This window comes from Aulostomus chinensis, chromosome 4 (genome assembly GCF_037954235.1).
Source record: "Aulostomus chinensis isolate RoL2024-O1b breed Wild chromosome 4, RoL_Achi_v1.0, whole genome shotgun sequence".
In the NCBI taxonomy this organism is placed as follows: domain Eukaryota; kingdom Metazoa; phylum Chordata; class Actinopteri; order Syngnathiformes; family Aulostomidae; genus Aulostomus; species Aulostomus chinensis.
This window is the reverse complement of record NC_141323.1, coordinates 21,010,117-21,146,866: the sequence shown is the minus strand read 5'-3', so window position 1 is coordinate 21,146,866 and position 136,750 is coordinate 21,010,117. Positions and strand designations below refer to the sequence as shown.

Below are 136,750 nucleotides of genomic sequence, written 5' to 3'. Positions count from 1 at the left end.
AGATGAGGACAAGTCTCTGCTACAGTCAGTGGGAATTCATCAGGAATAAATTTGTTTTCAGATAAAACAAGGACAACAGCTGTTATGATGATGGTCACATGATTTAAAAGATTAAAAACAACTCTCTGTATCAATGTGAGATAGAGTTACATAAATTAATAGAACATTACTCACTGACTGAAAATTGAAAAAGCACCAGACTTTGGTCCAGAGCTTGGTTCTAACGTGACTTGACAGAACTTTTTTCTACTTTTTTTTCTTCTTGCAATCAACACTGCCCAGAGTTGATTTGAGGAAATAAGACTCACACATTTGATGAAGTTTGGTCAGACGGTGCAGACACACTTGACACCCAGAGAGGTGAGCAGGTTTTGGACCAAGTTGAAACTTGTAAAGTATTTGAGACAGAAAATGAAAGAAAGCTGTGGCTGTGTTCTGGTTCTGCGTGTGAACACTTCGGCCCCTAAAGGTAGCATCTGCTCCTGCTGACTCAGGGCAACATTGAAGAATGTGGATGCCCCTGATAGAGGAGCAGGTCATGATGATGCCAGATGAACTTGCTGAGCAGAACAGTTGCCAGTCCCACTTGTCTGGCTTGTTGGCAGTGGATTGGTGGAGAGAGCAGCCCTGGTTCTTCAATGAGCAACCATGACCTCATGCACACTGAGCTGATAAGCTGATGGTATCTGATGGTATCTGATGGTATCTGATGGTATCTGGTGTTATCTGATGGTATCTGGTGGTATCTGGTGGTATCTGATGGTATCTGATGGTATCTGATGGTATCTGGTGGTATCTGATGGTATCTGATGGTATCTGATGGTATCTGATGGTATCTGGTGGTATCTGGTGGTATCTGATGGTATCTGGTGGTATCTGATGGTATCTGATGGTATCTGGTGGTATCTGGTGGTATCTGATGGTATCTGATGGTATCTGATGGTATCTGGTGGTATCTGATGGTATCTGATGGTATCTGATGGTATCTGATGGTATCTGATGGTATCTGGTGGTATCTGATGGTATCTGGTGGTATCTGGTGGTATCTGATGGTATCTGGTGGTATCTGATGGTATCTGATGGTATCTGGTGGTATCTGATGGTATCTGATGCTGACTACTTCATTGACATGTGGTCAAAATGTCTTGTGTTTCCTGAAATTAACTGAGTGCTGCTCAGTAAAGTTGACATGACTTGAGATTCTATTCCTGCTTGGTCCATTTCAACATTCTTATCCTTCCTAGCATTGGAGATAAAGTATCAGTCAGGGCTGTACTTGATTAGTACTGCATATAGTACACATCAGTCACTGCCATTACACAGTGGAATGGAAGTTGAAGTACTGTTTACCAGCAAGCTGAAAACTGTTGTGGTATTTGACAATTCTATTGTTTCTGAATGAAAATCATGTGAAGGAGAATCATTGAGACATCCTAAAAATGGCTGAGGTCTGCTGAGCTGCAGCAGGTCTGAGCTGCTTTTGATGCTCAATTAGGGGTTCAGTCTCTTTCTCAAGGACACTTTGACATGGTCACCGGGGGAAATGAGGATCAAACCAGCCACCCTTTGGTTGCCAGACGGCCATGCTACTCCTGAGTCATGTGACCTGGATAAGATGGTGAACTACAGCTGATCGCCATGCTAGCAAACCCCCTTTTGTTTGGTTTGGTTGTTGTTTAGTGACTGTGGATGAACACACAGGAGAAGTTGTGCATAAATTTGTGTTCCCTGTTCATTTGAATATATGCAGGAGTATGAGGTGGAAATAATACTTGTGGGAGAATGAGAGTTAAGTCTCATCGCTATGACCTGTGCTGACACTTCAACATGTCAGCCCACATAACAAAGATGGCAGTCATCTGGGAAAGCAAGTACACCACACATACACATGGTAAAGAGACGCCACACACAGGCAGCCAAGGTCCAAGATAAGTGTAATTGGGGAATGTCCCATTCCTTTCTGGTCCTTGAAGATAGTGTAAAGGCCATCACATCACACAAACACACACACACACACACACAGCCTGAATACAGTATAAAAAGGTATGTCATATTCTGTATCAGTGGGAGGACATCTTTAACTGCACTGCTAGGAGGGATCGTCGCTAAGAATAAAGAGATCCCCCATCTGGCACCTGAGACTCAGTCCTCTGATTCCTCTCATCCACCATTTTCCACCACGACATGCTGTTTATTTTTGTTATTTTTGCAGAACTGTTTACACTCCCTTACAGGTAAAGAAAATGGATGGCTGGATGGAAGTCCCCCAACTGTGGCTGTTCTGAAACTCTTCTCCTCAATCACTCCTGAGTTGACACTCTGAGATGGGAAACTCTGAGTATCTGGTTCCAGAACAGCTGATCTGAGTTGCTTCAATCAACTGTGAGTACGTTCACCTTGAGTTGCACACGTGCACAACCACGACAAAATGCCTTCATCAATGGAGCCCCGATACCACGAGTCACCATGACAACCAAGAACAAAATAATAAGTTATTTCATGACAGTGGAGTTGGAGCACCACTGCAGCAGCGAAGGAGAGAGAATCGGCATGAGAGAAAGGAGCTACCTGAGTCAAGGCAGAAGTTTGAATGTACTTTTCCATTGATTTAACATTTAGCTGTCAGAGGTTGTAGCTTACACTTGTAGATATTAATAGGAATAAAATCTGATTTTCATTCTGGTGCCATCCAACAGGGGAGGAGTGGACTGGGGAGAAGTTAAAATGAAACATAAAAACACCTTTCAAAAGGTAAGCTGTATTTTGCTGGGCAATGATTGTACCTCACTTTGATTTTATTTTTTTAAAGATACTTAAGCTATGAAGTCAATATTAATTCAGTGGCTACTTCAAGTACTGATTTAAACCCCTAAAAAAATGTTGTTTTAACATCACTTGATACCCACTTAGTAGATTGTACATCATACAATGTTGACACATTTTTATTGACGTCATATAAAAAGTGACGATGTGTAAACGAACAAAACAAAATCAACTAACATAACAAAAGATTAGCATTTGAGGCCTGTGTGAATGAGATTACACTGTAAAGCGCTTTGAGTGCAGATAAGGTAGAAAAATAAAATTGAGTCCATTTACCATGAAGTTGATCTGGTTGGGCACTGGTATTTTTTCTTACTGCAGCTCAGGAGTGATTCAGGAGAAGAGTTTCAGAACAGCCAAGGTTGGGGACTGGAATTTTAAAATTCACCTGGAACCAGACAACCTTGGGAGGTAAAACCTCAAATCATAGTCATTGACCTCTGGTTGGAGGCTGGACGATGATGTTTGGACTTGAAGGAAAACTCCTTGTCCAAATTCCATTGTGTTCAAATTTAAAGTCCCACAATAAGAAGTAGCTGAATCTGACAGGTGAAGGTTTGGAACTACAAGATGGTTGATGTTTTCTTGACTTGATGCTCTGACTGTCAGGGTAGATGACAGCTTCTTTCTGCTGCTGCATCTGAGTGGCTATGATTGGAGGTTTTACCTTCCAAGGTTGTCTGATTCCAGGGGAAATTTGAAAATTCCAGTCCCCAACCTTGGCTGTTCTGAAACTCTTCTCCTGAATCACTCCTGAGTTTTTGTTAAGAGCTGAAAATGAGCTGCATCAAGAAAAAATACCTGTGGTTCTCCTCCAGGAGGGTCCAGGTTCTGCCATTGTGGCTCCTTGTGCCACTGCCAGAGAGTCTCAGCTGCACACTGCAACATTTCAACAGGAGATTTACATTCCTTCAAATGTCCTGACATCTTATTCCAATGGTTCTGTTCCATATTTATATTTTAAAATCAATCACACAATGAAAGCTGCCACAGCTGGTTTAAGAGAGAGAACACACTAAGAGATTTGAAACCAGTAAAATATGCTTTTCTGTGTGCAAACTAGTGAGGGGCATGGAAGGATATTTTACCACCAATACAGAACCCAAACTTTAGTCATGTGATGAGATGGCGACTCTGATTATGAAGTTTATGGACAAAATGTGAATTAAAGAAAATACATTAAAAAAACAACAATTCTTCAGTAGACTTTGATCTAACATTTGTAGTAAGATTTTGGTGGCTGCTCTCACAGCAAATTCAGGATTCGGGAATAAACTCTCTGTGAGTTAAAATCAACTCAATCTGAGTGTACATGTGAGACCAGCGAATAAACTCTTGGGCTGTGTTAAAGTAACTCTTTTCTGAGAGTTGATCTTTTACGCACGCAGAGGCGTCGAGGATGCAAAAATCTTCATCTTGGACTCGATCCACAAGCACCTGGAGCTTCCTAACTCCTCCGCCAGACTTCTGTTCGCTAATTTCTCATCAGCATTTAACACACTGCAGCCCCACATCCTGGCCACCAAACTCTCCTCCTGCTTCCATCTGGACGACCAGCTTATACTGTGGATTCTGGACTTTCTGACCAACAGGACTCAGAAAGTTTGGGTCAACAACTCCCTTTCGGACCTCTGCTTTACCTCAACTGGCTCCCCCCAAGGCTGTGTGCTCTCCCCCCTGCTCTTCATCCTCTACACAGATGACTGCCGATCCACACAGCCCAACTGCCACCTGGTGAAATATGCTGACGACACAGTTCTCCTGTCACTGCTGTCAGGCCCAGCACAACATCATGGACCCGCTCTTCAGGAGTTTGTAGAGTGGTGTGACAGCTCCAAACTAGAACTGAACGTCAGCAAGACCAAAGAGATGGTGGTGACCTTCTCCAGCAAGCAGAGGGATCTGGCTTCTGCTGTCATCACCACCATCCACGGGAGGCCAGTGGAGGTGGTCGAAGAGTACAAATACCTGGGCACAATCTTTGACAACCTCCTGAACTTTTCTGCCAACACAGAGGAGATTCTCAGGAGGTGTCACCAACGACTGTTCCTCCTCAGGAAACTCAATTCCTTTGGAGTCAGCGCGCCCATAATGATGACTTTCTACTACGCCTTTGTGGAAAGCATCATCACATCCTCCATAACCTGCTGGTTCCACTCCCTCAGCCTCCAGAACCGGAACAGACTGCAGCGCACTGCATCAGTGTGCTCCAAAATCATCGGCCTGCCTGTCAGAACTCTTTCACACGTTTACAGCCAACAGGTCCTGAGACAGGCAGCCAAGATCATCAAAGACCCCTCACACATACTCCACTCTGCATTTGAATGGCTCCCCTCTGGGCGACGCCTCCGCTGTGTGGCCTGCAGAACTGAGAGGAGGAAAGCCACCTTTCTCCCCAAAGCCATTCTTTTCTTTAACTCCAGCCGTTAACACCTTCCCCACACCAACACCCTACACACACACACACCTACATACTCTCCCCAGACTACTCAATATCCTGTCTTCACTGTTACACTGTTTATACTGTTTACATTGTCTGCACTTTATTCACTCACTCCAGTCACCTTACTCTTCATTCTACATTGTGTACATACTGTATGTAGTATATTTATTGTATTTTTATCTTTAATCTTATTTTTATTCTCTTATTTATTCCCACTGTCATGTCCGTTTTTTTTTGTTTTTTTGTTTTTGTTTTTTTTCTTTGTTTTGTTTTTTAATGTCATGCTGCTCAGTTGTACCGTATTTTAATTGCCCCTCGGGGATAAATAAAGTCATCTGAATCTGAATCTGAATTCAGGAGAAGAGTTTCAGAACAGCCAAGGTTGGGGACTGGAATTTTAAAAATTCACCTGGAACCAGACAACCTTGAGAGGTAAAACCTCCAATCATAGTCATAGACCTCTGGTTGGAGGCTGGACAATGATGTTTGGACTGGAAGGAAAACTCCTTGTCCAAATTCCATTGTGTTCAAATTTAAAGTCCCACAATAAGAAGTAGCTGAATCTGACAGGTGAAGGTTTGGAACTACAATATGGTTGATGTTTTCTTGACTTGATGCCCTGACTGTCAGGGTAGATGACAGCTTCTTTCTGCTGCTGCATCTGAGTGGCTATGATTGGAGGTTTTACCTCCCAAGGTTGTCTGGTTCCAGGGGAAATTTGAAAATTCCAGTCCCAACCTTGGCTGTTCTGAAACTCTTCTCCTGAATCACTCCTGAGCTGCAGCAAGAAAAAATACCAGTGCCCAACCAGATCAACTTCATGGCTGCTAACAGCCTCAGACACTTGATTTCCATCAATCTGGAGCCAAGAAGGCCCTCACCTGTGGTTCTCCTCCAGGAGGGTCCAGGTTCTGCCATTGTGGCTCCTTGTGCCACTGCCAGAGAGCCTCAGCTGCACACTGCAACATTTTAACAGGAGATTTACATTCCTTCAAATGTCCCGACATCTTATTCCAATGGTTCTGTTCCATATTTATATTTTAAAATCAATCACACAATGAAAGCTGCCACAGCTGGTTTAAGTGAGAGAACACACTAAGAGATTTGAAACCAGTAAAATATGCTTTTCTGTGTGCAAACTAGTGAGGGGCATGGAAGGATATTTTACCACCAATACAGAACCCAAACCCAAACCCAAAGTCATGTGATGAGATGGTGACTCTGATTATGAAGTTTATGGACAAAATGTGAATTAAAGAAAATACATTAAAAAAACAATTTTTCAGTAGACTTTGATCAACATTTGTAGTTAGATTTTGGTGGCTGCTCTCACAGCAAATTTAGGATTCGGGAATAAACTCTCTGTGAGTTAAAATCAAATCATCATGGGCTGTGTTAAAGTAACTCTTTTCTGAGAGTTGATCTTTTAACTCCTATCAGGAGTTAAAACTGAACATGAACAGGAGTTAAAAAATGACTCCCATTCAGAGTACAATTAACTCTTATATTTAGTTGCATTTATGTTAACTCTTTTTCAGTGTTAACAGTCAACTATTAATATGTGTTGTATTTTACACTCATGGAGTTAATATTTCAAGACACTAAAATGTTTTTTTTTAGGTAAAATAAATATGAAATACACCAAATAAATTACTTTAATGCCTCTCTTTATTTAAAACATTGAGACATTAGGTCAGCAACACTTCGCTGCATGAATACATACTTGTGAACCAAGTTATATTTTGGTAAAATCATTTATCTAACAATGAGCTTTGTTCAACAACATCGTTCTTCAAGTAGAAAATAAGGTAAAACCTCAAATCAAAACACACTGTTTTTATGGCAGCTTAACAGTTGCAAAACGGTGTTATAAAATGTAAGTCAAATAAAAACCAAATGTTATACAAAAACATATTTCAATTTTTTCACAAATAATCTCAACTAGATTTCTACAAATTCTTTGGAGAAAATCCATCCAGTGCAAACTTTGTCAAAAACCTTGCCATATTGAACACATTTAATAAATGTGACTTCCTTGTAATGCAGGATTGCAGACATAATGTAAACAGTTCAACTCATCATTAAGCACAACACGTGTACATACAAGTCAAGATCAATTCCACTCAGTTTCCTTTATCAAACATTTTGACACTTCAAATAATACAACTCTCTGACACAACATAAAAACATGAATCACACCCACAGGACATTTGGCCATCAAAAGCTTTGAAGTGTCTTCAGTCCCTTCTTTCCAGAACCAGAATCTTATTTGGGTTGATTTCATTTACTTGGAAAGCAAGAAAATGGTCATGGAAACAAGTTTCATGTTCCATCAGAACAAAAAACACTTCACCTTTATGCAAGATAATAGTGGTTATTTTGCTGAACAAAGGCGTGTTTTCATCAGTGCCTATGCAAACAAAAAGGCCAACATGATATTCAACTCCATCACACTTTACCCAGTTTGTCAGGTTGACAATGGACTGTGGGTCAGTGTGAAGGTATGCAGATACATCTTGATGTTTCAAGTAAACACATTTTGATTGGACCAGACTTGACTGCTTTTAAGGCCAAGCATTCCCAATGATAGGCTACAGCAAACTGATGTTTTCTTGCAAGTGAGACAGTCAAATTCTTGAAGTTCTTATCACAGTCCTTGAAAAATGTATGTTTAGCTTTGAATCTCATTGTCCAGATATGAGTAAGTGGTCCTATTTTTCGGAAGCACCGAGGATAGCGGACCATGAAATGGTGTTTTGGGATCAAGGTTTTTGATGAGTAAAGTTCTTTGAAGAGTTGGTGATGTTCGATAATAAGATGCTTTAGATACACAGTCATCCCTTCAGTGATCGAGTATGAAAACACAACGTCAATAATGTTCAGCAACAAAAGCATCAAATGCCAGTGCAAATCATCTTCTGGTACCAGGTCACCAAATATTAAGGGTATGTTTGTGATCAAACAGAGTTTGGGATGTGTTTAACCCGAGTCCATGTCCCACACAGTCAAGCTTAACATTGGTTGGCTTGTTTTTCTTTTCCAAATAGCCATACTTGAAAGCATAGATCCTCTTCAACAGGCTTTCTTTAGTGATGAAATGTTTCATCAGGTATTCAAAAAGTAACCTGGCCTCATATTGACCAACCCCCTCCAAAATGTCATGCATGATGTCAACAGCATAATTTTCTGAAATACTGCAAAGTGTTCAGAATGCTGTTCCGCTTAATGCCAAATAAGGAGGTTATTGTTGGATCATTTTCCAAAGCAGTAAAATGTTGGTCATTCAAAACTGCAGATCTTAAAGTCAAACACGGGTCATCTTCTGAGAAAACTGACTTTTGACAAACCCACAGAAATGATTTGCACTAAATGACTCCATGAATCCAAGAATGCTGTGCATACCCACGTTATCACCAGTCATTTGTGCAAGAGTGCCACGAACACAGACTTCAGAAAATGGAACAGCAACTCCAGCTGTTTCTAATATTTTCAGGTCTCTTACTAAGGGTTTCAATATTTCATCAATACCATATTTCTTAGCATCTTGTGCATGGAACAATGATACCAGATGAATGTTCATCAAGGCTGAATTCACCCTGGGTGGAAGATTCCTTAAAATGAAGTAAAGACAGACAACTTTATGGATACCTTTTTTTGAACCTGGCGGATTTGCGCACTCCAATTCAACAAAGTACAACTGGAGAGCAAACTTTTCACTTGAAAACAGGGGATGATTTGTGAAGTAGCTTCCATCACACAAGTCCTCATATTTGTCACAGCTAGTAGATTTTTGCATCAATTCACAAATACTTTCATTTGTGAAAATGAACTGCAGTGTTTTAACTATTGAATACAGATCAATTTGTCAATGATTGGAACTTGCTCCTAGTTTCCAGTTTTGGTGTTTCGTCTGGTATCAAATCTTACACCTAGGCGCTTTTCAACTGCTTGCATGATATCCCATTTTTCTGTGAAATATTTTTCCAACTTGCTATTTGAATTTAAATGGCTGAAAGGATTGTCTGTGTGTTTAAACAACTCTTCAATGGCCGATCTGGCGGGATTGGTGGCTGGTATTAAGTTCAGCACTTGTTCCTGTATATTAGTTTGCAAGTCTCCAACAAGTCTCCAAGTTCTCAACGGTAGAAAGTACGACAGTATTTGGTACACCACTTCCTAAAAGTTCGGCAATAATTGATGCACACATGTCCTTGCTGCTTAGTGGCACTGAAGAGCCTTCTTCAATATTTTGGTGTTGTGATGAAGCAGAGGGAGTTTCATCATTGAAGCACTTCAAATTATCGTGCTCTTCAGTGTCATGGCTGACAGGGGTCTGATCTGTCAGACATGGACTGTCAAATGGTGCATGTATCTTAATGAGGTGCCTTCTAAATCCAGAATAACTTGAGAACTGCAAGCAGCATCCTATTTGACCACGTTTTCAGCTTAAATTTTTCCCTGGATACATTCCATGAATTAGTTTGAGGTGCCTGAACAAGAGCAGAGCTGGACCAAAGGATGACGCACAGAGGAAACATCTCAGCATTTTAGCGACTGCTTGTTCAACAACTTTGCTCTTAACTCTTTGACTCTTGGAGTTTCTTCTGTTGTGCCAATGTCAATGTTGGACAGTGTAGTCTGCAAAAATGTGTACAGGCTGGAGAGAGCATCATCATATTTCAGACTGAAAACAAAATGAGACTTGAACGGCTCATCAAATGCACCCAAAGATGTACTTGACTGACATGGAAGAAGCTTTCCATCCAAGACTATGTAGAAGCTGAGAACCTGTGCTCGTGAGGTTCCTCTGGCCAAAAGATATGGCTGGGGGTTTCGCTCTGTGGTAAGGTGGCCCTCCAAGCTCTGGCACGCCTGAAACACAATGAGAAGCACTGTCACATAAGCAGTTAACTAGAAAAAAATGTTACAAAATACTGGAAAAGATCACGTGGCTTTTACAAACCTTCTGAAATAGAACTAAATGATCTGCAGCCTCTGCAACACTGATCTTTTTTGGCCGCTTACGTCCAGCTGGTTGAGGTGTAAGCAGATGCAGCAAGACAAGAAGGGAGGCCATGTCACTGTCCCACTCTGCAGACAAAAATCAACATATATTTTACCTAAGAATATCTTTCTCTACATTTTAAAAGAAAAACAGGCGGCAGTAATAATCAGATATACTCCCATTTGCTTAAAAATGTATGCTAACTTATGATATCGCAAACAAACCCTTAACAACATACGACCTGGCTCATCATCAGCAGTGTCAGACTCTTCATTTAGGGCAGAGTTGAGGTGTTTTTTCAGAAGAGGTGTCTGTCTCAGGCTCCTGGCCTCTCGGATGATCTTGTCTTTAAAGCAGGTGGTCCACTTTTCCAGGAACCTGGATGGAATCTCTCATCCAAACATCAGCAAGAAATCCTGCAAAATCTAATGTAAAGCGGAGGGAACTACCATTACAATCATATCAATTGAATAAAATTTATTTTAAGAAATATTATTCAAATCGTATTTGTTTCCTACCAGTCCTTTAGTGTCCAAGAAACGAGGGAACATTTGGAGAATGTCTGCTGACTGCTGTGGATCATGGATCATCTGTTGGCGATAGAGGAATGTTTCTCTCATCTTCTGGAAGACTAAGTCACAGTCAGTTGTGTGGTGAAGATGAGACATTGCTTCCGTGCAGCCATCTCCTGATTGCTGGTCATCAATGGGACCAACTGTCCTTGACGATGTGGGACCTCCTTTACGCATCACTTTGTTGTGGGAAGTTGATGCAGTTTTCGACTGACGTTGAACTGTCTTCACCCTCCACTCAAGAAAACCTGTGTTGCTCTGGATGTCATAGAAATGTTCCTGGAAATAATATCTGTGGTTAGAGTTCTGACATTTTAAAGTTTCAAAGGAAAGCAAATGGTAAAATTCTGAAAAAGATCAGGATTTCACACTGTATTTACAATGCAAACTCACATATCCCTTTTTTGAGTATGGATCCTTCAAAGATGGGAAGAGTAACACAATCCCAAGAGCATGAAACTCCTTGGTTGTTTTGGCTACTGCTCTCCTAAAATACATAAATATTGTTTGTGAAAAGATTCTTTCCTTCACTGAAAAGGGAGGGGGGGGGCGACACTTCTTCTGCCACTAGATGGCAGTACCTATGACCAAATCACAACTGAAGCACTTTAGCGCTTCCTGTGGACTTTTCCTGAATTAGGTCGAAATTCTTGCTTGTTCAACTGGTTGCATGATATCCCATTTTTCTGCCACAATGATGTTCACCATTAATGGGTGAGTTGAATCTTTCATACTCCCCGTGTCTTCATACTCCTTAATCACGGTCATCCCTGCTGGCTTTGAGCTCGGAATCTGCTCCACCACCTAATTGGAATAGATTTTTAAAAAGATCATAAGAATTAGCGACCAAAAGTACTGATCATTTCTTCAGGAAACATCAATCTGTCACAAAAAAATATCATTTAGGATGAGGCTTTCAAGATCTGTAGCCCCTGAGTTTAATCTGCATCCTAAGTTACGCTAACCAACTAGCAAACTGTCAAGTATGTAAATCACTACACTTACACTTCTTGCACGGGTGCTGTCCATATCAGGGTGAGCAAGTTGATATCCAGCATCACTTGTGTCGCTTCTTGGGCTGCTTAAGCTTGTGATGGACAGTGTATCTGTTAGACTGGAGGAGGAGGATCCTTCACCTGGCTGCAGAAGTGCCAAATCTGAGGATAAAAACCCCATCAGTGTATAAGGCATAAACCTGATCACCAAAATCAACATTACTACTTGCTATCAACAGAGAATAGTTACTTAGTATTTCATTCTGTACGTGATAACATTCCCTACCACATGGTTTGAGGATCCAGTAGGTTCAGTTAAAACAAGTCATTAGAGATTTAAAAAACATTTTGTCCATTTGACATCAGGACTGCTCCCAGATCATCTCAATGACCTCACCGCACCAGAGTACCGCCCAAATTCATCAAGGACAGTAAACATGAGCAGGTCTAGATTCACCTCCATCTTTGGAGGTTGTTGAATTTCCTCCTGAGGACCGTCAGGCTGTTTCCTTACTTTGCTGTGACACAACAGCAGACAGCAACAAGGACTGCTGTAGTGCACTTGGTAAAATCACCATCTGTAGACTGGACCAATATGCTGATGTGATCCTTTGATTAGTTTAGGATCAGTCAGAGATCAAAGACTGAAGCAGGAGATCAATGCACAGAATTCAGAGATCAAAGATCAAAGACTCCTGGAGCGTTGCCTTCTCTTGTCTTTGGTCCTGGATGTTACTGAATGTTTTACACATTTCTTTTTAAGAAAAAACTTGCATGACATTTCAAGGAGTTTTTCCTGCCAATACAGGACAACACCCACTCACAAACCAGTGCTGGACAAGTTCCTTCAAAGCTGTAATGCCTTATTTCTTTTTTTTTTGTCTCTTTTTTTTTTTTACCTGTCCTGTTCAGTAGCTGAGGCAAGCAGCATCAGTGTTCCTGGTGCCTTGTTGTACTGAAGCAGTTTTACTCTGCATAGGAGGAATCTGATAAATTGCTCCTATTGCCATTTATGTTTAATTTTATTAGGAATGGTGTTGGTTCATTGATGAAGCTACCGGACTGAGGCTCAGGAGTGGACAGGAAGAGAGAACAGGGACAGGACAGCGAAGACAAGGGGGAGGGGGGAGACAAAAACAACAACAGCAATAGCAGAAAACAACAACAACAAAAACACAAAAACAAACAAAGACAAAAAACAAATAAAAAACAAATAAACAAACAAAGAAAAAGTAACAACAACAAAAGAAAAAGAAAGAAAAAAAACAATGGTTGCAGAATTTCCGGTGCAGGCTTACCATCTGGTTTAATATAATTTTAAGATAAATGTCTGAGTGTGTGATTATGGGTAAGCTGTGCGCTCAATGCGTGTATGTGTGTATACGCGTGTGTACGTGTATGTGTGTGTGCTACGGTTTTTCTTGGATGCTGTGCGTAGCTGGCTGTAGCTGATGTGGGGGGCCAGGACATCGCACCCCCCCCCCCCCCCCAGGAAACAGCCACAGGCCCAACCCATGGGGTCCACCAGTGGCGAGGCCGACACCCACCCACACCCCACACCCAGGCGGGGCAGCTACAGCCCACCACAACGACCAGGCCCACCGCCCCCGAACAGAGCTATCCCCCCCCAACCCTCGATCCCCATCCCCTCTACTCATCCCCTGTTCTCCCCCTCCCCCCAGAGCAGGAGGGCTTCAGGCTATAGGGCACCACCAGCCAGCCAGCCGGGACCCCCCACTCCCTGGAGAGGCCCAGCCCACCCGCCAGGGTGAGTCGAAGGCACGCACGCCCAGGACCGCCACCCCCAGACAAAACAATCATACTCTCATCTTCTTCCATACAGGGGCTGAGTATTCCATAGATGCTGATACAGTCCAGGGCACCTCAAACTTAGTGAAACCGCCAGCGAGCGATCCACCGCACAACAGCAGGGCCTGTGACCAACCCCAGCCCAACCATCACGCCGGGAAGAGGACCACCCCCCCCCCAAAGAGCCCCGGCCAGGCCCCCAGGCCTGCAATGGTGCAGTTAGCAAAGGAGGCAGCACTGGACCCACTCCCTGCCCCAGCTGCCCCCCCATCCCAACATGGTGCAGGGTGCGTGTTGTGCATGGGAATGTAGATGTGATGATGTGGATGACTAGAATGTAGTTAAAATTGGCGGAGGCACCCAGGGCATGGGAGCCCCGCCGGTTGCAGACGGCAGAGTTTCCCAGTACATCCTCATGCACTCCCCCAAGCCCTAAATGTCTACGATGTGATTAAAATTGGGGGGTCCAGCCCCTCAAGGCCTAGTGATACATAAGATGTGATGTGATGGGACAGAGAGGCAATGAGAGGAGCTGAGGAATGGGCCAGACCTGCAGGGGGCCAACTTCCAGACTGGCCCCGCTGACCACCCCGTCACCCCTGCAACCAGCCGACAGGGAGTCTAGCCTCCCTGGTTCAAGGGTCAGATTGGAGCACCAAGGGGCACTGTCCCGAGATCCGGGCAGAAGGCCCACCACGGTGCAGTGCGAGGGCAGGGAGGGCCCAGGCCCCCAGTGCACAGCAGAACCCCCAGCCAGCAGCCCTTGGTCAGGGCCCCCAGTTCGATCAGCATCAAGGAGGTCAGCCCCCATCCCTCAGACGTCCCCCAGCATCCTCCCTTTGTCCGGAGTGGCGGCAGTCCAGGACACCGCGCCAGGGCCCAGCCCCCACGAGAATGGGCCGAGGTTAGCAAACCCCTCCCAAATGTGGGTGTGACCCTCCTCCCATCGTCTCCCAGCCCCCACCGCAGGACCCCACCGGGGGACCGGCGCGAATCCTCGGCATCAGAGCCCAGGCCCCCCCCCCCTGCAGGGTCCCAATGTCACTGGTGAAAATTCTTTTACCAGCCATGACCTTGGACAACGACTTCTCAGGAGGAAACTTTTCATGGTGGCACAGTGAAGAAAACTAGACCTGAGCTGCCAGCTGAAATCTTGCAGGTGAAGGACAGAGCTCCACCTCTTTGACAGACACCACCACTGTTGGCTCATGTTGTCCAAAAAAAAGTGTGTCAGTTTTTGACACACACGCATCTAAACACACACACATACACATGCATGTTCTTACACACAGAGACTTTTCCTCTGTTTTTGTTTTTTACTGGTTTTAGAACCAGTAGTTGGTTTCTGTTGGTTTGATTTGCTTGACTGGTTGTTGTTTGTTTGAACTTGCAAATCCATATTTTGGGTTCTGGCTTGTTCTGCTTTTCATTTTGAGTTTGTATTAAAGTTCTGTTGCTGAAAAAAAGACTTTTTTTCCTTTTTGTTGAAGTAAATATATGAGGGTCTAAATTGACCCATAACACCATGGATGTTACAATAGTTAATAATATTGAAATGAAACAATAAATAAAACCAATCCATGTCAGAGATGTGTTCTAACACCCCTCAGTAATGGTCAGGAAACACAACAACCTTTTGTTTATTTCTGTGATTTTCTTGAGGTTCATTTGATCATTTTTGAACTGAAATCGAGGGTTTACTGACTAAAAAAAGGTCCAGGGGCCCACATCAAAATATTCAAATCAATATTTCCATGATAAGGAAGCCTAACAAGGAAACCAAGAGATGGGAAACAACTTGGATGATAGAAAATTGTTTTTAGTTTATTTGACAGCTGATTGAAGACGTGGGTCAAAACTGACCTGTGAACATCAGAGATGGGAACAGAAATCTAACACAAGAGGAAGGTTGAAGCTATGAAAAAGGAGTTTGATAAAAATCTTGAACTGACAGTAGAAATATCCTTTTGTATGTTTACCTTTGTAGACAGAAGTCACTTTAGCTTGGCAGTGAAAAGAATCTCTGCTAGCTTGACAAATAAGTGCACAAACTGGGTTCAAGCTGGACTTTGGACACTGGTATCTGCAACAACTCCCATCAACTCCTAATCTAGCATCTCTGCTGTGCTCAAACTATTTTACAGAACATTTGACAGACCTGTGGAGCAGTGAGGACAGACATGAGTTGATCCACATGATCCACTGAAGCACCATTTTACCCTGCCACTGAGGTCACCAACATGAGCTGGAGTTGGGAATCTTGAACTGAACCTGGTATCACAGCGACACCTACTGCTGCAAAATGGAACAGCAACATTGAACCCAAGTACAGGATTGGAGGGAGACTGATGGTCGCTGTTTGGGTTTTTGAAAAACAAGGAGGGCGTTGGTTCAAGCTGGATTCTCAGAGACTATTTCCCCAACCTCTACATTGGCATCTACACTGTCATCCAGTCATGTGACTGAAGTCATCCAGTCATGTGACTGAAGTCATCCATTCATGTCAGTGATGTCACTTGGCAGGACTGTCATTGCCTTCACATTCTAGAAAAGAATCCAGACTCCACATTTACTCCTATCTATTATTGTGTACCACCCTCCTTTATATTGAGAAGTTGAAGTGAGCAACTTTGATAAAAGTAACTGAAATCCTCCAAGGTTTCCTCCTTGTCTGCTGTAAACATGAACACATGCATGGATCCTGCTACCTCTCACATGTTAAGCTGGCACTTGACAGTGACAGCAGGAGAACAAAAAATCCCAGTGTGTCATCAACATTTCCTGGAAACTAAACGATAGAAGCTGTTGAATTTCTGTATCAGAACAAGGAGAAAGGAGCCCCAATGAAAGAGTGATGATTCTTTATTTTGATTTTGTTCTTCACTCCTACACAAGAGAGTGAAAGTGTCGGCTGGCTGGGAGCAACTGCCTGCTTCAGAATGGGACGAGCCTCAGGAGTTTCCAGTGAGAGCTGCAAAGCTTTCACTTTATCAATGGAATCACTGGGAAAAGAAACTCATCCTGTCAGATGAAGGCCAAATAGTTTTGCTTCACTGTGTTGAGGGAGGGTTTGTTCAAATGATTCTAGAAGAATAAATCAAAACATCATCAATTAACATGAAGAAGAAGTGAATGCAGAGTTTTATTGATGGTTTCAGGAATCAGCCTCTGAGTTCATGGTGCTCCAATCTTCAGACAACTGAAAGTGATGAAACCACCTGTGTTGAGTTGTCTTCCATCATGGAAAACTAAAAGGAAAAAGGTAGTGAGGCCGAGTGGTCTAAGGTGCTGGATTAAGGCTCCAGTCTCTGAGGAGGCGTGGGTTCAAATCCCACCACTGCCATCATAGGGTCACTGAAGAGGTGTGGCAGGTCTCACATGGCCTCTCCTCTGTCTTCCACCGATGTCTTCAAACCCTGGACCAGAAGAAGAATTGTCTTCTGAGTCCACAGACCTGACCATTGCTGCTCTGACTACCACATTACCTCCTGGTTATCAGCGTGAAGTCAATGGTGAGGTAGTCAGTTGTTCCTGGTGTTTTATTACAGAGGCTCCATTGTTGATTAAATAATTTTAATTCTTTACTTGAAGTTTCATGCTGTTTTGCTCAAAATGTTTGACAACTTCTTGCATGTTGGTGCCCCATCACACACAACAGGTGCACTTGTACTCTTTTCACCTCTGACCCACAAACATTCATAGTCTTCCAGTGAACGTCCAATTATCTTCTGAAATCAGTGATGAATCTTTACCTGCTGAGACTCATTATCTCTGACTGTGACTAGCATGTGCTAGCAGAATACAGCACTCCTTCTTCATTGTCTGTCTTTGTCTCTGACCAGCTCTCCTGCTCTCTTTCCTCCTACCAGTCAAAGCAGACATCTTCACCTACTGATCTTGGATCTGCTGCCCGTTCCTGCCTGGTAATAGAAGGAACCAGCACCTGGTTCTACAGGCTGAATTAACTCCAGGACGTTGGCCAGCCGTGTCAGTTGAAACCTTATTTGTCCAAATAGAGAAAAAATAAGTCTGATTGTTAATGAAAGATGTCATCATGGCTTTGAAACTGTGGTTGGGGACAAGCCAACATGAGCACATTCATGGAAGAATAGCAACAAAAACAGGAAGTGTTAGTTAGCAAGTACTCACCAGTCTTTCACTATCATACTTGATTCTAGTGGAACAAAATGGCTGCTGCTGACTGTGGTGCCTGGTGGTGGATCACTCTTCACCATCCTCACAGGCCTTGATGGAACCAAAAAGGCGACTTCCTGGAGAAGATCTTCCAGGGGGTCCAGGTTAACGCGGTGCCCCAGCTGGCACCAGGTGCTGACCCAGGTCCTGCATGTGAGATACTGTCAGTTCTGTTCTGCCCTGCTCACAACCACAGGCTGGTGTTGAGGCCTGCAGCAACCAGGGCCCCAGTCACCAAGTGTATAAAGGCTGGTCATTGTGGCAGTGGGAGGAGTCAAAATGAAGACAGACCAATGTGAGCAGGACGTGACTGCAAAAGTAAGAAGAACTTGACCATGTTTCCTACAGTACCCAGGAGGCTTGGTAGTTGTTGAAGGAAGCTCCAAAAGCAAAGAGCAGACAGCAGGATATAAAAAGAAAAGATCCAGACACTAAAACTACAAGTAGAAACAAGATGAAATACTAAAAGCTTTGGAAAGATACTCCAAGGTTGTATATACATTATTATATACACTACTATTCTCATTGACTCCTAAAGAGGGACAGGAAGAATTAGAATGTGGATCATGCAACCTAAACTAAAACTTCAGTCAGATCAAATTCAGGTTAAAGCAAGAGTCTCCAGATCAAAGTCAGAATTCCTGATGATGTCATCAGGGCTTTGACAGTACCTAGAATTCTGTCTTTGATCTCAGGAGGACATGAAAGAAACACAATTGAGGAAAGTAGAACAGAGCACATTCAGCTTCATTAGAAACTCTTGAACTGTTGAACAGTAGAATTTGTTTGAAACAGTTTACAACACTTAGTGACAGGATTGAAGAGGGAAGACTTTTCTACTTTAAATTTAATTCTAACTTCCAAGTCAAGTCAAGTCAATTTTATTCATAAATGCCAAATCACAACAGAAGTTATCTCATGACACTTTGCAAGTTTATCTCATGAGATCGGTACCCTGGAAGGTATCACCTTGATGCTTGATGTTCCTGCCTGTTTAAAGGTTTTGTCACCACTGTTGCAGGATGTGCTTGCTGATGGAGAATTGTTGGGTGTAGATTCATTGAAGGAGTTTGGTACTGGACCTGCTCTACCTGTAAAGTGTCATGAGATAACTTTTGTTGTGATTTGGCGCAAAATAAATAAAATTAACTTGACCAGTGTTATTTGTGGTCCTTTGTTAATTGCATGCCACATGAAATTATTATTGGTCAGTTTTCTAGTGACAGTCTCACAGTGGCAAGACAAGAACACTTCTACAATTCTACAATTTCATTTAGCAGACGCTTTTGTCCAAAGCGACATACAACACAAGCAAGAATTTAGACTTAATTAAGGAAAAGTCCATAGGAAGCACAAAAGTGCTTCAGTTGTGATTTGGTCACAGGTACTGCCATCTAGTGGCAGAAGAAGTGCCGAAAAGTGTAGAAAATGGATTGATGGGTGGAGTTTGCTGTGCTGAGAGGGATTTTCCTGTTTCTCTTGAGCACTTCTTCAATCTGAAAATACTGTAACGACCCTGCGTTAGGGTTCATGTTGTAACTGTTGTAAAGTTCTATATTCTGTGTTAATCAATTGAGTTGGCAAGGGGCGGGGGGCGTAAGCGTGTGAGAGAGACGAGTGCGTGTGTGCTGCGTGTGCGCTTGGGTGGGAGAGCAGAGAGAGAGAGGAGAGAGCGCTTGCTGAAAGATCGTGAATTGACATTGTTTTTGTTCTTTTTGGCGTGGTTGCGGCCGACAGTAACCATTACTGTTACCAAAAATAAATGGTCAACTGGTGAAAGCCTCCTTCATCATTTCGACACGCCCTGACGGACGCTACAATACTTTCCAATTGAACAGTTAGAAAAATTTAACTTTTTGCAAAATGGGAGATGCTGGTTCTTCACATTTGACCTGCAGCGACAGCAGGGCCGGTTCTAGGAATGCACATAAGAGGGGGCAGTCAGAAATGTGAAGGGGGCATGTTCTTTTTTCTTTCTTTTTTTTTTTACACATTTTTAACACTGTTAGTGTTTTCTTCACGGCAGTTGTTAGCTGTGTGTCCAGATCTCAACCTGGAGAAGTGGATTGCACTCTGTCAGGCCTCTACACTAAGACCTGTCCAGCTTGGGTGTCCCACCTGAAGACTAAAGCTTCTGCTGGTATAGCTCTTAGGGTCACTGAGGCACGCAAACCCCCTGACCACAATAAGGTGGCAATCCCTCAGGGGGGGAACTGAAAAATAAATGAAATAAATAAATGAAAAGTAAAATAAAATATCCTTCATCCAGATTTTAACAACCAATTTCAACAACATAACATTAATCTTAACTGGATGGCCAAATTCTCAAATACATTTCAAGCTAAAGGAAAGACTTGTCACTATCATCAATATTTACAAAACTGAAAGGAAGTCTTATGAAAAAAAAATCACCAAACATCAAGTTCTCAAACTAATTTATTTTTTTTATTGGCAACTTAATAACTAAAATCTCCTCCTTTCTCACAATTTTTTCCCCCACTCCACTCTACAAAAAAATAGTTAGGGAACTAATTTGTACAACATAACAGTTACAGAGCAGAACATATAACACATAACTTTTTTTCTTCTTTTTTATGTATTTTTTTATTAGCAACTTAATAACTAAAATCTCCTCCTTTCTCACTATTTTTTCCCCCACTCCACTCTACAAAAAAATAGTTAGGGAACTAATTTGTACAACATAACAGTTACAGAGCAGAACATATAACACATAACTTTTTTTTCTTCTTTTTTATGTATTTTTTTATTAGCAACTTAATAACTAAAATCTCCTCCTTTCTCACTATTTTTTCTCCCCACTCCACTCTACAACACCAGTCTCCTGTTTCCTTGTGCAAAAACTCTCACAAATTCATCCATATCCAAGTTACTGGTTATGGACTTCTCATGGGCTAAGATGACCAAATTTATCTTTCGCTTGTGTAACATGGTGCGACGATAAGGGGTTAGGACCCGTGACAATGTGGAGAAGGAATGCTCACACGATGCTGAAGACACACCAATTACCAGGGCTGTTACATACAATTTATGCAACTCAGGAAAAGCTTCCTTGTACTCCTGTAGGTGTTTACAGAGAGTGGATAGGTCTGTTTCATTTGGACATTTCTTGAGCAACATCTGTTTTGCCACAAGAATTTCATTTTTTAGATTATCTGCCACAGTGCCAGCCAGCGCAGACAGAGGATGCAACACGGTTGAATCTAGAAATGTGCTGGATTTGGGTGCAAGACTAGATATGGCTCTCAGCAGCTCAACGTTCTTCTGAGAAAATCTATTCTCCATTTCTAAAATGGCCCTGTCAAGGATGTTGAGCAGAGATCTTTTCAGAGACTGAGAGAGGGAAATGGTTGGATCGTCCGAGTCTGTATGGCCCACAGTTGAGAGCACAACACTTTGACCAAGACATTTGCTCATTGTCCTCCTTCTCTTTGGAGGCGGTGCATCATCCCCAGCAGCTGACTGAGATGACTCTCCCCAATCCTCATCTTCACGGAGGCTTTTTAAGGACTCCAGTGCTGCACCAACAACCTCAGAAGCACTGCACATATCCACAGACTGAGACTGTAGAATTGCATTTGCTGGTTTCAAGACACCAAGCACCCGCACTAGAAACTTTCCAGTCTCAAAGAAGTGATGCCTCTTAATTTGACACAGCAGGCCCAATGCCTCGGTCCACAGGTCAACAGCAGCACTATCATCCTCTGTCAACTCAGATAGGATACTGACAATATGGTCTTGATTGTCAACAATGCATCTTGTCACCTCATAGTGGCTTGTCCATCGGATTTCAAGCAGCCTTTTAAGGTTAGGTGCATTATATTTCTCAGACACATAGTGGTGCTGAAAAAACTTGTACAATGAACTAGAGAGGTCAAAAAATCTCTTTGCACATGGTTCACTCTGGATGGCATGCACAACCACTAAGTGCAGTTGATGGTTGTAGCAGTGGATGTCTGGGATATACCTAGCAAGCTTGTTTTGCAGCAGAGCTTGTACACCACCTCTTATCCCACTCATCACAGAAGCTCCATCATAACACTGGCTAAGTGTGTTGTCAGCACTGTAGCCAGCATCAGAAAGGTGTGTCAGTATTTCAGACGTGATGTACTCTGCATCAAGTTGATGCAAGTCAAGCAACCCAATAAGATGCTCCTCTGGCATGGAATTGCTGACAAATCTAATCATCACAGACAAATTTTCCACATTGCAAAGTTGCAATGTGCAACTGCATGCAATTGCAAAAATTTGAGGCAAAACCCTGCAGAATCAGCATTTTCATATTTTTTCCTGACCTCTGCAAGCACCATGTCTGCCAGTGTTTGGATCATTTCATTTTGGATATCCTTAGATGTGTATTTTGCATTCTTTGGGATACCCTTAGCAATGCTTGCTAGCTTCTCATCCTTCTCTCATGTATACTCCATGAGTTTCAGAAAAAGCCCTGAAGCAACATCATCACCACCTGCATCATGTCTCAAAGTTTCTGCAGTCCCACGGAGCCCCAACTCATTCACACAGAGAAACTTAATAGCACTGCCCACACTCTTGACATAATAATGATTTTTTTTCAAGTTGGGTTTTACCAACCAACAGAGAGTCAACAGTACCCCCTGTAGCCTCTCTGCTTTTGTGCTGAGTCCAGGTGGTGGAAGAGTGCACATGGTTGTGGCTGGACACATGCCTCTGTAGCCCCATGTCTCGTTCGAGTGCTGCTTTCCAATTGTTAAAACCAGTAAGGGTAAAAACAACATCCCTCTCATTAGCAGAGCTACCATATTTCCGACAGGGGAAACAGAAGCATGCGTCCCGCACAACAGAGTACTCCAGCCATGGTCGTGAGCGGTACCAGGCAGGATTGAATGACCTGAATGTCGCACCAAATGCACGCTTTGGGTAGCTACCCAGTATTGGCTGGGATGGTGCATTGACATTTAAGTCACTAGGTAGCTGAGCAAGGGGCTTTAAGGCAGCACATGTTGAGGGAGGAGGAACAGGAGAAGCAGTGCTTGCTGATGGTACAGGTGTATTTATGCTAGCTACTGCCTCTGATGCACTAGTACTAGCAGCAGCATCACTGCTACTGCTTTTAGTACATGCAAGAGGAGCAACACTTGTTTTAAATGCTCTGAAAAAAGGATGCATCTCGCAGCATTAACTCTCTCTTTGTGAGCAGCTGAAAGGTGGAGTGCAAAGTGAAGTTTTGAGAAAAACATCTTCTTTATTTATTTATTGAATTCTTTTTTTAAAATTATTTCCCTGAGCAGTTTGAAACAAAACTGTGCAGAGGGGCGGGGCTTCACGTAGGGGTCCGGCAGACACCGCTCATTTGTCCTCAGTCTGTTAGATGCAGTGTACAGATGTGCTTGTGACTTGAGAAATGCTCCCAGTGGGTAAAAAAACAGCAGACTATTCCCCATTTGACTGCACAAATGTATATATGAATGTTATATTAACTATTATTTGAGTTGTTGTCAATCATTAGTTATATCACGGGTCGCTACGACGAGTTTGGTGGAGTTTTTACTGCTTCTTCCAACTCCTACCCCGCTGACTTGACACTCTCTGGCTGCGTCTTGCCTCATTTGCATACTCACAGTGATTGGATGTTTACAGAGGGGCGCGGAGTCCTGACAGCAGGCTGTGTGAGGACACACACTGCACCGACATGAGAGAAGAGAGGGGGCTGATTGACGTGTGTTTCTATCAGCGGATTTTTCACTTCTAAAAGTTTGATTTGAGGGGGCAGGACATCTGTTTGAGGGGCGTTGCCCCCTCTTGCCCCTGCGTAGAGCCGGCCCCGAGCGAAAGTCTCACAATGGCAAGACAAGAACACTTCTACTTTTAATGTTGACAGTTTGTTCAACACTAAACTTCATCCAGTACCATGTTGTCAAACACTGGAACATCCACAGCACCTGAACAGGGACTTGAACCCTGGACCCTCAGATTAAAAGTCTGATGCTCTACCGTCTGAGCTACTCAGGTTCTTTCTACAGCATTTAGACAGGAAAAGAAACACCTGTGAAGGTCAAACTGATGCTTTCTTGACTTGTTAAATCCTCCATGTTTAAATCCACCATGCTTTTGATTGGCTCTGATTCTCTGTGGCAAAATCCAACAAGAGGCTCCAAAAATGTCTTGAATGTCATAAGAATGCACAGGACAAGATGGTAGTCTCCTTCATGTCTGCAGTTCCTCCACTGGAAAGTAAAGTCAATGCTGTTCCTCTGCTGAAACCTGGGATCGGACCAGGGACCTTCAGAGCTTCAGTCTAACGCTCTCCCAACTGAGCTGGACAATATAAATACTATTATTGCTGCTGTTGCTGTTGTTGGTTGTGTGTCTGTCTTCAATCCCCCTGTCCCTCTGTCTTTCTCTCTGCTTGTCTTTCACCCTCATCTTGTTCCCCATCTTTTTGTCATTCTCTCCCTCCTGCATTTGAAGCTGTCCTTTATTAGTCACAACTGTCTTGAGCTCAGGAGCCAAACTCACCAAAAACATATGCAAGTGGCTTTGGACAAAAGCGTCTGCTCAATGAAATTGTAGGATTGTAGAATTCTATAAATGTAGAATATAATTGTAGAAATGCTCTCTATCCATCCCCAACGTCTGTGCCAGGGTCTCTGGCCAGTGGTCAATGGCTCCTATCACCTGCCCAGGATGGATCAAGCTTGCTTGTCTTTGTAATTCTGCACTTATTAGAGACCTGGAAACAAAGGAATGCTGAAAAAGAGAAAATAGGACCTCACACAAATGGGCTTGTGACACAATTTTAAAGAATTGTGTAAATGTGAATCTTTTACAAATGTGTGTGTGAATGTGGTTGTTGTGGCCGAGTGGTGAAGGCGATGGACTAGAAATCCATTGGGGTCTCCCTGCTCAGGTTGGAGTCCTGCCAACAACGTTAAAGTGTTGATGTTCTGGAGGAGACAACATCTGATCTTTGTTAGATCCACGAGTCAAAGGTTTTCTTTAAAGTGCTGCAGCAGCTGAGGATGAGGGAGAGACAGAATTACAAACCATCTTAGTGAGGACATTTTGAAAAATGATGACATTTTGCCACAGTTATTATTGACTTGGAACACTGCAAAAATATCCCTTCTCCAAAAACCCTCCTCTTCTACTTTGTACCCAAGTTGTCTCCTCACCAGGCACCACAGTGTCCAGGATGTTCAGTCAAAAAGTCATTAGTGATTTTAAAAATGTCCATCAAACACAAAATAAGGCTTCAAATAGGTAAAATCACCATCTGTAGACTGGACCAATGTGCTGATGTGATCCTTTGATTAGTTTAGGATCAGTCAGAGATCAAAGACTGAAGCAGGAGATCAATGCTCAGAACCCAGAGATCAAAGACAGAATTCAGACATCAAACACATACCTGATGGAGGCTACACCCCCCCCCAGACAGTTTCCATTTAAGTTGTAAGTTTTATTTTTAAAGTCTAGTTTTTAAAGTTGAGTTTTAAAATCTCATGACACTTCACAAGTAGAGCAGGTCCAGCGCCTCACTCCTTCAATCAGATTCTTCTCCGCTTCGAGGACCCTGACCCCCCCCCCCCCCCCAGCACCAGAGTCACACTACCACCTGACGACACGCCCCTCAGTGTGACCGCAGCAGACGTGAGGAAGACCTTTCAGGGAATCAACCCTCGCAAAGCTGCACGCCCAGACAACATCCCAGGGTGAGTACTGAAGGACTGTGCACAACAGCTGTCTGAGGTGCTGGCAGACATCTTCAACACCTCACTGGCGCTGTCACCTGTCCCCACCTGCCTAAAGACTGCCACTATTGTCCCTGTCCCCAAGTGCTCCACAGTGACAGGCCCAAATGACTACTGACCCATTGCACTCACCCCAGTAGTCATGAAGTATTTGAGAGGCTGGTCAAGGCCCACATAGACGCCTCCATCGACATCTCTGTGGACCCCCCACCAGTACGCCTACAGGCAAAACTGCTCCACTGATGACGTCATTTCATCAGTGGTCCACGCAGCCCTCATCCATCTGGAGAGCAGGAACTCCTATGTCCACCTTCTCTTCGTGGACTTCTCCTCTGCCTTCAGATTTCAGGTTCTACCTCTGTAAAATTGAAAGTAAAGTAAATGAAGCACCTGTGAAGGTAAAACTGATGATGTCATGACTTGTTCAGTCCTCCAACATTAAAGTCCAACAAGCTTTTGATTGGCTCTGATTCTCTGTGGCAAAATCCAACAAGAGGAAAAGAAAATCTTGAGGTTGTCTCACTTTTTTTTTGAAAAGAAACTCTGCATAGGACAGTGATAGGATGCTTGTTTCCTTGGATGAAAAAGTCTGGTACTCTCATCTTCTTAAACATTTACTTGTTCAATCAGGACAAGAGAATCTGAGCTTGGATGTCATTTTGTAGTAAAAGGTGAATTAAACTTGTAAACATCAGCTGGTGTTCACTCTGATGATGTATCGATGGTCTGTATTCTGCCTTCTGTAGCACGATGCTGCTGGGAAGAAGCCTGATTATGTCAGAGTTGTGTTCAGTGGCTCCTGCTGGGTCCATTTCTGACAAATAGGCTCTAAAGAGTTCAGCTGTTTAAAAAGTCAGGGTCACACTCAGCAGACGAGGTGGCCGAGTGGTTAAGGCGATGGACTGCTAATCCATTGTGCTCTGCACGCATGGGTTCGAATCCCATCCTCGTCGCAAGTGACTCTAGTTTCTACTCCTAGATTATGGAATTACTGTGAGGCTTTTAACTGACACAGATACCAGTTGAGTCAACTTCCCTTTCACAACCTGACCAAAACAACTCTTACACCCAGAGCTCACATGTGTCAATCACCTCTGTAGAAGGTCCCGCCCCCACAGAGCCATAAATCCTCCCATCAGAGAAGAAAACTGAAGACACCTCTTGGATGTGAGCTGAAGCATCTTCAAGAAACCTGAAACAGTCCACTTGGTACGTCTACAATTTCTTTAAGCTTTTGTCCAAAGCCACGTGCATGTATCACATGTATATAATATATATGTGATACTCTTTCATCTACTCATGAACCAAAAATGCAGTCAAATACCAGTAAATTTGTGCAGAAAAAAATGTCATTTGTGCTCCTTCTTTTATTTATTTGTTTATTTAGTATTTTTTAATGTATTTTATTTCAATTCACATTTTGTCCATTAACTTCATAATCACTCTTCACAGTCCCCATCTCATCACATGACTAAAGTTTGGGTTCTGTATTGGTGGTAAAATATCCTTCCACGCCCCTCACTAGTTTGCACACAGAAAAGCATATTTTACTGGTTTCAAATCTCTTAGCGTGTTCTCTCTCTTAAACCAGCTGTGGCAGCTTTCATTGTGTGATTGATTTTAAAATATAAAGATAGAACAGAACCATTGGAATAAGATGTCAGGACATTTGAAGGAATATAAATCTCCTGTTGAAATGTTGCAGTGTGCAGCTGAGGCTCTCTGGCAGTGGCACAAGGAGCCACAATGGCAGAACCTGGACCCTCCTGGAGGAGAACCACAGGTGAGGGCCTTCTTGGCTCCAGATTGATGGAAATCAAGTGTCTGAGGCTGTTAGCAGCCATGAAGTTGATCTGGTTGGGCACTGGTATTTTTTCTTTCTGCAGCTCAGGAGTGATTCAGGAGAAGAGTTTCAGAACAGCCAAGGTTGGGGACTGGAATTTTCAAATTTCCCCTGGAACCAGACAACCTTGGGAGGTAAAACCTCCAATCATAGCCACTCAGATGCAGCAGCAGAAAGAAGCTGTCATCTACCCTGACAGTCAGAGCATCAAGTCAAGAAAACATCAACCATCTTGTAGTTCCAAACCTTCACCTGTCAGATTCAGCTACTTCTTATTGTGGGACTTTCAAGGAGTTTTCCTTCAAGTCCAAACATCATCGTCCAGCCTCCAACCAGAGGTCCATCAGTTATCATGGGAGCAACATGTGGAGTCTGGATTCTTTTCTAGAAAGTGACGGCAATGACAGTCCTGCCAAGTGACATCACTGACATGAATGGATGACTTCAGTCACATGACTGGATGACTTCAGTCACATGACTGGATGACTTGAATATTTTGTTGTGGGCCTCTGGACCTTTTTTAAATCAGTAGTTGACCACAGGTAGCTAAGCTAACTGTTAACTAATTAACTTTTAGTCCAGACAAAGAATGTGGGTTGACAGTTATTCATACAAAGTCTTTGGTTTCAGATGCAGCCTCAACTGAGACTCCTGGTTCAGAGGATGGGTTTGTTTGCTGTCAGGTTGCCACCTTTCAGAAATGAAAATCAGGGACGCCCACCACGGCTCCTGGGGGCCATGACCACCAGGGGCCTGACTCCCATGAGGTGGGTGCCCACAGCAGTGGTGTGTTTTATTTTGTAGGTGTTTTTAGTCAAGGGGTGATCAAGAAAGCAATTCCTCCTACTTAAAGCTTGAAATGCTTTATCACCAATAAACACATTCTTTATTGTTCAACACTGAACTGCACAATTAAGTTTTAAAATACAAACTCAATAAATGGAGAACTTTATGTGACTTAAGTTCATAACACATCAGCAGGTTTCCCTCCCTTCTTTTTCCAAGTCTCCTTCTTGTTCCTCCTTGCAGCTCTGGGGAACTCTTGGTCTCTCAAAGCCCTGTTGGAAAACTCTGAACAGGACTGCTCAAAGTTGAGAGTGATCACTCCTTTGAGCTCCATGGAGCTCCTGTTCCTGCAGTCACTCCATTTCTGCTTTTCATTTTGTGTTTGTATTAAAGTTCTATTGCTGAAAAAAGAGAACTTTTTGCCTTTTTGTTGAAGTAAATATATGAGGGTCGAAACTGACCCATAACACCATGGATGTTACAATAGTTAATAATATTAAAATGAAGAATAAATCAAACCAATCCATGTCAGAGATGTGTTCTAACACCCCTCAGTAATGGTCAGGAAACACAACAACCTTTTGTTTATTTCTATGATTTTCTTGAGGTTCATTTGATCATTTTTTAACTGAAATCGAGGGTTTACTGACTAAAAAAAGGTCCAGAGGCCTACAACAAAATATTCCCATCAATATTTCCATGGATAAGGAAGCCTAACAAGGTAACCAGGAGATGGGAAACAACTTGGATGATAGAAAATTGTTTTTAGTTTATTTTACAGCTGATTGAAGATGTGGGTCAAAACAGACCTGTTAACATCAGAGATGGGAACAGAAAGCTAACACAAGAGGAAGGTTGAAGCTATGAAAAAGGATTTTGATAAAAATCTTGAACTGACAGTAGAAATATCCTTTTGTATGTTTACCTTTGTTGACAGAAGTCACTTTAGCTTGGCAGTGAAAAGAATCTCTGCTAGCTTGACAAATAAGTGGCACAAACTAGGTTCAAGCTGGACTTTGGACACTGGTATCTGCAACAACTCCCATCAACTCCTAATCTAGCATCTCTGCTGTGGCTCAAACTATTTTACAGAACATTTGACAGACCTGTGGAGCAGTGAGGACAGACATGAGTTGATCCACATGATCCACTGAAGCATCATTTTCCCCTGCCACTGAGGTCACCAACATGAGCTGGAGTTGGGACTCTTGAACTGAACCTGGTATCACAGCGACACCTACTGCTGCAAAATGGAACAGCAACATTGAACCCAAGTACAGGATTGGAGGGAGACTGATGGTCGCTGTTTGGGTTTTTGAAGAACAAGGAGGGCGTTGGTTCAAGCTGGATTCTCAGAGACTATTTCCCCAACCTCTACATTGGAATCTACACTGTCATCCAGTCATGTGACTGAAGTCATCCAGTCATGTGACTGAAGTCATCCATTCATGTCAGTGATGTCACTTGGCAGGACTGTCATTGCCATCACATTCTAGAAAAGAATCCAGACTCCACATTTCCTCCTATCTATTATTGTGTCCCATCCTCCTGGTCCTTACTCTGAATTCTCAGAGTTTATATCCAGTTCAGTTCTCAAAACAGATTCAGTCATGAGTGTAGATTAATTTCCTTTTCTCCACTGATTATATGTCAAGGTTTGTGTGTGGGGGTGGAGCCTAGCCCAGCAGCCTTTGGACAAGAGGCGGGGTTCACCCTGGACGTGTCACCAGTTCATCACAGGGCCAACACATAGAGACAGACAACCATTCACACTCACAGCCACACCTACAGTCAATTTAGAGTATCAATGAGCCTCGTCTCCTCTTGATGTCTTTGGACTGTGGGAGGAAGCTGGAGTACCAGAGAGAACCCACACAGACACAGGGAGAACATGCAGACTCACACAGCTGGGGCTCGAATCTGGAACCTTCTTGCTGTGAGGCCACAGTGCTGACCACTGCACCATTGTGTCCCCTGAAAATGCCACCAGATCGTTTGGATTTTCTATAAAATCAAGTACACATGAACATGAAGAGGTTTTCACAGGGCTGGTGGTGCAATGGATAGCATGACTGACTACTGTCAGAAGATTCTAGGTTCAACTCCTGGCTCGCTCACTTAAAATTTTATACTCAGAAGCTTTCACACCTGAAGTGTGAACCACTGCTAAAAGTCACTGAAATCCTCCAAGGTTTCCTCCTTGTCTGCTGTAAACATGAACACATGCATGGATCCTGCTACCTCTCACATGTTAAGCTGGCACTTGACAGTGACAGCAGGAGAACAAGAAATCCCAGTGTGTCATCAACATTTCCTGGAAACTAAATGACAGAAGCCAGTGGCGGCTGGTGAAAAAAATTCTTGGTGGGGCTGGTGTGCCAAAAACATTTCTGTGCCTAGTCTAGTATAATCATTCAAAAAGAGCAGCCGGACAATTATTAAATGTTTTAAAATAGTATTCACTTTCCTTCTTAAAATCGACAGTTTCAAAGACAAAAAAAACCCCAACAATTTACAACTACAGTAAATTTTATGCGATCAAATATTATACAATGATGTTAACTTTACAGAAGGTGATTTGAGCTTAATCTATACAATACAAATCAACAATGTGTGTGTGTCTCTCTCTCTGTCTCTCTCTTTGTTCATCTGTGTCTGTCTCTGTCTCCTTCTCTGTGTCTCCGTCTTTGTGTCCTTTTCTCTGTGTGTCTCTATCTCTGTTTGTTTGTCTCTTAGTGTGTGTGTCTCTCTCTGTCTCTCTCTCTTTGTGTCCGTCTCTCTTTCTCTCTTCGTCTACCTGTCTCTGTCCCTATGTCTCTCTGTCTATTTGTTTCAGTCTTTCTGGGTGTGTGTTTGAATTCAGCAGTTATTTGTACAGGAACTTTGCTCGTCTCTCTTTCTGGGAGGCAAATTTCTCAATGACCCTGGTGTTGAAACCAGGAATGTTTCGTGTCAGTTTTTTCTCAGTGGAGAGCATAGCCAGAGCGTTGAGCCAATCTTGTGCCATGGTATTTGTAAGAAAAGTTTTTATCCTCTTCAAAGTGGAGAAGCACCTCTCAGATTCTGACGTTGTCATTGGTGTGGTGATGAGGATGTTGAGCAGACTTACAGTTTCAGTGAACGTGTCTTGAAGGTTATTTTCCATCAAAACCTGATAGAGAGCCAGTGCACCACTGCAACTCTGAAACTCTTCGTTCCCGTAGATCAGAGACAGCTCTGTTTGAAGTCTGGCCTTGTCCAATGAGGGATAGGCTTCCACTGTGGTTTTCAGTGCTGAATCTGGGAACTTTCGGCTGTGCTGTGGGAACAGGTCTCCTTGCAGGAGTGTGGCGCTGACAAGATGCTTGGTGAAACTAAATCTCTCCTTGGCATGGCTCACAATGGTGTCACATACCTATGCAATGATATAATTATACAAAATAGGAATTATTGCATCTTCACTTGTCTTAATACATTGACCTGATGAGCTAGCCTATATTATGTAATAAACATACTGTAATGATTCACATCATCATAAAACAATATACATTTAAGTCTGGACCACTGTATCATATGGCCAACATCTTATTTTGATTTTATTTAACAATGTGATTCAAATCACACTAAGAAGCAAGTTCTTACCTCCAGTGCCAAATGGTGCAGTGTGTCTTCTCCCAAGGTTCTGCGTCTCTTTGCGGGTGGCTCCTGAGCAGGTCCCCTGAACTCCTCATCCTCAGCCAGAGTAGGCACATCCTCCCTGACCCAACACATAAGTTTCATGAGTAAGTTCTAAAAACTGGTTAGGCATACATTAACAAAACCAAAGGTGGATATCATTACTGTCAATTATATTATACAGATAAATCAATGCTTTAAATAAGATGATATATAAGCATTTAAGTCTACATATACAGAGAAATTGAGGTTAGGCTACAAATTAATTAATTTAGCATACCTGATAGCCTGCATGTGGTCAATGAATGTCTGGGTGACTCCTGCCATGTAGACAGCATCAATGTTTCTCTTCTGCAGCTGGTTGTAAAGGATGTCCACATGTGGCATGATTTTGTGGAACAGGGCCAGTACAAAACAAAAAGTTTCATCTTCCAGCATTCTCACATAGCCACCAGCTTCTCTCTTTGTCTGGCTATCAAACCCTTCACTGTTCCGGATAGCCTGAAAGCAATTCATCAGATCCTTCTTGTGCTCATAAACTGTGTTAACACGACTGTTGAAGTTCCAACGTGTTGATGATGCACTTGGAAGTCGGTGCGCAAACTTCTCATCAAGCACTGCAGTTCTCTTGCTTGACTTAGAGAAAAAAGAAGCAAATCCCCCCATGTCAGAAAAAAAGTGACTGATCTGAGGGATGTGGGAGGTTGCTTGCTGCAGTATCAGGTTTAACTGATGGGCATAGCAGTGAACATAGTGAGCGTTTGGATAGATGTCTTGTACCTTTCGCTGCACTCCTCCTTTGGCACCCCTCATCACAGCTGCCCCATCACAGGCCTGGGCAATCAGCTTCTTTTCTTGTCCCTCAGAAAGGATGCTGTGCAGCCTCTCCAATAAGGCACTGGCTATTGCATCCGCACAGGTGTTGGGCAGTTTCAAAAATTCAAAGAACCGCTCTTGAATATTGTGGCGGTCGTCAATGTATCTCAGAACTAAGACTAACTGACACTGTGTTGAAACGTCAGTAGTTTCATCAGCCTGGATCGCTAAAAAGTCTGCCGATTTAACTTCATCCAGGATCTGTTCTCTCAAAACTGCCAGCATACAGTCCAGGAGCTCGTTCTGTACTGTCTTCGAGGTGCCTTTAAAAACGGTTGCATTTTCAAGGTGCTCCCTCAAGTACCGATCAATGGATGCCATCAAGTCAACTGGACCTCTGAATATTCCAGCGTTGTCAGAGGAATCACTTTCGTCATGTCCCCGCAGAGCCAGTTCAAAAGCACCACAGAATTTAACAGTTAATTATCTTAGATAAGATGTTACGGTTCTTATCTACGTCATCATTGTGCTTCCTTACAGCGATGCGGTGACTGTCATCGAGCTGCGTTGCTATGCTAATCTTCCCAAGAACCGCTAGCTTCACGCAGATTTCCATGTGAATTTTCGCTCTTTCGTGTTTCTTAATCCGCTCGGAGAGGTGCTTTAGGTCAGTGATTCCTGTCTGTGTCCATGCTGAATCACACCGGTCACTCCTGAAAGGGATGCAGGGGAAGCAAAAAAGTGCGTTGGCTGCTCCACAACCCGTCAGCCACGGCTTGCGCTGAAACCAGCTCCGGCAAAAAGTCCTGTTGTAGGATTTAGCCTTTTCCTTGGACTGCTGCTGGATGTTGATTTCAGGCTTGTCCGGTCCCAGCTCCTTAACGCGGATTTTTTCCGCCATGGTCCTCCTCGCAAAAGGGAAATTTAAAAGGGATCTCACCGAAATCGGTGGAAACTGCTGCTCTTGAACTTCGATCGTTGTTGTCGTCATTTTCTCTGTCACTCACTTCTCGCGGTATTTTTTTTCGTAGGGCATCGGAAATCTGGGAATCTCACTACGCAAAAAGAATATCGCGGGCTCCTCAGCTAGCTTTCGCAATCCAAACCTTCACGCACTTTACGTTGGCGTAGGGGCGACTTTTCCAGCGCCCCTACGCCGTTAAATTTGGCGATGTTGATTGGCCAATTATTCATTATTTTTCCCTAGCAACCATACAGGATTGGCTAATTAATTGCAGGTCTGGGGCGCTTTGACAAGCACCCCTAAAGACAAATTATACAGTCTATCAGAGTAAATTCACTATTAATTGAATGAGTCAGTTGGCGTAAATGTTGTTTAAATGACCCATATTGCATGTAGACACACACAATTAAGTAAGGCTGACATTGACGCTAAAAATTGTAAACATATGCACATATATATGTATCAATACATGTAGAGATTTTCCTCTCCACATCTGGTGGGGCGGCGCCCCAGCGCCCCCTATGAGCCATAGGGGGCGGATAATAAAAAACTTTCTCATTCAAGTTGAAACCTGCAAGAGGCAGCAGACAAGGTCAAATTAATTTGACACATCAAACTAAACAACAATAGGGGGCATACTGCCCTCTACTGACTAAAGCTGATAATACTACCATGAACTATCAGGAAAGAAAAGCACAAATTAAACAAAATAATACAGGACATTCACCCCCCCCCCCAAAAAAAAGAAAAAATATATTAAAATAAATGTCCTCAAATAGTGAAGTTTCATCAAACCTTGTGTCTGTATGTTGTGATAGTATTTTATACACAAAATGAGAGTAAACTCACCTCCATGTTTGATGCAGTACAGAAAAAGAACATAGTTCCCTTTATTCTCCTGCCATTAAAGTTCATAAACTAGCAAGAATGTTAGGTAGCATTAGCATTAACTTCAGCTAAAGTCTACCAGCTTCAGGTACCTTTAACAATCGCCTTACTCGCTACTTAAGGCTTTATCGTCCATGGTTGTCTTCCGCTTATTCCTTACTATTAAGGGTCGCGGGGGGGCTGGAGACTATCCCAGCATCAACGGGCGAGAGGCGGGGTTCACCCTGGACAGTTCGACAGTCCATCGCAGGGCCAACATACAGCAAGTGCTTGCAGTGTACAAGTCCCACCGCTTTCATAAAATTCATCACTGGATTCAGGACGACCCCTGCTGCTCGGCCCCGGTGGGCGGGAGGAGGCTCAGGCCCAAACAACGCTGACTGCAGCTTTAATTTAATCCTAGGTTTATGTAATACTCCGATAAATCAGTGGTATTTATTTCATGATTTTCATAGGAATAAGTTAAGAATAAAATGCCAGTTCATGGTTAAGCTAAAATTTACATAAATTAGTATTTGTTATGAAGAAGATATTAAAATATATAAAATTTGTTTAAAATTAGTAACTTTCAAAAAAAACATAATTTCATGGGGTGTGAATGTCTTTCAAAAATGTTAAAGTAATTCTATTACGTTAGGTTACGTGCGTGAGTTCATGACCTTTAGTGTTTACACTTCCGGGAGAAACGCGCGCGAGGAAGAAGGAGCATCGTGTGAATGGCGTAACGGAGTTTGGAGACTGTGTGTCGTCGGAGAGGAGTTTTTATCGGTAACGGACTGTGAACTGTAATTGACCGACGTGATCGGAGTGCGTGAGTCGGATTCTCCGCCACCGATTGTGTTTTGTTGAGCACCAGGCAAGTCCAGTTACAGAAGCTAGCGGGAGCTAGGCTAACGCTGTCCACGCTGAAGGGAGACGCCGCTGCAAGGACGGGACAGGAGCTTCGGATAGTCGCCTCGGGAGAGTCGTTAACGGCGGACGCGTCACTGCTGCCGACGGAGTCGGAGGACAGGTCGTGGTTGCCGACGGAGCCGGAGGATGTGCCGCTGCTGCCGAGTCACGGAGGTCTGTTGCTGCGGGCTGCTGCGAGCGGGACGGTTGCTGCCACAACGAGCGAGGGATTCATCGGCTGCGGTCCGGTATTGTTGACTTCACCGACACACGGGGGGGATCTGGTAAAGGTTTCCATCATGAGCTCCAACTAAAGCGGGCCAACGAAAGTAAACAAGAGTGCACTCGAAATCAAATTAGACAGTTGAAAAAAAGACAAACAATATACCCCGGGGTTCTTTATTATTTTCTATAGTCTTGTTTATTCAAGGTTTGAATGTGTTTTTCTGCAAGCTTTTAATACATTTTCTAAACTGAAATCTTGTGTTGTTTCATTGAATTTGTGTGTTGTTACTGAAGCTTTACAGCAGAGTTAAAAGGTCAAGTGTTCTCCCCATAGCCTCCAGTTGAATATTTAAGAGTGAGAATCATACATTGCCATAGATTGATATTAATTATTCCAGATGGGACTTTTACCATACAAGATATTTGAAATGAGTTAAAGTGTTCCCTGTAAGCCTAAGGTGGGTTTTAATATTGGAGCCGGTGGTAAAAGGGTTACATTTAGAAATCTAAACCCCTGCTACCATGAGCACACATGGAAATAAAGACTCAACTGACCGCTCGGTCTACTTCAGCTAGCACACTGAACAATACTGTTGTTTACTTGCTAGCTGATAAGTGAGCAGCTGATGTTTGCAATAACATTGAAATAAACTAAAAATAGAGTCAATAACTCAAATCCTATCACCACCAAAGGAGCCACGTCTTTAACACTTCAATCTCATAGCGACTCCTCAGGATTTCTTCTTCTCTCCATTGCATTTTGTAGGAGGCTCCTGCCGGTCCACACTGCCTTCCCCCTAACAGATTCAGCTACTGAGACTAAAGTTCGTTAGTGAGCTCAATGCATAAAAGTGACTTAATATTTGTTGAAAACTAAACAGGCGTGAAGCTGTAACCTCACATGAACACTTGAAGTCTAGATTTCAGCTGCATGTGAAGAAATCAGCATAAAATCCTTGTGTTGGTGTTTAAACCTGGACTACCAGAACCAGGCTCAGAGGTGTTTGTCTGTTAGCTGTGAAGCAAACTGAAACATGAAGGCTTTGAGGGTTTGTTCTCAACACAAAGAAAGATTCAATGCTCAAACTGCCAACTCTGTAAAAGAAAAAAAAAAACATTTTTACAAGTCTCAGTTTATTTCTTCATGAAGATCTTAATGAGGCAATCAGCACCAGAGCACTAAAGTTAAAATTAGTAACACCGTCACTAACGATGGATTTATTTGACCCAATGTAGTTTTCCTGATCAAATATAGTTTTCATCAAAATATAGTATTTGTTTTATAATTAATTATTTCCCAATATGCAACGTCACATAAATGAAAAAATGGAGGACCCTATAAAATGACCTGACGTCAGTGTTCAAGGGTGAAGTCATTTTTGGAATGAAGAAGAGTTCATCCAGCTTTTTTTGCCTCGTGTCTCTGAACCAGCTCATTTGTTGTGTCCACGCAGAGAGAGAGAGAGGATAAATGTGATAGTGTAGAAGTCCTTTTGTTCTTCAACTGGTCCAACTTGATGGTGAGTCTCCTTTTATCAAGGATTACTGAATGCTTGTGCTATTTATGGCATTGTAAACACTTTATAAACCCTTCATTCAGAGCTGTAAAGAACCTTTAACCTCATATCCCAGACATCAAAGTGGGCCACTAACCGGTGAGATGAAGCTATGCTATGCTGCTACATTCTGAAGAGGTAAAGTAGCAGGTTCTGAGAGTGATGGCTAACCTGGATGTGTTCATCTCCTACTTTAATATCAGCGTCCCAACTTGGAGCTCTGACCACCTCCAGCTTTTTGTTCCTGTTTCTGCTTCAGTCAACAGGGAACTCAAACCTGCAATAGAATCATCAACAACAATGGAATAGAAAACAGAGGAAGACAAAATATCATAAACTTACAAAGCTGAGAAATGTTCATGAAGAATAAATGCACACATTATGATTGAGTCCAGAAACTAAAACTCCACACGAAATGTATTTTGACATGTAGGGATAATGAACTTGAATGTGTTGAAATAGCAGATGAATGAATCCACTATCACAAGATGGCGTCACAGATCCTGATGCTCTGAGCAGGAAACACCAAGCAAAACATGACTAAAAAGCTCCTGTCTTTCCCTCCATGAAAAACTGTGGCACTGATGAGAAGAAGGATCCCAGCGTCCTCTGAGGATCCATCGCCGCACCATTCGGTAGAAGGATGATAGGGTCGGCACCAGGAGAAACCCTTGTGTCTCCGATGCAGGGAAGATGGAGCACTGAAGAGGACATTTGGTGGAGCCTGAGACAGCAAACATCATGCCGCCCTTCATCAGAAGAACCACAGCACCAGAAGAAAGAATCCTGGCAGTGACAACAGGGAGGATCAGGGTGTCCTCCTCACCACCACCTTTAAACCTTCAAATGAACTTTCAAAAGCTTCAGAGTGGAGAATGATTTTTTTTAACCTTTTTTTTTTGTTTTTCCTTTAATTGTCATTTGTGCGATTGTCTGGTTCATTAGAAATAAACACTGTCTGCTGGGTTTAAGTTGACTGTGATTCTCTTTTTGCATGCAAGTTGAAAGTTATGCCAATAAAAACCACAAGTATTTGAAGACCAAAGGAAGAACCCCCAAGGTCAGGACCCTGAGATCAAAGTGATCGCTCTGATCTCAGAGGTTTGGGATATTTCACATCCCATGGCCCTTCAAATACGAGCCCTGTGTCACTGTCTACAAGTTTTAAACCGTATTTGTTTGTGAAAATTAAAACCAGACCACCACTGTGGTCCTGTTTACACGGTAAGTAAAGCCCAGATGCCATGGTGGACCTGATAGCACCCTGGACTTTGAATCCAGTGACCTGAGTCCAAGTCTCAGTTCCAGCAGGTTTCCTGCAGCCTTCAGAAGAGCTGCTATGTTTCTCTGTAGATAAATAAGTGATGCTCTCAGCAGGTTGAGGGCACCACCAACAAGGGAGGTTATGAACCTCTGACTTCCTTCTTGTCAAACAGAAAACTCATAAGTCATTTGAGTAAAGTACATCATATTCCTGACATCAAAGTAGTTAGTGAAGTGTAGGAAGAAGGTAGGAGATCTCCAACGGGATCCTTCTTTCCTCTGTCCTCCTTGGATCTCAGGGATCATCACAGTCAAGTAAGTAAGCAGTAATTAGCTGATAAATTAAGGAAGGCCTGGCCAGTCTTTGCTCACAGGTCATACGATGTCGTTAGAAAGTCCTGAATTAATCTGGAGTTCCATGATTTCCTTGTGGTTCATGTTCCTTTTGGCAATGTAGTCTGGAACAAGAGCAAGATGAACCTCCAAATAGCAACAGTTTGGATTGCAGGTGATGTCAAGTTGTATTTTGAGGAAACTCCTCCTTGTGTTTGGCTCCATGGTGTAATGGTGAGCACTCAGGACTCTGAATCAGTGGTCAGAGTTCAAGTCTCAGTGGGACCTTCCTGCCTGGAATGTGTCCCATGGAACAAACTGAGGAAGAGATATTATGTGGTTCTAATGTTCTGGTTCATTTCTTTTCCTTTAGAAAAATGAAATTCATTTCTTACTGCCATGAACACAGACTGTGTGTTTAATGTTCACAATAAATGCAACAACTCAGGAGCCAGTAGCTCCTGTGGAAAAAATTCTACTTTGTCAATGAATTAATTCATTTGATATTGAAGTCTGCGACTTTAAGTTTCTGTCAGGATGGCCGAGCTGTCTAAGGCGCTGCGTTCAGGTCGCAGTCTCTCCTGGAGGCGTGGGTTCAAATCCCACTTCTGACAAAGGATGTTTTCTCCACATTCCTATGCATCCACAATGGAAACTTCCAAACCAAGTTGAAGCTGCTCTCCACTGATGGGAGTGAGTGGTCGTCTGCCAAAGTGGGTTGAACTGGCAGCAGAGGAGGCAAACGAGTTTCCCTGTGACGTTCCAACATCAGCCTGGTTTCCTCCAACATGGAGCAGCCACCAAAATCTAACTACAAATGTTGGATCAAAGTCTACTGAAGAAATGCATTTTCTTTCAATTCACATTTTGTCCATTAACTTCATAATCAGAGTCGCCATCTCATCACATGACTAAAGTTTGGGTTCTGTATTGGTGGTAAAATATCCTTCCATGCCCCTCACTAGTTTGCACACAAAAAAGCATATTTTACTGGTTTCAAATCTCTTAGCGTGTTCTCTCTCTTAAACCAGCTGTGGCAGCTTTCATTGTGTGATTTATTTTGAAATATAAATATGGAACAGAACCATTGGAATAAGATGTCAGGACATTTGAAGGAATGTAAATCTCCTGTTGAAATGTTGCAGTGTGCAGCTGAGGCTCTCTGGCAGTGGCACAAGGAGCCACAATGGCAGAACCTGGACCCTCCTGGAGGAGAACCACAGGTGAGGGCCTTCTTGGCTCCAGATTGATGGAAATCAAGTGTCTGAGGCTGTTAGCAGCCATGAAGTTGATCTGGTTGGGCACTGGTATTTTTTCTTGCTGCAGCTCAGGAGTGATTCAGGAGAAAAGTTTCAGAACAGCCAAGATTGGGGACTGGAATTTTAAAATTTCCCCTGGAACCAGACAACCTTGGAAGGTAAAACCTCACATCATAGCCACTCAGATACAGCAGCAGAAAGAAGCTGTCATCTACCCTGACAGTCAGAGCATCAAGTCAAGAAAACATCAACCATCTTGTAGTTCCAAACCTTCACCTGTCAGATTCAGCTACTTCTTATTGTGGGACTTTAAATTTGAACACAATGGAATTTGGACAAGTTTTCCTTCAAGTCCAAACATCATCGTCCAGCCTCCAACCAGAGGTCCATCAGTTATCATGGGAGCCACATGTGGAGTCTGGATTCTTTTCTAGAATGTGACGGCAATGACAGTCCTGCCAAGTGACATCACTGACATGAATGGATGACTTCAGTCACATGACTGGATGACTTCAGTCACATGACTGGATGACTTCAGTCACATGACTGGATGACAGTGTAGATGCCAATGTAGAGGTTGGGGAAACAGTCTCTGAGAATCCAGCTTGAACCAACGCCCTCCTTGTTCTTCAAAAACCCAAACAGCGACCATCAGTCTCCCTCCAATCCTGTACTTGGGTTCAATGTTGCTGTTCCATTTAGCAGCAGTAGGTGTCGCTGTGATACCAGGTTCAGTTCAAGAGTCCCAACTCCAGCTCATGTTGGTGACCTCAGTGGCAGGGTAAAATGGCGCTTCAGTGGATCATGTGGATCAACTCATGTCTGTCCTCACTGCTCCACAGGTCTGTCAAATGTTCTGTAAAATAGTTTGAGCACAGCAGAGATGCTAGATTAGGAGTTGATGGGAGTTGTTGCAGATACCAGTGTCCAAAGTCCAGCTTGAACCCAGTTTGTGCAGTTATTGGTCAAGCTAGCAGAGATTCTTTTTGACAAGAATTTTTACTTTCGTCTTAGTTATCGTCAGTCATCAAAGACTGGATTCAGTTAAATTCCCATCTTAGCCTTTTAGTTTAGAAAAGTTTTAGTTTAAATTTAGTCTTTTGTCCTCATTTTAGTCTGAAGCAATGTTTTATTTTCCTGAGATGTTGCAAAGGGATATGTGATGTTCTATAAAACTCCATACAAAGCAAACATGAAACTGTCATTTAAACTGAGATTGAAGCACATTGCTCTTGTCAATAAGGATCATGATCATAATAATGAAACGTCAGAAGCCTGTTAGAAAAAGTGCAAGTTCTTGTTTATTTTCTGTATTTGACTGACAAGCCACAAGAGTAAAGCTCCAGCTGCGGGATGGCGGGCCTTCAGGTGTCTTTTCAAACTGGTCGTGTTTTTTCCACTAATCTAAGATCCACAACGCTCCCCATCCTTGTCAGGAACAACACACTCCGTCTTCTGTTCAGCAGGATGATAACAGAAATGCGTCCATAAATCCGCTCGTCTTTTTCTTCCAACTTTCCACGCTGCCGCCACAGGTGAAGGTCTGCTGCTCGTCTACACAGCGTCTCTGCAACGTGCACTGACACACCGCGGAGGGCGGGGCGGGTGTGGGGTCGGGGCCGCCAATCAAAAAGTCGGACTGAGAGGTCAAATTAGTTTTGAGATGATTAATTGGTTAAAAAGAAAAGAAATCAAGGCATTAAGGATGGTTGTAACCCTGAGAGTCCGACCGGCCGCCGTCATCCTTTTCATCACGTTTTTACTCGTCAGCTTATAGTGAACAGCGATTTTGTTTTAATTTTCGTTGTCAGTACTTATTAGTATAGTATAGTATTTAAGTTAAATAAAGTGTAGTCAATGAAAAATTTTCCTTTCAAAATTAACACTGCTGCCAAGCTAAAGTGACTTCTGTCAACAAAGGTAAACACACAAAAGGATATTTCTACTGTCAGTTCAAGATTTTTATCAAACTCCTTTTTCATAGCTTCAACCTTCCTCTTGTGTTAGCTTTCTGTTCCCATCTCTTATGTGAACAGGTCAGTTTTGACCCACGTCTTCAATCAGCTGGAAAATAAACTAAAAACAATTTTCTATCATCCAAATTGTTTCCATCTCTTGGTTTCCTTGTTAGGCTTCCTTATCCATGGAAATATTGATTGGAATATTTTGTTGTGGGCCTCTGGACCTTTTTTTAGTCAGTAAACCCTCGATTTCAGTTAAAAAATGATCAAATGAACCTCAAGAAAATCATAGAAATAAACAAAAGGTTGTTGTGTTTCCTGACCATTACTGAGGGGTGTTAGAACACATCTCTGACATGGATTGGTTTTATTTATTATTCATTTTAATATTATTAACTATTGTAACATCCATGGTGTTATGGGTCAGTTTCGACCCTCATATATTTACTTTAAGAAAAAGGAAAAAAGTATCTTTTTCAGCAACAGAACTTTAATACAAACACAAAATGAAAAGCAGAACAAGCCAGAACCCAAAATATGGATTTGCAAGGTCGAACAAACAACAACCAGTCAAGCAAACCAAACCAACAGAAACCAACTACTGGTTCAAAACCAGTAAAAAACAAAAACAGAGGAAAAGTCTCTGTGTGTAAGAACATGCATGTGTATGTGTGTGTGTGTTTAGATGTGTGTGTGTCAAAAACTGACACACTTTATTTTTTTGACAACATGAGCCAACAGTGGTGGTGTCTATCAAAGAGGTGGAGCTCTGTCCTTCACCTGCAAGATTTCAGCAGGCAGCTCAGGTCCAGTTTTCTTCACTGTGCCACCATGATAAGTTTCCTCCTGAGAAGCTCTTGTCCAAGGTCATAGCTGGTAAAAGAATTGTCACAGTGATACTGGGACCCTGCAGTCCAGTCGTCATATCCAGGACCACACTGGACATGGCCGTCTTTGTTTGTTTTGTTGTTGTGCAGGTCGATGGGAAAACGAGGCCAAATGAGGATCCCCTGAAGCTCCCATGACTGGGAGAGGAGCTGCTGTCAGTGGGTTGCTGACAGTGCACTTCTGACTTCAGGTTTGGCTCTAATTGTTGCTTTATCGTCTTATTTTGATCACTGGGTCCAGACAGACCCTCACTATTTTATCATTCAGTGAAAAACATTTGTTTGTTTTATTTTGTTGAACTAGAGGTTCCTGCCAAAGTCAGAAAGCCTTGATGCAATAAACAAATTGATGTGCTTCTTTGATGCATTTAAAACCTCCAAACAGGTCACACAGGAGGAAGGTTAAATCATGTGACCATCATTATAACAGCTGTTGACCTTGTTTGAACTATTTGATGGTGCTAAATATTGCCAGCTTGCTAACGTTAACTAGCTAACGTTAGCTAGCTAGCTAATATTATTTTCTAACTTCAGGCCTAAATTTGGGATTGATTGTGAAAATTGTTCACCTCACCTTTGTCAGCACCAGGTTTAGTCTTGATGATGTCATTGTAACTGCCTTTCTGATTCTAAAATATAATGCATCCAAGAATAAAAATGTAAAACTGCCCCTCCATGGAAATATCATATTTAATATATTGCAATATTCTTTTCCAGTATACTTCACTATATTTTTGTTTTATCAGAGAGACTTTAATGTCTGTCTTTGGTTTCTAAACTCTGACTCTCCTGTTATTGGTGCTGACTGAATTCTACCACCTGACAGACTGGGAAGGCTCATATTTGTGATGGATCCATAAATATAGGAAGGTCTTGTTTCAATGAATTGGTGTGAAATAACTTGTTATTTTGTTCGTGGTTGTCATGGTGACTCGTGGTGTCGGGGCTCCACTGATGTTGGCATTTTGTCGTGGTTGTGCACGTGTGCAACTCAAGGTGAACGTACTCACAGTTGATTGAAGCAACTCAGATCAGCTGTTCTGGAACCAGATACTCAGAGTTTCCCATCTCAGAGTGTCAACTCAGGAGTGATTGAGGAGAAGAGTTTCAGAACAGCCACAGTTGGGGGACTTCCATCCAGCCATCCATTTTCTATCCCTGTAAGGGAGTTCAGGGATCTGGAGCTGCTTCGTTCAGGTGGATCCAGAACACAAGATGGGTGTCAGTCAGGACACCAGAAGGAGACCAGCATCTGGAAGGTGAAGTGCTTTAATCTGACACCGTTGTGTCAACAGTTCTGAAATAAGAACAAAAATAAACAGTATTATTTCCACCTCATACTCCTGCATATATTCAAGTGAACAGGGAACACCAATTCATGCACAACTTCTCCTGTGTGTTCATCCACAGTCACTGAACAACAACCAAACCAAACAAAAGGGGGTTTGCTAGCGTGGCGTGCTGAGGTAGAAAGGAGCTGTACAAATTGAGTCCTTTTACCATTTCTTTCCTGGGTGCTTCTGGGTGCTGTCGTCACTTCCTGTGACCGTGGGAGGAAAGGGGTCCCCCTTCAGAATAAGTTTAATATCATTATGTTACTTCCTCTTCAACATGCCTTTAGCAGACCAACTCCCTGAATAGCACAGTGAGGTGGTGTGGCCGAGCGGTTTAAGGTGCTGGATGAAGACTCCAGTCTCTGAGGAGACACAACTTCTTGCATGTTGGTGCCCCATCACACACAACAGGTGCACTTGTACTCTTTTCACCTCTGACCCACAAACATTCCACCAGTGAACGTCCAGAAATTGAAGCATAAACAGTTCAGCAACAATGAATTCTTCAAATCCTCCTCTGAAATAAGAGATGAATCTTTACCTGCTGAGGCCTGCTTCAGAGAAAATTGTGAAACCTTCAACACTCACATTCCTGTTCTTGTCACAATCCTGCTCTCCTCAATCAAGGCCTGTTCAATGAATGGTAGAGCAGAGTGGAGCAGAGGAAGCATGCTGGGCCCAGAACCCAGAGGTTGATGGAACAAAACCATTCTCTGCTGAAAGAAAGGAGCAAAATAAACCTGATTGTTTTGAAATGTGAGTCTGTTAAAAAGAGGTAGAAATGGTGATGTAGTCAGTTGTCCCTTTTGTTTTATTACAGAGACCTCATTGTTAATTAAATAATTTTAATTCTTTACTTGAAGTTTCATGCTGTTTCGACTGAAAAAGGCGAGTTCCTGGAGAAGATCTTCCAGGGCGTCCAGGTTAAAGCGGTGCCCCAGCTGGCACCAGGTGCTGACCCAGGTCCTGCATGTGAGATACTGTCAGTTCTGTTCTGCCCTGCTCACAACCACAGGCTGGTGTTGAGGCCTGCAGCAACCAGGGCCCCAGTCACCAAGTGTATAAAGGCTGGTCATTGTGGCAGTGGGAGGAGTCAAAATGAAGACAGACCAATGTGAGCAGGACGTGACTGCAAAAGTAAGAAGAACTTGACCATGTTTCCTACAGTACCCAGGAGGCTTGGTAGTTGTTGAAGGAAGCTCCAAAAGCAAAGAGCAGACAGCAGGATATAAAAAGAAAAGATCCAGACAATAAAACTACAAGTAGAAACAAGAAGAAATACTAAAAGCTTTGGAAAGATACTACAAGGTTGTATATACTCCTAAAGAGGGAAAGGAAGAATTAGAATGTGGATCAGATCAGCTGATTTTAATGTTAAGTCCATCCCTCCATCCTCTTTCTATTCTTATCCTTTAAGGGTCACGAGGGGGGGGGGGGTCCCAGGTGACATTGGGCAAGAGGCAGGGTTCACCCTGGACAGGTCACCAGTCCATCAGGAGAAATGAGGTGGTCGGTATCATGCAACCTAAACTAAAACATTAGTCAGATCAAATTCAGGTTAAAGCAAGAGTCTCCAGATCAAAGTCAGAATTCCTGATGATGTCATCAGGGCTTTGACAGTACCTAGAATTCTGTCTTTGATCTCAGGTGGACATGAAAGAAACACAATTGAGGAAAGTATAAGAGAGCACATTCAGCTTCATTAGAAACACTTGAACTGTTGAACAGTAGAATTTGTTTGAAACAGTTTATAACACTTAGTGACAGGATTGAAGAGGGAAGACTTTTCTACTTTAAATTTAATTCTAACTTCCAAGTCAAGTCAAGTCAATTTTATTTATAAAGTGCCAAATCACAACAGAAGTTATCTCATGACACTTTACAAGTTTATCTCATGAGATCGGTACCCTGGAAGGTATCACCTTGATGCTTGATGTTCCTGCCTGTTAAAAGGTTTTGTCACCACTGTTGCAGGATGTGCTTGCTGATGGAGAATTGTTGGGTGTAGATTCATTGAAGGAGTTTGGTACTGGACCTGCTCTACCTGTAAAGAGTCATGAGATAACTTTTGTTGTGATTTGGCACAATATAAATAAAATTAACTTGACCAGTGTTATTTGTGGTCTTTTGTTAATTTCATGCCACATGAAATTCTTATTGGTCACTTTTCTTGCGACAGTCTCACAGTGGCAAGACAAGAACACTTCTACTTTTAATGATGACAGTTTGTTCAACACTAAACTTCATCCAGTACCATGTTGTCAAACACTGGAACATCCACAGCACCTGAACAGGGACTTGAACCCTGGACCCTCAGATTAAAAGTCTGATGCTCTACCGTCTGAGCTACTCAGGCTCTTTCTACAGTATTTAGACAGGAAAAGAAACACCTGTGAAGGTCAAACTGCTGCTTTCTTGACTTGTTCAATCCTCCATGTTAAAGTCCACCATGCTTTTGATTGGCTCTGATTCTCTGTGGCAAAATCCAACAAGAGGCTCCAAAAATGTCTTGAATGTCATAAGAATGCACAGGACAAGATGGTAGTTTCCTTCACGTCTGCAGTTCCTCCACTGGAAAGTAAAGTCAATGCTGTTCCTCTGCTGAAACCTGGGATCGGACCAGGGACCTTTAGATCTTCAGTCTAACGCTCTCCCAACTGAGCTATTTCAGCTCTGAGTGAGGGCCCTGCTTCTCTCATTTTATAATCTCTTCCACTCTCACTAGAACTTAGAGAGGATTTGAGCTTCTGAAGTCAAGACACATTGAACAGTTCTACAGGACCATTTTTGATGAATGTCTGAATCACACAAGCCTTTTTTGTTTGTCTTCTTCCCAGTTGCCTCAACATTGTGAGAGCCAATAATTCCACATCTGTACCAGACACACCTCTTGTTGGTGGTTTTTTTTGGATCTTTCTATTCTAACAGTGTCTTTTATCTTAAATATGCCACTTTCACATGAAAACATCAATAACAGGAGAATATCAATACTATTATTGCTGCTGTTGCTGTTGCTGTTGTTGGTTGTCTGTCTGTCTTCCATCCCCCTGTCTTTCTCTCTGCTTGTCTTTCACCCTCATCTTGTTCCCATCTTTTTGTCATTCTCTCCCTCCTTTCTCTCTGTCTTTTGTCTTTTCTTCTCTATATTTGTCTTCTGCTGCCCCAGGATCAGCTTCTATCACTCAGTGGTCCAGAACCATTCTGAAGCCTGATCATGAATGTGAGCAAAGCTCTTGGAACAGGCCTGCTGCCACCACAACTAAGATCCTGCAGGTCACTAGAAACTCCAGTGTCCAGCTGACAAGTGGACTTTCCTCTGATCTGTGGTGGTGCTGAGTTTAGCAAACATCTCCAACAAGAAGATGAAGGAGGCCATCAACTCCTCCAAGCTCAACATCTATATTGGCTTTACTGGGAGATCAGGAGGTCAAAGCAGATCTCCAACCTCCACCTCAGATGGTTTCTACTCACAGAGATGAGGGACCAGTTCAAACCAGTTACCTGGAGCTCCCTTAAGCCATTGTCCCGTCTCCCCCCCCCCCCCCCCACACACACACACACAGCCTGTCTTTGGTATAAAATGGTCTGTCAGGTTCTCTCACGTTGGAAGATTTCTCTGACTCCATTGTGAATAAAGAGATTCTTCATCTGACACCTGAGTCTTGATCCACTGATTCCTCTGATCCACCTCTTTCTGCTCCAACAAGGCTGACATGGATCAGGTGGGTCCATGTCATCCAATCAGTCAGTCAATCAGGTGTTTGACTGCTTGTTGGTTGTAATTCCATAGATTTTAATCTCAGGTTTTATAGAATTAATAAGAACATCTTAAAGACCTTTGTCCAACACTTGAAACTCACCTGTCTGTCGAGGCCCAACTGGCCTTTGGTAGTGAGGTGGTGGATGCATGTGAATGAAATGAGGCTCGTGTTGCTGTGAGGAGCCACTAGAGGGAGACACCTGTCGTTCCTCCCAGCTGACAATGAGGCTTCACAGCTGCATTTGAAGCTGTCCTTTATGAGTCACAACTGTCTTGAGCTCAGGAGCCAAACTCACCAAAAACACTTCATCTTGGTCATGTGGTCTGTTTGTCAGGAGATTCCAAATCCAAAATTGTTGACACACAAGAGAAGAAAACACGTCAAAGTTTGTTCATTTTTATGAATCAAACTGAAAATGAACAGAAGAGTGACAATGAAAATGGATTCAAAAATAATAAATAACAATAAATAATGAATAAATACTCAGAATTTACTGGCATTTGACTGCATTTTGTGGTTAATACGTAGATAAAAGAGTAACATATATATTCTATACATGTGAGAAACGTACATGCTTTGGACAAAAGCATTTGCTCAATGAAATTGTAGGATATTAGAATTCTATAAATATAGAATATAATTGTATAAATGCTCTCTATCACCACCCCAAAGTCTGTGCCAGGGTCTCTGGCCAGTTGTCAATGGCTCCTATCACCTGCCCAGGATGGATCAAGCTTGCTTGTCTTTGTAATTCTGCACTTATTAGAGACCTGGAAACAAAGGAATGCTGAAAAAGAGAAAATAGGACCTCACACAAATGGGCTTGTGACAGAAATTAAGATCATTTTGTGAATATCCATCCTCTACAAATGTGTGTCAATGTGGTTGTTGTGGCCGAGTGGTGAAGGCGATGGACTAGAAATCCATTAGGGTCTCCCTGCTCAGGTTGGAGTCCTGCCAACAATGTTAAACTGTTGATGTTCTATGTCAGGGTGAACGTCATACCTGTGCCTGATTCAGTGTGGTGGCTCATACCTGAATTTATCCAAACCAGCTAACTTCTTAACGCCAATCTACACAGTTTCAATCATACAAACCTCAAACTGCAGTAAGAAATTTTCAATTCTCTCATCCACCAACAATCCTCATCAATAAAATCTGGAAGATGGAACCGCAGAAAGTCTGCGGGAGAACGTAGACGAGTGCTGCCACCGACCCGTCATGGGGAAGACCGGTAACGTGGCTAAACATCAGGAGTCATGAGTTTGCTCAAAAATAATGACTTGGAGTGAGTTCAATGAGTTCATAGCCAACAATTCTCCATCAGCAAGCACATCCTGCAAAAGCAATGATGACAATTTTCCTTTTAAAAAGCAGGAACGTTGCGCAGATCCAGGATCAGTGGGAACGGCTGTTTGCTTTAAACGGTTGGGGGGGAAGAGTCGATTTATTGTCGAGTCAATGTTATTTATATTGTGCCAAATCACAAAAAAAGTTATCTCAAGACACTTGACAGGTAAAGCAGGTCTAGAACCACACTCCTTCAATGAATTCACGTATGTGAAGATATTCAACTGATGTGACAAATTCTCATGACAATGAGTCCAGAGAGCCTGTCAGCGTTGACATTCCCCTGGTGTCAGTGAAGTCATGTCAACGAACCTGGGGCCTGTAGTTGGTGTCCATCCTTGATATCCTCCAAACAGGTCATCAAACTTGGTCCTCGTCAGTTTGAAGGACAGCTGGAAACGGCCTTCGTCCAGGCACAGTTTTTGGAGAAAGCGAGTTAAGAAGTTTAGAGTTCCAAGAAGCTTCTTCAGTTCGTTCAGTTTGGTCCTGTAGAACTGTTCAATGTGTCATGACTTCAGAAGCTCAAATCCTCTCTAAGTTCAAGTGAGAGTGGAAGAGATTATAAAATGAGAGAAGCAGGGCCCTCACTCAGAGCTGAAATAGCTCAGTTGGGAGAGCGTTAGACTGAAGATCTAAAGGTCCCTGGTCCGATCCCAGGTTTCAGCAGAGGAACAGCATTGACTTTACTTTCCAGTGGAGGAACTGCAGACATGAAGGAAACTACCATCTTGTCCTGTGCATTCTAATAACATTCAAGACATTTTTGGAGCCTCTTGTTGGATTTTGCCACAGAGAATCAGAGCCAATCAAAAGCATGGTGGACTTGAACATGGAGGATTGAACAAGTCAAGAAAGCAGCAGTTTGACCTTCACAGGTGTTTCTTTTCCTGTCTAAATGCTGCAGCGAGAGCCTGAGTAGCACAGACGGTAGAGCATCAGCCTTTTAATCTGAGGGTCCAGGGTTCAAGTCCCTGTTCAGGTGCTGTGGTTGTTCCAGTGTTTGACAACATGGTACTGGATGAAGTTTAGTGTTGAACAAACTGTCATCACCAAAAGTAGAAGTGTTCTTGTCTTGAGACTGTTCCTGCAGGTCAAATGTGAAGAACCGGCAACCCCCATCTTGCAAAAAGTTAAATTTTTCTAACTGTTCAATTGGAAAGTATTTTCAGATTGAAGAAGTGATCAAGAGAAACAGGAAAATCCCTCGAAACACAGCAAACTCCATCCATCAATCCATTTTCTACAGATTTTCCTGTTCAGGGTCTCAGAGGGAACTGCAGCCTGTCCCAGCAGCCTCAGTACAAGAGGAGGGGTTCACCCTGGACAGGTCGCCAGTCCATCACAGGGCCAGGTGAAAGTGCCAACCACTGCACTGCCCCTACTAGTCGTCTACATATCAGTGTTCTCAGTATTGCACTGACATTCACATCAGTATTGTGCTTATATTTTATTTCCTGGCTCTTCAAGCCTCCTATTATGCTGAAGTTGATTGCTTCAGTGACCAGGAGACGTTATCATTGGCAGCTAGTTTACTATTATTGCTGCTGCTGTTGCTGTTGTTTGTTGTGTGTCTGTCTTCCATCCCCCTGTCCCTCTGTCTTTCTCTCTGCTTGTCTTTCTCCCTCATCTTGTTCCCATCTTTTTGTCATTCTCTCCCTCCTTTCTCTCTGTCTTTTGTCTTTTCTTCTCTATATTTGTCTTCTGCTGTCTGTCCTGTCCTGCTCTGTTTCAACAACCAACCAGTCAAAGCAGACGTCCGGTTAAAAAAATTATCATAAAAGAACTCTTGATTTGATTTGGCTTGAGACATGAAGAAGATAGGATTTTTTTTACTCTTAATTTTAGAAGCATTTACAGATTCATGTAAAGATCATCAATCAGTGTAGTATTTCAGACAGACTTCTGGTCCGTGAGGACGAGGAATCCAGCACAGATCCACAGAACTCCAACTGCCATCTTTGATGATTCCTTTACAGTCTGTAGGGTGGAGAGATCCTCCTGAGTGTGGCTTTGAATTTTTGTCTGTGGATGTGTTAACCCTGTCATGGACTGGTGACCTGTCCAGGGTGAACACGGCCTGTCGCCCAAAAGCTGCTTGGATAGGCTCCACCCCCTCCATGACCCTGAACAGGATAAGCAGAAGAAAATGGATAGAAGTCATGACACATTGAACAGTTCTACAGGACCATTTTTGATGAATGTCTGAATCACACAAGCCTTTTTTGTTTGTCTTCTTCCCAGTTGCCTCAACATTGTGAGAGCCAATAATTCCACATCTGTACCAGACACACCTCTTGTTGGTGGGTTTATGGATCTTTCTGTTCTAACAGTGTCTTTTATCTTGCTTTTATCTTTTATCTTTTATCTGTGGATGTTCCACTTCAGAATTCAGAGTAAGGACCAGGAGGATGGGACACAATAATAGATAGGAGTAAATGTGGAGTCTGCATTCTTTTCTAGAATGTGTGGCCAAGTGACATCACTGACATGAATGGATGACTTCAGTCACATGACTGGATGACTTCAGTCACATGACTGGATGACTTCAGTCACATGACTGGATGACAGTGTAGATTCCAATGTAGAGGTTGGGGAAATAGTCTCTGAGAATCCAGCTTGAACCAACGCCCTCTTTTTTCTTCAAAAACCCAAACAGCGACCATCAGTCTCCCTCCAATCCTGTACTTGGGTTCAATGTTGCTGTTCCATTTTGCAGCAGTAGGTGTCGCTGTGATACCAGGTTCAGTTCAAGATTCCCAACTCCAGCTCATGTTGGTGACCTCAGTGGCAGGGGAAAATGACGCTTCAGTGGATCATGTGGATCAACTCATGTCTGTCCTCACTGCTCCACAGGTCTGTCAAATGTTCTGTAAAATAGTTTGACCACAGCAGAGATGCTAGATTAGGAGTTGATGGGAGTTGTTGCAGATACCAGTGTCCAAAGTCCAGCTTGAACCCAGTTTGTGCACTTATTTGTCAAGCTAGCAGAGATTCTTTTCACTGCCAAGCTAAAGTGACTTCTGTCAACAAAGGTAAACATACAAAAGGATATTTCTACTGTCAGTTCAAGATTTTTATCAAACTCCTTTTTCATAGCTTCAACCTTCCTCTTGTGTTAGCTTTCTGTTCCCATCTCTTTAGTTAACGGGTCAGTTTTGACCCACATCTTCAATCAGCTGTCAAATAAACTAAAAACAATTTTCTATCATCCAAGTTTTTTCCCAAGTTTTTTCAGTTAAAAAATGATCAAATGAACCTCAAGAAAATAATAGAAATATACAAATGTTGTTGTGTTTGCTGACCATTACTGAGGGGTGTTAGAACACATCTCTGACATGGATTGGTTTTATTTATTGTTTCATTTTAATATTATTAACTATTGTAACATCCATGGTGTTATGGGTCAGTTTAGACCCACATATATTTACTTCAACAAAAAGGAAAAAAAGTGTCTTTTTCAGCAACAGAATTTTAATACAAACACAAAATGAAAAGCAGAACAGGCCAGAACCCAAAATATGGATTTGCAAGGTCAAACAAACAACAACCAGTCAAGCAAATCAAACCAACAGAAACCAACTACTGGTTCAAAACCAGTAAAAAACAAAAACAGAGGAAAAGTCTCTGTGTGTAAGAACATGCATGTGTATGTGTGTGTGTTTCGATGCGTGCGTGTCAAAACCTGACACACTTTTTTTTGGACAACATGAGCCAACAGTGGTGGTGTCTGTCAAAGAGGTGGAGCTCTGTCCTTCACCTGCAAGATTTCAGCAGGCAGTTCAGGTCCAGTTTTCTTCACTGTGCCACCATGAAAAGTTTCCTCCTGAGAAGTCCTTGTCCAAGGTCATAGCTGGTAAAAGAATTGTCACCAGTGACATTGGGACCCTGCAGGGGGGGGGGCCCTGGGCTCTGGTGCCGGGGATTCGCGCTGGTCCCCCGGTGGGGTCCTGCGGTGGGGTCCTGCGGTGGGGGGGCTGTGGTCGCCAGGTCACCGGGCACTGGCGGGGCGTGCTGGGGCCTGCCGTGGTGGCTGGGGCATATTTGCCCCCAGACGATGGGAGGAGGGTGGGGAAGGAAGGTTAGGTGGGGTTTGACTGGGAGGGGGGTCGGGGGGGGGAGGGGGAGGGGGGTCGGGAGGGAGGGAGGTAAGGGGCTGGAGAGTGAGGTAGAGGTGGATTGCCTGGCGCCTGGGACTTGCTGGCCTGGGGCCCTGCCGCTCCCCCGGGGGGGGGGGGGGGTCGCACCCACATTTGGGAGGGGTTTGCTAACCTCGGCCCATCCTCGGGCGGGCTGGGCCCTGGCGCGGTGTCCTGGACTGCCGCCACTCCGGACAAAGGGAGGATGCTGGGGGACATCTGAGGGATGGGGGCTGACCTCCTTGATGCTGATCGAACTGGGGGCCCTGACCACGGGCTGCTGGCTGGGGGTTCAGCTGTGCACTGGGGGCCTGGGCCCTCCCTGCCCTTGCACTGCACGGTGGTGGGCCCTCTGCCCGGATCTCCGGACAGTGCCCCTTGGTGCTCCTATCTGACCCCTGGACCAGGGAGGCTAGACTCCCTGTCGGCTGGTTGCAGTGGTGATGGGGTGGTCAGCGGGGCCAGTCTGGAAGTTGGCCCCCTGCAGGTCTGGCCCATTCCTCAGCTCCTCTCATTGCCTCTCTGTCCCATCACATCACATCTTATGTATCACTAGGCCTTGAGGGGCTGGACCCCCCAATTTTAATCACATCGTAGACATTTAGGGCTTGGGGGAGTGCATGAGGATGTACTGGGAAACTCTGCCGTCTGCAACCGGCGGGACTCCCATGCCCTGGGTGCCTCCGCCAATTTTAACTACATTCTAGTCATCCACATCATCACATCTACATTCCCATGCACAACACGCACCCTGCACCATGTTGGGATGGGGGGGCAGCTGGGGCAGGGAGTGGGTCCAGTGCTGCCTCCTTTGCTAACTGCACCATTGCAGGCCTGGGGGCCTGGCCGGGGCTCTTTGGGGGAGGTGGTCCTCTGTTGTGGGCCTGGTCGTTGTGGTGGGCTGTGGCTGCCCCGCCTGGGTGTGGGGTGTGGGTGGGTGTCGGCCTCGCCGCTGGCGGACCTCTTGGGGGGCTCTGGTCGGGTCTCGGGCCAGAGGGGCCCTGTGCCCCTGGGCTCTGCTCATGCTGTGTGTGTGTGTGGGGGGGGTGCCCGGCGGGAACAGGGTCATCTCTGCCCCGTCTCTCTGTGGGTTGCTTCTGAGTGGGGGTTGCTGCTCCTATGCTTTCCTATGGGTCCTGGCATGGGTTGGGCCTGTGGCTGTTTCATGGGGAAGGGGTGGCCGGGGGCTCCCCATGTTCTGGGGGTTTCTGGGTGCTCTGGTGACCTGGTCCTGACCTACCTGCTATCCTGGACTGGGGGTGCGAATGTCCTGGCCCCTCACATCAGCTACAGCCAGCTACGCACAGCATCCAAGACAAACCGTAGCACACACACATACACATACACACGCGTATACACACGCGTATACACACATACATGCATGGAGCGCACAACTGACCCATAAACACACACTCAGACATTTATCTTAAAATTATATTAAACCAAATGGTAAGCCTGCACCGGAAATTCTGCAACCAATGTTTTTTCTTTCTTTTTCTTTTGTTGTTGTTACTTTTTCTTTGTTTGTTTATTTGGTTTTTGTTTGTTTCTTGTTAGTTTTTGTTTGTTTGTTTGTTTTGTGTTTTTTATTGTTGTTTTCTGCTATTGCTGTTGTTGTTTTTGTCTCCCCCCTCCCCCTTGTCTTCGCTGTCCTGTCCCTGTTCTCTCTTCCTGTCCACTCCTGAGCCTCAGTCCGGTAGCTTTATCAATGAACCAATACCATTCCTAATAAAATTAAACATAAATGGCGATAGGAGGAGTTTATCAGATTCCTCCTATGCAGAATAAAACTGCTTCAGTACAACAAGGCACCAGGAACACTGATGCTGCTTGCCTCAGCTACTGAACAGGACAGGTTAAAAAAAAATAAAAAAATAAAAAATAAACAGTATTATTTCCACCTCATACTCCTGCATATATTCAAGTGAACAGGGAACACAAATTCATGCTCAACATCTCCTGTGTATTCATCCACAGTCACTAAACAACAACCAAACCAAACAAAAGGGGGTTTGCTAGCGTGGCGTGCTGAGGTAGAAAGGAGCTGTACAAATTGAGTCCTTTTACCATTTCTTTCCTGGGTGCTTCTAGCGGCGCTGTCGTCACTTCCTGTGACTGCGGGAGGAAAGGGGTCCCCCTTCAGAGTAAGTTTTATATCATTGTTACTTCCTCTTCAACATGCCTTTCACAGACCAACTCACTAAAGAGCAAATTGAGGTAGTGTGGCCGAGCGGTTTAAGGGGCTGGATTAAGGCTCCAGTGTCTGAGGAGGTGTGAGTTCAAATCCCACCACTGCCATCATATCCCAGGTTACTGGAGAGGTGTGGCAGGTCTCTCACAACCTCTCTGTGGGGGAGGTGTTGGCTGCTATATTCACTCGTGGGAAGAAAATGTCCTGAACTGGAAGAGTTCTCTTCATCTTGAACTCTCCAAAACAACAATGTGCAGTAATGCTGAGCTACCTTCAAGCCAACAACATGGGCACATCCTCCCAATTTATGTAACACTGCCAGTGACCTCTGCTTCAGTGTAATGGTGACTCTCCAAACTGAAGCTGATCCAGGAGGAGACATGGAGCAGACAGGCTCTCTGATTTAATGCTGCTGTCTATTGAGAGGAACATCCCAGTTGACTCAAACAAGGCTGCTGATGTCTTCAAACCCAGGACCAGAAGAAGAATCCTCCTCTGAGTCCACAGATCTGAGCATCACTGCTCTGACAACCACGTTACCTCCTGGTTATCAGTGTGAAGTCAATGGTGAGGTAGTCAGTTGTTCCTGGTGTTTTATTCCAGAGGCCTGGTAGTTGAACACTGAATTAAATCATTTTAATTCTTTACTTGAAGTTTCATGCTGTTTTGCTGGAAATGTTTGACAACTTCTTGCATGTTGGTGCCCCATCACACACAACAGGTGCACTTGTACTCTTTTCACCTCTGACCCACAAACATTCATAGTCTTCCAGTGAACGTCCAATTATCTTCTGAAATAAATGATGAATCTTTACCTGCTGAGACTCATTATCTCTGACTGTGACTAGCATGTGCTAGCAGAATACAGCACTCCTTCTTCATTGTCTGTCTTTGTCTCTGACCAGCTCTCCTGCTCTCTTTCCTCCTACCAGTCAAAGCAGACATCTGCACCTACTGATCTTGGATCTGCTGCCTGTTCCTGCCTGGTAAAAGAAGGAACCAGCACCTGGTTCTCCAGGCTGAATTAACTCCAGGACGTTGGCCAGCCGTGTCAGTTGAAACCTTATTTGTCCAAATAGAGAAAAAATAAGTCTGATTGTTAATGAAAGATGTCATCATGGCTTTGAAACTGTGGTTGGGGACAAGCCAACAAGAGCACATTCATGGAAGAATAGCAATAAAAACAGGAAGTGTTAGTTAGCAAGAACTCACCAGTCTTTCACTATCATATTTGAGTCTAGTGGAACAAAATGGCTGCTGCTGACTGTGCTGCCTGGTGGTGGATCACTCTTCACCATCCTCACAGGCCTTGATGGAACCAGGAACCAGGATCTTCCTGGAGAAGATCTTCTAGGGGGTCCAGGTTAAAGCGGTGCCCCAGCTGGCACCAGGATCTGACCCAGGTCCTGCATGTGAGATACTGTCAGTTCTGTTCTGCCCTGCTCACAACCACAGGCTGGTGTTGAGGCCTGCAGCAACCAGGGCCCCAGTCACCAAGTGTATAAAGGCTTGTCATTGTGGCAGTGGGAGGAGTCAAAATGAAGACAGACCAATGTGAAGGAGTTTGGTACTGGACCTGCTCTACCTGTAAAGTGTCATGAGATAAGTTTTGTTGTGATTTGGCACAATATAAATAAAATTAACTTGACCAGTGTTATTTGTGGTCTTTTGTTAATTGCATGGCACATGAAATTATTTTTGGTCACTTTTCTAGTGACAGTCTCACAGTGGCAAGACAAGAACACTTCTACTTTTGATGATGACAGTTTGTTCAACACTAAACTTAATCCAGTACCATGTTGTCAACCACTGGAACATCCACAGCACCTGAACAGGGACTTGAACCCTGGACCCTCAGATTAAAAGTCTGATGCTCTACCATCTGAGCTACTCAGGTTCTTCCTACAGCATTTAGACAGGAAAAGACACACCTGTGAAGGTCAAACTGCTGCTTTCTTGACTTGTTCAATCCTCCATGTTAAAGTCCACCATGCTTTTGATTGGCTCTGATTCTCTGTGGCAAAATCCAACAAGAGGCTCCAAAAATGTCTTGAATGTCATAAGAATGCACAGGACAAGATGGTAGTTTCCTTCATGTCTGCAGTTCCTCCACTGGAAAGTAAAGTCAATGCTGTTCCTCTGCTAAAACCTGGGATCGGACCAGGGACCTTTAGATCTTCAGTCTAACGCTCTCCCAACTGAGCTATTTCAGCTCTGAGTGAGGGCCCTGCTTCTCTCATTTTATAATCTCTTCCACTCTCACTAGAACTTAGAGAGGATTTGAGCTTCTGAAGTCATGACACATTGAACAGTTCTACAGGACCATTTTTGATGAATGTCTGAATCACACAAGCCTTTTTTGTTTGTCTTCTTCCCAGATGCCTCAACATTGTGTGAGCCAATAATTCCACATCTGTACCAGACACACCTCTTGTTGGTGGGTTTTCTGGATCTTTCTGTTCTAACAGTGTCTTTTGTCTTAATTATGCCACTTTCACATGATACAAACACAAAATGAAAAGCAGAACAAGCCAGAACCCAAAATATGGATTTGCAAGGTCAAACAAACAACAACCAGTCAAGCAAATCAAACCAACAGAAACCAACTACTGGTTCCAAAACCAGTAAAAAACAAAAACAGAGGAAAAGGCTCTGTGTGCAAGAACATGCATGTGTATGTGTGTGTGTTCAGATTCGTGTGTGTCAAAAACTGACAACATGAGCCAACAGTGGTGGTGTCTGTCAAAGAGGTGGAGCTCTGTCCTTCACCTGCAAGATTTCAGCAAGCAGCTCAGGTCTAGTTTTCTTCACTGTGCCACCATGATAAGTTTCCTCCTGAGAAGTTCTTGTCCAAGGTCATAGCTGGTAAAAGAATTGTCACAGTGATACTGGGACCCTGCAGTCCAGTCGTCATATCCAGGACCACACTGGACATGGCCGTCTTTGTTTGTTTTGTTGTTGTGCAATGTGAGAGAACGTGACAGACCATTTTATACCAAAGACAGGCTCTGTGTGTGTGTGTGTGTGTGTGTGTGTGTAACCATGTTAAATTCTTTTAAATAAATATATTTCAACCTGCTATTATTTGTATGCTGTGTGATTTATGAAACCCAAGACTAACTAAGGTGTACATACTGCAACCTAAAGTATGGTAATGAGGAGAATGATGAAAAATCCACAAGGTGATCAGAAAATAATAAATGAAAAAAAAAAATCTCTGAACATGTGTGATTGAAATATGTCAGTGGGACTGGCAGAATCTGGCTTTACCACAAAGTGTCTCATTAAGAGATCTGTCACATGCGTCTGCTGTGGAGGGTCAATCTGTCTGTCCACATTCAGATCATTGATGCAAAAGCTGTGCTATGATCAAACTACTCAGGATGAAACAGACCAATGTTGACATCAAGTAGCAACTCAGCAGCTGATCAACAGAGTCCTAAGCACCAGTAGAACCTGTTAAGCGTCCCTGGGTGGGCTCGAACCACCAGCCTCTCGGTGAACAGCCGAGCGCGCTGACCGATTGAGCCACAGAGACTCTGAGTCTCCTGCTTTTCATGAAGAGTTTTCAGGCTAAATTTCAGAGTGTGAGGTCCACACTGCACATTTGAGGGAACATGAAGGACAGATGAGAGTCTGACTGTCATGGTGAAAGCCTTCAGCACTAGAACTGAAACAACCCCCACCATCTTAACCCCCCAGACCAAACATCATCGTCCAGCCTCCAACCAGAGGTCCATCAGTTATCATGGGAGCCACATGTGGAGTCTGGATTCTTTTCTAGAAAGTGACGGCAATGACAGTCCTGCCAAGTGACATCACTGGCATGAATGGATGACTTCAGTGCATCCAATTACCAAGTGCACTGCAGCAGTCCTTGTTGCTGTCTGCTGTTGTGTCACAGCAAAGTAAGGAAACAGCCTGACGGTCCTCAGGAGGAAATTCAACAACCTCCAAAGATGGAGGTGAACCTAGACCTGCTCATGTTTGCTGTCCTTGATGAACTTGGGCGGGACTCTGGTGCTGGGATGAGGTCATGGAGACGATCTGGGAGCAGTCCTGATGTTAAATGGACAAAATGTGTCAACATGAAATAAAATTGGAAACCTATTTGAAGCCTTATTTTGTATTTGATGGACATTTTTTAAATCTCTAATGACTTGTTTTAACTGAACCTACTGGATCCTGTGGTGCCTGATGAGGAGACAACTTGGGTACAAAGTTGAAGAGGAGGGTTTTTGGAGGGGAGGTGATTTTTTTTTCCAGTGTTGTAAATCAAAATAACTACAACGACATGATAGAATTTCTCAAAATGTCCTGACTAAGATGGATTCCAAACCAAGGGACTAAACCAAACCAATTCCTACTTAACCCTAAGCTCCACCTCAGTTCCAGATGAAACTGGTTGAACATGGAACCGTCCCACTTGGAACATTTCCATCACCTTCACCACCACTGGAGTATCAACAAAGATTTTGGTCAACACCAGAATGGTTGAGACAAGACAACATGCTACCAATCCTCTCTCTCTCCCTCATCATCAGCTGCTACAGCCCTTGAAAGAAAACCTTTGACACATGGACCTACAGTAGGAGCAGATTTTGTCTCCTCTGGAACAGCAGTTTAACGTTGTTGGCAGGACTCAAACCTGCGCGGGGAGACCCCAATGGATTTCTAGTCCATCGCCTTAACCACTCGGCCACAACAACTACACGCCCATGAACATGAGTAGAGGATTGATATTCAACATTTCATCTTCATCGAAGCACAGTCGATTTTTTTAATCTTCTCACAAACACAAACTATTTGTGTGTGTGTGTGTTGTTTACCAGCAAGATGAAAACTGTTGTGGTATTTGACAATTCTATTGTTTCTGAATGAAAATCCTGTGAAGGAGAATCACTGAGACATCCTAAAAATGGCTGAGGTCTGCTGAGCTGCAGCAGGTCTGAGCTGCTTTTGATGCCCAGATGATGAGGAGGCAGTGAATGTTGGGTTTGGTGGAGCTGAAAAAATGCTGCAAGTGTTGAGAGGTCTGCTGGTGTCCAGGACTTCCTCTCCAGGTCTCAGCTTCTCCCTGCAGTTCCCACAAACACCACAACAGTCCTGGAACCCCTGCAGATGGTGGAGGACCATGATGACCCCGATGCACCATCAGGCCATCAAAAACCAGTCCTGATGATCAAAAAGGTCCCTCCACTCATTCAGGGTCAACTCTAGAAGAAGCTTCTGGAACAGATGAGCAAACACACTCAACTAGAAATCATGATTTAAACGCAATGTTGATTTTTACATTTTCCTTCAATGTTTTAAAAACCATCAAAGTGGACAGAAGCCCAGATGGTCCAAACCTGTTTCCTGTCTCCTGCCATTGTGCAGAGCCTCTGTTCTGTCCTGCTGCTGTCCAGTTGTCTCTACTGAGCTCCTCTGCTGGTTCCACCTTGAAGAGTGTCTGAGCTAAAATTGAATCTTGAGGAACTTCAACCTTTGATCTAAGAGTTTTGTGTTTGATTTTAGAATTCTTTGTTTGATCTCAAAGACATGGAAGCTCAATCTGCTGTTGAGGAGGCCGTGATCCTATAGTGGTTAATACTCTGTGTTGTGGCCCCAGCAACCCCGGTTCGGCTCCAGGTCACGGCAGCATGAGACAAATTTCTTGCGTGTACTGATGGACACAAACCAAGCTGAAATTTCCCACAATGCAATAAGGTGGGGTTTGGTCAGTGTTGAGCAGGCGTCAGTCTGACAATGATGTCATATTATTTTGTTATCACTTGACCAGACCCAAAAGTAGGCTCCAGGTATCAGTTTCTTCTCAATGCTAATGTCTGCTAGCTTAGTCTGCTACTTTGATGGCTCTGACTACTAAAAGGTCCAGACCCCAGGATATGGTGGTTCCTCCCTAAACGTAGATTCTGTCAGCTCATGTTTTGAAATCAACTCACCATGAACACAAGTAGATTTCAATGGACTGCAAATGTGTCTCATTTAATGGTAAACATGTCAAATATAAATTCCATCACCTGAGGAGGTCTGCTGCTGGAATTAAGCTCCAGATATTCACAAGATATTTTATATCTTAAAATAAAGCATTTTTATATTTGATTTATTATTCATTAGCCTGCTTCATGTGGTGTGATTTTATGTGTCCTATATTAAATCGAACTTTGTAAACGATCGTCCCTGAGGATGTTGAATGATGTCAAAAAAGTGTTCTCTAAGCTCTCCTTTCCTCTAAATAGAGGAGTCTCTGCTGAGGTCGTTCCCTCTCAGAGTCCTGACGTCTATTCGGATGCACCGAGAGACTCAGGCAAACAGAAGACAAGGGCAAGTGAAGTAACCTGAAAATGAGAGGGGAGGTTCGACATCAAACTAAAACAGGAAGAACAGGACACAAATGGGATATCAAAATAAGAGAGACCATGAGACATGACCCCCCAGTTCCTGCTGCTTCCAGCTCTTTATATCGAACCCCTCGTACAGTGGTTGAGAGAGACCACAAATATTAAAGGTGTCCACATAAATGGAGAAGAACACAAGGTGGCGCTGGACGCTGATGATGTTTTAACATATTGAAGTGAGCCCCCTAACACAGGACCTGCATTAATAAAACTCTTTGAAACACTGGGAAGCTCTGCTGGATATTAATTCTCCATTCTAAAACACAGGTTCTGACCTTTAATCCCTCACCTCCAGAACACATGGAGGAAAACCTCCACCTGGATTGGGGCCAGAACTCCTTGAAGATGATAGAAGAAGATGGAACTCCATTTCCTTTCTGAGTCTGAGTCACAGGGTTGATAGAGTAAAAATAAATGTCCTACCACAAGATCTCTTTCTAGTTCCAGGACCAACTGGAGAAATTGCCTTCAAAACCGTTTCTGAATTGAACAAAATGCTTTCCAGATTTATCTTGCAGGGGAAGAAACCCAGGCTCAAATTTAAACCACACCATGAATGAGCCCCAGTTCCTGCTCTACTGGCCCACCAAAATCTGGAAAAATGTTTCCGTAAAGTCCAAATCTCAATGAATAATTTGGAATGTTAACAGGAGAATATCACTACAAGTCATTTAATGATGTGCTTTTAATCCTGGGTTCAAGCTTCATGAAATGAACCCTAGATTTAAATCCTGGATTCAAAGAGAGTAACAACTTTCTACTCACTTGTGGAAAATGGAAATTTAAAAGATTTGAAAGCCTGAGAAGAGAATATCACTGAGAAAGTCTGACTTTTTAGAATCCTCTTAGGTGAGCAATTATTTTAGAACACGACATCAGAAATGAAACAGACTTTAATGATCCAATGCTGAAAATATTTTTGGCTGCCCATCAAGAAACAAGAAAAACCTCATATCGTATGTTGTTTTCCGTTTGACCTGATTCTTGGTTGTCAACTAACTGGCTCATTGGCTTTCTTGATGGAACAACAAAAGCAAAAGTTGAAGACTTTGAATATCCAGGCCTCTGGCGTGATTCTCAGCTGTCATTTAAATTTCACATGAACTCAGTGTCCAAGCAAATATCTGGTGGGCTAAAATTACGTTTGTTGTTCTGTTGACTTTTTCCATGAGACGTCTGGAAAAGTATTATAACACAGTTCATGTTCCTCTTATTGGACTCCGCTGGTGGTTTCTATGGGAACACTGGTGACGGCCCCAGGCCTGGGGTCCTATGCAGTGTTCTGTGTGCAGGATCCTGTTGGTGGGTGTGTTTGTGTCTTTGCAGGTCTGGAGCAGCCTGGTCATTAGGCTGACTGGGAGGACCAGGCCAGTGTTCCCAGTTAGGCCTGTTTAACCCCGCCTTCCCACACATTTGTCTCCCTTTTGTGCTCAGCCGGCGTGCTGTTGTTGTCCTTTTGTTTTTCCTTGTTTTCCACCAACAACATGCGGTACACATTGACATCACATCCACACACTCACCTCCACTGCTGACACTGACTTCCACACCTTCCGCTTATTCCTTTCGAGTAAGGGTCGCGGGGGGCTGGAGCCTATCCCAGTGGCTACGGGCGAGAGGCGGGGTTCACCCTGGACAGGTCATCAGTCCATCGCAGGGCCAACATACAGAGACAAACAACCATTCACACTCACATTCAAACCTATGGTCAATTTAGAGAACCCAAGTAGCCTTGTCCCCAAATTGCATGTCTTTGGACGGTGGGAGGAAGCCGGAGTACCACAGAGAACCCACACAGGCACGGGGAGAACATGCAAACTCCACACAGAAAGATCCCGTGCCCGAGCCGGGACTCAAACCCGGAACCTTCTTGCTGTGAGGCCACAGTGCTGACCACTGCACCACCGTGCAGCCCTTCCACACCTCATATGGTTGATTATTTACTTCAATAAATGTTGATTTGCTGCTACTAGGTTTTGCTGCACCTCTGAGCCGGTCCTAACACATTCAGACATCAATCTTTGTCCTCTCAATGTCTGATATAATAGTCTTTGTAGATTTGTGCTCAGGTGTTTGGATTGAACCCATCATTATTTAATGTAGGAGTCCCAAAGTGTCAGGATTGAGGGTTGTGGATGGTGAGGGAGACTCAAACGCAGACATTTTTGGTGAACAAAACAGGGATCGTGACACAAAGACAACTCCACTGGTCAGTATTTATTTTCAAATGTGTCTGCTTGAATTTCCCTTCATACTTGAAGCAACTTTCAATTCCTTTCAGCTCACAATGCAACCTTGAGTGTAGAGATCATTTGTTTCTATATCTTCCTAGAATCAGCAAAAAAACTGGTCATCGCACATTCATATTTTCCTCAAGTTAATTTTATCATTTGGAAACCATCTTGAGGATATTTGGAGAAAGTTCAATCATTCAGCTGCAGTTACAGTGACTTACAACACTGCAAAAAATAAAAAAATCACCCCTCCACAAACACTCTTGTCCAACTTTTGTGCCCAGATTTTCTCCTCATGAGGCACCAAATCAAGTCAAGTCATTTTTATTTGTATGGAACCAAATCACAACAAAAGTTCTCTCATGACTCTTTACTAGTAGAGCAGGTCCAGCACCAAACTCCTTCAATGAATCTACACCCAACAATTCTCCATCAACAAGCACATCCTGCAACAGCGGTGATGAAAACCTTCCTTTTAACAGACAGGAATGTCGAGCAGATCCAGGATCAGTGGGGACGGCCTTCTGCTTTGTCCGGTTGTATTTAAAGCTCCATCAGATTGGAACAACCTTTCCTCCTCACTTCGGTCTCTCACTTCCTTTCTCATCTTCAAATCATCAAGCATTTTCAAACATCTTGCTCTTGTTTCTGATGCACCTCACCTTTTCTCTCCAGGATTCACTCTGTACTTGTTCTTGTTTGTTCTCTATACTGTATATATGTGGATATTTGTGTATGAATATGCATTGTGTACTTTAATGGTGCATGTAAGCAGTATTTATTTAGATGGGTGTTGAAATGTATGAGTATGGGTACACAGGCCCACTCTTATTCTGCAGTGGGATCTCTGATCATACTTTTTATAATACTGGATGGTGAGTGATGGGGTTTGGCTTTGGGGAACATTGTTGGCCTGTACCTGGGTGTATGATGTGTGTATCCTTGTCTTGAAATGTTTGGTATTTTGTTTAGAATCTACTTTTATTATTGTTGTATTGTTGGTCATTATTTGTCAGGACCCCCTCCAAAATGAGATGGTGCATCTCAAGGGGCTACCCTTGAAATAAAGAATCAAGAATGAAGGTGTATGCTTGTCTTGGTGGACCCTCTGCTCCTCAAGCTGAGTCAACAGATTCCTGTGTTGCCTGAGTCATTGTGTATGGTGGCTGGCATTCGGCGCTTTCACCGCTGCAGCTCGAGCTTGATTGGCTGTCAGGACAGGTGTTATTAAGAATGGTAGAGGTGCCAGTTTTGGCAGGACAAGTTGCTCCACATTCAGGAGATGGTGGGAATTTTAAAGGCTGGTGACAAACTCTTTCACTGTGTGGTTCAAAGTCCCTGGTTTCCTTGCAGCTTTGAACTGAGCAGGTGTTCATTCACATATCAGTCACAGGGTGACACTTTATCACAGCAGTGGACAAACATCAGCATTCATCACCCAGCAGCTCCTCTGATCAACAGAACAAGCTAAAGTATTCTGGAGAATGAGGCCATGGATCCCTCTACCTCTCACATGCTAAACTGGCACTCTACCATTGGAGCTAATTCCCCTGCTAATGAGCACAGCAGATAATGCAGCTTGACCTTCATGCATGGTTGGCTGAGCGTCACCAGTTGAAGCTTCTCTGGTTCAACAAACCCTTGGGACCAAGACACAAATTGGAACCTGTGCAGGTCTAGACCCATATTGAAGTTAGTGGAGACAATTGACTGAATGAAAAGATTTGCCCAGAGTCCAGCTGACTTTTCTGAACTGACCCCTCATTTCTGTGTGGAGTAAACATCAGAGGAGGAGGGTGCAGGTTCTGCTTTGACCTCCTGACCTCCTGGGTAAAGCAGCGTAGATGTTGAGCTTGAAGGAGTTGACGGCCTCCTTCATCTTCTCATTGGTTTGCTCAGCATCATGAAGTGTTGCTGAAATTCAACATGTCAGCTGAGGCCAGAGATTCCTGTGTTCCGTGAGTCATTGTGTATCGTCTCTGTTGTTTGAAAGCACAAAGCTGTTCCTGATGGTCCAGTGTGTCATATGTTGGGCTCCCACAGCTGTAACTGGGGTTTGAGCTCCGTTAAGGGAATGGTTTTGTGGAGAGAACGAAGCACAAGAATTGACAATTTCAGCAGGAAAGGTGACCATTGCTCCACAATGTCAGTCCCAGGGGGAATTCATGCTTCCCCCAGCATGGCCCTATGATCAACAGAAATGAACTGCCAGTGGAGATCCTCAGTAATCCAGGTCATGGTTTCTCTAGATTTCTGTGTTGTAGTCAGGACACTTGCAAATATCAGCCTCTTTCCTCCATGATCTCTCATTTTTTCTGTTCTCTCCATTTCTCCTCTTCGTTTCTATTCCTTGCTGACTGTTGTTCCTCATTTGTGGCAGAGTTCAGTCAGTGGACCAGACATTTTGCCACTACACTGTCCATCATCAGGGCATTTAACATCCAGGACTGGCTCCCAGATCATTGCCATGACCTCATCCCCTGCACCAGTGGACAGTTCATCAAGGATGGCAAACATGTGGGTCTCAATTCCCCTCCATCTTTGTAGGTTGGTTACATTTCCTCCTCGTCTTTAATACATCTTAAGTTGACATTTTTCTGTTTTTTCTTGGCTGCCAGGCTGTCTTACTTTTCAATGGCACAGCAGCAACGAGGGTTGCTATGGTGCAGTGGGTAAAATCCCTATCTATGGTCTGCAGAAATATGCTGAGTTCTTTTTTTTTAACAGAAATTCAAAGACTGACCAAGGACACCAAAGCACAGAATTTAGAGATCAAAGAAAGAAATCCAAGACGGAAAAAGAAGATCAGAAAATGGCACAGATAAATAAGATCCATGGACTCATCAGTGAAGGTTTTCTTGTGGTTCACGGTCACTTTTTGTCGTACTGGTGTGATGATGTCAGACCCTTCACATTCAGTTCAAACACTACAAAGTGCAGCGTGTGATGCAGAGGGCAGCAGCCTTGTGCTTGGTTCCGTCATGGTTCTCTGCAATTTTAGCAAACTCACCAAAGACCTCCCTGAAAGCAGGATCATTTTCCCAGAGTTCTTTTTTGACCAAGTACCAATTTGTCCCTCTTTCAAAACAACAAACAAAGATGAGATCAGATGACATGGACGATATGATATGGATGTTATTTATGGCTTTCAAACTCCAAATATTCAATTTTTTCTTCAGGGCTTTTGAGAGGTTCTGGGTAATGAATGAAAATTTAAATTGGACAGAAACGACATGCAGGGTCACTGTGTGTGTTTATGCGTGTGTGTATTTCTTGATTTATCGTGCTGGAGACCATTTCCATCATCAACACTGATCAGGAGTCCTCTTCCTCATGGGGACCAAAGACCGGCCCTGATGCAACACAACGCAGTTTGTGAGTTCTTGCATGAATTTCAGAGTCAAGGTCTGGATTGAGTTTAGTTTCAAATAAAGATTAAGATACATTTGGTTAAGATTAAGATTAAGGTTAGGCTGCACATAGAATGAAGTCGATGGAATGTTCTAATAAGAATAGCTGGGCACACCTGAGTGTGTTTGCATGCAGACTTTCTCTTGTGACAACTGATGTCATTTGGAAACCATCTTGAGGACATTTGGAGAAAGTTCAATCTTTTAGCTGCAGTTACAGTGACTTACAACACTGCAAAAAAAAAAAAAAATCACCCTTCCACAAACACTCTTGTCCAACATTTGTGGCCAGATTTTCTCTTCATGAGGCACCAAATCAAGTCAAGTCAGTTTTATTTGTATCAAACCAAATCACTACAAAAAAAGGCAAAAAAGGCAAACCTCAGCGGTTCTGAAACTCTTCTCCTGAATCACTCCTGAGCTGCAGCAAGAAAAAATACCAGTGCCCAACCAGATCAACTTAATGGCTGCTAACAGCCTCAGACACTTGATTTCCATCAATCTGGAGCCAAGAAGGCCCTCACCTGTGGTTCTCCTCCAGGAGGGTCCAGGTTCTGCCATTGTGGCTCCTTGTGCCACTGCCAGAGAGCCTCAGCTGCACACTGCAACATTTCAACAGGAGATTTACATTCCTTCAAATGTCCTGACATCTTATTCCAATGGTTCTGTTCCATCTTTATATTTTAAAATCAATCACACAATGAAAGCTGCCACAGCTGGTTTAAGTGAGAGAACACACTAAGAGATTTGAAACCAGTAAAATATGCTTTTCTGTGTGCAAACTAGTGAGGGGCATGGAAGGATATTTTACCACCAATACAGAACCCAAACTTTAGTCATGTGATGAGATGGTGACTGAGAAGAGTGATTATGAATTTAATGGACAAAATGTGAATTGAAAGAAAATGCATTTCTTCTGTAGACTTTGATCCAACATTTGAAGTTAGATTTTGGTGGCTGCTCTATGTTGGAGGAAACCAGGCCGATGTTGGAACGTCACAGGGAAACTCGTTTGCCTCCTCAGACTGTGTGGCAGACTGCAATATGAAATGAATTAATTCATTGACAAAGTAGAATTTTTTCCACTGGAGCTACTGGCTCCTGAGTTGTTGCATTTATTGTTAACATTAAACACACAGTCTGTGTTCATGGCAATAAGAAATTAATTTCATTTTTCTAAAGGACAAGAAATGAACCAGAACATTAGAACCACATAATATCTCTTTATCAGTTTGTTCCATGGGACACATTCCAGACAGGAAGGTCCCACTGAGACTTGAACTGTGATCACTGATTCAGAGTCCAGAGTGCTCACCATTTCACCATGGAACCAAACACAAGGAGGAGTTTCCTCAAAATACAACTTGACATCACCTGCAATCCAAACTGTTGATATTTGGAGGTTCATCTTGCTCTTGTTCCAGACTACATTGCCAAAAGGAACATGAACCACAAGGAAATCATGGAACTCCAGATTTATTCAGGACTTTCTAACTACATCGTATGACCTGTGAGCAAAGACTGGCCAGGCCTTCCTTAATTTATCAATTAATTACTGCTTCAACAAACATGCCACATAATTAAGTTACCAGAATTTCTCTCATTGAAAAACCCACCAGCCTGATTTCTTGACATGACATGAAAAATTCTCCAAACCCACACAGTTGGGGTCGATAGATACAAGGTTAACCAGGAGGAATCCTGCTCCTGAACCATGGATGGAACAAAATCCACTGGAAAACTCAGCAATTCCTGAGTGCCACATCCATCCAGGAGCTTGGGTCTCCACTTGACTGTGATGATCCATGAGATCCAAGGAGGACAGAGGAAAGAAGGATCCTGTTGGAGATCTCCTACCTTCTTCCTACAAGTCAGAGGTTCATAACCTCCCTTGTTGGTGGTGCCCTCAACCTGCTGAGAGCATCACTTAGTTATCTACAGAGAAACATAGCAGCTCTTCTGAAGGCTGCAGGAAACCTGCTGGAACTGAGACTTGGACTCAGGTCACTGGATTCAAAGTCCAGGGTGCTAACTGGTCCACCATGGCATCTGGGCTTTACTTACCATGTAAAAAGGACCACAGTGGTCGTCTGGTTTTAATTTTCACAAACAAATACGGTTTAAAACTTTTAGACAGTGACACAGGGCTCGTATTTGAAGGGCCATGGGATGTGAAATATCCCAAACCTCTGAGATCAGAGCGATCACTTTGATCTCAGGGTCCTGACCTTGGGGGTTCTTCCTTTGGTCTTCCAATACTTGTGGTTTTTATTGGCATAACTTTCAATTTGCACGCAAAAAGAGAATCACAGTCAATTTAAACCCAGCAGACAGTGTTTATTTCTAATGAATCAGACAATCGCACAAATGAGAATTAAAGGAAAAACAAAACAAGAAAGGTTTAAAAAAATCATTCACCACTCTGAAGCTTTTGAAAGTTCATTTGAAGGTTTAAAGGTGGTGGTGAGGAGGACACCCTGATCCTCCCTGTCGTCACTGCCAGGATTCTTTCTTCTGGTGCTGTGGTTCTTCTGATGAAGGGCGGCATGATGTTTGCTGTCTCAGGCTCCACCAAATGTCCTCTTCAGGACGCCACAATGTGTCCTCTTCAGTGCTCCATCTTCCCTGCATCGCAGACACAAGGGTTTCTCCTGGTGCCGACCCTATCATCCTTCTACCGAATGGTGAGGCGATGGATCCTGGGATCCTTCTTCTCATCAGTGCCACAGTTTTTCATGGAGGGAACAACAGGAGCTTTTTAGTCATGTTTTGCTTGGTGTTTCCTGCTCAGAGCATCAGGATCTGTGACGCCATCTTGTGATAGTGGGTCATCATCTTGTTGTGTGATAGTGGATTCATTTATCTGCTATTTCAACACATTCAAGTTCATTATCCCTACATGTCAAAATACATTTGGTGTGGAGTTTTACTTTCTGGCCTCAATCATAATGTGTGCATTTATTCTTCATGAACATTTCTCAGCTTTGTAAGTTTATGATATTTTGTCTTCCTCTGTTTTCTATTCCATTGTTGTTGATGATTCTATTGCAGGTTTGAGTTCCCTGTTGACTGAAGCAGAAACAGGAACAAAAAGCTGGAGGTGGTCAGAGCTCCAAGTTGGGACGCTGATATTAAAGTAGGAGATGAACACATCCAGGTTAGCCATCACTCTCAGAACCTGCTACTTTACCTCTTCAGAATGTAGCAGCATAGCATAGCTTCATCTCACCAGTTAGTGGCCCACTTTGATGTCTGGGATATGAGGTTAAAGGTTCTTTACAGCTCTGAATGAAGGGTTTATAAAGTGTTTACAATGCCATAAATAACACAAGCATTCAGTAATCCTTGATAAAAGGAGACTCACCATCAAGTTGGACAAGTTGAAGAACAAAAGGACTTCTCCACGATCACATTTATCCTCTCTGTCTCTGCGTGGACACAACAAATGAGCTGGTTCAGAGAAACGAGGCAAAAAAAGCTGGATGAACTCTTCTTCATTCCAAAAATGACTTCACCCTTGAACACTGACGTCAGTTCATTTTATAGGGTCCTCCATTTTTTCATTTATGTGACATTGCATATTGGGAAATAATTAATTATAAAAAAAATACTATATTTTGATGAAAACTATATTTGATCAGGAAAACTACATTGGGTCAAATAAATCCATTGTTAGTGACAGTGTTACTAATTTTAACTTTAGTGCTCTGGTGCTGATTGCCTCATTAAGATCTTCATGAAGAAATAAACTAAAATTTGTAAAAAATTTTTTATATTTATTTTTTTTTTTTTTTTTACAGAGTTGGCAGTTTGAGCATTGAATCTTTCTTTGTGTTGAGAACAAACCCTCAAAGCCTTCATGTTTCAGTTTGCTTCACAGCTAACAGACAAACACCTCTTAGCCTGGTTCTGGTAGTCCAGGTTTAAACACCAACACAAGGATTTTATGCTGATTTCTTCACATGCAGCTGAAATCTAGACTTCAAGTGTTCATGTGAGGTTACAGCTTCACGCCTGTTTAGTTTTCAACAAATATTACGTCACTTTTATGCATTGAGCTCACTAACGAACTTTAGTCTCAGTAGCTGAATCTGTTAGGGGGAAGGCAGTGTGGACCGGCAGGAGCCTCCTACAAAATGCAATGGAGAGAAGAAGAAATCCTGAGGAGTCGCTATGAGATTGAAGTGTTAAAGACGTGGCTCCTTTGGTGGTGATAGGATTTGAGCTATTGACTCTATTTTTAGTTTATTTCAATGTTATTACAAACATCAGCTGCTCACTTATCAGCTAGCAAGTAAACAACAGTATTGTTCAGTGTGCTAGCTGAAGTAGACCGAGCGGTCAGTTGAGTCTTTATTTCCATGTGTGCTCATGGTAGCAGGGGTTTAGATTTCTAAATGTAACCCTTTTACCACCGGCTCCAATATTAAAACCCACCTTAGGCTTACAGGGAACACTTTAACTCATTTCAAATATCTTGTATGGTAAAAGTCCCATCTCAAATAATTAATATCAATCTAGGGCAATGTATGATTCTCACTCTTAAATATTCAAATGGAGGCTGTGGGGAGTACACTTGACCTTTAAACTCTGCTGTAAAGCTTCAGTAACAACACACAAATTCAATGAAACAACACAAGATTTCAGTTTAGAAAATGTATTAAAAGCTTGCAGAAAAACACATTCAAACCTTGAATAAACAAGACTATAGAAAATAAAAAAACCCCGGGGTATATTGTTTGTCTCTCTTTCAACTGTCTAATTTTATTTCGAGTGCACTCTTGTTTACTTTCGTTGGCCCGCTTTAGTTGGAGCTCATGATGGAAACCTTTACCAGATCCCCCCGTGTGTCGGTGAAGTCAACAATACCGGACCGCAGCCGATGAATCCCTCGCTCGTTATGGCAGCAACCGTCCCGCTCGCAGCAGCCCGCAGCAACAGACCTCCGTGACTCGGCAGCAGCGGCACATCCTCCGTTAACGACTCTCTCCCGAGGCGACTATCCGAAGCTCCTGTCCCGTCCGTGCAGCGGCGTCTCCCTTCAGCGTGGACAGCGTTAGCCTAGCTCCCGCTAGCTTCTGTAACTGGACTTGCCTGGTGCTCAAAACACAATCGGTGGCGGAGAATCCGACTCACGCACTCCGATCACGTCGGTCAATTACAGTTCACAGTCCGTTACCGATAAAAACTCCTCTCCGACGACACACAGTCTCCAAACTCCGATAACGTTACGCCATTCACACGATGCTCCTTCCTCGCGCTCGTTTCTCCCGGAAGTGTAAACACTAAAGGTCATGAACTCACGCACGTAACCTAACGTAATAGAATTACTTTAACATTTTTTAAAGACATTCACACCCCGTGAAATGATGTTTTTTTGAAAGTTACTAATTTTAAACAAATTTTATTTACATTTTAATCTCTTCTTCATGACAAATACTTATTTATGTAAATTTTAGCTTAACCATGAACTGGCATTTTATTCTTAATTTATTCCTGTGAAAATCATGAAATAAATACCACTGATTTATCAGAGTATTACATCAACCTAGGAATAAATTAAAGCTGCAGTCAGCGTTGTTTGGGCCTGAGCCTCCTCCCGCCCACCGGGGCCGAGTAGCAGGGGTCGTCCTGAATGCAGTGATGAATTTTATGAAAGCGGTGGGACTTGTACACTGCAAGCAACTGCTGTAAATTTACTACAAGATTTCAATAGTATCACCGTTTATAAAAATACAGTACTTTGCCGTTAATTCTAATAGGAATCTGTTAAATTACACCCCATGACTGTTTAACAGAACTATGCTGTAATGCTAAAATACAGTACTTCACTGTAAATAAAACAGTATCATGCAGTATCTTTGCCTGATGGACGCAAGGAGAATCTCCTGATCTGCACATGTGAGGCCAGAGCCTTGGTTTTCGTCATCCATCTCAATCACAGTCATTTGGTGAGTAGCGATTGCATTTATTGTAGACATTGGCGCAAAGTCTGTAGGCCAGTGGAGGCTAAGTGAAGTTTCCAGTTTGTGTGGCGACACACACGAGTGGGGGGTGCACTTATTAAAATATAATAGTGACCAAAGCCGGACAACGCCACCTTGGGAATTTTGCCAAAGGAAATAGTTAACGTACCGACCAAAAGGCACTCACAGGTTCATTTACTAATTGGCAGGAGATGTGGTTCCATGACAAAAATATTTTATTGTAAACAGGCCAGCAGATTAAAAAGAGAACAAGAATGAATCTAAACAAGTCTGGAGCTTACCAGTGGGGGGGAGGGATCCCAAGGCAGAAGACACCCTGATCAATTGGGACATCACATTTAAAAAACACACATGATTAAAGCAAAACAGGGGTGCACAGCACACAAGAGGAGAAGAGACGCCAGGACTGTGAGCTTCCAGTACCTGAAACGAAATGACAATTATAATTTAACACCAAAACTAAAAACAACAAACAAAAACCAGAACCAAACTCAAACCACAATTTAAAAATTAATTCGAGAAACAAGATTTAATTATTAAACACAAATTAGCAAGGAAAAATAATACAACCCAAAAAAAACAGAAACGAGTTAATTTCTCCATTGCTAGACCAGGGAGCTAACGGATAGCCATCCAGCAGCTTGCTACACCCTGAAGCCCAAGCGGAGGAATGGGAAACAATGCAGATCCAAACCTTCAGAGCACCATGAAGTACAGTTCAGTGGCGCCACACGGTGGACATCAGGATCTGGCAGACCCTGGTTAAACAAGGTGAATTACTGAAACAACCTCCAGTTCAACACACAGCGGCTTCCAATTCGTTAACACAGAAGCAGAGCACTCCAGTGAACACAGTAAACAGTGAACAAACAAACAAGCAAAACATGTGTAGATGGCCAGTAGGTCGCAGAACAGGCTAGTAGCAGAGCAGGCTAATAGAGCAGGAGCCTGTAACAAAGCAGGACAGTCTGTAGCCAAACAGCAGCCACAGCAAAGCAGGGTAGTCTGTAGCAAAACAGCAGCCAGAGCAAAGCAGGGTAGTTTGTAGCAAAACAGCAGCCAGAGCAAAGCAGGGTAGTCTGTAAAACAGCAGCCAGAGCAAAGCAGGAGCATCTAGCAAAGCAGGATAGTCTGTAGCAAAACAGCAGCCAGAGCAAAGCAGGGTAGTCTGTAGCAAACAGCAGCCAGAGCAAAGCAGGAGCATCTAGCAAAGCAGGATAGTCTGGCAAGACAGCGCCCAGTAGCAAAGCAGCAGCTAGTTGTTCCTCAGTGTCACGGCTCACCAGCTGTGCCAATCAGGTGTAGATCGCACGCATGCCGAGCAAAGGGTTTCACAGCTAGTATGCTGTGGCAAACAGCCTCTGCACGTCAGATGGGGGGGGGGGGGGGGGTGTTTCCCCACTAGCAGCGATTAAGGGACCGTGTCCCAAAAGCCGGACGCCTACAATTAAACATGTGAATATGAAAAACGTGCATGATCAGCATGCAACACGAGCTACAGGGAGCTACTGCTACATACCAGCAAAGACGGTGGCGAGAAGGCAGACGTGAGGCGATCAGAGGCGGAAGCGAGGTGACCAGGAAGTGGGAGGACCACGGACCCCAAGAGCAAGAGATTGACCAGGTAGATGCTGCCCCTATTTATAGAGCAGCGCCTCACACTGGTTGGCTAATGATGGTACAAGCCAAGTCAGGCATCACCAACCAGTCTCACTGCTAGGATGGGACCTCTCATCCTGCCACATTTGCATTGATAATTACACTCGGTGCACATCATGCTAGCCAGATTTAGCAGCTAGCCAAAATGTTGAAAATGCTTGCAAATTAATCCAAAAAACACAGAGAGTTGACTTTACTTTTTACATCTCGAGCCTCCACAAATTAATGTGTGCGACATCTGTATTTTGCCTGTGAATTCATGAAGCTTTCTGATAGTCTGAACCATTTTACAGTACACACAATATACGTGTCACACAACAGTTAAGTCGGTTCATATTAAGATGAGTGCACACTGACTGTGTTTACATGCAATTACGTTCCTCCATCTTGTGCTAGGCTACTGCTCTGGCATGAATCTGTCTGATGGCATGATTACAGTGTCCTTAAGGCCATAGATCAGAAGCTGTGGTTGTATTTGTTTAAATAAGAGTGGTTTTAGCATTGTTCAAGTGCCTGCTCATTTGTGTTGATTTTTCTTTGTCTCTGATATTGCCTACAGATGCAGGAGCCTATTTTCCAGCTGCCCTGATCCTAGTAAGTACTTGCCTGTCCATCACATTTCACAGTTAATCAGTTATTTTTTTCAGACCTCAAACATTGAAATAGACAACTATGTTATCTGGTCAAAGAAGCTGTTTTTTTCTTCTTCTTCTTCTCTTCTCTTTTCTCCCTGTTTTTTTGGATCTCCAACACTATATCTACATGTATATATTTGATGGCTTATAATGTCTCATTCATCTGAGTGAGTTCCAACACTCCTTTTTTAGGCGCTTCATTGGAATAAATCCTGAGAGTGTCTGCATGTTTTCCCTGTGCTGGTTCTCTCCAGGTACTCCAGCTTCCTTCCACAGTCCAAAGACATGCAAATGGAAATGCAACTCTAAATTGACCGTAGGTATGGCTGTGAGTGTGAATGGTTGTCTGTCAATATTTGTTGGCTGCGGTGGACTGCGATGGACCACTGACCTGTCCAAGGTAATGTCCCCTCTGGGATAGGCTCCAGCCCCACCCTGTGACCCTTAACAGGATAAGCGGAAAAATGGATGGATGGATGGATGGATGGATGGATGGATGGATGGATGGATGGATAGATGGGTGGGTGATCACTCACAGGACTGTGAGTCTCTCACTCTGACCAGTTCATGCTATGGGACTTACACTGACGTAACCTGATTAGCTCAGTCAGTCGAGCATGAGACTCTTAGTCTCAGGGTTGTTGGTTCAAGCCCCATGTTGGGTGTTGATCTTAAACACCACTGCTTGTCCTCTCAGTTTTGAAAGCTTTGTTTGTAAATTGTCAGAAAAATCAGTGAATAAACAATACAAACTTAGGCTTTGTCAGAAATTCCATGCTTCCAAACTAACCAAAATGAAAAAAACAAAAGGTGAGACTTTTTCGTGCGTTCGAAAAATTTGTATGCGCTTCATTGTATCCGCTTTCTATACTTCCATGCATCCCAGCTTATTTCTGTTAAGGGTTGCAGGGGGAGGCTGGAGCCTTTCCCAGTGGCTTTCAGGTGAGAGGCAGGTTTCACCCTGGACAGGTAGCCAGTCCATTGCAGACAGAATACCCACGCAGGCACGGAGAGAACATGCACACACCACACAGAAAGAACCTGTGCTCGAGCCAGGACTTGAACTTGCTTTGAGGCGACACTGTTAACAACGGTACCACCGTGCCACCCATTGACTGTAACACATTGTAAACAATATACACTCTTGTTATCATACAACATGTAGCCCTGTACAAAAATCAAATAAATTACATCGCATAAAAAGCATAAAAAGATGTGTTAAAAAGTTCAAAAATAAATAGAGTTCATGATCTTTAAAATTGGTTATAATGTGAGCAGGTTAAAAGCATAAATATAATATGTAACATTTAAAAAGTAAAACTATTTACAGTTAAAAAATAAATTCATATAAAGGTCTTTAAGTTCTCTGAGTCTGTAAAAGATCAGTGATCTGAGAATAAGGAGAGGGGAAGAAGCCGTGTTTATATGTAACCTCAATTGTTACCTGTCAATCATTTCATTCCTGTCTTATCTTTGGGTGTATTAAGACCGCAAAAGCCAATGAGAGGAAAGTTACTGTGTAAGGGGTGGGACTAGTGGCTCAGGTTTGTGAGGTGAGTAGTTAGCGCGCATGGGGAGAGAAACAGAGGCAATGATCAGAGAGTTAAGAGGGGAGGCATCGTTTGTGTGGAGAGCATTTAAGTTTATTTTGGAGGTCGACGACTGGTGGTCCTGATGTAAACTTCTGTGTGACCTTCGAGAGGTGAATATTTATGCCTGTATTTGCGCTTTATCTAACTGTTATAGTGAAAAGAGACTGGATGTGTACATGGTTAGCGACGTGCTAGCTAGGGATAGCATTCCGTGCTAATGTGCCTGCAAATCGTAGCTTTAGCGTTGTAATATTTTTGGAGCGAAAGTAAAGGTAATGCGAATTCGACACGAGATAATGTTTGATAATTGTGGCTAAATTAAGATAATATGCTTGAAGGAGACGGACATTGGAGAGAGAGAGACGGGTTTCCATCCGATGGCTCTGCTGTTCTGCTGTGCCCTGTCCTGCTGTGTTTTCTTCTTCGTGACTTTCGCTGTCCCGCCATTGCGTGTGAGTGTTTGGATTGTGACTGCCACCGCCATTGCCATTACCATTCAGACTCTCATCCTCCATTCCCGTTCTCCCCCTTCTAATAAAACCCTGGATTTGTGAGGACTAACATACACATACACATGCACTTGCTTTTATTGTGTGCTCAGCTGCGAGTGAAGCGGCCATTACAGTTGTGAAGCCCCGACCTCACACGAGCTTCAATAAACAGGCCTGAAACAGGTAAAAATTTAATTTAAGGTGTTTCATATGAATGTGTGTGTGCCCACAGGTAAAATATTGAGTTTTAGTTGTTGTAAATTAAAGAATACCGTTTTAGAAGGTAACTTAAGGATTCTGAAAGGGATTAAATATGATGTATATTTTTAAAAAACAAAAGGGTTATCTTTTGTAGAGGAAACTTTTTTTCCTTACAATTGAGGTGTAAAGGATGACTTGAGGGTATTTTATGTGAAACTATCTAACTAAAAAAGATTTTTATTTTCAGTGAAACGAAAGTTCAGAACCAAGAAAGACACTGTTTGTTTTGTTTTGAAAATCCTCTTACTCATTGTTAATAATTTTGTTCATTGTATTTTTATAATACTAGAATATATTCAATTTTTATTTCATCCATCTCTGTGAACAAGTACCTGTGAAGGATTAATTTGCAATTCTTTTAACTTCAGCTTGAGGAAAGGGCAGCTTTGAGTCTTTGGGGACCAGCATGAGCGAGCTTCCCTCACACACCTTTTCTTGAAGCGCCCTCCACAGCTTTCGAATGGAATGTCATGCAGTGTGTAATTTGAAGTAGACAGATTGCAGATGCAGTACTTTTCTCTAGATGACATCAACATTCTTTTCTTTGTATTGACAGGACAACTATTTGGTGTGTAAAAAGACCGTGAGGCTGTTGCACATCACATTTTTTTTGAGGTTGTAAAGTGAGTGAAATGGATATAGAGCCCATGTGTGTGAGAGTCAAGGGCTTACGGCCATACCACTCTGAACACGCCCGATCTCGTCTGATCTCGGAAGCTTAGCAGGGTCGGGCCTGGTTAGTACTTGGATGGAAGACCGCCTGGGAATACCAGGTGCTGTAAGCTTTTTTTTTTCATTGTTAGGAAAGGGCAGCTTTGAGTGTTTGGGGACCAGCATGAGCGAGCTTCCCTCACACACCTTTTCTTGAAGCGCCCTCCACAGCTTTCGAATGGAATGTCATGCAGTGGTTAATTTGAAGTAGACAGATGGCAGATGCAGTACTTTTCTCTCGATGACATCAACATTCTTTTCTTTGTATTGACAGGACACCTATTTGACGTGTGAAAAGACCCTGAGGCTGTTGCGCATCACTTTTTTTCTGAGGTTGTAAAGTGAGTGAAATGGATATAGAGCCCATGTGTGTCAGAGTCAGGGGCTTACGGCCATACCACTCTGAACTCGTCTGATCTCGTCTGATCTCGGAAGCTCAGCAGGGTCGGGCCTGGTTAGTACTTGGATGTGAGACAGCCTGGGAATACCAGGTGCTGAAAGCTTTTTTGTTTCATTGTGAGGAAAGGGCTGCTTTGAGTCTTTGGGGACCAGCATGAGCGAGCTTCCCTCACACACCTTTTCTTGAAGCGCCCTCCGCAGCTTTGGAATGGAATTTCATGCATTGGTTAATTTGAAGTAGACAGATGACAGATGCAGTACTTTTCTCTAGATGACATCAACATTCTTTTCTTTTATTGACAGGACACCTATTTGGCGTGTGAAAAGACCCTGAGGCTTTTGCGCATCACTTTTTTTCTGAGGTTGTAAAGTGTGTGAAATGGATATAGAGCCCATGTGTGTCAGAGTCAAGGGCTTACGGCCATACCACTCTGAACATGCCCGATCTCGTCTGATCTCGGAAGCTAAGCAGGGTCGGGCCTGGTTAGTACTTGGATGGGAGACCTCCTCGGAATACCAGGTGCTGTAAGCTTTTTTGTTTCATTGTGAGGAAAGGGCAGCTTTGAGTGTTTGGGGACCAGCATGAGCGAGCTTCCCTCACACACCTTTTCTTGAAGCGCCCTCCACAGCTTTCATATGGAATGTCATGCAGTGTGTAATTTGAAGTAGACAGATTGCAGATGCAGTACTTTTCTCGAGATGACATCAACATTCTTTTCTTTGTATTGACAGGACAACTATTTGGTGTGTAAAAAGACCGTGAGGCTGTTGCACATCACATTTTTTTTGAGGTTGTAAAGTGAGTGAAATGGATATAGAGCCCATGTGTGTGAGAGTCAAGGGCTTACGGCCATACCACTCTGAACACGCCCGATCTCGTCTGATCTCGGAAGCTTAGCAGGGTCGGGCCTGGTTAGTACTTGGATGGGAGACCGCCTGGGAATACCAGGTGCTGTAAGCTTTTTTGTTTCATTGTGAGGAAAGGGCCGCTTTGAGTCTTTGGGGACCAGCATGAGCGAGCTTCCCTCACACACCTTTTCTTGAAGCGCCCTCCGCAGCTTTGGAATGGAATGTCATGCAGTGGTTAATTTGAAGAAGTCAGATGGCAGATGCAGTACTTTTCTCTCGATGACATCAACATTCTTTTCTTTTATTGACAGGACACCGATTTGGCGTGTGAAAAGACCCTGAGGCTTTTGCGCATCACTTTTTTTCTGAGGTTGTAAAGTGTGTGAAATGGATATAGAGCCCATGTGTGTCAGAGTCAAGGGCTTACGGCCATACCACTCTGAACACGCCCGATCTCGTCTGATCTCGGATGCTAAGCAGGGTCGGGCCTGGTTAGTTCTTGGATGGAAGACCGCCTGGGAATACCAGGTGCTGTAAGCTTTTTTTTTTTCATTGTTAGGAAAGGGCAGCTTTGAGTCTTTGGGGACCAGCATGAGCGAGCTTCCCTCACACACCTTTTCTTGAAGCGCCCTCCACAGCTTTCGAATGGAATGTCATGCAGTGTGTAATTTGAAGTAGACAGATTGCAGATGCAGTACTTTTCTCTAGATGACATCAACATTCTTTTCTTTGTATTGACAGGACAACTATTTGGTGTGTAAAAAGACCGTGAGGCTGTTGCACATCACATTTTTTTTGAGGTTGTAAAGTGAGTGAAATGGATATAGAGCCCATGTGTGTGAGAGTCAAGGGCTTACGGCCATACCACTCTGAACACGCCCGATTTCGTCTGATCTTGGAAGCTTAGCAGGGTCGGGCCTGGTTAGTACTTGGATGGAAGACCGCCTGGGAATACCAGGTGCTGTAAGCTTTTTTGTTTCATTGTGAGGAAAGGGCCGCTTTGAGTCTTTGGGGACCAGCATGAGCGAGCTTCCCTCACACACCTTTTCTTGAAGCGCCCTCCGCAGCTTTGGAATGGAATGTCATGCAGTGGTTAATTTGAAGAAGTCAGATGGCAGATGCAGTACTTTTCTCTCGATGACATCAACATTCTTTTCTTTTATTGACAGGACACCGATTTGGCGTGTGAAAAGACCCTGAGGCTGTTGCGCATCACTTTTTTTCTGAGGTTGTAAAGTGTGTGAAATGGATACATAGCCCATGTGTGTCAGAATCAAGGGCTTACGGCCATACCACTCTGAACACGCCTGATCTCGTCTGATCTCGGATGCTAAGCAGGGTCGGGCCTGGTTAGTTCTTGGATGGAAGATCGCCTGGGAATACCAGGTGCTGTAAGCTTTTTTGTTTCTTTGTGAGGAAAGGGCAGCTTTGAGTCTTTGGGGACCAGCATGAGCGAGCTTCCCTCACACACCTTTTCTTGAAGCGCCTTTCTGCAGCTTTGAAATTGAATGTCATGCAGCGTGTAATTTGAAGTAGACAGATGGCAGATGCAGTACTTTTCTCTAGATGAAATCAACATTCTTTTCTTTGTATTGACAGGACACCTATTTGGCGTTTGAAAAGACCGTGAGGCTTTTGCACGTCACTTTTTTTCTGAGGTTGTAAAGTGAGTGAAATGGATATAGAGCACATGTGTGTAAGAGTCAAGGGCTTACGGCCATCCCACTCTGAACACGCCCGATCTCGTCTGATCTTGGAAGCTAAGCAGGGTCGGGCCTGGTTAGTACTTGGATGGAAGACCGCCTGGGAATACCAGGTGCTGTAAGCTTTTTTTTTTTCATTGTTAGGAAAGGGCAGCTTTGAGTGTTTGGGGACCAGCATGAGCGAGCTTCCCTCACACACCTTTTCTTGAAGCGCCCTCCACAGCTTTCGAATGGAATGTCATGCAGTGTGTAATTTGAAGTAGACAGATTGCAGATGCAGTACTTTTCTCTAGATGACATCAACATTCTTTTCTTTGTATTGACAGGACAACTATTTGGTGTGTAAAAAGACCGTGAGGCTGTTGCACATCACATTTTTTTTGAGGTTGTAAAGTGAGTGAAATGGATATAGAGCCCATGTGTGTGAGAGTCAAGGGCTTACGGCCATACCACTCTGAACACGCCCGATCTCGTCTGATCTCGGAAGCTTAGCAGGGTCGGGCCTGGTTAGTACTTGGATGGAAGACCGCCTGGGAATACCAGGTGCTGTAAGCTTTTTTGTTTCATTGTGAGGAAAGGGCCGCTTTGAGTCTTTGGGGACCAGCATGAGCGAGCTTCCCTCACACACCTTTTCTTGAAGCGCCCTCTGCAGCTTTTGAATGGAATTTCATGTAGTGGTTAATTTGAAGAAGACAGATGGCAGATGCAGTACTTTTCTCTCGATGACATCAACATTCTTTTCTTTTATTGACAGGACACCGATTTGGCGTGTGAAAAGACCCTGAGGCTGTTGCGCATCACTTTTTTTCTGAGGTTGTAAAGTGTGTGAAATGGATATAGAGCCCATGTGTGTGAGAGTCAAGGGCTTACGGCCATCCCACTCTGAACACGCCCGATCTCGTCTGATCTCGGAAGTTAAGCAGCGTCGGGCCTGGTTAGTACTTGGATGGAAGACCGCCTGGGAATACCAGGTGCTGTAAGCTTTTTTGTTTCTTTGTGAGGAAAGGGCAGCTTTGAGTCTTTTGGGACCAGCATGAGCGAGCTTCCCTCACACACCTTTTCTTGAAGCGCCCTCCGCAGCTTTGGAATGGAATGTCATGCAGTGGTTAATTTGAAGTAGACAGATGGCAGATGCAGTACTTTTCTCTCGATGACATCAACATTCTTTTCTTTTATTGACAGGACACCGATTTGGCGTGTGAAAAGACCCTGAGGCTTTTGCGCATCACTTTTTTTCTTAGGTTGTAAAGTGTGTGAAATGGATATAGAGCCCATGTGTGTGAGAGTCAAGGGCTTACGGCCATACCACTCTGAACACGCCCGATCTCGTCTGATCTCGGAAGCTAAGCAGGGTAGGGCCTGGTTAGTACTTGGATGGAAGACCGCCTGGGAATACCAGGTGCTGCGAGCTTTTTTGTTTCTTTGTGAGGAAAGGGCAGCTTTGAGTCTTTGGGGACCAGAATGAGCGAGCTTCCCTCACACACCTTTTCTTGAAGCGCCTTTCTGCAGCTTTGAAATTGAATGTCATGCAGCGTGTAATTTGAAGTAGACAGATGGCAGATGCAGTACTTTTCTCGAGATGACATCAACATTCTTTTCTTTGTATTGACAGGACAACTATTTGGTGTGTAAAAAGACCCTGAGGCTTTTGCGCATCACTTTTTTTCTGAGGTTGTAAAGTGTGCGAAATGGATATAGAGCCCATGTGTGTCAGAGTCAAGGGGTTTCCGGCCATACCACTCTGAACACGCCCGATCTCGTCTGATCTCGGAAGCTAAGCAGGGTCGGGCCTGGTTAGTACTTGGATGGGAGACCGCCTGGGAATACCAGGTGCTGTAAGCTTTTTTGTTTCATTGTGAGGAAAGGGCCGCTTTGAGTCTTTGGGGACCAGCATGAGCGAGCTTCCCTCACACACCTTTTCTTGAAGCGCCTTTCTGCAGCTTTGAAATTGAATGTCATGCAGCGTGTAATTTGAAGTAGACAGATGGCAGATGCAGTACTTTTCTCTAGATGACATCAACATTCTTTTCTTTGTATTGACAGGACACCTATTTGGCGTTTGAAAAGATCGTGAGGCTGTTGCACGTCACTTTTTTTCTGAGGTTGTAAAGTGAGTGAAATGGATATAGAGCCCATGTGTGTAAGAGTCAAGGGCTTACGGCCATCCCACTCTGAACACGCCCGATCTCGTCTGATCTTGGAAGCTAAGCAGGGTCGGTCCTGGTTAGTACTTGGATGGAAGACCGCCTGGGAATACCAGGTGCTGTAAGCTTTTTTGTTTCTTTGTGAGGAAAGGGCAGCTTTTAGTCTTTGGGGACCAGCATGAGCGAGCTTCCCTCACACACCTTTTCTTGAAGCGCCTTTCTGCAGCTTTGAAATGGAATCTCATGCAGCGTGTAATTTGAAGTAGACAGATGGCAGATGCAGTACTTTTCTCTAGATGACATCAACATTCTTTTCTTTTATTGACAGGACACCTATTTTGTGTGTGAAAAGACCCTGAGGCTTTTGAGCATCACTTTTTTTCTGAGGTTGTAAAGTGTGTGAAATGGATATAGAGCCCATGTGTGTCAGAGTCAAGGGCTTACGGCCATACCACTCTTAACACGCCCGATCTCGTTTGATCTCGGAAGCTAAGCAGGGTCGGGCCTGGTTAGTACTTGGATGGGAGACCGCCTGGGAATACCAGGTGCTGTAAGCTTTTTTGTTTCATTGTGAGGAAAGGGCAGCTTTTCTTCTTTGGGGACCAGCATGAGCGAGGTTCCCTCACACACCTTTTCTTGAAGCGCCCTCCACAGCTTTGGAATGGAATGTCATGCAGTGTGTAATTTGAAGTAGAAAGATTGCAGATGCAGTACTTTTCTCTAGATGACATCAACATTCTTTTCTTTGTATTGACAGGACAACTATTTGGTGTGTAAAAAGACCGTGAGGCTGTTGCACATCACATTTTTTTTGAGGTTGTAAAGTGAGTGAAATGGATATAGAGCCCATGTGTGTGAGAGTCAAGGGCTTACGGCCATACCACTCTGAACACGCCCGATCTCGTCTGATCTCGGAAGCTTAGCAGGGTCGGGCCTGGTTAGTACTTGGATGGAAGACCGCCTGGGAATACCAGGTGCTGTAAGCTTTTTTGTTTCATTGTGAGGAAAGGGCCGCTTTGAGTCTTTGGGGACCAGCATGAGCGAGCTTCCCTCACACACCTTTTCTTGAAGCGCCCTCTGCAGCTTTTGAATGGAATTTCATGTAGTGGTTAATTTGAAGAAGACAGATGGCAGATGCAGTACTTTTCTCTCGATGACATCAACATTCTTTTCTTTTATTGACAGGACACCGATTTGGCGTGTGAAAAGACCCTGAGGCTGTTGCGCATCACTTTTTTTCTGAGGTTGTAAAGTGTGTGAAATGGATATAGAGCCCATGTGTGTGAGAGTCAAGGGCTTACGGCCATCCCACTCTGAACACGCCCGATCTCGTCTGATCTCGGAAGTTAAGCAGCGTCGGGCCTGGTTAGTACTTGGATGGAAGACCGCCTGGGAATACCAGGTGCTGTAAGCTTTTTTGTTTCTTTGTGAGGAAAGGGCAGCTTTGAGTCTTTGGGGACCAGCATGAGCGAGCTTCCCTCACACACCTTTTCTTGAAGCGCCCTCCGCAGCTTTGGAATGGAATGTCATGCAGTGGTTAATTTGAAGTAGACAGATGGCAGATGCAGTACTTTTCTCTCGATGACATCAACATTCTTTTCTTTTATTGACAGGACACCGATTTGGCGTGTGAAAAGACCCTGAGGCTTTTGCGCATCACTTTTTTTCTTAGGTTGTAAAGTGTGTGAAATGGATATAGAGCCCATGTGTGTCAGAGTCAAGGGGTTTCCGGCCATACCACTCTGAACACGCCCGATCTCGTCTGATCTCGGAAGCTAAGCAGGGTCGGGCCTGGTTAGTACTTGGATGGGAGACCGCCTGGGAATACCAGGTGCTGTAAGCTTTTTTGTTTCATTGTGAGGAAAGGGCCGCTTTGAGTCTTTGGGGACCAGCATGAGCGAGCTTCCCTCACACACCTTTTCTTGAAGCGCCTTTCTGCAGCTTTGAAATTGAATGTCATGCAGCGTGTAATTTGAAGTAGACAGATGGCAGATGCAGTACTTTTCTCTAGATGACATCAACATTCTTTTCTTTGTATTGACAGGACACCTATTTGGCGTTTGAAAAGATCGTGAGGCTGTTGCACGTCACTTTTTTTCTGAGGTTGTAAAGTGAGTGAAATGGATATAGAGCCCATGTGTGTAAGAGTCAAGGGCTTACGGCCATCCCACTCTGAACACGCCCGATCTCGTCTGATCTTGGAAGCTAAGCAGGGTCGGTCCTGGTTAGTACTTGGATGGAAGACCGCCTGGGAATACCAGGTGCTGTAAGCTTTTTTGTTTCTTTGTGAGGAAAGGGCAGCTTTTAGTCTTTGGGGACCAGCATGAGCGAGCTTCCCTCACACACCTTTTCTTGAAGCGCCTTTCTGCAGCTTTGAAATGGAATCTCATGCAGCGTGTAATTTGAAGTAGACAGATGGCAGATGCAGTACTTTTCTCTAGATGACATCAACATTCTTTTCTTTTATTGACAGGACACCTATTTTGCGTGTGAAAAGACCCTGAGGCTTTTGAGCATCACTTTTTTTCTGAGGTTGTAAAGTGTGTGAAATGGATATAGAGCCCATGTGTGTCAGAGTCAAGGGCTTACGGCCATACCACTCTTAACACGCCCGATCTCGTTTGATCTCGGAAGCTAAGCAGGGTCGGGCCTGGTTAGTACTTGGATGGGAGACCGCCTGGGAATACCAGGTGCTGTAAGCTTTTTTGTTTCATTGTGAGGAAAGGGCAGCTTTTCTTCTTTGGGGACCAGCATGAGCGAGGTTCCCTCACACACCTTTTCTTGAAGCGCCCTCCACAGCTTTGGAATGGAATGTCATGCAGTGTGTAATTTGAAGTAGAAAGATTGCAGATGCAGTACTTTTCTCTCGATGACATCAACATTTTTTTCTTTGTATTGACAGGACAACTATTTGGTGTGTAAAAAGACCGTGAGGCTGTTGCACATCACATTTTTTTTGAGGTTGTAAAGTGAGTGAAATTAATATAGAGCCCATGTGTGTGAGAGTCAAGGGCTTACGGCCATACCACTCTGAACACGCCCGATCTCGTCTGATCTCGGATGCTAAGCAGGGTCGGGCCTGGTTAGTTCTTGGGTGGAAGACCGCCTGGGAATACCAGGTGCTGTAAGCTTTTTTGTTTCTTTGTGAGGAAAGGGCAGCTTTGAGTCTTTGGGGACCAGCATGAGCGAGCTTCCCTCACACACCTTTTCTTGAAGCGCCTTTCTGCAGCTTTGAAATTGAATGTCATGCAGCGTGTAATTTGAAGTAGACAGATGGCAGATGCAGTACTTTTCTCTAGATGACATCAACATTCTTTTCTTTGTATTGACAGGACACCTATTTGGCGTTTGAAAAGACCGTGAGGCTTTTGCACGTCACTTTTTTTCTGAGATTGTAAAGTGAGTGAAATGGATATAGAGCCCATGTGTGTCAGAGTCAAGGGCTTACGGCCATCCCACTCTGAACACGCCCGATCTCGTCTGATCTTGGAAGCAAAGCAGGGTCGGGCCTGGTTAGTACTTGGATGGAAGACCGCCTGGGAATACCAGGTGCTGTAAGCTTTTTTTTTTCTTTGTGAGGAAAGGGCAGCTTTGAGTCTTTGGGGACCAGAATGAGCGAGCTTCCCTCACACACCTTTTCTTGAAGCGCCTTTCTGCAGCTTTGAAATTGAATGTCATGCAGCGTGTAATTTGAAGTAGACAGATGGCAGATGCAGTACTTTTCTCGAGATGACATCAACATTCTTTTCTTTGTATTGACAGGACAACTATTGTGTGTGTTAAAAGACCCTGAGGCTTTTGCGCATCACTTTTTTTCTGAGGTTGTAAAGTGTGCGAAATGGATATAGAGCCCATGTGTGTCAGAGTCAAGGGGTTTCCGGCCATACCACTCTGAACACGCCCGATCTCGTCTGATCTCGGAAGCTAAGCAGGGTCGGGCCTGGTTAGTACTTGGATGGGAGACCGCCTGGGAATACCAGGTGCTGTAAGCTTTTTTGTTTCATTGTGAGGAAAGGGCCGCTTTGAGTCTTTGGGGACCAGCATGAGCGAGCTTCCCTCACACACCTTTTCTTGAAGCGCCTTTCTGCAGCTTTGAAATTGAATGTCATGCAGCGTGTAATTTGAAGTAGACAGATGGCAGATGCAGTACTTTTCTCTAGATGACATCAACATTCTTTTCTTTGTATTGACAGGACACCTATTTGGCGTTTGAAAAGATCGTGAGGCTGTTGCACGTCACTTTTTTTCTGAGGTTGTAAAGTGAGTGAAATGGATATAGAGCCCATGTGTGTAAGAGTCAAGGGCTTACGGCCATCCCACTCTGAACACGCCCGATCTCGTCTGATCTTGGAAGCTAAGCAGGGTCGGTCCTGGTTAGTACTTGGATGGAAGACCGCCTGGGAATACCAGGTGCTGTAAGCTTTTTTGTTTCTTTGTGAGGAAAGGGCAGCTTTTAGTCTTTGGGGACCAGCATGAGCGAGCTTCCCTCACACACCTTTTCTTGAAGCGCCTTTCTGCAGCTTTGAAATGGAATCTCATGCAGTGTGTAATTTGAAGTAGACAGATGGCAGATGCAGTACTTTTCTCTAGATGACATCAACATTCTTTTCTTTTATTGACAGGACACCTATTTTGCGTGTGAAAAGACCCTGAGGCTTTTGAGCATCACTTTTTTTCTGAGGTTGTAAAGTGTGTGAAATGGATATAGAGCCCATGTGTGTCAGAGTCAAGGGCTTACGGCCATACCACTCTTAACACGCCCGATCTCGTTTGATCTCGGAAGCTAAGCAGGGTCGGGCCTGGTTAGTACTTGGATGGGAGACCGCCTGGGAATACCAGGTGCTGTAAGCTTTTTTGTTTCATTGTGAGGAAAGGGCAGCTTTTCTTCTTTGGGGACCAGCATGAGCGAGGTTCCCTCACACACCTTTTCTTGAAGCGCCCTCCACAGCTTTGGAATGGAATGTCATGCAGTGTGTAATTTGAAGTAGAAAGATTGCAGATGCAGTACTTTTCTCTCGATGACATCAACATTTTTTTCTTTGTATTGACAGGACAACTATTTGGTGTGTAAAAAGACCGTGAGGCTGTTGCACATCACATTTTTTTTGAGGTTGTAAAGTGAGTGAAATTAATATAGAGCCCATGTGTGTGAGAGTCAAGGGCTTACGGCCATACCACTCTGAACACGCCCGATCTCGTCTGATCTCGGATGCTAAGCAGGGTCGGGCCTGGTTAATTCTTGGGTGGAAGACCGCCTGGGAATACCAGGTGCTGTAAGCTTTTTTGTTTCTTTGTGAGGAAAGGGCAGCTTTGAGTCTTTGGGGACCAGCATGAGCGAGCTTCCCTCACACACCTTTTCTTGAAGCGCCTTTCTGCAGCTTTGAAATTGAATGTCATGCAGCGTGTAATTTGAAGTAGACAGATGGCAGATGCAGTACTTTTCTCTAGATGACATCAACATTCTTTTCTTTGTATTGACAGGACACCTATTTGGCGTTTGAAAAGACCGTGAGGCTTTTGCACGTCACTTTTTTTCTGAGATTGTAAAGTGAGTGAAATGGATATAGAGCCCATGTGTGTCAGAGTCAAGGGCTTACGGCCATCCCACTCTGAACACGCCCGATCTCGTCTGATCTTGGAAGCAAAGCAGGGTCGGGCCTGGTTAGTACTTGGATGGAAGACCGCCTGGGAATACCAGGTGCTGTAAGCTTTTTTTTTTCTTTGTGAGGAAAGGGCAGCTTTTAGTCTTTGGGGACCAGCATGAGCGAGCTTCCCTCACACACCTTTTCTTGAAGCGCCTTTCTGCAGCTTTGAAATGGAATATCATGCAGCGTGTAGTTTGAAGTAGACAGATGGAGGATGCAGTACTTTTCTCTCGATGACATCAACATTCTTTTCTTTGTATTGACAGGACACCTATTTGGTGTGTAAAAAAACCGTGAGGCTATTGCACATCACATTTTTTTTGAGGTTGTAAAGTGAGTGAAATGGATATAGAGCCCATGTGTGTGAGAGTCAAGGGCTTACAGCCATACCACTCTGAACACGCCCGATCTCGTCTGATCTCGTAAGCTTAGCAGGGTCGGGCCTGGTTAGTACTTGGATGGAAGACCGCCTGGGAATACCAGGTGCTGTAAGCTTTTTTTTTTCATTGTGAGGAAAGGGCCGCTTTGAGTCTTTGGGGACCAGCATGAGCGAGCTTCCCTCACACACCTTTTCTTGAAGCGCCCTCTGCAGCTTTGGAATGGAATTTCATGTAGTGGTTAATTTGAAGAAGACAGATGGCAGATGCAGTACTTTTCTCTCGATGACATCAACATTCTTTTCTTTTATTGACAGGACACCGATTTGGCGTGTGAAAAGACCCTGAGTCTGTTGCGCATCACTTTTTTTCTGAGGTTGTAAAGTGTGTGAAATGGATATAGAGCCCATGTGTGTGAGAGTCAAGGGCTTACGGCCATCCCACTCTGAACACGCCCGATCTCGTCTGATCTCGGAAGTTAAGCAGCGTCGGGCCTGGTTAGTACTTGGATGGAAGACCGCCTGGGAATACCAGGTGCTGTAAGCTTTTTTGTTTCTTTCTGAGGAAAGGGCAGCTTTGAGTCTTTGGGGACCAGCATGAGCGAGCTTCCCTCACACACCTTTTCTTTCAGCGTCTTTCTGGAGCTTTGAAATGGAATCTCATGCAGCGTGTAATTTGAAGTAGACAGATGGCAGATGCAGTACTTTTCTCTAGATGACATCAACATTCTTTTCTTTTATTGACAGGACACCTATTTGGCGTGTGAAAAGACCCTGAGGCTTTTGCGCATCACTTTTTTTCTGAGGTTGTAAAGTGTGTGAAATGGATATAGAGCCCATGTGTGTGAGAGTCAAGGGCTTACGGCCATCCCACTCTGAACACGCCCGATCTCGTCTGATCTCGGAAGCTAAGCAGGGTCGGGCCTGGTTAGTACTTGGATGGGAGACCGCCTGGGAATACCAGGTGCTGTAAGCTTTTTTGTTTCATTGTGAGGACAGGGCAGCTTTGAGTGTTTGGGGACCAGCATGAGCGAGCTTCCCTCACACACCTTTTCTTGAAGCGCCCTCCACAGCTTTCGAATGGAATGTCATGCAGCGTGTAATTTGAAGTAGAAAGATTGCAGATGCAGTACTTTTCTCTAGATGACATCAACATTCTTTTCTTTGTATTGACAGGACAACTATTTGGTGTGTAAAAAGACCCTGAGGCTTTTGCGCATCACTTTTTTTCTGAGGTTGTAAAGTGTGTGAAATGGATATAGAGCCCATGTGTGTCAAAGTCAAGGGCTTACGGCCATACCACTCTGAACACGCCCGATCTCGTCTGATCTCGGAAGCTAAGCAGGGTCGGGCCTGGTTAGTACTTGGGTGGGAGACCGCCTGGGAATACCAGGTGCTGTAAGCTTTTTTGTTTCATTGTGAGGAAAGGGCCGCTTTGAGTCTTTGGGGACCAGCATGAGCGAGCTTCCCTCACACACCTTTTCTTGAAGCACCTTTCTGCTGCTTTGAAATTGAATGTCATGCAGCGTGTAATTTGAAGTAGACAGATGGCAGATGCAGTACTTTTCTCTAGATGACATCAACATTCTTTTCTTTGTATTGACAGGACACCTATTTGGCGTTTGAAAAGACCCTGAGTCTGTTGCACGTCACTTTTTTTCTGAGCTTGTAAAGTGAGTGAAATGGATATAGAGCCCATGTGTGTCAGAGTCAAGGGCTTACGGCCATCCCACTCTGAACACGCCAGATCTCGTCTGATCTTGGAAGCTAAGCAGGGTCGGGCCTGGTTAGTACTTGGATGGAAGACTGCCTGGGAATACCAGGTGCTGTAAGCTTTTTTGTTTCTTTGTGAGGAAAGGGCAGCTTTTAGTCTTTGTGGACCAGCATGAGCGAGCTTCCCTCACACACCTTTTCTTAAAGCGCCTTTCTGCAGCTTTGAAATGGAATCTCATGCAGCGTGTAATTTGAAGTAGACAGATGGCAGATGCAGTACTTTTCTCTAGATGACATCAACATTCTTTTCTTTTATTGACAGGACACCTATTTGGCGTGTGAAAAGACCCTGAGGCTTTTGCGCATCACTTTTTTTCTGAGGTTGTAAAGTGTGTGAAATGGATATAGAGCCCATGTGTGTGAGAGTCAAGGGCTTACGGCCATACCACTCTTAACACGCCCGATCTCGTCTGATCGCGGAAGCTAAGCAGGGTCGGGCCTGGTTAGGACTTGGATGGGAGACCGCCTGAGAATACCAGGTGCTGTAAGCTTTTTTGTTACATTGTGAGGAAAGGGCAGCTTTGAGTCTTTGGGGACCAGCATGAGCGAGCTTCCCTCACACACCTTTTCTTTAAGCGCCCTCCACAGCTTTCGAATGGAATGTCATGCAGTGTGTAATTTGAAGTAGACAGATTGCAGATGCAGTACTTTTCTCGAGATGACATCAACATTCTTTTCTTTGTATTGACAGGACAACTATTTGGTGTGTAAAAAGACCGTGAGGCTTTTGCACATCACATTTTTTTTGAGGTTGTAAAGTGAGTGAAATGGATATAGAGCCCATGTGTGTGAGAGTCAAGGGCTTACGGCCATACCACTCTGAACACGCCCGATCTCGTCTGATCTCGGAAGCTTAGCAGGGTCGGGCCTGGTTAGTACTTGGATGGAAGACCGCCTGGGAATACCAGGTGCTGTAAGCTTTTTTGTTTCATTGTGAGGAAAGGGCCGCTTTGAGTCTTTGGGGACCAGCATGAGCGAGCTTCCCTCACACACCTTTTCTTGAAGCGCCCTCTGCAGCTTTGGAATGGAATTTCATGCAGTGGTTAATTTGAAGAAGACAGATGGCAGATGCAGTACTTTTCTCTCGATGACATCAACATTCTTTTCTTTTATTGACAGGACACCGATTTGGCGTGTGAAAAGACCCTGAGTCTGTTGCGCATCACTTTTTTTCTGAGGTTTTAAAGTGTGTGAAATGAATATAGAGCCCATGTGTGTCAGAGTCAAGGGCTTACGGCCATACCACTCTGAACACGCCAGATCTCGTCTGATCTCGGATGCTAAGCAGGGTCGGGACTGTTTAGTTCTTGGATGGAAGACCGCCTGGGAATACCAGGTGCTGTAAGCTTTTTTGTTTCTTTGTGAGGAAAGGGCAGCTTTGAGTCTTTGGGGACCAGCATGAGCGAGCTTCCCTCACACACCTTTTCTTTAAGCGTCTTTCTGGAGCTTTGAAATGGAATCTCATGCAGCGTGTAATTTGAAGTAGACAGATGGCAGATGCAGTACTTTTCTCTAGATGACATCAACATTCTTTTCTTTGTATTGACAGGACACCTATTTGGCGTGTGAAAAGACCCTGAGGCTTTTGCGCATCACTTTTTTCTGAGGTTGTAAAGTGTGTGAAATGGATATAGAGCCCATGTGTGTGAGAGTCAAGGGCTTACGGCCATACCACTCTGAACACGCCTGATCTCGTCTGATCTCGGAAGCTAAGCAGGGTCGGTCCTGGTTAGTACTTGGATGGGAGACCGCCTGGGAATACCAGGTGCTGTCAGCTTTTTTGTTTCATTGTGAGGAAAGGGCAGCTTTGAGTGTTTGGGGACCAGCATGAGCGAGCTTCCCTCACACACCTTTTCTTGAAGCGCCCTCCACAGCTTTCGAATGGAATGTCATGCAGCGTGTAATTTGAAGTAGACAGATGGCAGATGCAGTACTTTTCTCTAGATGACATCAACATTCTTTTCTTTTATTGACAGGACACCGATTTGGCGTGTGAAAAGACCCTGAGGCTGTTGCGCATCACTTTTTTTCTGAGGTTGTAAAGTGTGTGAAATGGATATAGAGCCCATGTGTGTCAGAGTCAAGGGCTTACGGCCATACCACTCTGAACACGCCCGATCTCGTCTGATCTCGGATGCTAAGCAGGGTCGGGCCTGGTTAGTTCTTGGATGGAAGACCGCCTGGTAATACCAGGTGCTGTAAGCTTTTTTGTTTCTTTGTGAGGAAAGGGCAGCTTTGAGTCTTTGGGGACCAGCATGAGCGAGCTTCCCTCACACACCTTTTCTTGAAGCGCCTTTCTGCAGCTTTGAAATGGAATCTCATGCAGCGTGTAATTTGAAGTAGACAGATGGCAGATGCAGTACTTTTCTCTAGATGACATCAACATTCTTTTCTTTGTATTGACAGGACACCTATTTGGCGTTTGAAAAGACCGTGAGGCTTTTGCACGTCACTTTTTTTCTGAGGTTGTAAAGTGAGTGAAATGGATATAGAGCCCATGTGTGTAAGAGTCAAGGGCTTACGGCCATCCCACTCTGAACACGCCCGATCTCGTCTGATCTTGGAAGCTAAGCAGGGTCGGGCCTGGTTAGTACTTGGATGGAAGACCGCCTGGGAATACCAGGTGCTGTAAGCTTTTTTTTTTTCATTGTTAGGAAAGGGCAGCTTTGAGTGTTTGGGGACCAGCATGAGCGAGCTTCCCTCACACACCTTTTCTTGAAGCGCCCTCCACAGCTTTCGAATGGAATGTCATGCAGTGTGTAATTTGAAGTAGACAGATTGCAGATGCAGTACTTTTCTCAAGATGACATCAACATTCTTTTCTTTGTATTGACAGGACAACTATTTGGTGTGTAAAAAGACCGTGAGGCTGTTGCACATCACATTTTTTTTGAGGTTGTAAAGTGAGTGAAATGGATATAGAGCCCATGTGTGTGAGAGTCAAGGGCTTACGGCCATACCACACTGAACACGCATGCGCCAATCAGACGGTACGCTGACAGCACGACACACGGAGGTCGCGGACTCCGCTTTTCCCATTTCTTTCGTTTTTTTCAGCCTTTTTCATTGTTCTTCCTTATTTTCCGTGCATTTTTGGTTCGTTTTTAGAGTGAACATTTTTTCCCCCCGACAGTTTTTATACTGATCGGGGGAGGTCAATTTGAGTTTTTTTTTTCCTAATGGAAAACTTTCGGACGGACCAAATGGATTTGAACTCTGCAAACGGATTTCAGATTACGAGCATGGAAAACGGACTTGACATAAACGCACAAACAGGTGAAGAAAATGAAAAATGGTTGCTTGTTAAAAGAAACAATCAGAAACGAAACATGAAGAAGTCGGAAGGAAAACTGCCGGAGGGAAATGCGAGAGCGGCTTCCGCAGCGACAGCGGGGGAAAGACGGCGAGCAGCGGCTGATTCAGAGGAGATGAGCGCTGGAGCCGGTCCACAGGCAACGAGAGCTGGTGGCCTGAAGAACAGAGCTGAAGACGTGGTTCCGAGAAGACCTGGGCAGCGAGGAGCTACTGGAGAGGCGGCGGAGAGTGAGAGAGAATTGGCGGCGGAAAGAGATGCGGCGTCTGGTGGGGAAAGGCAGCTGCAGCAGCGACATGGAGCGGCGAAATCTGCGGGTGGCGACCACAAGTATGACAGAGAACTGACGGTCAGTGTCGAGGTAACTGGGCAGGATGAAGTCCCAGTTCTCGAATTAATGAGATGCATAAGAGCACTGTGTGGAGGTTTAATAGCCTGTAGGGCGACAGGGCCGCAGAAATATGAAATTACCATGTCACACATCAAAGGGAAAGAGAGAATCCTAGATGGTTTCAAAATTGGGGACAACACAGTGCATGTCAAAGATCTGTGTAATGATGAACTCATGGTTTCTTTTTTAAGCTTACCAGCTTACATCAGAGATGAGGAAATTTTACAAAAGCTAGAAGGGTGGGGAGTCTCAGCTGCATCAACTATAAGGAGGAGGATGTGGCCGGGTACGCAAATTGCTGATGGGACGCGGTTTCTCAAAGTAAAGTTTACAGATAAAGTCCAATCTCTGCCTTATTCAGCACGGTTTGACACAGCAATGGGACCGGAATATTTCAGGGTCATACATGATAGGCAGGCTAGGGTGTGTAGGATGTGCCTCCAGCCGGGGCACATCCTAAGGGACTGTCCTGAGTTCTCCTGCCATAAGTGTGGTGTCCAGGGGCATTATGCAAGGGAGTGCAACAGGAAACCTAATAAGATACAGAAATGTGAGGTGTGTTGGAACAAAATTGATGAATGTAATTGCAATTATAGTGATGAGGATATTGTGGTGGAATCTGGATCTGAGGAGCTGTACAGTGAGATGGAAGGTTTAAGTGAGGGAGGAACGGAGGATGAGGAGGAAGATGACGAGGTGGGTAGTGGCGCCGCCAAGCAGGCTGCTGGTGAGGGTTACGCCCCTCAGAGAACCCAGAGCCCTCCTAAAGTGGTGCAGAGCCCAGGCACAAGGCTTGGTTCAAGTCTGAATGACATGAGCACTGACTCAGGCCCACAGCAGAGAGGAAAGGATGGAGGAGGAAACGGGTCCGAAAAGGAGCCGGAGCCTTCTCAACTCCTGGAATCAATGGAGGTGGGGGATACCCCAAGAGAATTGCAGCCGGCGGCAGCCACATCCACCAGGGTACCTACCTTAAATGTGCCCTCCACCTTCCCTCCTCAGAGTAGTTATTTGCCACAATAAAAAATATTCGGAAAAAGCACACCTCAATAAAAGATGCTGCGATGAAGAAAAAACAGAAGAAAGAAGGAGGGAGAGGTAAAAAATCTTGAGGGAAAATTGGCTGTTTAAAGGTTTTTTTGGTCTGACCATGTTTCTGCTGCACTCCCTTAATGTCAATGGACTCCGCACTTATGGCAGGATGACCGCCATTTTACTTAAAAGCAAGTGTGACATTCTCTGCTTACAGGAGACAAGGTGGGAAGGGGATAGCGTGGCGGCAGCAAGCAAAATGTGGGAAGGAGATGTCTTTTTTAGCAACGGCACAAGTAAATCTTGTGGCGTAGCTATTTTAGTAAAAAAGACTATAAGTACCAATAGCAAGTTAATATATCATGACAAGAAAGGTAGAATACTTATTATAGATGTTTGCATAAACAATAGAACATACAGAATTGTTAACATATATGCCAGTAACTGTGAAAAGGAAAGGAAAATGTTTCTAAATAGTATAAGCAGATGGATAGATCATAGAACCATAATAATAGGAGATTTCAATATCGCATTAACTAAGGATGATATATCAATTAACAATGTATACAAGAATGACACAAGCAGAACTGAGCTATATAATTTAATGAATATTCACAATTTGACAGATGTATGGAGAATTCACAACCCATTCAAGAAAGAGTACTCCAGAAGACAGGTTGTGCAGGGAAAAATGAAACAAGCCAGAATAGATTTATGTCTAGCGGCCCCTGAAGCAACAAAACAGATCAATAAAATACAATATAATTATAACGCATGGAGTGATCACGCAACAATTGAGTGTTACTTGGGTGCTGCAGGAGGTTTCAGGGGGGGAGGTACCTGGTGCCTCAACTCCAGCCTCCTGGCAGATTCAACTTACGTTAAAAAAATCACAAAACTGCTTGATTATGCAAAAATTGAAATGAAAATAGAAAATAATTTTATAGAAAAGTGGGAAATTCTAAAGCAAAGAATTAAAAGAAGTAGTATAAATTATAGTAAAGAGAAAAAGTGGAGAGAGGAGCTGGAAGAAAATCGACTAAGAAAATTAATCAATCATGAAATAGCATTATTTGATAAAGAACCTAACAGAAACACAGAAAACTATGAATTATATAAAGCAAAACTAGGAAACATAGAAAAAATAAAATGCAGAGGTGCAATGATAAGAAGCAGAGTTAAAAATTTAGTAGAAGGAGAAAAATGCACCGCATATTTTTTGGGGCTCGAAAAGCAAAAACAAAACAAAACTATAATAGAAAAAATCAACGATATAACTGGAAAAGAATATGACGATCAAGAAAATATACTAAGAGTAACTACAGAGTTTTATAAAGAATTATTTGATAATGGATATAGCAATAGCGAAGAGGTAGACAAGTTGTTATCAAATATCCAAACTAGTATTTCAGTGGAGGATAAGGAATGGTCTGATGCACAAATTACTATTAATGAGATAAAGACGGCAATAGATAGCTTAAATAAAAACAAAAGTCCAGGGGTAGATGGTTTAACAGCAGAATTTTATATTTGTTTCAAAGAGCAGATAGCTCCCCTGTTGCTGTCATTGTACCACTCAATGGAACGGGAACAGAGAACATCCAATACATTCACTGCAGGAATAATTTCACTTATCTACAAAAATAAAGGTTCAAAACAGGATATAACAAACTATAGACCAATAAGTTTACTCAATACAGATTACAAGATACTGACCAAAACACTGGCAAACAGGCTTAAACTTACAATAGGAACCATTATTGGTAATACACAGGCATACGGCATACCAGATAGAGACATCATAGATACGATCCTTACAATAAAGGATACCGTCAGGACAATGGCAGCACAGGGGGGGTATCTGCTCGGAATTGATTTGGAGAAAGCATTCGACAGAGTAGAACATCTTTTCTTATATAAAACTTTAAAAAGATTTGGATACGGTGAAGGCTTTATTAGATGGATTAAATTATTATACGATAACGCATACAGTCAAATAAAGATAAATGGACAACTAACAGAAAAGATCAAATTAAAAAGATCGGTAAGGCAAGGATGCCCGCTTTCAGCTCTTTTATACAGTATTGTTGCTGAGCCACTAGCTTTAAGTATAATGAATGATAAGAATATTATAGGTATAAAAACATATAGAGACAAAGTCGTTAAAATAGCACAATTTGCGGATGATATCAATATAATGTTTAAAAATGAAGAAAATTTAAATTATATTATAAAACATCTAGAAAGATATGAAAAAGCATCAGGAGCTAAGGTTAACAGAAATAAGTCAGAAATGATGGAATTCGGTAAAAATAGTTTAAAAAATAATTGGGGTTTTAGCACTAAAGAATACAGGAAAATACTGGGTGTATACATTGGTAAAAATGAAGGGGAAGCCAGGGACTTAGGGTGGAGAGAACTTGTAAAAAAGGTAGAAAATACACTTAATTTATGGAGAAGTAGGGGTTTAAGCCTGAGAGGAAAGGTAATTGTCATCAATGCCTTAATACTGTCAAAAATTAATCATGTTTTGGGGGCCTGTGAGCTACCGCAGTGGGCACTAAATTCGCTCAATGAAGCGATCTCCTCCTTCCTTTGGAGGGGAAAGGGAAATTCGATCGCTCATCGGGTGATAATTGCTAATAAAAGGGAGGGGGGATTAGGACTAATTGACATCAGTGCAAAAAAAGATGCACTCAGGGCCAAATTAGTTAGAAATTTTCTCGATTGGAACAGGCAGTACCCCTGGGAGGACACAATGGCGGGCTACCTGGCTGAGTACGGGGAGGGGGAGAAACTCCCTCTTTATCACCTCCTTCCTGGGAAAAGCCATGGCTCGCTACCGATGTTCTACCAGGAGGTGCTAGAGGCATGGGGCAAATTCCTGCCCCACCTCAGGCCTAAGTGCAGTCAGAAAAGTCATGTGCTGCAGTTACCTTTTCTCGAAAGCACCTTTTTCACACACAATGGTAGGACACTTAAATGCAGGGCACTTCAGCAACATAATATAACAAGGGTCGGTCAAGTGGTGGGGGAAAGGGGTCTGTTCAGTCTCAGGAAAGTCACAACCCAACTCAAAAAAACAGGGACACCGTGCAGAAAGGATTACCTAAATGGACTAGGTAACAAAATCAACAGAAACATAACCTCACTGTGGAGAAACTTAATCATCACGGACAAATCGAGAGCAGACCCCGAACTCCCACCGCTTGAGCTTGTCACACAGTACACAGGGAAAGAGCTGTCACAGGTGAAAACAAAGGACTGGTACACCATAGGGATTAACTCAATTAAACGCACTCCAAAAGCAGAAAAACACTGGGCACAATTATTCAAGGGAATACCGATAGGAAAAATCTGGCAAAACCTTAACATACCTTACATGGACAGCAATACTTTCAAGCTAGAATTCAATATCAGACACAGGAGAATTTTCACAGGAATCAAATTACACCAGATTAATAAGGAAAACTACAGTAGGACATGCCAAATCTGCAATAAAGAACCGGAAGACCAGGAGCATCTATTCATCAACTGCAAGGAATCGGATAAATTCAGGAATTTCATCAGGATGCTACTGCAAGAGCACTGCAATTTCAGTTTGACAGATGAAACACTATGGACATGGACTCTTCTCTTTGGTACAACACTGAAACAAAAGGATCAGAACAGGACTCTCATAAATACCATACTCACTTTTGCAAAAAAATCAATATGGACAACTAGAAACTACGCTCTCTATGAAAAGAAGAAAATAAACATATTTGGGGTTTTTTACACAACACTCTTGACGCACCTACAAATCTTACATGACATGGACAAGGATATTTTTGAAAACACTTTCTGCAGGAAAAACACATTTTTCAACATAGCAAATGGCAAAATTGAAATAAACAAGATTGACAATGGTATGTTTTCTCTTCAAATTCCCAGCTAAGTAGTCTCTTTTTTTTATAAAGCAAAGTATTTTTCAAATTTAATAAAGGGGTGAGCAAATTGGGTGGTTTATGTTTTTGGTGTGTTTAACATTTCATTTTGATAAAATTTCTTTAAAAAAAAAAAAAAAAAAAATTGTGTGTGTGACACTTCACGACAGGAATTTGTTCTTTTTAGTCCCATGAGGTTTTTTTTGTCTCTCTTTAATTTTTATTTATTTTTTTTTGGAATGACCTGCATTGCTCCAGTGGCTGTAGGCACATAGTGTTGGTTTATTTGTCTAAATTTAACTTAATTAAAAAAAAAAAAAAAAAAAACAAAACTCTGATGGTGTTTTCATCAAGTTCGAGGTGTATCAAGGGTGGGGGTTTTTTTTTGGTAAGATTTCTTTCCTGAAGGAATTTATTTTTTATATAATTGTTAAATTTTGTCATGTAAATAAGAATGTACAGTTGGTAAAAATGTATGATGTATTTTTGATAATAAAAGACAAAAAAAAAAAACACGCCCGATCTCGTCTGATCTCGGAAGCTTAGCAGGGTCGGGCCTGGTTAGTACTTGGATGGAAGACCGCCTGGGAAAACCAGGTGCTGTAAGCTTTTTTGTTTCTTTGTGAGGAAAGGGCCGCTTTGAGTCTTTGGGGACCAGCATGAGCGAGCTTCCCTCACACACCTTTTCTTGAAGCGCCCTCTGCAGCTTTGGAATGGAATTTCATGCAGTGGTTAATTTGAAGAAGACAGATGACAGATGCAGTACTTTTCTCTCGATGACATCAACATTCTTTTCTTTTATTGACAGAATACCGATTTGGCGTGTGAAAACACCCTGAGGCTGTTGCGCATCACTTTTTTTCTGAGGTTGTAAAGTGTGTGAAATGGATATAGAGCCCATGTGTGTCAAAGTCAAGAGCTTACGGCCATACCACTCTGAACAAGCCCGATCTCGTCTGATCTCGGAAGCTAAGCAGGGTTGGGCCTGGTTAGTACTTGGGTGGGAGACCTCCTGGGAATACCAGGTGCTGTAAGCTTTTTTGTTTCCTTGTGAGGAAAGGGCCGCTTTGAGTCTTTGGGGACCAGCATGAGCGAGCTTCCCTCACACACCTTTTATTGAAGCACCTTTCTGCAGCTTTGAAATTGAATGTCATGCAGCGTGTAATTTGAAGTAGACAGATGGCAGATGCAGTACTTTTCTCGAGATGACATCAACATTCTTTTCTTTGTATTGACAGGACACCTATTTGGCGTTTGAAAAGACCGTGAGTCTGTTGCACGTCACTTTTTTTCTGAGGTTGTAAAGTGAGTGAAATGGATATAGAGCCCATGTGTGTAAGAGTCAAGGGCTTACGGCCATCCCACTCTGAACACGCCCGATCTCGTCTGATCTTGGAAGCTAAGCAGGGTCGGGCCTGTTTAGTACTTGGATGGAAGACCGCCCTGGAATACCAGGTGCTGTAAGCTTTTTTGTTTCTTTGTGAGGAAAGGGCAGCTTTTAGTCTTTGTGGACCAGCATGAGCGAGCTTCCCTCACACACCTTTTCTTGAAGCGCCTTTCTGCAGTTTTGAAATGGAATCTCATGCAGCGTGTAATTTGAAGTAGACAGATGGCAGATGCAGTACTTTTCTCTAGATGACATCAACATTCTTTTCTTTTATTGACAGGACACCTATTTGGCGTGTGAAAAGACCCTGAGGCTTTTGCGCATCACTTTTTTTCTGAGGTTGTAAAGTGTGTGGAATGGATATAGAGCCCATGTGTGTCAGTGTCAAGGGCTTACGGCCATACCACTCTTAACACGCCCGATCTCGTCTGATCGCGGAAGCTAAGCAGGGTCGGGCCTGGTTAGGACTTGGATGGGAGACCGCCTGAGAATACCAGGTGCTGTAAGCTTTTTTGTTACATTGTGAGGAAAGGGCAGCTTTGAGTGTTTGGGGACCAGCATGAGCGAGCTTCCCTCACACACCTTTTCTTGAAGCGCCCTCCACAGCTTTCGAATGGAATGTCATGCAGTGTGAAATTTGAAGTAGACAGATTGCAGATGCAGTACTTTTCTCCAGATGACATCAACATTCTTTTCTTTGTATTGACAGGACAACTATTTGGTGTGTAAAAAGACCGTGAGGCTTTTGCACATCACATTTTTTTTGAGGTTTTAAAGTGAGTGATATGGATATAGAGCCCATGTGTGTGAGAGTCAAGGGCTTACGGCCATACCACTCTGAACACGCCCGATCTCGTCTGATCTCGGAAGCTTAGCAGGGTCGGGCCTGGTTAGTACTTGGATGGAAGACCGCCTGGGAATACCAGGTGCTGTAAGCTTTTTTGTTTCATTGTGAGGAAAGGGCCGCTTTGAGTCTTTGGGGACCAGCATGAGCGAGCTTCCCTCACACACCTTTTCTTAAAGCGCCTTTCTGCAGCTTTGAAATTGAATGTCATGCAGCGCGTAATTTGAAGTAGACAGATTGCAGATGCAGTACTTTTCTCTCGATGACATCAACATTCTTTTCTTTTATTGACAGGACACCGATTTGGCGTGTGAAAAGACCCTGAGGCTGTTGCGCATCACTTTTTTTCTTAGGTTGTAAAGTGAGTGAAATGGATATAGAGCCCATGTGTGTGAGAGTCAAGGGCTTACGGCCATACCACTCTGAACACGCCCGATCTCGTCTGATCTCGGAAACTTAGCAGGGTCGAACCTGGTTAGTACTTGGATGGGAGACCGCCTGGGAATACCAGGTGCTGTAAGCTTTTTTGTTTCATTGTGAGGAAAGGGCCGCTTTGAGTCTTTGGGGACAAGCATGAGCGAGCTTCCCTCACACACCTTTTCTTGAAGCGCCCTCCGCAGCTTTGGAATGGAATGTCATGCAGTGGTTAATTTGAAGTAGACAGATGGCAGATGCAGTACTTTTCTCTAGATGACATCAACATTCTTTTCTTTTATTGACAGGACACGTATTTGGCGTGTGAAAAGACCCTGAGGCTGTTGCGCATCACTTTTTTTCCAAGGTTGGAAAGTGTGTGAAATGGATATAGAGCCCATGTGTGTCAGAGTCAAGGGCTTACGGCCATACCATTCTGAACTCGTCTGATCTCGGAAGCTAAGCAGGGTCTGTCCTGGTTAGTACTTGGATGGGAGACAGCCTGGGAATACCTGGTGCTGTAAGCTTTTTTGTTTCTTTGTGAGGAAAGGGCAGCTTTGAGTCTTTGGGGACCAGCATGAGCGAGCTTCCTTCACACACCTTTTCTTGAAGCGCCTTTCTTCAGCTTTGAAATGGAATGTCATGCAGCGTGTAATTTGAAGTAGACAGATGGCAGATGCAGTACTTTTCTCTAGATGACATCAACATTCTTTTCTTTTATTGACAGGACACCTTTTTGGCGTGTGAAAAGACCGTGAGGCTGTTTCACGTCACTTTTTTTCTAAGGTTGTAAAGTGAGTGAAATGGATATAGAGCCCATGTGTGTAAGAGTCAAGGGCTTACGGCCATACCACTCTGAACACGCCCGATCTCGTCTGATCTCGGAAGCTTAACAGGGTCGGGCCTGGTTAGTACTTGGATGGGAGACCGCCTGGGAATACCAGGTGCTGTAAGCTTTTTTGTTTCTTTGTGAGGAAAGGGCAGCTTTGAGTCTTTGGGGACCAGCATGAGCGAGCTTCTCTCACACACCTTTTCTTGAAGCGCCCTACGCAGCTTTGGAATGGAATGTCATGCAGTGGTTAATTTGAAGTAGAAAGATGGCAGATGCAGTACTTTTCTCTCGATGACATCAACATTCTTTTCTTTTATTGACAGGACACCAATTTGGCGTGTGAAAAGACCCTGAGGCTTTTGCGCATCACTTTTTTTCTGAGGTTGGAAAGTGAGTGAAATGGATATAGAGCCCATGTGTGTCAGAGTCAAGGGCTTACGGCCATACCACTCTGAACACGCACGCGCCAATCAGACGGTACGCTGACAGCACGACACACGGAGGTCGCGGACTCCGCTTTTCCCATTTCTTTCGTTTTTTTCAGCCTTTTTCATTGTTCTTCCTTATTCTCCTTGCATTTTTGGTTCGTTTTTAGAGTGAACATTTTTTCCCCCCGACAGTTTTTATACTGATCGGGGGAGGTCAATTTGAGTTTTTTTTTCCTAATGAAAAACTTTCGGACGGACCAAATGGATTTGAACTTTGCAAACGGATTTCAGATTACGAGCATGGAAAACGGACTTGACATAAACGCACAAACAGGTGAAGAAAATGAAAAATGGTTGCTTGTTAAAAGAAACAATCAGAAACGAAACATGAAGAAGCCGGAAGGAAAACTGCCGGAGGGAAATGCGAGAGCGGCTTCCGCATTGACAGCGGGGGAAAGACGGCGAGCAGCGGCTGATTCAGAGGAGATGTGTGGAAGGAGCGCTGGAGCCGGTCCACAGGCAACGAGAGCTGGTGGCCTGAAGAACAGAGCTGAAGAAGTGGTTCCGAGAAGACCTGGGCAGCGAGGAGCTACTGGAGAGGCGACGGAGAGTGAGAGAGAATTGGCGGCGGAAAGAGATGCGGCGTCTGGTGGGGAAAGGCAGCTGCAGCAGCGACATGGAGCGGCGAAATCTGCGGGTGGCGACCACAAGTATGACAGAGAACTGACGGTCAGTGTCGAGGTAACTGGGCAGGATGAAGTCCCAGTTCTCGAATTAATGAGATGCATAAGAGCACTGTGTGGAGGTTTAATAGCCTGTAGGGCGACAGGGTCGCAGAAATATGAAATTACCATGTCACACATCAAAGGGAAAGAGAGAATCCTAGATGGTTTCAAAATTGGGGACAACACAGTGCATGTCAAAGATCTGTGTAATGATGAACTCATGGTTTCTTTTTTAAGCTTACCAGCTTACATCAGAGATGAGGAAATTTTACAAAAGCTAGAAGGGTGGGGAGTCTCAGCTGCATCAACTATAAGGAGGAGGATGTGGCCGGGTACGCAAATTGCTGATGGGACGCGGTTTCTCAAAGTAAAATTTACAGATAAAGTCCAATCTCTGCCTTATTCAGCACGGTTTGACACAGCAATAGGACCGGAATATTTCAGGGTCATACATGATAGGCAGGCTAGGGTGTGTAGGATGTGCCTCCAGCCGGGGCACATCCTAAGGGACTGTCCTGAGTTCTCCTGTCATAAGTGTGGTGTCCAGGGGCATTATGCAAGGGAGTGCAACAGGAAACCTAATAAGATACAGAAATGTGAGGTGTGTTGGAACAAAATTGATGAATGTAATTGTAATCATAGTGATGAGGATATTGTGGTGGAATCTGGATCTGAGGAGCTGTACAGTGAGATGGAAGGTTTAAGTGAGGGAGGAACGGAGGATGAGGAGGAAGATGACGAGGTGGGTAGTGGCGCCGCCAAGCAGGCTGCCGGTGAGGGTTACGCCCCTCAGAGAACCCAGAGCCCTCCTACAGCGGTGCAGAGCCCAGGCACAAGGCTTGGTTCAAGTCTGAATGTTATGAGCACTGACTCAGGCCCACAGCAGAGAGGAAAGGATGGAGGAGGAAACGGGTCCGAAAAGGAGCCGGAGCCTTCTCAACTCCTGGAATCAATGGAGGTAGGGGACACCCCAGGAGAATTGCAGCCGGCGGCAGCCACATCCACCAGGGTACCTGCCTTAAATGTGCCCTCCACCTTCCCTCCTCAGAGTAGATCAAACAGTGACTCGGAAATGGACTTTGCCACAATCAAAAATATTCGGAAAAAGCACACCTCAATAAAAGATGCTGCGATGAAGAAAAAACAGAAGAAAGAAGGAGGGAGAGGTAAAAAATCTTGAGGGAAAATTGGCTGTTTAAAGGTTTTTTTGGTCTGACCATGTTTCTGCTGCACTCCCTTAATGTCAATGGACTCCGCACTTATGGCAGGATGACCGCCATTTTACTTAAAAGCAAGTGTGACATTCTCTGCTTACAGGAGACAAGGTGGGAAGGGGATAGCGTGGCGGCAGCAAGCAAAATGTGGGAAGGAGATGTCTTTTTTAGCAACGGCACAAGTAAATCTTTTGGCGTAGCTATTTTAGTAAAAAAGACTATAAGTACCAATAGCAAGTTAATATATCATGACAAGAAAGGTAGAATACTTATTATAGATGTTTGCATAAACAATAGAACATACAGAATTGTTAACATATATGCCAGTAACTGTGAAAAGGAAAGGAAAATGTTTCTAAATAGTATAAGCAGATGGATAGATCATAGAACCATAATAATAGGAGATTTCAATATCGCATTAACTAAGGATGATATATCAATTAATAATGTATACAAGAATGACACAACAGAACTGAGCTATATAATTTAATGAATATTCACAATTTGACAGATGTATGGAGAATTCACAACCCATTCAAGAAAGAGTACTCCAGAAGACAGGTTGTGCAGGGAAAAATGAAACAAGCCAGAATAGATTTATGTCTAACGGCCCCTGAAGCAACAAAACAGATCAATAAAATACAATATAATTATAACGCATGGAGTGATCACGCAACAATTGAGTGTTACTTGGGTGCTGCAGGAGGTTTCAGGGGGGGAGGTACCTGGTGCCTCAACTCCAGCCTCCTGGCAGATTCAACTTACGTTAAAAAAATCACAAAACTGCTTGATTATGCAAAAATAGAAATGAAAATAGAAAATAATTTTATAGAAAAGTGGGAAATTCTAAAGCAAAGAATTAAAAGAAGTAGTATAAATTATAGTAAAGAGAAAAAGTGGAGAGAGGAGCTGGAAGAAAATCGACTAAGAAAATTAATCAATCATGAAATAGCATTATTTGATAAAGAACCTAACAGAAACACAGAAAACTATGAATTATATAAAGCAAAACTAGGAAACATAGAAAAAATAAAATGCAGAGGTGCAATGATAAGAAGCAGAGTTAAAAATTTAGTAGAAGGAGAAAAATGCACCGCATATTTTTTGGGGCTCGAAAAGCAAAAACAAAACAAAACTATAATAGAAAAAATCAACGATATAACTGGAAAAGAATATGACGATCAAGAAAATATACTAAGAGTAACTACAGAGTTTTATAAAGAATTATTTGATAATGGATATAGCAATAGCGAAGAGGTAGACAAGTTGTTATCAAATATCCAAACTAGTATTTCAGTGGAGGATAAGGAATGGTCTGATGCACAAATTACTATTAATGAGATAAAGACGGCAATAGATAGCTTAGATAAAAACAAAAGTCCAGGGGTAGATGGTTTAACAGCAGAATTTTATATTTGTTTCAAAGAGCAGATAGCTCCCCTGTTGCTGTCATTGTACCACTCAATGGAACGGGAACAGAGAACATCCAATACATTCACTGCAGGAATAATTTCACTTATCTACAAAAATAAAGGTTCAAAACAGGATATAACAAACTATAGACCAATAAGTTTACTCAATACAGATTACAAGATACTGACCAAAACACTGGCAAACAGGCTTAAACTTACAATAGGAACCATTATTGGTAATACACAGGCATACGGCATACCAGATAGAGACATCATAGATACGATCCTTACAATAAAGGATACCGTCAGGACAATGGCAGCACAGGGGGGGTATCTGCTCGGAATTGATTTGGAGAAAGCGTTCGACAGAGTAGAACATCTTTTCTTATATAAAACTTTAAAAAGATTTGGATACGGTGAAGGCTTTATTAGATGGATTAAATTATTATACGATAACGCATACAGTCAAATAAAGATAAATGGACAACTAACAGAAAAGATCAAATTAAAAAGATCGGTAAGGCAAGGATGCCCGCTTTCGGCTCTTTTATACAGTATTGTTGCTGAGCCACTAGCTTTAAGTATAATGAATGATAAGAATATTATAGGTATAAAAACATATAGAGACAAAGTCGTTAAAATAGCACAATTTGCGGATGATATCAATATAATGTTTAAAAATGAAGAAAATTTAAATTATATTATGGAATTCGGTAAAAATAGTTTAAAAAATAATTGGGGTTTTAGCACTAAAGAATACAGGAAAATACTGGGTGTATACATTGGTAAAAATGAAGGGGAAGCCAGGGACTTAGGGTGGAGAGAACTTGTAAAAAAGGTAGAAAATACACTTAATTTATGGAGAAGTAGGGGTTTAAGCCTGAGAGGAAAGGTAATTGTCATCAATGCCTTAATACTGTCAAAAATTAATCATGTTTTGGGGGCCTGTGAGCTACCGCAGTGGGCACTAAATTCGCTCAATGAAGCGATCTCCTCCTTCCTTTGGAGGGGAAAGGGAAATTCGATCGCTCATCGGGTGATAATTGCGAATAAAAGGGAGGGGGGATTAGGACTAATTGACATCAGTGCAAAAAAAGATGCACTCAGGGCCAAATTAGTTAGAAATTTTCTCGATTCGAACAGGCAGTACCCCTGGGAGGACACAATGGCGGGCTACCTGGCTGAGTACGGGGAGGGGGAGAAACTCCCTCTTTATCACCTCCTTCCTGGGAAAAGCCATGGCTCGCTACCGATGTTCTACCAGGAGGTGCTAGAGGCATGGGGCAAATTCCTGCCCCACCTCAGGCCTAAGTGCAGTCAGAAAAGTCATGTGCTGCAGTTACCTTTTCTCGAAAGCACCTTTTTCACACACAATGGTAGGACACTTAAATGCAGGGCACTTCAGCAACATAATATAACAAGGGTCGGTCAAGTGGTGGGGGAAAGGGGTCTGTTCAGTCTCAGGAAAGTCACAACCCAACTCAAAAAAACAGGGACACTGTGCAGAAAGGATTACCTAAATGGACTAGGTAACAAAATCAACAGAAACATAACCTCACTGTGGAGAAACTTAATCATCACGGACAAATCGAGAGCAGACCCCGAACTCCCACCGCTTGAGCTTGTCACACAGTACACAGGGAAAGAGCTGTCACAGGTGAAAACAAAGGACTGGTACACCATAGGGATTAACTCAATTAAACGCACTCCAAAAGCAGAAAAACACTGGGCACAATTATTCAAGGGAATACCGATAGGAAAAATCTGGCAAAACCTTAACATACCTTACATGGACAGCAATACTTTCAAGCTAGAATTCAATATCAGACACAGGAGAATTTTCACAGGAATCAAATTACACCAGATTAATAAGGAAAACTACAGTAGGACATGCCAAATCTGCAATAAAGAACCGGAAGACCAGGAGCATCTATTCATCAACTGCAAGGAATCGGATAAATTTAGGAATTTCATAAGGATGCTACTGCAAGAGCACTGCAATTTCAGTTTGACAGATGAAACACTATGGACATGGACTCTTCTCTTTGGTACAACACTGAAACAAAAGGATCAGAACAGGACTCTCATAAATACCATACTCACTTTTGCAAAAAAATCAATATGGACAACTAGAAACTACGCTCTCTATGAAAAGAAGAAAATAAACATATTTGGGTTTTTTACACAACACTCTTGACGCACCTACAAATCTTACATGACATGGACAAGGATATTTTTGAAAACACTTTCTGCAGGAAAAACACATTTTTCAACATAGCAAATGGCAAAATTGAAATAAACAAGATTGACAATGGTATGTTTTCTCTTCAAATTCCCAGCTAAGTAGTCTCTTTTTTTTTATAAAGCAAAGTATTTTTCAAATTTAATAAAGGGGTGAGCAAATTGGGTGGTTTATGTTTTTGGTGTGTTTAACATTTCATTTTGATAAAATTTCATTTAAAAAAAAAAAAAAAATTGTGTGTGTGACACTTCACGACAGGAATTTGTTCTTTTTAGTCCCATGAGTTTTTTTTGTCTCTCTTTAATTTTTATTTTTTTTTTTTTTGGAATGACCTGCATTGCTCCAGTGGCTGTAGGCACATAGTGTTGGTTTATTTGTCTAAATTTAACTTAATTAAAAAAAAAAAACAAAAAAAAAAAAAACTCTGATGGTGTTTTCATCAAGTTCGAGGTGTATCAAGGGTGGGGGTTTTTTTTGGTAAGATTTCTTTCCTGAAGGAATTTATTTTTTATATAATTGTTAAATTTTGTCATGTAAATAAGAATGTACAGTTGGTAAAAATGTATGATGTATATTTGATAATAAAAGACAAAAAAAAAAAAAACACGCCTGATCTTGTCTGATCTCGGAAGCTAAGCAGGGTCGGGCCTGGTTAGTACTTGGATGGGAGACCGCCTGGGAATACCAGGTGCTTTAAGCTTTTTTTTTTCATTGTGAGGAAAGGGCAGCTTTGAGTCTTTGGGGACCAGCATGAGCGAGCTTCCCTCACAAACCTTTTCTTGAAGCGCCTTTTTGCAGCTTTGAAATTGAATGTCATGCAGCGTGTAATTTGAAGTAGACAGATGGCAGATGCAGTACTTTTCTCCAGATGACATCAACATTCTTTTCTTTGAATTGACAGGACACCTATTTGGCGTTTGAAAAGACCGTGAGGCTGTTGCACGTCACTTTTTTTTCTGAGGTTGTAAAGTGAGTGAAATGAATATAGAGCCCATGTGTGTAAGTGTCAAAGGCTTACGGCCATACCACTCTGAACACGCCCGATCTCGTCTGATCTCGGAAGCTAAGCAGGGTCGGGCCAGGTTAGTACTTGGATGGGAGACTGCCTGGGAATACCAGGTGCTGTAAGCTTTTTTGTTTCATTGTGAGGAAAGGGCAGCTTTGAGTGTTTGGGGACCAGCATGAGCGAGCTTCCCTCACACACCTTTTCTTGAAGCGCCCTCCACAGCTTTCGAATGGAATGTCATGCAGTGTGTAATTTGAAGTAGACAGATGGCAGATGCAGTACTTTTCTCTAGATGACATCAACATTCTTTTCTTTTTATTGACAGGACAACTATTTGGTGTGTAAAAAGACCGTGAGGCTGTTGCACATCACATTTTTTTTTGAGGTTGTTAAGTGAGTGAAATGGATATAGAGCCCATGTGTCTGGGAGTCAAGGGCTTACGGCCATACCACTCTGAACACGCCCGATCTCGTCTGATCTCGGAAGCTTAGCAGGGTCGGGCCTGGTTAGTACTTGGATTGAAGACCGCCTGGGAATACCAGGTGCTGTAAGCTTTTTTGTTTTATTGTGAGGAAAGGGCCGCTTTGAGTCTTTGGGGACCAGCATGAGCGAGCTTCCCTCACACACCTTTTCTTGAAGCGCCCTCTGCAGCTTTGGAATGGAATTTCATGCAGTGGTTAATTTGAAGAAGACAGATGGCAGATGCAGTACTTTTCTCTAGATGACATCAACATTCTTTTCTTTGTATTGGCAGGACAACTATTTGGTGTGTAAAAAGACTGTGAGGCTGTTGCACATCACATTTTTTTTGAGGTTGTAAAGTGAGTGAAATGGATATAGAGCCCATGTGTGTGAGAGTCAAGGGCTTACGGCCATACCACTCTGAACACGCCCGATCTCGTCTGATCTCGGAAGCTTAGCAGGGTCGGGCCTGGTTAGTACTTGGATGGGAGACCGCCTGGGAATACCAGGTGCTGTAAGCTTTTTTGTTTCATTGTGAGGAAAGGGCAGCTTTGAGTCTTTGGGGACCAGCATTAGCGAGCTTCCCTCACACACCTTTTCTTGAAGCGCCCTCCGCACCTTTGGAATGGAATGTCATGCAGTGGTTAATTTGAAGTAGACAGATGGCAGATGCAGTACTTTTCTCTAGATGACATCAACATTCTTTTCTTTGTATTGACAGGACACCTATTTGGCGTTTGAAAAGACCGTGAGGCTTTTGCACGTCACTTTTTTTCTGAGGTTGTAAAGTGAGTGAAATGGATATAGAGCCCATGTGTGTAAGAGTCAAGGGCTTACGGCCATACCACTCTGAACACGCCTGATCTTGTCTGATCTCGGAAGCTAAGCAGGGTCGGGCCTGGTTAGTACTTGGATGGGAGACCGCCTGGGAATACCAGGTGCTGTAAGCTTTTTTGTTTCTTTGTGAGGAAAGGGCAGCTTTGAGTCTTTGGGGACCAGCATGAGCGAGCTTCCCTCACACACCTTTTCTTGAAGCGCCCTCCGCACCTTTGGAATGGAATGTCATGCAGTGGTTAATTTGAAGTAGACAGATGGCAGATGCAGTACTTTTCTCTAGATGACATCAACATTCTTTTCTTTGTATTGACAGGACACCTATTTGACGTTTGAAAAGACCGTGAGATTGTTGCACGTCACTTTTTTTCTGAGGTTGTAAAGTGAGTGAAATGGATATAGAGCCCATGTGTGTCAGAGTCAAGGGCTTACGGCCATACCACTCTGAACACGCCCGATCTCGTCTGATCTTGGAAGCTAAGCAGGGTCGGGCCTGGTTAGTACTTGGATGGGAGACCGCCTGGGAATACCAGGTGCTGTAAGCTTTTTTGTTTCATTGTGAGGAAAGGGCAGCTTTGAGTGTTTGGGGACCAGCATGAGCGAGCTTCCCTCACACACCTTTTCTTGAAGCGCCTTTCTGCAGCTTTGATTTTGAATGTCATGCAGCGTGTAATTTGAAGTAGACAGATTGCAGATGCAATACTTTTCTCTAGATGACATCAACATTCTTTTCTTTCATTGACAGGAAATCTATTTGTCGTGTGAAAAGACCCTGAGGGTTTTGCGCTTCACTTTTTTTCTGAGGTTGTAAAGTGAGTGAAATGGATATAGAGCCCATGTGTGTCAGAGTCAAGGACTTACGGCCATACCATTCTGAACTCGTCTGATCTCGAAAGCTAAGCAGCGTCGGGCCTGGTTAGTACTTGGATGGGAGACCGCCTGGGAATACCAGGTGCTGTAAGCTTTTTTGTTTCATTGTGAGGAAAGGGCAGCTTTGAGTGTTTGGGGACCAGCATGAGCGAGCTTCCCTCACACACCTTTTCTTGAAGCTCCCTCCACAGCTTTCGAGTGGAATGTCATGCAGTGTGTAATTTGAAGTAGACAGATTGCAGATGCAGTACTTTTCTCTAGATGACATCAACATTCTTTTCTTTGTATTGACAGGACAACTATTTGGTGTGTAAAAAGACCGTGAGGCTGTTGCACATCACATTTTTTTTGAGGTTGTAAAGTGAATGAAATGGATATAGAGCCCATGTGTGTGAGAGTCAAGGGCTTACGGCCATACCACTCTGAACACGCCCGATCTCGTCTGATCTTGGAAGCTAAGCAGGGTCGGGCCTGGTTAGTACTTGGATGGGAGACCGCCTGGGAATACCAGGTGCTGTAAACTATTTTGTTTCATTGTGAGGAAAGGGCCGCTTTGAGTCTTTGGGGACCAGCATGAGCGAGCTTCCCTCACACACCTTTTCTTGAAGCGCCCTCCGCACCTTTGGAATGGAATGTCATGCAGTGGTTAATTTGAAGTAGACAGATGGCAGATGCAGTACTTTTCTCTAGATGACATCAACATTCTTTTCTTTGTTTTGACAGGACAACTATTTGGCGTTTGAAAAGACCGTGAGGCTTTTGCACGTCACTTTTTTTCTGAGGTTGTAAAGTGAGTGAAATGGATATAGAGCCCATGTGTGTAAGAGTCAAGGGCTTACGGCCATACCACTCTGAACACGCCCGATCTCGTCTGATCTCGGAAGCTAAGCAGGGTCGGGCCTGGTTAGTACTTTGATGGGAGACCGCCTGGGAATACCAGGTGCTGTAAGCTTTTTTGTTTCTTTGTGAGGAAAGGGCAGCTTTTAGTCTTTGGGGACCAGCATGAGCGAGCTTCCCTCACACACCTTTTCTTGAAGCGCCTTTCTGCAGCTTTGAAATTGAATGTCATGCAGCGTGTAATTTGAAGTAGACAGATGGCAGATGCAGTACTTTTCTCTAGATGACATCAACATTCTTTTCTTTCATTGACAGGAAATCTATTTGTCGTGTGAAAAGACCCTGAGGGTTTTGCGCTTCACTTTTTTTCTGAGGTTGTAAAGTGAGTGAAATGGATATAGAGCCCATGTGTGTCAGAGTCAGGGACTTACGGCCATACCATTCTGAACTCGTCTGATCTCGAAAGCTAAGCTGCGTCGGGCCTGGTTAGTACTTGGATGGGAGACCGCCTGGGAATACCAGGTGCTGTAAGCTTTTTTGTTTCATTGTGAGGAAAGGGCAGCTTTGAGTGTTTGGGGACCAGCATGAGCGAGCTTCCCTCACACACCTTTTCTTGAAGCTCCCTCCACAGCTTTCGAGTGGAATGTCATGCAGTGTGTAATTTGAAGTAGACAGATTGCAGATGCAGTACTTTTCTCTAGATGACATCAACATTCTTTTCTTTGTATTGACAGGACAACTATTTGGTGTGTAAAAAGACCGTGAGGCTGTTGCACATCACATTTTTTTTGAGGTTGTAAAGTGAATGAAATGGATATAGAGCCCATGTGTGTGAGAGTCAAGGGCTTACGGCCATACCACTCTGAACACGCCCGATCTCGTCTGATCTTGGAAGCTAAGCAGGGTCGGGCCTGGTTAGTACTTGGATGGGAGACCGCCTGGGAATACCAGGTGCTGTAAGCTTTTTTGTTTCTTTGTGAGGAAAGGGCAGCTTTTAGTCTTTGGGGACCAGCATGAGCGAGCTTCCCTCACACACCTTTTCTTGAAGCGCCTTTCTGCAGCTTTAAAATTGAATGTCATGCAGCGTGTAATTTGAAGTAGACAGATGGCAGATGCAGTACTTTTCTCTAGATGACATCAACATTCTTTTCTTTCATTGACAGGAAATCTATTTGGCGTGTGAAAAGACCCTGAGGCTGTTGCGCTTCACTTTTTTTCTGAGGTTGTAAAGTGAGTGAAATGGATATAGAGCCCATGTGTGTAAGAGTCAAGGGCTTACGGCCATACCACTCTGAACACGCCCGATCTCGTCTGATCTTGGAAGCTAAGCAGGGTTGGGCCTGGTTAGTACTTGGATGGGAGACCGCCTGGGAATACCAGGTGCTGTAAGCTTTTTTGTTTCATTGTGAGGAAAGGGCAGCTTTGAGTGTTTGGGGACCAGCATGAGCGAGCTTCCCTCACACACCTTTTCTTGAAGCGCCTTTCTGCAGCTTTGAAATTGAATGTCATGCAGCGTGTAATTTGAAGTAGACAGATGGCAGATGCAGTACTTTTCTCTAGATGACATCAACATTCTTTTCTTTTATTGACAGGACACTGATTTGGCGTGTGAAAAGACCCTGAGGCTGTTGGGCATCACTTTTTTTCTGAGGTTGTAAAGTGTGTGAAATGGATATCGAGCCCATGTGTGTCAGAGCCAAGGGCTTACGGCCATACCACTCTGAACACGCCCGATCTCGTCTGATCTCGGAAGCTTAGCAGGGTCGGGCCTGGTTAGTACTTGGATGGAAGACCGCCTGGGAATACCAGGTGCTGTAAGCTTTTTTGTTTCTTTGTGAGGAAAGGGCAGCTTTGAGTCTTTGGTGACCAGCATGAGCGAGCTTCCCTCACACACCTTTTCTTGAAGCGCCTTTCTGCAGCTTTGAAATTGAATGTCATGCAGCGTGTAATTTGAAGTAGACAGATGGCAGATGAAGTACTTTTCTTTAGATGACATCAACATTCTTTTCTTTCATTGACAGGACACCTATTTGGCGTGTGAAAAGACCCTGAGGCTGTTGCGCTTCACTTTTTTCCTGAGGTTGTAAAGTGAGTGAAATGGATATAGAGCCCATGTGTGTCAGAGTCAAGGGCTTACGGCCATACCACTCTGAACATGCCCGATCTCGTCTGATCTTGGAAGCTAAGCAGGGTCGGGCCTGGTTAGTACTTGGATGGGAGACCGCCTGGGAATACCAGGTGCTGTAAGCTTTTTTGTTTCATTGTGAGGAAAGGGCAGCTTTGAGTGTTTGGGGACCAGCATGAGCGAGCTTCCCTCACACACCTTTTCTTGAAGCGCCTTTCTGCAGCTTTGATTTTGAATGTCATGCAGCGTGTAATTTGAAGTAGACAGATTGCAGATGCAGTACTTTTCTCTAGATGACATCAACATTCTTTTCTTTCATTGACAGGAAATCTATTTGTCGTGTGAAAAGACCCTGAGGGTTTTGCGCTTCACTTTTTTTCTGAGGTTGTAAAGTGAGTGAAATGGATATAGAGCCCATGTGTGTCAGAGTCAGGGACTTACGGCCATACCATTCTGAACTCGTCTGATCTCGAAAGCTAAGCAGCGTCGGGCCTGGTTAGTACTTGGATGGGAGACCGCCTGGGAATACCAGGTGCTGTAAGCTTTTTTGTTTCATTGTGAGGAAAGGGCAGCTTTGAGTGTTTGGGGACCAGCATGAGCGAGCTTCCCTCACACACCTTTTCTTGAAGCTCCCTCCACAGCTTTCGAGTGGAATGTCATGCAGTGTGTAATTTGAAGTAGACAGATTGCAGATGCAGTACTTTTCTCTAGATGACATCAACATTCTTTTCTTTGTATTGACAGGACAACTATTTGGTGTGTAAAAAGACCGTGAGGCTGTTGCACATCACATTTTTTTTGAGGTTGTAAAGTGAATGAAATGGATATAGAGCCCATGTGTGTGAGAGTCAAGGGCTTACGGCCATACCACTCTGAACACGCCCGATCTCGTCTGATCTTGGAAGCAAAGCAGGGTCGGGCCTGGTTAGTACTTGGATGGGAGACCGCCTGGGAATACCAGGTGCTGTAAGCTTTTTTGTTTCTTTGTGAGGAAAGGGCAGCTTTTAGTCTTTGGGGACCAGCATGAGCGAGCTTCCCTCACACACCTTTTCTTGAAGCGCCTTTCTGCAGCTTTAAAATTGAATGTCATGCAGCGTGTAATTTGAAGTAGACAGATGGCAGATGCAGTACTTTTCTCTAGATGACATCAACATTCTTTTCTTTCATTGACAGGAAATCTATTTGGCGTGTGAAAAGACCCTGAGGCTGTTGCGCTTCACTTTTTTTCTGAGGTTGTAAAGTGAGTGAAATGGATATAGAGCCCATGTGTGTAAGAGTCAAGGGCTTACGGCCATACCACTCTTAACACGCCCGATCTCGTCTGATCTTGGAAGCTAAGCAGGGTTGGGCCTGGTTAGTACTTGGATGGGAGACCGCCTGGGAATACCAGGTGCTGTAAGCTTTTTTGTTTCATTGTGAGGAAAGGGCAGCTTTGAGTGTTTGGGGACCAGCATGAGCGAGCTTCCCTCACACACCTTTTCTTGAAGCGCCTTTCTGCAGCTTTGAAATTGAATGTCATGCAGCGTGTAATTTGAAGTAGACAGATGGCAGATGCAGTACTTTTCTCTAGATGACATCAACATTCTTTCCTTTTATCGACAGGACACTGATTTGGCGTGTGAAAAGACCCTGAGGCTGTTGGGCATCACTTTTTTTCTGAGGTTGTAAAGTGTGTGAAATGGATATCGAGCCCATGTGTGTCAGAGCCAAGGGCTTTCGGCCATACCACTCTGAACACGCCCGATCTCGTCTGATCTCGGAAGCTTAGCAGGGTCGGGCCTGGTTAGTACTTGGATGGAAGACCGCCTGGGAATACCAGGTGCTGTAAGCTTTTTTGTTTCTTTGTGAGGAAAGGGCAGCTTTGAGTCTTTGGTGACCAGCATGAGCGAGCTTCCCTCACACACCTTTTCTTGAAGCGCCTTTCTGCAGCTTTGAAATTGAATGTCATGCAGCGTGTAATTTGAAGTAGACAGATGGCAGATGAAGTACTTTTCTTTAGATGACATCAACATTCTTTTCTTTCATTGACAGGACACCTATTTGGCGTGTGAAAAGACCCTGAGGCTGTTGCGCTTCACTTTTTTCCTGAGGTTGTAAAGTGAGTGAAATGGATATAGAGCCCATGTGTGTCAGAGTCAAGGGCTTACGGCCATACCACTCTGAACATGCCCGATCTCGTCTGATCTTGGAAGCTAAGCAGGGTCGGGCCTGGTTAGTACTTGGATGGGAGACCGCCTGGGAATACCAGGTGCTGTAAGCTTTTTTGTTTCATTGTGAGGAAAGGGCAGCTTTGAGTGTTTGGGGACCAGCATGAGCGAGCTTCCCTCACACACCTTTTCTTGAAGCGCCTTTCTGCAGCTTTGATTTTGAATGTCATGCAGCGTGTAATTTGAAGTAGACAGATTGCAGATGCAATACTTTTCTCTAGATGACATCAACATTCTTTTCTTTCATTGACAGGAAATCTATTTGTCGTGTGAAAAGACCCTGAGGGTTTTGCGCTTCACTTTTTTTCTGAGGTTGTAAAGTGAGTGAAATGGATATAGAGCCCATGTGTGTCAGAGTCAGGGACTTACGGCCATACCATTCTGAACTCGTCTGATCTCGAAAGCTAAGCAGCGTCGGGCCTGGTTAGTACTTGGATGGGAGACCGCCTGGGATTACCAGGTGCTGTAAGCTTTTTTGTTTCATTGTGAGGAAAGGGCAGCTTTGAGTGTTTGGGGACCAGCATGAGCGAGCTTCCCTCACACACCTTTTCTTGAAGCTCCCTCCACAGCTTTCGAGTGGAATGTCATGCAGTGTGTAATTTGAAGTAGACAGATTGCAGATGCAGTACTTTTCTCTAGATGACATCAACATTCTTTTCTTTGTATTGACAGGACAACTATTTGGTGTGTAAAAAGACCGTGAGGCTGTTGCACATCACATTTTTTTTGAGGTTGTAAAGTGAATGAAATGGATATAGAGCCCATGTGTGTGAGAGTCAAGGGCTTACGGCCATACCACTCTGAACACGCCCGATCTCGTCTGATCTCGGAAGCTTAGCAGGGTCGGGCCTGGTTAGTACTTGGATGGGAGACCGCCTGGGAATGCCAGGTGCTGTAAACTATTTTGTTTCATTGTGAGGAAAGGGCCGCTTTGAGTCTTTGGGGACCAGCATGAGCGAGCTTCCCTCACACACCTTTTCTTGAAGCGCCCTCCGCACCTTTGGAATGGAATGTCATGCAGTGGTTAATTTGAAGTAGACAGATGGCAGATGCAGTACTTTTCTCTGGATGACATCAACATTCTTTTCTTTGTTTTGACAGGACAACTATTTTGCGTTTGAAAAGACCGTGAGGCTTTTGCACGTCACTTTTTTTCTGAGGTTGTAAAGTGAGTGAAATGGATATAGAGCCCATGTGTGTAAGAGTCAAGGGCTTACGGCCGTACCACTCTGAACACGCCTGATCTCGTCTGATCTCGGAAGCTAAGCAGGGTCGGGCCTGGTTAGTACTTTGATGGGAGACCGCCTGGGAATACCAGGTGCTGTAAGCTTTTTTGTTTCATTGTGAGGAAAGGGCAGCTTTGAGTCTTTGGGGACCAGCATGAGCGAGCTTCCCTCACACACCTTTTCTTGAAGCGCCTTTCTGCAGCTTTGAAATTGAATGTCATGCAGCGTGTAATTTGAAGTAGACAGATGGCAGATGCAGTACTTTTCTCTAGATGACATCAACATTCTTTTCTTTCATTGACAGGACACCTATTTGGCGTGTGAAAAGACCCTGAGGCTGTTGCGCTTCACTTTTTTTCTGAGGTTGTAAAGTGAGTGAAATGGATATAGAGCCCATGTGTGTAAGAGTCAAGGGCTTACGGCCATACCACTCTGAACACGCCCGATCTCGTCTGATCTTGGAAGCTAAGCAGGGTCGGGCCTGGTTAGTACTTGGATGGGAGACCGCCTGGGAATACCAGGTGCTGTAAGCTTTTTTGTTTCATTGTGAGGAAAGGGCAGCTTTGAGTGTTTGGGGACCAGCATGAGCGAGCTTCCCTCACACACCTTTTCTTGAAGCGCCTTTCTGCAGCTTTTAAATTGAATGTCATGCAGCGTGTAATTTGAAGTAGACAGATGGCAGATGCAGTGCACTGGACTTCTCTCAAAATATTCCCATCAATATTTCCATGGATAAGGAAGCCTAACAAGGTAACCGGGAGATGGGAAACAACTTGGATGATAGAAAATTGTTTTTAGTTTATTTTACAGCTGGTTGAAGACGAGGGTCAAAACTGACCTGTTAACATAAGAGATGGGAACAGAAAGCTAACAACAAGAGGAAGGTTGAAGCAATGAAAAAGGAGTTTGATAAAAATCTTGAACTGACAGTAGAAATATCCTTTTGTATGTTTACCTTTGTTGACAGAAGTCACTTTAGCTTGGCAGTGAAAAGAATCACTGCTAGCTTGACAAATAAGTGCACAAACTAGGTTCAAGCTGGACTTTGGACACTAGTATCTGCAACAACTCCCATCAACTCCTAATCTAGCATCTCTGCTGGGTCAAACTATTTTACAGAACATTTGACAGACCTGTGGAGCAGTGAGGACAGACATGAGTTGATCCACATGATCCACTGAAGCATCATTTTCCCCTGCCACTGAGGTCACCAACATGAGCTGGAGTTGGGACTCTTGAACTGAACCTGGTATCACAGCGACACCTACTGCTGCTAAATGGAACAGCAACATTGAACCCAAGTACAGGATTGGAGGGAGACTGATGGTCGCTGTTTGGGTTTTTGAAGAACAAGGAGGGCGTTGGTTCAAGCTGGATTCTCAGAGACTATTTCCCCAACCTCTACATTGGAATCTACACTGTCATCCAGTCATGTGACTGAAGTCATCCAGTCATGTGACTGAAGTCATCCATTCATGTCAGTGATGTCACTTGGCAGGACTGTCATTGCCTTCACATTCTAGAAAAGAACCCAGACTCCACATTTCCTCCTATCTATTATTGTGTCCCATCCTCCTGGTCCTTACCCTGAATTCTCAGAGTTTATATCCAGTTAAGTTCTCAAAACAGATTCAGCCATGAGTGTAGATTAATTTCCTTTTCTCCACTGATTATATGTCAAGGTTTGTGTGTGGGGGTGGAGCCTATCCCAGCAGCCTTCGGACAAGAGGCGGGGTTCATCCTGGACAGGTCACCAGTCCATCACAGGGCCAACACACAGAGACAGACAACCATTCACACTCACAGCCACACCTACAGTCAATTTAGAGTATCAATCAGCCTCGTCCCCTCTTGATGTCTTTGGACTGTAGGAGGAAGCTGGAGTACCAGAGAGAACCCACACAGGAACAGGGAGAACATGCAGACTCACACAATTGGGGCTCAAATCTGGAACCTTCTTGCTGTGAGGCCACAGTGCTGACCACTGCACCATTGTGTCCCCTGAAAATGCCACCAGATCGTTTGGATTTTCTATAAAATCAAGTACACATGAACATGAAGAGGTTTTCACAGGGCTGGTGGTGCAATGGATAGCATGACTGACTACTGTCAGAAGATTCTAGGTTCAACTCCTGGCTCGCTCACTTAAAATTTTATACTCAGAAGCTTTCACACCTGAAGTGTGAACCACTGCTAAAAGTCCCTGAAATCCTCCAAGGTTTCCTCCTTGTCTGCTGTAAACATGAACACATGCATGGATCCTGCTACCTCTCACATGTTAAGCTGGCACTTGACAGTGACAGCAGGAGAACAAGAAATCCCAGTGTGTCATCAACATTTCCTGGAAACTAAATGACAGAAGCCAGTGGTGGCAGGTGAAAAAAATTCTTGGTGGGGCTGGTGTGCCAAAAACATTTCCGTGCCTAGTCTAGTATAATCATTCAAAAGGAGCAGCCGGACAATTATTAAATGTTTTAAAATAGTATTTACTTTCCTTCTTAAAATCGACAGTTTCAAAGACAAAAAAAAACAACAACAATTTACAACTACAGTAAATTTTATGCGATCAAATATTATACAATGATGTTAACTTTACAGAAGGTGATTTGAGCTTAATCTATACAATACAAATCAACAATGTGTGTGTTTGTCTCTCTCTCTCTGTCTCTCTCTTTGTTCATCTGTGTCTGTCTCTGTCTCCTTCTCTGTGTCTCCGTCTTTGTGTCCTTTTCTCTGTGTCTCTATCTCTGTTTGTCTGTCTCTTAGTGTGTGTGTCTCTCTCTGTCTCTCTCTCTTTGTGTCCGTCTCTCTTTCTCTCTTCGTCTACCTGTCTCTGTCCCTCTGTCTCTCTGTCTATTTGTTTCAGTCTTTCTGGGTGTGTGTTTGAATTCAGCAGTTATTTGTACAGGAACTTTGCTCGTCTCTCTTTCTGGGAGGCAAATTTCTCAATGACCCTGGTGTTGAAACCAGGAATGTTTCGTGTCAGTTTTTTCTCAATGGAGAGCATAGCCAGAGCGTTGAGCCGATCTTGTGCCATGGTATTTGTAAGAAAAGTTTTTATCCTCTTCAAAGTGGAGAAGCACCTCTCAGATTCTGACGTTGTCATTGGTGTGGTGATGAGGATGTTGAGCAGACTTACAGTTTCAGTGAACGTGTCTTGAAGGTTATTTTCCATCAAAACCTGATAGAGAGCCAGTGCACCACTGCAACTCTGAAACTCTTCGTTCCCGTAGATCAGAGACAGCTCTGTTTGAAGTCTGGCCTTGTCCAATGAGGGATAGGCTTCCACTGTGGTTTTCAGTGCTGAATCTGGGAACTTTCGGCTGTGCTGTGGGAACAGGTCTCCTTGCAGGAGTGTGGCGCTGACAAGATGCTTGGTGAAACTAAATCTCTCCTTGGCATGGCTCACAATGGTGTCACATACCTATGCAATGATATAATTATACAAAATAGGAATTATTGCATCTTCACTTGTCTTAATACATTGACCTGATGAGCTAGCCTATATTATGTAATAAACATACTGTAATGATTCATATCATCATAAAAGAATATACATTTAAGTCTGGACCACTGTATCATATGGCCAACATCTTATTTTGATTTTATTTAATAATGTGATTCAAATCACACTAAGAAGCAAGTTCTTACCTCCAGTGCCAAATGGTGCAGTGTGTCTTCTCCCAAGGTTCTGCGTCTCTTTGCGGGTGGCTCCTGAGCAGGTCCCCTGAACTCCTCATCCTCAGCCAGAGTAGGCACGTCCTCCCTGACCCAACACATAAGTTTCATGAGTAAGTTCTAAAAACTGGTTAGGGATACATTAACAAAACCAAAGGTGGATATCATTACTGTCAATTATATTATACAGATAAATCAATTCTTTAAATAAGATGATATATAAGCATTTAAGTCTACATATACAGAGAAATTGAGGTTAGGCTACAAATTAATTAATTTAGCATACCTGATAGCCTGCATGTGGTCAATGAATGTCTGGGTGACTCCTGCCATGTAGACAGCATCAATGTTTCTCTTCTGCAGCTGGTTGTAAAGGATGTCCACATGTGGCATGATTTTGTGGAACAGGGCCAGTAAAAAACAAAAAGTTTCATCTTCCAGCATTCTCACATAGCCACCAGCTTCTCTCTTTGTCTGGCTATCAAACCCTTCACTGTTCCGGATAGCCTGAAAGCAATTCACCAGATCCTTCTTGTGCTCATAAACTGTGTTAACACGACTGTTGAAGTTCCAACGTGTTGATGATGCACTTGGAAGTCGGTGCGCAACCATCTCATCAAGCACTGCAGTTCTCTTGCTTGACTTAGAGAAAAGAGAAGCAAATCCCCCCATGTCAGAAAAAAAGTGACTGATCTGAGGGATGTGGGAGGTTGCTTGCTGCAGTATCAGGTTTAACTGATGGGCATAGCAGTGAACATAGTGAGCGTTTGGATAGATGTCTTGTACCTTTCGCTGCACTCCTCCTTTGGCACCCCTCATCACAGCTGCCCCATCACAGGCCTGGGCAATCAGCTTCTTTTCTTGTCCCTCAGAAAGGATGCTGTGCAGCCTCTCCAATAAGGCACTGGCTATTGCATCCGCACAGGTGTTGGGCAGCTTCAAAAATTCAAAGAACCGCTCTTGAATATTGTGGCGGTCGTCAATGTATCTCAGAACTAAGACTAACTGACACTGTGTTGAAACGTCAGTAGTTTCATCAGCCTGGATCGCTAAAAAGTCTGCCGATTTAACTTCATCCAGGATCTGTTCTCTCAAAACTGCCAGCATACAGTCCAGGAGCTCGTTCTGTACTGTCTTCGAGGTGCCTTTAAAAACGGTTGCATTTTCAAGGTGCTCCCTCAAGTACCGATCAATGGATGCCATCAAGTCAACTGGACCTCTGAATATTCCAGCGTTGTCAGAGGAATCACTTTCGTCATGTCCCCGCAGAGCCAGTTCAAAAGCACCACAGAATTTAACAGTTAATTATCTTAGATAAGATGTTACGGTTCTTATCTACGTCATCATTGTGCTTCCTTACAGCGATGCGGTGACTGTCATCGAGCTGCGTTGCTATGCTAATCTTCCCAAGAACCGCTAGCTTCACGCAGTTTTCCATGTGAATTTTTGCTCTTTCGTGTTTCTTAATCCGCTCGGAGAGGTGCTTTAGGTCAGTGATTCCTGTCTGTGTCCATGCTGAATCACACCGGTCACTCCTGAAAGGGATGCAGGGGAAGCAAAAAAGTGCGTTGGCTGCTCCACAACCCGTCAGCCACGGCTTGCGCTGAAACCAGCTCCGGCAAAAAGTCCTATTGTAGGATTTAGCCTTTTCCTTGGACTGCTGCTGGATGTTGATTTCAGGCTTGTCTGGTCCCAGCTCCTTAACGCGGATTTTTTCCGCCATGGTCCTCCTCGCAAAAGGGAAATTTAAAAGGGATCTCACCGAAATCGGTGGAAACTTCTGCTCTTGAACTTCGATCGTTGTTGTCGCCATTTTCTCTCTCACTCACTTCTCGCGGTATTTTTTTTCGTAGGGCATCGGAAATCTGGGAATCTCACTACGCAAAAAGAATATCGCGGGCTCCTCAGCTAGCTTTCGCAATCCAAACCTTCACGCATTTTACGTTGGCGTAGGGGCGACTTTTCCGGCGCCCCTACGCCGTTAAATTTGGCGATGTTGATTGGCCAATTATTCATTATTTTTCCCTAGCAACCATACAGGATTGGCTAATTAATTGCAGGTCTGACAAGCGCCCCTAAAGACAAATTATACAGTCTATCAGAGTAAATTCACTATTAATTGAATGAGTCAGTTGGCGTAAATTTTGTTTAAATGACCCATATTGCATGTAGACACACACAATTAAGTAAGGCTGACATTGACGCTAAAAATTGTAAACATATGCACATATATATGTATAAATACATGTAGAGATTTTCCTCTCCACATCTGGTGGGGCGGCGCCCCAGCGCCCCCTATGAGCCAGCCGCTACTGGTGGATAATAAAAAACTTTCTCATTCAAGTTGAAACCTGCAAGAGGCAGCAGACAAGGTCAAATTAATTTGACACATCAAACTAAACAACAATAGGGGGCATACTGCCCTCTACTGACTAAAGCTGATAATGCTACCATGAACTATCAGGAAAAGAAAAGCAACAATTAAACAAAATAATAAAGGACATTCACCCCCCCCCCAAAAAAAAGAAAAAATATATTGAAAAAAATGTCCTCAAATAGTGAAGTTTCATCAAACCTTGTGTCTGTATGTTGTGATAGTATTTTATACACAAAATGACACTAAACTCACCTCCATGTTTGATGCAGTACAGAAAAAGAACATAGTTCCCTTTATTCTCCTGCCATTAAAGTTCATAAACTAGCAAGAATGTCAGGTAGCATTAGCATTAACTTCAGCTAAAGTCTACCAGCTTCAGGTACCTAACAATCGCCTTACTCGCTACTTAAGGCTTTATCGTCCATGGTTGTCTTCCGCTTATTCCTTACTATTAAGGGTCGCGGGGGGGCTGGAGACTATCCCAGCATCAACGGGCGAGAGGCGGGGTTCACCCTGGACAGTTCGACAGTCCATCGCAGGGCCAACATACAGCAATTGCTTGCAGTGTACAAGTCCCAAGACTTTCATAAAATTCATCACTGGATTCAGGACGACCCCTGCTGCTCGGCCCCGGTGGGCGGGAGGAGGCTCAGGCCCAAACAACGCTGACTGCAGCTTTAATTTAATCCTAGGTTTATGTAATACTCCGATAAATCAGTGGTATTTATTTCATGATTTTCATAGGAATAAGTTAAGAATAAAATACCAGTTCATGGTTAAGCTAAAATTTACATAAATTAGTATTTGTTATGAAGAAGATATTAAAATGTATAAAATTTGTTTAAAATTAGTAACTTTCAAAAAAAACATCATTTCATGGGGTGTGAATGTCTTTAAAAAATGTTGAAGTAATTCTATTACGTTAGGTTACATGCGTGAGTTCATGACCTTTAGTGTTTACACTTCCGGGAGAAACGCGCGCGAGGAAGAAGGAGCATCATGTTAATGGCGTAACGTTATCGGAGTTTGGAGACTGTGTGTCGTCGGAGAGGAGTTTTTATCGGTAACGGACTGTGAACTGTAATTGACCGACGTGATCGGAGTGCGTGAGTCGGATTCTCCGCCACCGATTGTGTTTTGTTGAGCACCAGGCAAGTCCAGTTACAGAAGCTAGCGGGAGCTAGGCTAACGCTGTCCACGCTGAAGGGAGACGCCGCTGCACGGACGGGACAGGAGCTTCGGATAGTCGCCTCGGGAGAGAGTCGTTAACGGAGGATGTGCCGCTGCTGCCGAGTCACGGAGGTCTGTTGCTGCGGGCTGCTGCGAGCGGGACGGTTGCTGCCATAACGAGTGAGGGATTCATCGGCTGCGGTCCGGTATTGTTGACTTCACCGACACACGGGGGGATCTGGTAAAGGTTTCCATCATGAGCTCCAACTAAAGCGCGCCAACGAAAGTAAACATGAGTGCACTCGAAATAAAATTAGACAGTTGAAAGAGACAAACAATATACCCCGGGGTTCTTCTTTTTATTTTATATAGTCTTGTTTATTCAAGGTTTGAATGTGTTTTTCTGCAAGCCTTTAATACATTTTCTAAACTGAAATCTTGTGTTGTTTCATTGAATTTGTGTGTTGTTACTGAAGCTTTACAGCAGAGTTTAAAGGTCAAGTGTACTCCCCATAGCCTCCAGTTGAATATTTAAGAGTGAGAATCATACATTGCCCTAGATTGATATTAATTATTCCAGATGGGACTTTTACCATACAAGATATTTGAAATGAGTTAAAGTGTTCCCTGTAAGCCTAAGGTGGGTTTTAATATTGGAGCCGGTGGTAAAAGGGTTACATTTAGAAATCTAAACCCCTGCTACCATGAGCACACATGGAAATAAAGACTCAACTGACCGCTCGGTCTACTTCAGCTAGCACACTGAACAATACTGTTGTTTACTTGCTAGCTGATAAGTGAGCAGCTGATGTTTGCAATAACATTGAAATAAACTAAAAATAGAGTCAATAGCTCAAATCCTATCACCACCAAAGGAGCCACGTCTTTAACACTTCAATCTCATAGCGACTCCTCAGGATTTCTTCTTCTCTCCATTGCATTTTGTAGGAGGCTCCTGCCGGTCCACACTGCCTTCCCCCTAACAGATTCAGCTACTGAGACTAAAGTTCGTTAGTGAGCTCAATGCATTAAAGTGACTTAATATTTGTTGAAAACTAAATAGGCGTGAAGCTGTAACCTCACATGAACACTTGAAGTCTAGATTTCAGCTGCATGTGAAGAAATCAGCATAAAATCCTTGTGTTGGTGTTTAAACCTGGACTACCAGAACCAGGCTAAGAGGTGTTTGTCTGTTAGCTGTGAAGCAAACTGAAACATGAAGGCTTTGAGGGTTTGTTCTCAACACAAAGAAAGATTCCATGCTCAGACAACTGCCAACTCTGTAAAAAAAAAAAAAAAATTTTTTTACAAATCTCAGTTTATTTCTTCATGAAGATCTTAATGAGGCAATCAGCACCAGAGCACTTAAGTTAAAATTAGTAACACCGTCACTAACGATGGATTTATTTGACCCGATGTAGTTTTGCTGATCAAATATAGTTTTCATCAAAATATAGTATTTTTTTTATAATTAATTATTTCCCAATATGCAACGTCACATAAATGAAAAAATGGAGGACCCTATAAAATGACCTGACATCAGTGTTCAAGGGTGAAGTCATTTTTGGAATGAAGAAGAGTTCATCCAGCTTTTTTTGCCTCGTGTCTCTGAACCAGCTCATTTGTTGTGTCCACGCAGAGAGAGAGAGAGGATAAATGTGATCGTGGAGAAGTCCTTTTGTTCTTCAACTTGTCCAACTTGATGGTGAGTCTCCTTTTATCAAGGATTACTGAATGCTTGTGTTATTCATGGCATTGTTAACACTTTATAAACCCTTCATTCAGAGCTGTAAAGAACCTTTAACCTCATATCCCAGACATCAAAGTGGGCCACTAACCGGTGAGATGAAGCTATGCTATGCTGCTACATTCTGAAGAGGTAAAGTAGCAGGTTCTGAGAGTGATGGCTAACCTGGATGTGTTCATCTCCTACTTTAATATCAGCGTCCCAACTTGGAGCTCTGACCACCTCCAGCTTTTTGTTCCTGTTTCTGCTTCAGTCAACAGGGAACTCAAACCTGCAATAGAATCATCAACAACAATGGAATAGAAAACAGAGGAAGACAAAATATCATAAACTTACAAAGCTGAGAAATGTTGATGAAGAATAAATGCACACATTATGATTGAGGCCAGAAAGTAAAACTCCACACCAAATGTATTTTGACATGTAGGGATAATGAACTTGAATGTGTTGAAATAGCAGATGAATGAATCCACTATCACAAGATGGCGTCACAGATCCTGATGCTCTGAGCAGGAAACACCAAGCAAAACATGACTAAAAAGCTCCTGTTGTTCCCTCCATGAAAAACTGTGGCACTGATGAGAAGAAGGATCCCAGCGTCCTCTGAGGATCCATCGCCTCACCATTCGGTAGAAGGATGATCGGGTCGGCACCAGGAGAAACCCTTGTGTCTCTGATGCAGGGAAGATGGAGCACTGAAGAGGACACATTGTGGCGTCCTGAAGAGGACATTTGGTGGAGCCTGAGACAGCAAACATCATGCCGCCCTTCATCAGAAGAACCATAGCACTTCAGTCACGTGACTGAAGTCATCCATTCATGTCAGTGATGTCACTTGGCAGGACTGTCATTGCCGTCACATTCTAGAAAAGAACCCAGACTCCACATGTGGCTCCCATGATAACTGATGGACCTCTGGTTGGAGGCTGGACGATGATGTTTGGACTTGAAGGAAAACTCCTTGTCCAAATTCCATTGTGTTCAAATTTAAAGTCCCACAATAAGAAGTAGCTGAATCTGACAGGTGAAGGTTTGGAACTACAAGATGGTTGATGTTTTCTTGACTTGATGCTCTGACTGTCAGGGTAGATGACAGCTTCTTTCTGCTGCTGCATCTGAGTGGCTATGATTGGAGGTTTTACCTCCCAAGTTTGTCTGGTTCCAGGGGAAATTTTAAAATTTCAGTCCCCAACCTTGGCTGTTCTGAAACTCTTCTCCTGAATCACTCCTGAGCTGCAGCAAGAAAAAATACCAGTGCCCAACCAGATCAACTTCATGGCTGCTAACAGCCTCAGACACTTGATTTCCATCAATCTGGAGCCAAGAAGGCCCTCACCTTTGGTTCTCCTCCAGGAGGGTCCAGGTTCTGCCATTGTGGCTCCTTGTGCCACTGCCAGAGAGTCTCAGCTGCACACTGCAACATTTCAACAGGAGATTTACATTCCTTCAAATGTCCTGACATCTTATTCCAATGGTTCTGTTCCATATTTATATTTTAAAATCAATTACATGATGAAAGCTGCCACAGCTGGTTTAAGTGAGAGAACACGCTAGGCAAGGCAAGGCAATTTTATTTGTAGAGCCCGTTTTCTCAAACAGTTTGTCTCAAAGGGCTTCACATGGCATCATAACAACATCCTCTGCCCTTAGACCCTCACATCGACTGAGGAAAAACTCCATAGAAAACCCTTTTAACAGGGAAAAATCTGGGAAACCTCAGGGTGAGCAACAGAGGAGGGATCCCTCACCCAGGACGGACAGACGTGCAGTAGATGTTGCTACAGACAAGAAAACAGTTTACAATGCAAAATGTGGGAAACACGGAAATGTTAATAACAGCTGAAGAAGGAAGCTTCTGGTAGGGGAGGAAGGGAGAGCAAGCCAGCTTGATGGGGGACTGGATGGCAGACTGGTTCATGGAAGGGGAGCGCAGGCCGGTGTAACAGTAGGGAATAAGAGGGGGGGGGGGGGGGGGGGCGATGCAGGCGGCGGTTGGGGCTCTGGTGGATCTGTGGAAACACAGAGAGACTGCGAGACACCAAGGCCAAACTACAAAGTGCAACAAGTAGTGGTAGTGACAGTTCCAAAAATGTGCAGGGAGGAGAGGAGGAGAGAGGGGGAGAGGAGAGGAGAGGAGGGAAGGGCTCCATGTAACCTGATGTGTCCCCCAGCAGTCTAAGCCTGTAGCAGCATAGCTATCAATGGTTCAGAGCTACCTGAACCAGTCCTAGCTGAAGGCTCTGTCATAGAGGAAGGTCTTAAGCCTGGACTTAAACGTAGTTAAAGTGTCTGCCTCTCTGACCCATGGAGAGAGCTGGTTCCACAGTAGAGGAGCCCAGGAACTAAAGGCTCTACCTCCCAGTCTGTTTTTATTGATACTGGGAATCACTAAAAGACCTGCATTCTGGGAGCGGAGTGCTCTGGTCGGACAGTAGGGACTAATGAGCTCTTTCAAATAGGATGGAGCTTTATCATTGAGAGCCTTATAAGTCAGCAGAAGGACTTTGAAGTCGATTCTAGATCCTACAGGAAGCCAGTGGAGAGAAGCTAAAGTGGGAGAGATGTGTTCTCTCTTCTTAACTCCCATCAAAACCCTCGCTGCAGCGTTCTGGACCAGCTGGAGACTCTTTAGAGAGTATTTAGGACATCCTGACAAGAGAGAGTTGCAGTAGTCCAGCCGAGAAGTGATAAATGAGATTTGAAACCAGTAAAATATGCTTTTCTGTGTGCAAACTAGTGAGGGGCATGGAAGGATATTTTACCACCAATACAGAACCCAAACTTTAGTCATGTGATGAGATGGCGACTGAGAAGAGTGATTATGAAGTTAATGGACAAAATGTGAATTGAAAGAAAATACATTAAAAAATACTAAATAAACAAATAAATAAAAGAAGGAGCACAAATGACATTTTTCTGCACAAATTTACTGGTATTAGACTGCATTTTTGGTTCATGAGTAGATGAAAGAGTATCACATATATATTATATACATGTGATACATGCACGTGGCTTTGGACAAAAGCTGAAAGAAATTGTAGGATTATTTAAATGTACCAAGTGGACTATTTCAGGTTTCTTGAAGATGCTTCAGCTCTCATCCAAGAGGCGTCTTCAGTTTTCTTCACTGATGGGAGGATTTATAGCTCTGTGGGGGCGGGACCTTCTACAGAGGTGATTGACATGTGAGCTCTGGGTGTCTGAGTTGTTTTAGTCAGGTTGTGAAAGGGAAGTTGACTCAACTGGTATCTGTGTCAGTTAAAAGCCTCACAGTAATTCCATAATCTAGGAGTAGAAACCAGAGTCGCTCACGACGAGGATGGGATTCGAACCCATGCGTGCAGAGCACAATGGATTAGCAGTCCATCGCCTTAACCACTCGGCCACCTCGTCTGCTGACAGCAACCCTGAGCTTTTAAACACCTGAACTCTTTGGAGCCTATTTGTCAGAAATGGACCCAGCAGGAGCCACTGAACACAACTCTGACATAATCAGGCTTCTTCCCAGCAGCATCGTGCTACAGAAGGCAGAATACAGACCATCGACACATCATCAGAGTGAACACCAGCTGATGTTTACAAGTTTAATTCACCTTTTACTACAAAATGACATCCAAGCTCAGATTCTCTTGTCCTGATTGAACAAGTAAATGTTTAAGAAGATGAGAGTACCAGACTTTTTCATCCAAGGAAACAAGCATCCTATCCATGTCCTATGCAGAGTTTCTTTTAAAAAAAAAGTGAGACAACCTCAAGATTTTCTGTTTCCTCTTGTTGGATTTTGCCACAGAGAATCAGAGACAATCAAAAGCTTGTTGGACTTTAATGTTGGAGGACTGAACAAGTCATGACATCATCAGTTTTACCTTCACAGGTGCTTCATTTACTTTACTTTCAATTTTACAGAGGTAGAACCTGAAATCAAAGCTGCCCATCAAAAGAAGTGAAAGCTTCCCAGGTTGTGATGTTCTTGTCTACAAACTGTCTTGTATGGAGCTTCAATCTTTAATAAAAAGAATAAAAAGAAGATGACATGTGTTGTGATTTGGCGCTTTAAAAATAAAACTTACGACTTACATGGAAACTGTCTGGGGGGGGTGGAGCCTAGGTATGTGTTTGATGTCTTAATTCTGTCTCTGATGTCTGAATTCTGTCTTTGATCTCTGGGTTCTGAGCATTGATCTCCTGCTTCAGTCTTTGATCTCTGACTGATCCTAAACTAATCAAAGGATCACATCAGCATATTGGTCCAGTCTACAGATGGTGATTTTACCTATTTGAAGCCTTATTTTGTGTTTGATGGACATTTTTAAAATCATTAATGACTTTTTGACTGAACATCCTGGACACTGTGGTGCCTGATGAGGAGACAACTTGGGTACAAAGTTGAAGAGGAGGGTTTTTGGAGAGGGGATATTTTTGCAGTGTTCCAAGTCAATAATAACTGTGGCAAAATGTCATCATTTTTCAAAATGTCCTCACGAAGATGGTTTGTAATTCTGTCTCTCCCTCATCCTCAGCTGCTGCAGCCCTTTCAAGAAAACCTTTGACTCGTGGATCTAACAAAGATCAGATGTTGTCTCCTCCAGAACATCAACACTTTAACGTTGTTGGCAGGACTCCAACCTGAGCAGGGAGACCCCAATGGATTTCTAGTCCATCGCCTTCACCACTCGGCCACAACAACCACATTCACACACACATTTGTAAAAGATTCACATTGACACAACTCTTTAAAATTATGTCACAAGCCCATTTGTTTGAGGTCCTATTTTCTCTTTTTCAGCATTCCTTTGTTTCCAGGTCTCTAATAAGTGCAGAATTACAAAGACAAAGCTGGATCCATCCTGGGCAGGTGATAGGAGCCCATTGACCACTGGCCAGAGACCCTGGCACAGACGTTGGGGATGGTGAGAGAGAGCATTTCTACAATTATATTCTACATTTATAGAATTCTACAATCCTACAATTTCATTGAGCAGACGCTTTTGTCCAAAGCCACTTGCATATTTTTTCGGTGAGTTTGGCTCCTGAGCTCAAGACAGTTGTGACTAATAAAGGACAGCTTCAAATGCAGCTGTGAAGCCTCATTGTCAGCTGGGAGGAACGACAGGTGTCTCCCTCTAGTGGCTCCTCACAGCAACACGAGCCTCATTTCATACACATGCATCCACCACCTCACTACCAAAGGCCAGTTGGGCCTCGACAGACAGGTGAGTTTCAAGTGTTGGACAAAGGTCTTTAAGATGTTCTTATTAATTCTATAACATCTGAGACTAAAATCTATGGAATTACAACCAACAAGCAGTCAAACACCTGATCAGATGCTCCTTCATGAGGCTGAGAAGAATCAATCTAAACTGGGATGAAGAAAATTAATTGAGAGGAGAAACCTACTGATTGGATGACATGGACCCACCTGATCCATGTCAGCCTTGTTGGAGCAGAAAGAGGTGGATCAGAGGAATCAGTGGATCAAGACTCAGGTGTCAGATGAAGAATCTCTTTATTCACAATGGAGTCAGAGAAATCTTCCAACGTGAACTTGACAGACCATTTTATACCAAAGACAGGCTGTGTGTGTGTGTGTGTGTGGGGGGGGGGGGGGGGGACAATGGCTTAAGGGAGCTCCAGGTAACTGGTTTGAACTGGTCCCTCATCTCTGTGAGTAGAAACCATCTGAGGTGGAGGGTGGAGATCTGATTTGACCTCCTGATCTCCCAGTAAAGCCAGTATAGATGTTGAGCTTGGAGGAGTTGATGGCCTCCTTCATCTTCTTGTTGGAGATGTTTGCTAAACTCAGCACCACCACAGATCAGAGGAAAGTCCACTTGTAAGCTGGACATTGGAGTTTCTAGTGACCTGCAGGATCTTAGTTGTGGTGGCAGCAGGCCTGTTCCAAGAGCTGGGCTCACATTCATGATCAGGCTTCATAATGGTTCTGGACCACTGAGTGATAGAAGCTGATCCTGGAGCAGCAGAAGAAAAATATAGAGAAGAAAAGACAAAAGACAGAGAGAAATGAGGGAGAGAATGACAAAAAGATGGGAACAAGATGAGGGTGAAAGACAAGCAGAGAGAAAGACAGAGGGATGGAAGACAGACACACAACCAACAAAAGCAACAACCACAATAATAGTTTTGATATTGTCCTGTTATTGATGTTTTCATGTGAAAGTGGCATATTTAAGATAAAAGACACTGTTAGAACAGAAAGATCCAGAAAACCCACCAACAAGAGGTGTCTGGTACAGATGTGGAATTATTGGCTCACACAATGTTGAGGCAACTGGGAAGAAGACAAACAAAAAAGGCTTGTGTGATTCAGACATTCATCAAAAATGGTCCTGTAGAACTGTTCAATGTGTCATGACTTCAGAAGCTCAAATCCTCTCTAAGTTCTAGTGAGAGTGGAAGAGATTATAAAATGAGAGAAGCAGGGCCCTCACTCAGAGCTGAAATACCTCAGTTGGGAGAGCGTTAGACTGAAGATCTAAAGGTCCCTGGTTTCAGCAGAGGAACAGCATTGACTTTACTTTCCAGTGGAGGAACTGCAGACATGAAGGAAACTAACATCTTGTCCTGTGTATTCTTATGACATTCAAGACATTTTTGGAGCCTCTTGTTGGATTTTGCCACAGAGAATCAGAGCCAATCAAAAGCATGGTGGACTTTAACATGGAGGATTGAACAAGTCAAGAAAGCAGCAGTTTGACCTTCACAGGTGTTTCTTTTCCTGTCTAAATGCTGCAGCGAGAGCCTGAGTAGCTCAGACGGTAGAGCATCAGACTTCTAATCTGAGGGTCCAGGGTTCAGGTCCCTGTTCAGGTGCTGTGGTTGTTCCAGTGTTTGACAACATGGTACTGGATGAAGTTTAGTGTTGAACAAACTGTCATCACCAAAAGTAGAAGTGTTCTTGTCTTGAGACTGTTCCTGCAGGTCAAATGTGAAGAACCGGCAACCCCCATTTTGCAAAAAGTTAAATTTTTCTAACTGTTCAATTGGAAAGTATTTTCAGATTGAAGAAGTGATCAAGAGAAACAGGAAAATCCCTCTAAACACAGCAAACTCCATCCATCAATCCATTTTCTACAGATTTTCCTGTTCAGGGTCTCAGAGGGAACTGCAGCCTGTCCCAGCAGCCTCAGTACAAGAGGAGGGGTTCACCCTGGACAGGTCGCCAGTCCATCACAGGGCCAGGTGAAAGTGCCAACCACTGCACTGCCCCTACTAGTCGTCTACATATCAGTGTTCTCAGTATTGCACTGACATTCACATCAGTATTGTGCTTATATTTTATTTCCTGGCTCTTCAAGCCTCCTATTATGCTGAAGTTGATTGCTTCAGTGACCAGGAGACGTTATCATTGGCAGCTAGTTTACTATTATTGCTGCTGCTGTTGCTGTTGTTGGTTGTGTGTCTGTCTTCCATCCCCCTGTCCCTCTGTCCTTCTCTCTGCTTGTCTTTCTCCCTCATCTTGTTCCCATCTTTTTGTCATTCTCTCCCTCCTTTCTCTCTGTCTTTTGTCTTTTCTTCTCTATATTTGTCTTCTGCTGTCTGTCCTATCCTGCTCTCTTTCAACAACCAACCAGTCAAAGCAGACGTCCGGTTAAAAAAATTATCATAAAAGAACTCTTGATGTGATTTGGCTTGAGACATGAAGAAGATAGGATTTTTTTTCTCTTAATTTTAGAAGCATTTACAGATTCATGTAAAGATCATCAATCAGTGTAGTATTTCAGACAGACTTCTGGTCCGTGAGGACGAGGAATCCAGCACAGATCCACAGAACTCCAACTGCCATCTTTGATGATTCCTTTACAGTCTGTAGGGTGGAGAGATCCTCCTGAGTCTGGCTTTGAATGTTTGTCTGTGGATGTGTTAACCCTGTCATGGACTGGTGACCTGTCCAGGGTGAACACGGCCTGTCGCCCAAAAGCTGCTTGGATAGGCTCCACCCCCTCCATGACCCTGAACAGGATAAGCAGAAGAAAATGGATAGAAGTCATGACACATTGAACAGTTCTACAGGACCATTTTTGATGAATGTCTGAATCACACAAGCCTTTTTTGTTTGTCTTCTTCCCAGTTGCCTCAAC

The 136,750-nt window shown here is 43.5% G+C and overlaps 2 long non-coding RNA genes, 60 other non-coding genes and 13 pseudogenes across 62 annotated transcripts; 67 read left to right on the top strand and 8 right to left on the bottom strand.

The window, feature by feature from the left end:
- Positions 1–23,774: 23,774 nt before the first annotated feature.
- trnak-uuu (transfer RNA lysine (anticodon UUU)) lies at positions 23,775–23,847 on the bottom strand. Its single transcript has one exon. It is a non-coding gene; the product is annotated as a tRNA-Lys (tRNA).
- Positions 23,848–26,457: 2,610 nt separating this feature from the next.
- Positions 26,458–26,539, top strand: trnas-gcu (transfer RNA serine (anticodon GCU)). Its single transcript has one exon. It is a non-coding gene; the product is annotated as a tRNA-Ser (tRNA).
- Positions 26,540–46,529: 19,990 nt separating this feature from the next.
- trnak-uuu (transfer RNA lysine (anticodon UUU)) lies at positions 46,530–46,602 on the bottom strand. The gene has a single exon. It is a non-coding gene; the product is annotated as a tRNA-Lys (tRNA).
- A 243-nt stretch (positions 46,603–46,845) lies between these two features.
- Positions 46,846–46,918, bottom strand: trnaf-gaa (transfer RNA phenylalanine (anticodon GAA)). Its single transcript has one exon. It is a non-coding gene; the product is annotated as a tRNA-Phe (tRNA).
- Positions 46,919–49,950: 3,032 nt separating this feature from the next.
- trnaf-gaa (transfer RNA phenylalanine (anticodon GAA)) lies at positions 49,951–50,023 on the top strand. The gene has a single exon. It is a non-coding gene; the product is annotated as a tRNA-Phe (tRNA).
- A 7,485-nt stretch (positions 50,024–57,508) lies between these two features.
- On the bottom strand, positions 57,509–57,581 carry trnak-uuu (transfer RNA lysine (anticodon UUU)). Its single transcript has one exon. It is a non-coding gene; the product is annotated as a tRNA-Lys (tRNA).
- Positions 57,582–57,824: 243 nt separating this feature from the next.
- Positions 57,825–57,897, bottom strand: trnaf-gaa (transfer RNA phenylalanine (anticodon GAA)). The gene has a single exon. It is a non-coding gene; the product is annotated as a tRNA-Phe (tRNA).
- A 2,414-nt stretch (positions 57,898–60,311) lies between these two features.
- Positions 60,312–60,393, bottom strand: trnas-aga (transfer RNA serine (anticodon AGA)). The gene has a single exon. It is a non-coding gene; the product is annotated as a tRNA-Ser (tRNA).
- Positions 60,394–70,711: 10,318 nt separating this feature from the next.
- On the bottom strand, positions 70,712–72,948 carry LOC147263190 (uncharacterized). Its single transcript, XR_015112613.1, has 3 exons — positions 72,596–72,948; positions 71,091–71,154; positions 70,712–71,010 (listed from the first exon to the last, which is right to left on the bottom strand). It is a non-coding gene; the product is annotated as an uncharacterized LOC147263190 (long non-coding RNA).
- A 4,632-nt stretch (positions 72,949–77,580) lies between these two features.
- LOC147263189 (uncharacterized) lies at positions 77,581–78,425 on the top strand. The gene is made up of 3 exons (XR_015112611.1): positions 77,581–77,709; positions 77,938–78,051; positions 78,201–78,425. It is a non-coding gene; the product is annotated as an uncharacterized LOC147263189 (long non-coding RNA).
- Positions 78,426–79,017: 592 nt separating this feature from the next.
- On the top strand, positions 79,018–79,136 carry LOC147263188 (5S ribosomal RNA). Its single transcript, XR_015113668.1, has one exon. It is a non-coding gene; the product is annotated as a 5S ribosomal RNA (ribosomal RNA).
- Positions 79,137–79,446: 310 nt separating this feature from the next.
- Positions 79,447–79,565, top strand: LOC147263187 (5S ribosomal RNA; annotated as a pseudogene).
- A 309-nt stretch (positions 79,566–79,874) lies between these two features.
- On the top strand, positions 79,875–79,993 carry LOC147263186 (5S ribosomal RNA). Its single transcript, XR_015113347.1, has one exon. It is a non-coding gene; the product is annotated as a 5S ribosomal RNA (ribosomal RNA).
- A 310-nt stretch (positions 79,994–80,303) lies between these two features.
- Positions 80,304–80,422, top strand: LOC147263185 (5S ribosomal RNA). The gene has a single exon (XR_015113084.1). It is a non-coding gene; the product is annotated as a 5S ribosomal RNA (ribosomal RNA).
- Positions 80,423–80,731: 309 nt separating this feature from the next.
- Positions 80,732–80,850, top strand: LOC147263184 (5S ribosomal RNA). The gene has a single exon (XR_015114666.1). It is a non-coding gene; the product is annotated as a 5S ribosomal RNA (ribosomal RNA).
- A 311-nt stretch (positions 80,851–81,161) lies between these two features.
- On the top strand, positions 81,162–81,280 carry LOC147263183 (5S ribosomal RNA; annotated as a pseudogene).
- A 309-nt stretch (positions 81,281–81,589) lies between these two features.
- On the top strand, positions 81,590–81,708 carry LOC147263182 (5S ribosomal RNA; annotated as a pseudogene).
- A 311-nt stretch (positions 81,709–82,019) lies between these two features.
- Positions 82,020–82,138, top strand: LOC147263181 (5S ribosomal RNA). The gene has a single exon (XR_015114530.1). It is a non-coding gene; the product is annotated as a 5S ribosomal RNA (ribosomal RNA).
- A 311-nt stretch (positions 82,139–82,449) lies between these two features.
- Positions 82,450–82,568, top strand: LOC147263180 (5S ribosomal RNA). Its single transcript, XR_015113667.1, has one exon. It is a non-coding gene; the product is annotated as a 5S ribosomal RNA (ribosomal RNA).
- A 309-nt stretch (positions 82,569–82,877) lies between these two features.
- Positions 82,878–82,996, top strand: LOC147263179 (5S ribosomal RNA). The gene has a single exon (XR_015113337.1). It is a non-coding gene; the product is annotated as a 5S ribosomal RNA (ribosomal RNA).
- Positions 82,997–83,305: 309 nt separating this feature from the next.
- On the top strand, positions 83,306–83,424 carry LOC147263178 (5S ribosomal RNA). Its single transcript, XR_015114193.1, has one exon. It is a non-coding gene; the product is annotated as a 5S ribosomal RNA (ribosomal RNA).
- Positions 83,425–83,736: 312 nt separating this feature from the next.
- Positions 83,737–83,855, top strand: LOC147263177 (5S ribosomal RNA). Its single transcript, XR_015113517.1, has one exon. It is a non-coding gene; the product is annotated as a 5S ribosomal RNA (ribosomal RNA).
- A 311-nt stretch (positions 83,856–84,166) lies between these two features.
- On the top strand, positions 84,167–84,285 carry LOC147263176 (5S ribosomal RNA). The gene has a single exon (XR_015115364.1). It is a non-coding gene; the product is annotated as a 5S ribosomal RNA (ribosomal RNA).
- A 310-nt stretch (positions 84,286–84,595) lies between these two features.
- Positions 84,596–84,714, top strand: LOC147263175 (5S ribosomal RNA). Its single transcript, XR_015112921.1, has one exon. It is a non-coding gene; the product is annotated as a 5S ribosomal RNA (ribosomal RNA).
- A 310-nt stretch (positions 84,715–85,024) lies between these two features.
- Positions 85,025–85,143, top strand: LOC147263174 (5S ribosomal RNA). Its single transcript, XR_015113666.1, has one exon. It is a non-coding gene; the product is annotated as a 5S ribosomal RNA (ribosomal RNA).
- A 309-nt stretch (positions 85,144–85,452) lies between these two features.
- On the top strand, positions 85,453–85,571 carry LOC147263173 (5S ribosomal RNA). The gene has a single exon (XR_015113336.1). It is a non-coding gene; the product is annotated as a 5S ribosomal RNA (ribosomal RNA).
- A 310-nt stretch (positions 85,572–85,881) lies between these two features.
- LOC147263172 (5S ribosomal RNA) lies at positions 85,882–86,000 on the top strand. Its single transcript, XR_015113516.1, has one exon. It is a non-coding gene; the product is annotated as a 5S ribosomal RNA (ribosomal RNA).
- Positions 86,001–86,311: 311 nt separating this feature from the next.
- LOC147263171 (5S ribosomal RNA) lies at positions 86,312–86,430 on the top strand. Its single transcript, XR_015115363.1, has one exon. It is a non-coding gene; the product is annotated as a 5S ribosomal RNA (ribosomal RNA).
- A 310-nt stretch (positions 86,431–86,740) lies between these two features.
- On the top strand, positions 86,741–86,859 carry LOC147263170 (5S ribosomal RNA). Its single transcript, XR_015112920.1, has one exon. It is a non-coding gene; the product is annotated as a 5S ribosomal RNA (ribosomal RNA).
- Positions 86,860–87,169: 310 nt separating this feature from the next.
- LOC147263169 (5S ribosomal RNA) lies at positions 87,170–87,288 on the top strand. Its single transcript, XR_015114606.1, has one exon. It is a non-coding gene; the product is annotated as a 5S ribosomal RNA (ribosomal RNA).
- Positions 87,289–87,599: 311 nt separating this feature from the next.
- On the top strand, positions 87,600–87,718 carry LOC147263168 (5S ribosomal RNA). The gene has a single exon (XR_015115103.1). It is a non-coding gene; the product is annotated as a 5S ribosomal RNA (ribosomal RNA).
- A 312-nt stretch (positions 87,719–88,030) lies between these two features.
- On the top strand, positions 88,031–88,149 carry LOC147263167 (5S ribosomal RNA). The gene has a single exon (XR_015113514.1). It is a non-coding gene; the product is annotated as a 5S ribosomal RNA (ribosomal RNA).
- A 311-nt stretch (positions 88,150–88,460) lies between these two features.
- Positions 88,461–88,579, top strand: LOC147263166 (5S ribosomal RNA). Its single transcript, XR_015115362.1, has one exon. It is a non-coding gene; the product is annotated as a 5S ribosomal RNA (ribosomal RNA).
- A 310-nt stretch (positions 88,580–88,889) lies between these two features.
- Positions 88,890–89,008, top strand: LOC147263165 (5S ribosomal RNA). The gene has a single exon (XR_015112919.1). It is a non-coding gene; the product is annotated as a 5S ribosomal RNA (ribosomal RNA).
- A 310-nt stretch (positions 89,009–89,318) lies between these two features.
- On the top strand, positions 89,319–89,437 carry LOC147263164 (5S ribosomal RNA; annotated as a pseudogene).
- Positions 89,438–89,748: 311 nt separating this feature from the next.
- On the top strand, positions 89,749–89,867 carry LOC147263163 (5S ribosomal RNA). The gene has a single exon (XR_015115102.1). It is a non-coding gene; the product is annotated as a 5S ribosomal RNA (ribosomal RNA).
- A 311-nt stretch (positions 89,868–90,178) lies between these two features.
- LOC147263162 (5S ribosomal RNA) lies at positions 90,179–90,297 on the top strand. Its single transcript, XR_015115389.1, has one exon. It is a non-coding gene; the product is annotated as a 5S ribosomal RNA (ribosomal RNA).
- A 309-nt stretch (positions 90,298–90,606) lies between these two features.
- On the top strand, positions 90,607–90,725 carry LOC147263161 (5S ribosomal RNA). The gene has a single exon (XR_015113335.1). It is a non-coding gene; the product is annotated as a 5S ribosomal RNA (ribosomal RNA).
- Positions 90,726–91,035: 310 nt separating this feature from the next.
- Positions 91,036–91,154, top strand: LOC147263160 (5S ribosomal RNA). The gene has a single exon (XR_015112878.1). It is a non-coding gene; the product is annotated as a 5S ribosomal RNA (ribosomal RNA).
- A 310-nt stretch (positions 91,155–91,464) lies between these two features.
- On the top strand, positions 91,465–91,583 carry LOC147263159 (5S ribosomal RNA). The gene has a single exon (XR_015113160.1). It is a non-coding gene; the product is annotated as a 5S ribosomal RNA (ribosomal RNA).
- Positions 91,584–91,894: 311 nt separating this feature from the next.
- LOC147263158 (5S ribosomal RNA) lies at positions 91,895–92,013 on the top strand (annotated as a pseudogene).
- A 310-nt stretch (positions 92,014–92,323) lies between these two features.
- On the top strand, positions 92,324–92,442 carry LOC147263157 (5S ribosomal RNA; annotated as a pseudogene).
- Positions 92,443–92,752: 310 nt separating this feature from the next.
- LOC147263156 (5S ribosomal RNA) lies at positions 92,753–92,871 on the top strand. Its single transcript, XR_015113664.1, has one exon. It is a non-coding gene; the product is annotated as a 5S ribosomal RNA (ribosomal RNA).
- A 309-nt stretch (positions 92,872–93,180) lies between these two features.
- Positions 93,181–93,299, top strand: LOC147263155 (5S ribosomal RNA; annotated as a pseudogene).
- Positions 93,300–93,609: 310 nt separating this feature from the next.
- On the top strand, positions 93,610–93,728 carry LOC147263154 (5S ribosomal RNA). The gene has a single exon (XR_015114616.1). It is a non-coding gene; the product is annotated as a 5S ribosomal RNA (ribosomal RNA).
- Positions 93,729–94,037: 309 nt separating this feature from the next.
- LOC147263153 (5S ribosomal RNA) lies at positions 94,038–94,156 on the top strand (annotated as a pseudogene).
- Positions 94,157–94,467: 311 nt separating this feature from the next.
- On the top strand, positions 94,468–94,586 carry LOC147263152 (5S ribosomal RNA). Its single transcript, XR_015114529.1, has one exon. It is a non-coding gene; the product is annotated as a 5S ribosomal RNA (ribosomal RNA).
- A 6,945-nt stretch (positions 94,587–101,531) lies between these two features.
- LOC147263151 (5S ribosomal RNA) lies at positions 101,532–101,650 on the top strand. Its single transcript, XR_015112788.1, has one exon. It is a non-coding gene; the product is annotated as a 5S ribosomal RNA (ribosomal RNA).
- Positions 101,651–101,961: 311 nt separating this feature from the next.
- On the top strand, positions 101,962–102,080 carry LOC147263150 (5S ribosomal RNA; annotated as a pseudogene).
- Positions 102,081–102,390: 310 nt separating this feature from the next.
- Positions 102,391–102,509, top strand: LOC147263149 (5S ribosomal RNA; annotated as a pseudogene).
- A 310-nt stretch (positions 102,510–102,819) lies between these two features.
- LOC147263148 (5S ribosomal RNA) lies at positions 102,820–102,938 on the top strand. Its single transcript, XR_015113663.1, has one exon. It is a non-coding gene; the product is annotated as a 5S ribosomal RNA (ribosomal RNA).
- Positions 102,939–103,248: 310 nt separating this feature from the next.
- On the top strand, positions 103,249–103,367 carry LOC147263147 (5S ribosomal RNA; annotated as a pseudogene).
- Positions 103,368–104,095: 728 nt separating this feature from the next.
- Positions 104,096–104,214, top strand: LOC147263146 (5S ribosomal RNA). The gene has a single exon (XR_015113368.1). It is a non-coding gene; the product is annotated as a 5S ribosomal RNA (ribosomal RNA).
- Positions 104,215–111,123: 6,909 nt separating this feature from the next.
- On the top strand, positions 111,124–111,242 carry LOC147263145 (5S ribosomal RNA). Its single transcript, XR_015112763.1, has one exon. It is a non-coding gene; the product is annotated as a 5S ribosomal RNA (ribosomal RNA).
- A 311-nt stretch (positions 111,243–111,553) lies between these two features.
- On the top strand, positions 111,554–111,672 carry LOC147263144 (5S ribosomal RNA). Its single transcript, XR_015115396.1, has one exon. It is a non-coding gene; the product is annotated as a 5S ribosomal RNA (ribosomal RNA).
- A 310-nt stretch (positions 111,673–111,982) lies between these two features.
- LOC147263143 (5S ribosomal RNA) lies at positions 111,983–112,101 on the top strand. Its single transcript, XR_015113083.1, has one exon. It is a non-coding gene; the product is annotated as a 5S ribosomal RNA (ribosomal RNA).
- Positions 112,102–112,411: 310 nt separating this feature from the next.
- LOC147263142 (5S ribosomal RNA) lies at positions 112,412–112,530 on the top strand. Its single transcript, XR_015113491.1, has one exon. It is a non-coding gene; the product is annotated as a 5S ribosomal RNA (ribosomal RNA).
- Positions 112,531–112,840: 310 nt separating this feature from the next.
- On the top strand, positions 112,841–112,959 carry LOC147263141 (5S ribosomal RNA). Its single transcript, XR_015112823.1, has one exon. It is a non-coding gene; the product is annotated as a 5S ribosomal RNA (ribosomal RNA).
- Positions 112,960–113,269: 310 nt separating this feature from the next.
- Positions 113,270–113,378, top strand: LOC147263140 (5S ribosomal RNA; annotated as a pseudogene).
- Positions 113,379–113,688: 310 nt separating this feature from the next.
- On the top strand, positions 113,689–113,807 carry LOC147263139 (5S ribosomal RNA). Its single transcript, XR_015113531.1, has one exon. It is a non-coding gene; the product is annotated as a 5S ribosomal RNA (ribosomal RNA).
- A 310-nt stretch (positions 113,808–114,117) lies between these two features.
- On the top strand, positions 114,118–114,236 carry LOC147263138 (5S ribosomal RNA). Its single transcript, XR_015114894.1, has one exon. It is a non-coding gene; the product is annotated as a 5S ribosomal RNA (ribosomal RNA).
- Positions 114,237–114,965: 729 nt separating this feature from the next.
- Positions 114,966–115,084, top strand: LOC147263137 (5S ribosomal RNA). The gene has a single exon (XR_015112821.1). It is a non-coding gene; the product is annotated as a 5S ribosomal RNA (ribosomal RNA).
- Positions 115,085–115,394: 310 nt separating this feature from the next.
- LOC147263136 (5S ribosomal RNA) lies at positions 115,395–115,513 on the top strand. The gene has a single exon (XR_015112741.1). It is a non-coding gene; the product is annotated as a 5S ribosomal RNA (ribosomal RNA).
- Positions 115,514–115,823: 310 nt separating this feature from the next.
- Positions 115,824–115,942, top strand: LOC147263135 (5S ribosomal RNA). Its single transcript, XR_015113662.1, has one exon. It is a non-coding gene; the product is annotated as a 5S ribosomal RNA (ribosomal RNA).
- Positions 115,943–116,252: 310 nt separating this feature from the next.
- Positions 116,253–116,371, top strand: LOC147263134 (5S ribosomal RNA). Its single transcript, XR_015113251.1, has one exon. It is a non-coding gene; the product is annotated as a 5S ribosomal RNA (ribosomal RNA).
- A 310-nt stretch (positions 116,372–116,681) lies between these two features.
- Positions 116,682–116,790, top strand: LOC147263133 (5S ribosomal RNA; annotated as a pseudogene).
- Positions 116,791–117,100: 310 nt separating this feature from the next.
- LOC147263132 (5S ribosomal RNA) lies at positions 117,101–117,219 on the top strand. Its single transcript, XR_015113266.1, has one exon. It is a non-coding gene; the product is annotated as a 5S ribosomal RNA (ribosomal RNA).
- Positions 117,220–117,529: 310 nt separating this feature from the next.
- On the top strand, positions 117,530–117,648 carry LOC147263131 (5S ribosomal RNA). Its single transcript, XR_015113241.1, has one exon. It is a non-coding gene; the product is annotated as a 5S ribosomal RNA (ribosomal RNA).
- Positions 117,649–117,958: 310 nt separating this feature from the next.
- On the top strand, positions 117,959–118,077 carry LOC147263130 (5S ribosomal RNA). The gene has a single exon (XR_015115097.1). It is a non-coding gene; the product is annotated as a 5S ribosomal RNA (ribosomal RNA).
- Positions 118,078–118,387: 310 nt separating this feature from the next.
- On the top strand, positions 118,388–118,506 carry LOC147263129 (5S ribosomal RNA). Its single transcript, XR_015113249.1, has one exon. It is a non-coding gene; the product is annotated as a 5S ribosomal RNA (ribosomal RNA).
- A 729-nt stretch (positions 118,507–119,235) lies between these two features.
- Positions 119,236–119,354, top strand: LOC147263128 (5S ribosomal RNA). The gene has a single exon (XR_015114779.1). It is a non-coding gene; the product is annotated as a 5S ribosomal RNA (ribosomal RNA).
- Positions 119,355–119,664: 310 nt separating this feature from the next.
- On the top strand, positions 119,665–119,783 carry LOC147263127 (5S ribosomal RNA). Its single transcript, XR_015113468.1, has one exon. It is a non-coding gene; the product is annotated as a 5S ribosomal RNA (ribosomal RNA).
- Positions 119,784–120,093: 310 nt separating this feature from the next.
- Positions 120,094–120,212, top strand: LOC147263126 (5S ribosomal RNA). The gene has a single exon (XR_015112820.1). It is a non-coding gene; the product is annotated as a 5S ribosomal RNA (ribosomal RNA).
- Positions 120,213–131,962: 11,750 nt separating this feature from the next.
- On the bottom strand, positions 131,963–132,044 carry trnas-gcu (transfer RNA serine (anticodon GCU)). The gene has a single exon. It is a non-coding gene; the product is annotated as a tRNA-Ser (tRNA).
- A 3,365-nt stretch (positions 132,045–135,409) lies between these two features.
- On the top strand, positions 135,410–135,482 carry trnar-ucu (transfer RNA arginine (anticodon UCU)). The gene has a single exon. It is a non-coding gene; the product is annotated as a tRNA-Arg (tRNA).
- The last annotated feature ends 1,268 nt before the right edge of the window (positions 135,483–136,750 follow it).